Source organism: Mus caroli, unplaced genomic scaffold (assembly GCF_978045245.1).
Source record: "Mus caroli unplaced genomic scaffold, Mus_caroli_1 scaffold_8, whole genome shotgun sequence".
NCBI lineage: Eukaryota > Metazoa > Chordata > Mammalia > Rodentia > Muridae > Mus > Mus caroli.
The window spans coordinates 102,842,820-102,959,575 of NW_028227263.1; the positions used below are offsets into that span (position 1 = coordinate 102,842,820).

The following is a 116,756-nucleotide window of genomic DNA, read 5'->3' on the forward strand; positions in this document are numbered from 1 at the left end:
GAAAGCTGGCCAGCAGTGGAGGAGACACACGGAGGTTGGGGGCAGGGAGGCCGGGAAGGAATGGGATGGCAAGAAGAGAAAGAAAGCCAAAGAAGTATAGGGAGAGGGCTGGACCGAAGTAGGAAGGATGAGGGTTAAAGCTGTCACGGAGCCAGAAGGAAGAGGCAGGGCGGGGATGCCGGGAGGGAACTGAGGCAGGACCTGCCGGTGGGTGGTACACAGAGAGACTCTCCTGGGGGAGGCAGGAGAGCTGGGGAGACATTGGGAGTTCAGGACAAGGGGGAGCGTTGCCTGGTGTTTCTGGAGCGCCAGTTATCCAGACTCCTCAGTCACCATTCTAGGAAGGGCTTTGGAGGGAGTCTCCTGCGGGGAGTGGGGCCTGTCTTGGGCCTGGCAACCACAAAGGAGAATGATCAGGGGTGCTGGTTCTGAGCCCCTGGCCCGGACCTGTCAGTGACCAGGCGCCTGTGCAGAGCAGAGGAGAGTCCCAGCCCCCTACATTCTCACCTTCCCAGGTGCAGGCAGAGGGTGCTGGGACACGTGGAGAGGTGTGAAGCTGGTGCCAGCCTAGGGAAGAGGGGGTGGGGCAGGACGCCTGGGGAGGTCACAAGGACACCACCCGCCCTTCTTCACTTCTCTTTGGATGCTCTTGCCTTTACACTCCCCACCCCCAAAGTCTGGCCACTAAGGAAGGGGCCTAAGATGGTGGAACCCAGGAGGGCTGGGAGGAGGCAGTTTCATTACAACCAGACATCACAAGCTCTTCCAGTATTAAAGGTAGGCAGATGCTTTCCCTACAAAAGTCTGGCTATTAACTTAGGATAGGGGGAAAAGGTGAAGAATAAGGACCACTTCTCTCGGGGCCTGGGTCCTTGGTCTTAAAACCATTAGAGTCCAAGAGAACAGGAGGTTTGCCCTAGCTCAGAAGCAGGCAGTGCAGCAGCTAGCCTGGGAGCTGGAAGGGAAGGAGTCCCACAGACATTTATTGTGTGAGAGCCTGGACCTGTTTGGGAGTGACCTAGAGCTCACAGAGGGGTGAGGTCATGGTGGGTACCTTAGAAATAGTTGGGGTGGGTACTGAGGCACATACAGAACTGAAATGCCACAGAGGACAACCAAAGAGAGGAGGGCCCAGTCAGGAGCCAGGATGAGAGACTTGGTGAAGACCAGGGTCCCTGGTAGCCCCACAGATCCTTGCCTGTTGACTGGGGAACAAGGCTCTCTGCTTGAGGGTCAGTGCTCAGAAATGTGGGCTTGTGGAGGCTGAAGGTCTACAATCCCTGCACATCCAGCCAGTAGCTACCAGAGGGTCTGGGGCCCAAGGCCAGAGTTCCTAAGGAAGGAAGGAAGGAAGGAAGGAAGGAAGGAAGGAAGGAAGGAAGGAAGGAAGGAAGGAAGGAAGGAAGGAGGGAAGGAGGAAGGGAACACTAGGGAAGCCTCTGGTTCTCCTGGAATCTCAGGCTTGCTCCCTGGGTGGAGGAGGGTGACTATAATAAGTGATAGACGAAGGGTGGGCAAGCCCCTGACCCTGGGCAGCTCACCCTCCAGCAGACAGGGTAATTCAGGTACCTGCTCCAGAAGCTGCACAGCCATGAAGAGAGTAAGAGATCAGGAGGGAGGAAGAGGCTGGGGGAGAGCGGGGCTGAGGAGACCCCACAGGCCTGGAAGAGGAGGCTTGGCATTCCTGGCTACTGAGGATGGAGTGGGGCAGAAAAGGACCATCAGATGACAGCAATGTGGGGCAGGGGTGAGGAGGGGGTCTGCCTGAAAGGCTGAAAGGAGTGGAGACACAGAGAGGCAGGAAGAGCAAAGAGCAGCAACTGTGATGCCAACCTCCATGTCACCCGGTCCTACCTCAGCTCTGCCCTCATGGCCTAACCTTCAGCCAAGGCTCGTCCTGATTCGTGGCCACCTTGAGACTGGGTCTCATGTAGCCCAGGCTAGACTCAAACTCACAATGTAAAGGAGGATGGCAGGATGGCCTGGAACTGCTGATTTCTGCCTCCACTGTCCAGACAGATGCGGCATGACAGCCACGCGTCAGCATGACTTGGGCTGAGCATGGAACCTAGGGTCGAGAGCATTCTGTGCGTATGCTCTGCCAACTGGGTCACAGCCTCATCTCTTCACCACTGGTTTTTGACATGGCTTTGGATGTGGCAAAAACCTGTATTAGGTAGGCCTGTGGTTTGGGTTTGAGAAGCGCCCCTCCCCCGAAAGCTCATGCTTTGCTCAGCAGTGGGTGTCACCATTTTGATGGCTTACAGAAGTGGGTCACTGGGGTTGACCTTTGAAGGTCCAGTTCTCTGCTTCTCAGGCCCTGCCATGTGACTAGATTCAGCCTCCTGCCTCAGTTTCAGGCATCTTCTCAGAAAATAAGGAAAACCCCAGTACCAGGACCCCATGATGCATTGAAAACCCCAATACCAAGCTTCTCCAGAACTCACTGAAATCCCCCAACATTAGCCCCCAGAGTATATTACCCCCCCACATTAAGCCTCCTTCTCAGGACACACTGAGATCCCCCAACTCCAGCTTCCCCTAGGATACAATGAAACTCCTCAGAAACCATGAGTGAAAGTGCCCCCCATGCATTGTCCATAATTTTATTCCCAAACTATCAGAACAGCTGTATAGTAAGAGACCATGGCAGTGACCCTTCAAGCCACATAAGCTGGTAGATATACATGATGTCAAAACATCAGCTAGGGACTTCCTGGGGACTCAACACCTGTATTCACTCCCAGAATCCGTGGAAAAGCCATTGTGATGTGTGTGGTGGCACACGCCTTTAGTCCCAGCACTCAGGAGGCAGAGGCAGGCGGATTTCTGAGTTTGAGGCCAGCCTGGTCTACAGAGTGAGTTCCAGGACAGCCAGGGCTATACAGAAAAACCCTGTCTCGAAAAACCAAAAAAAAAAAAAAAAAAAAAAAAAAAGCACAGAGGCATGCACCAGCCATCTAAACACCAAGCAAGTGGAGATCCAGGTCTGGGCAACCAAGTCAGCCAGGTAACGGTCAGCAAGAGACCCTGGCTCACGAGAAACTGGAGGGACTGGAGAGATGGCTCAGCAGTTAAGTTCTAGTGCCCACATGGCAGTTCATATCGGTCTCTAACTTCTGTCTCAAGGGATTTAATGCTCTCTCCTGGCCTCTGAGGATACCAGGCACGCATAGGATGCTATATACACATGAAGGCAAAGCACTCAAAAACACACAATTTAAAAAATTAAATAAAAAGCAAAGAGCAACTGAGAAAGACATTTGACAATGACTTCTGGTTTCCACATGCACATATATGTGACTACATACACACGTGCGCCTTCACACATATATACATGTGCACACAGACACACCTGCACATATAGGAACAAATACCCACACCTACATATGTACATACACACGCACCCATATATACACATATGCACATGCATACACATGCCTGCACACACACCTGCATTGCATGTGCACATGCCTGTACATATACATACTTGCCCATATATGTACACTATACAACTATACACAAACACATCTGCATACATACAGGCATGTCTGCATACACACATTGAACCAAAACCAGGGTAAGCAGCTCATAATCCCAGAACTCATGAGGTTGAGGCAGGAGGATAGAGTTTGAGTCCAGCCTGAGCTATTTATTAAGACCTTGTGTCAAGGGGCTGGAGAGATGGCTCAGTGGTTAAGAGCACCAACTGCTCTTCCAAAGGTCCTGAGTTCAAATTCCAGCAACCACACGGTGGCTCACAACCATCTGTAATGAGATCTGATGCCCTTTTTTGGTGTATCTGAAGACAGCTACAGTGTACTTAGATATAATAATAATAAATAAATCTTTTTTTTAAAAGTAAAGATAAAAATAAAGACCCCATGTCAAAACACAACAGCGAAAAGGCAAAAGGGGTGCAGGAAAGATGGTTCAATGAGTAGGCTTGTCATCAAGCCTGGTGACCTGAGTTTGATCCGTGGAACCTCCGTGATGAAGGTGGGGGAGCTGACTCCTCGTAGCTGTCCTTGCCCTCAGTGTGTGTGCTGTGCTGCACAATAAAACAAACAACTGCTTCGAGGTGACTAAAAATACTGAAACCTTTCAGCCTGTGGCCTGTGACCTTCATGGTGAGGTCAGGAGGGGGCTGCAGCTTCTGCCTCACTTGCTGGGTTGGGTCCTTGTCAGCTTCTGAGCTGATAAAATTCTCAAGGTAGCCGTGTTGGGGGTGGGTACTACTCACAGAAGGGCTCTAAGATATCAGCTCTCCCTTAGGAAATCAAGGGCCAGAACTTTCCAGCCAAGCCTGTCCCTACTCCCTGACTTACAGGAAGCTTAAGCCAGGATGACTGTGGTTTTGCTGTTTGAAGCCACCACGTACTGCAGGGTGATCTGTTGTTACACAGCAGCAGGTGACAATAACAATGAAGAACACAAAACCCTCTCATTTTATCTTGGCCAACGTGAAGCCATTCTTAGGGAGAGGATCGTGTGGCTGGAATGTGCAGGCGTACCACCTTGAGCTTGATTTCCATATGCTATTTCCTATAAGCCTCGGGGAATTGACTGCTTCCATCTCTAGGGTGGGGCAAATATCAAGTAACCCAGAGAAAGCCACTGTACCAGAAAGCACAACTGTAAATAAGTAGTCACATCAAAGGGACACAGGCGCCCTCTGGAATGGGCTTCCACTCACAAACACGGGGACAATGTGAGAGTCAAGAAGAACGAAAAGTACTGTGGTTTTTTTGTGAGTGCATGTGTATACGTGTTATGTACATATACACATTATTATGGCTAGCATCACTATGACAGTGTCTTTGTGGAAAGAGTGTTGTATCATGGGCAGTTGGCATCTTCTGCTTGTCTTTGAGGCAGGGTCTCATACAGTAGCCCAGGCTAGCCTCAGACTCCCTAGGTAATTGAGGATAATCATAGACTCCTGATTGTCTTGCTTCACCCCATGAGATCTAGGATGCCTTAGCCTTGACGGTTATAACACGATACGCCTCTAGTTCTCTCTGCTTCCTGTTCTGCCAAGATGTGAAGAGCTACAGCCATGCCAGCAAGCTGCCGCATGCTCTGCAAACGCAGCCATGAAACATGTTCACCTCTATCCCTTCCTTTCCATGATGGACCTGCGAACCGTGAGCCAAGCAAGTCCTCCCACGCTTAAGCCGCTTCTTGTCAGGCTCAGGAAAAGGTTAGACACTGTGAAGGATCAGTCAGCAGAGCCAGAGTATGGGGTGTTCTTGAGGACAGCCAACATACCAGTCTGTCCAATAAGACTGTGCCTGGGGTCACAGGGATCCCAGCTGCTTGAGAGGCTCCGACAGGAAGATTGTAAATTCAAGGCTAGGCTGGTTTACAGAATGAATTGAAGGACAGCCTGAGCAACTTAGGAAGACCCTACCTCAAAATAAGTAAAAAGAGGTCTGGGGAATTCCTACCTAGAATCCCCCACTGAGGGGCTGAGGGTGTGGCTCAGTGGTAGAGCCCCTGCCTAGAATCCCCCAGTGAGGGGCTGAGGGTGTGGTTCAGTGGTAGAGCCCCTGCCTAGAATCTCCCAGTGAGGGGCTGAGGGTGTGGCTCAGTGGTAGAGCCCCTGCCTAGAATCCCCCAGTGAGGGGCTGAGGGTGTGGCTCAGTGGTAGAGCCCCTGCCTAGAATCTCCCAGTGAGGGGCTGAGGGTGTGGCTCAGTGGTAGAGCCCCTGCCTAGAATCCCCCTTGAGGGGCTGGGGTGTGATTCAGTGATAATGCATTTACCAGGCATACTTGCATGCAGCCCTGGATTCAATCTTTAGTTCCTTAAAAAAATAAAATAAAATAAAATAAAATAAAATAAAAACAAAATGGAGAACCTGTTCTAGTCTGAGATTACAAACATCATCCAGGTACACTGTGTAGCTCCTCCTGCCATTCTAGTGTAGAGAATCTTTACATTTTTTAAAAAAGATTTATTTACTTTTAATTTATGCGTATGGTGTTTTGTTTGCATGCATATTTGTGTACCACATGTGTGCAGTGCCCCATGGAAACCAGAAGAAGGTGCCAGATCCTTTGGAATTGGATGTGGACGCTGGTAATCGAACCCAGGTCTTCTATAAAAGCAGCCTGTGCTCTTAAGTGCTGAGTCATCTCTCCAGCTTCTGAAGTATCAACCGAAAGGCTTAGGGGATGGTCTCTGGGCAACTGGGGTGGCATGAACTTGGGTTTCTTTAGAGTCATCAATGATCGGGTGCCTCTGTTGTTAGACACAACATGGGATGGCACTGCAATCACAGAGAATGGTGTTCTTCCTCCCCAGAGCTTCACATGGGAGCACTCATATCTGACGAGGTCACAATGATGAATAAACTGTGGGCATCACGGTCTCCTGACAAATGGCAGGTTTGAATGCTTGGTCTCAAGTTGGGGCCCTGCTTTAGGAAGCTGTAAAACCTTTAGGAGGTGGGGTCTAGCTGAAGGGAGGGGGGGTCCCAAAGGAGTGGGACTTAAAGCTTTGCACCACTTCCTGCCTCATCTCTACTTTCTAATTTATCAAGATGTGCAGGGTCCAGGCTCCTGCGACCTCCACCATGGATCCACCTGCTGCTGTGTCTTCCCTCCATGACAGGCTGTGCCTCTTCAAATCATAAATCACAGTACAGCCTTCTTGGTGTGGTATTGATTGATTGATTCATTGCCAGGTGTTTGGTCAGAATCAAGAAAGTCCCTGATAGCAGGTTATGAACACTCACCACAATTTTTCCAACATTGTGTGGACCTGAGTGTTTCCCAGGAGCCTGTGAGGGAGGGGGTTGATAGGCTGTGTGAACACTGTGGGCTGCTGTCACTCACAGTGCGCCCACCCCTCCTTCCAGCACAGCACTGTTCCTCTGCACAGCATGTAAGACTGCCAGCTATCACCTGCCTTTGGAAATGGTCATCTCCATGATCCCTCCCCTACAGCTCCCTCTCTGCAGAGACCCTATTCTTGTTCATTCCCATGACACTTCTAAAGTTCACTGCCTCTGCCCTTGGGTCCTGTTCTCTCCTCAGACACCAGCTGGGGTTCTTCCTTCCTGCTCCAGACCACCAGCGGCAGCACCACCACCGGCACCAGCACCGGCAGATCCAGTGGTTGCTCTTAGCTCCTTTCCTTGTTTTTTTTTTTTTTTTTTTTTTCCCCCCGCCGCCACCACCACCGTCACTTCTATAAGTTCTCCATCACCAGCCCCATCACCATGGAGGGCTGCTTAGTCTGCCTCTTCTTCCCAGCCCCTAACCCTGGGCACAGAGCTCAGGGTCCACGCTTGCTTTGCACTTCCCTCTCCCCCCCTAGGTGGTCCCACAGTGACTTCACAGGCACTTGGTGGCTCCCCAGTCCCATCTCTGCTCAAGCTCCTCCCTTATTTGGACACACAGATGCTTGACAACCCTTTCCACATCTGGTGGGCCAAGCAGAGCTTGCATATCCGTGCTACCAGCCCACACCTTGGCTCTACGTCAGCCATCCTCACACTGAAACACACCATCAGCCAGCTGATGAGAGAAGGGAGGAATTCTCTTTCCTCTTGCCCAGGTCCAGTCCATCATCCATCCCTACAGTACTACAGACAATATGTATTCATTTCCAACAGTCCCTTCCCACCATCACTTCTGCTACCTCAGTATCCTAAAGCCAGCTGCAGGTCTCCTGGCTGGCCTGATCATGGGCACTGTCACATCCTTCCAGGCCAGCCTCTGCAGGGTAGCTGGAGTGCACTTGGTGACAAATAACTGCCGTCATGCTATCTCTAAGGGCTGCCACTGTGCTCACCACATCTAACCGTCGTCGTCCCCACCCTGGCCCGGTCCTGATGCTGCTCAACCCCATCACCCTTCACTCAGAACTCTGGCTTCTCTTGCCACAGGCAGCTTACACACCCCAGCACCTCTGCTCCAGTTCCTTTTTGCCCAGTGCCCTCTGTGGAATGGCTCTCACTCTCAGGCCTCAGTCTGACCACCCTCCCCCTCCCCCCACCCCTGGCCATGCTCCCTCATTGACAATGGAGTTTCCTGTTCACTTTCTTGTCACTCACCAAGAACCCCTCCCCTAGGAGTAAAACCATGGACGAAGGCCTGTCCCATCTCATTGGCTGCTCCCTTCCCTGAGTCCAGGAAACATCAGGCCAATTGCATGTCCATTAAATTTGCTGCATATAATAATATACGTACTATGTAGTCCTATGTGCCCTTATAGACAATACCCTCTTGTCTACAATGTCATCTTGCAGGGGCTAGAGATGATGGCTTAGAAAAATGTCCTTGCAAGCACAAGTACATAAGTTGGATTCCTAGCACTCAAGCTAACACTAGATAGATAGATAGATAGATAGATAGATAGATAGATAGATAGATAGATAATAGATAGATAGATAGATAGATAGATAGATAGATAATAGATAATAGATAGACAGACAGACAGACAGACAGACAGACAGACAGATAGATAGATAGATAGATAGAGCCAGTCATGGTGGCCTACACTAGCAATCCCAGCACTGGAGAGGTAATGAAGAGTGTTCCTTGGGGCTCACTGACCAGTCAGTTTACTTAACTGGTGAGAATCCAAACCAGCGAGAGGCCCTGTCTTAAGAAACAAGGCTGACAGTGACTGAGGAATGATAGCCAAGGGTGTCTCTGCCTTCCACACAGGTGCCCACCCACGAACACACACAGGTCATCTCCCAACTTAACAAGATATTAACCACTTTCCTTGAATGTTCTGGGTGTGAGGAAACTTCCACCCGTGTTCTCTTAGGCCCTGGTGACTCTGTGAGGTAGGTGTGAGGAGACCTGGCTGATTTTGAGGGGCCACACAAGACACCCAATGAGGAAGCTCTGGGGCCCATGCTCACCCTGCAGGACCCCCAGGCGTGTGCTTCCTCTGCTCTGCAGTGCTGTTTACAGACACCCACTGTATACTCTTCATTATAGGAACCACACGTGGGGGAGACCCTGTTCCCGTAGATGACCGAGACATCGCATTGGCTTCCTCCTGCGGGGAACAAGCCTGAGACGGCATTGCCAGGGACCTGCCTCAGTCGGCCCTGCTCAATCCATGGGAGAAATCAGGGTTCTGGTTACAGGTGAGCAGGGAGTTGGCGAGAAGGGTGACAAACAGACACAAGGGAGTGTGCTGTATCTGAATGTAATTTGTCAAAGTGAGCATCAGACTTATATATTACAGAAAACAAAGAAGTGAAGTGATACATTAAGGCCATCCAAGGTACATTGAAGCTATCTGATGCAAAATTACTTTTACAACAAAACAGAGGAATGCATACTAAAAGCTAACAGGAAGGGATCAAAAGTGGCCTCACCTAAGGTCAGCTTAATCTTAGAAGCCAGGGCAAGGGCTTCATGCCCTAGCCATAATTCCAATTCTAGTCTATTGTATAGTCCACCTTCCTCCTAGGCCATTGTAAATTCCTGTGTATGGAAGCGACTCAGCTATCTATAGTTCTAAGTATCTACTCTAATTCCTTCTTAGACCACAACCCTCCCTTTTCCTAGGCCACTGTAAATTCTTGCATACGGGAGTAGCTTGGCTGCTCTTTTAAGTATCTGTAGGGAATCTCCATTTGTCAGAAGAACTCACCAACTTTCTTCTAATATGCAATGTAGTTTGCCATACCTGACTGTAATGAAGATTCTAAGTATACTTTGCTAAGCTTGCCCTGAGATTTCTAACTCTAATCTAATAAAATACTGTAAGAAAGCATGCAAGACCCTCCATACTATCTCCGGGACAAATCTGGGGCATTCTTGCTATGGGAATGCCATGGTTTCAGGAGACTAAGTTTCTGTGAACTTTTCACCTCGGTTCTGCGTCCAGGTTTCTGGGCCTGTCACGTGAGTCACTACTGGAGTGGATGTAGCACAGCACAGCCCATGAGGTGACTGTGTTCAAGCATCCATCATGGCGAAGAGGACTGCTCCGCCATGGGGAGAGGCAGGAGGTGATCATTCCTTTCCCTGCACTTCTGAGGATCCAGGATTACCATCCTTGCCTTATAACAGCAAGTGCATGCATGGGGCCTCAACCAAGAACCCAGAAAGCAAAAGCCCATCTGGAAGATTCTGAAGGGGATGAAACTTGCAGAGTGGAGAGGGATTACAGGATGCAGGTACCAATGACCAGTGCAGGGATCCAGGGTTCAGACTTGTGGTCAAGGACTTGAATGTGCACGTCTAGAGCGGGACTCCAGGGGGCCCCAGAGTGAGTAGCTGCTCTGCGGAGAGAGGCAAACGGAAATGAGAGGCATGAAATGCTTGCAGCCTGGTGTAGAGGATCTGGTGTGGCCGGTGTGGAGGGCCTTGCTGAGACCCAGGCGCTGACAACCCAGAGGGCCTCATGGGTAGCCACACCTTGGAATGAGAGGAGTATCCCAGGACTGCCATATTGATAAGTAACCACTGAGCCTGATGGTAACGACAGTGTCTTCCTGGAGCAGCCTTTAGAGCACCGCCAACCCTCTGAGAGGAAGGCAGTGTGAGGCAGGTTTCATAGCGCATGCATCCACAATGCCTGACGGTCAGATAATAGCGAACAGGAAAAGACAGGGACATGGGCCTGCCGTGCAAACCAGCAGGCTGACAGTGGAGACACACCCAGGATGACTGGAGACGGAGAGACAATATCAAGCTTTTATGGCTACGGTGAGTGTGATTAAGGGGCTATAGGGTAGGGCAGAAGTGGGTGCACATACAGTCAGAGGAAAGTCCTAGTCTCACATACATGCTTTTGGAAAATAACAAAGAAAGAAGCCGTTTCAAAACCATTTCACAGGGCAGCAGATCCAACACCAGAACCTGATATCATGAGAAAGGAAATTATAGACTAAGATCCCTCATGGGCACAGATGGAAACAATCCTTAATAAAATACTGGAGATCAGAACAGTAATACATGAAAAGGTTAAGACATTGTGAGTGAGGGATTAGGCCACGAGCAGTGTGTGTTTAACATTCAAAGAGCAATGGGTGCGAGTCAGCATGGAGCACCGTGAAGGGGAAGGCCCCGCAGGCAACATCTCACAGACACAGAGAAACCCACAACCGTTCTTATCCAAGAGACACGCGCAGGAAGTCTGAAGCCATCTGCAAAGCCAGATTCTAGAACAAACATCTAGATGAAAGGTCAATGGGACATTGTAAATTATGTTCAATGGAATTAATTATACTAGATGAAGATGAAGAAATTAAGTGCCGCTAAAATAGTACCGAACATAAAGAATGCATAAGAACAGCTTTGAGGGAGGGTGCACTGTTCACTGAGTGCCGAGTTGCCAAGGAAGAAAGAAAAGACAGGACGCTTGCAGGTCGGAAGGTTCGGTGTCACCACCACCTGTGGGCTTGGCATAGCACCCACTGGAGCCCAGCTTGCTTTTTACAGAACACACAGAATCAGTCCAACAGGTCTGTGCAAACCCAGAGGATCTTAAGGAGCCAGGACATCCCTCAGAACAAAACCGGACAAGCTATTTGATTTCAAACTTAGTGGAAAGCTCTGACAGCTTGGGGAACATGGCTTTGGTGTGAGGACAGATAATTCAGAGTGGAATAGAGGGCCTGTGTGTAGATCCGGATTTATAATCAGTGACTGACTAGAGTCCAGGACCCACAAGCCAGAGGCAAGAATGGATGCCTACAGTTGTCCTCTGATCTCACATGCACACATGCACACGTACACACTCATGGGAGTGTACACACAACACACATACATGTGCACACACACAAATAAATAAATGTAATTAAAAAAAAAAGACAAGGTAGGGGCTGCAGAGATAGCTCAGCAGTTAAGAACACTTGCAGAGAACCCAGTTCAGTTTCCAGCACACACTCTGTGGCTCCAAGTCACAGGGCAGCCAGCATCCTCTTTTGGCCTCTGATGACACTAGGCAGGCACATGGTAAACAGACATAAATGCAGACAACACATTCATACATATAAGGTGAAATTTAAAAATAAATTTAAAAATTTAAAAAGTCTAAATGATCCTTGGGAGAGCAGCCTAGGGCAGGAGACACGCATACAGCTCACTGTTCACTTTAAGCACTGCGTGAGAGTTTGCTGAAGGGGTCAGGTGTGAAACTCAAGCCATCAAGCTCAGAAAATAAGCATGGAAATTCCACAATGTGAGGGAAAGGCCAGGGCTTGGAGGCAAAAACCACGAGTAAATAAAAATTCGAGACCCAGGCCTGAGGTCATATCTTCAACCCAAACGTGGGACCCTAAGCATGCAGACCCTGAAACAAACCTTGCTTAGTGACAGCATGTGATTACCAAGAAGCTACAAACAAGGTCCAGGACTCGAAGGAGACATTTTCCAGAGAAACTATAAATTGGCGACAGGCACAGAATGCAGAGGAGGGGTGTGCTCACTGCAGAGCCACTTGGATGGGAAGGGGCTAGCCAGCCCCAGGCAGGGGAGGGGTGGGAGTGGGCCAGAGGGTGGGTGGGTGAGTCGGGGTGGGGCAGGGGTGTGGCAAGGGTATGGTGGGGTTGGGGCAGAGGTGAGGTTAGGCTGGGGTGGAGGCAAGGTTGGGGAAGAGGTAGGGGTCAGGTGGATGGGGTATGGTGGGCAGGGGTGTGGGAGTGTGGGGCAGGGGGTAGGGTTGGGGCAGAGGTGGGGTTGGGGTATGTGTGGGTGAGATGGGGTGGGGTTGACATGGGGTGGGGGTGGGGTAAGGTGGGGTAGGGTGGGGTAAGGTGGAGTAGGGTGGGGTAGGGTGGGGCAGGGGTGGGGCATGGAGAAAAGCATATGGGACACCCCAGGAGCCATCAGTGCAGCTCTGTGTGTGATGTGACCCTGACACAGCAACAGCCTTGCACAAGAGGATGGGCAGCAAACTGTGGCGCATGGGTACAGGAAACCATAGACCATAATGGAGAGGATAAAAGGACAGGCTGTGTGTGGCCTGTGTCGAGGAATGGAGTCACACTCTGAAGAGCTCCTATGACCAATGACTACAGACACGTGCTCTCTCTGAAAACAAACAAAACACCTAAATAGACATTTCACAGAGAACACACGTGAGGGGTTGATAAACGCTCTGAAGGGTGTGTGTGCTGAAGGCTGAGGGCTAGAGAGCTCACCTCCTGTGCCTAAGTCCCCGGTTTGTTCCTGGCACCAAGAAAAAAGGAAAAAAAAAGAGTCAATACATTAAAATAAAAATTTAAAAGGTTGTCTTAGGGTTTTTGTTTTGTTTTCTGGTTGGTATGATTTAATAACCTGACATACGCAGGCTATTCATGGTTTCTTCAGTTCTCAATTCCAGGTTACAGTCCATAATTTCAGAGAAGCCAAGGCAGGAACTAGCGTTCAGCTCGAGGTACTCTTGTACATACAATCGAAGCTGCTCCTGTGCAAGGAATGGTGCCGCCCACAGTGGGTGTGCTTCCCACGCCAATTAACATACCCACAGGCATACACACCTCAACCTGATCTAACCAGTCCCATGTTGTGGCTCCTTTCTCAAATGGCTCTTGGTTGTGTCAAGCCGACAGAAGTCACCATCACAAGGGTGTTCAGCATCACACATCCCAAGAAACCATAGACTGAACCACAATGAGAAAACTACCCTCCAAGTCAGACAGACCAATGAAGAAGACAACAGCAGATGCTGTTGTTGGATGTGGGAGGGATGGGAATGCTTGCACACTGCTGTGGGAGTGTACAGAGGGGCGGGGTGGAGGGTTCCTGGAAGAGCTAAACAAGGTCCACATCTACACTAGGACCTGGATCTTACTCCTGGATATTCCCAGGACAGACGAATACTTGTCTACACAGTCCACATGAGGTCTTGGGCAAAGGACAATAGAAATGTGCTTGTTAATAGTGGCACAGAACTAGGAACAGCTCAGGGCTCTTCTAGAGCAGGCAACCCATGAAGCCTACTCAGCATAGAACACTATTCAGCAACGAAAAGAACTGTTGGTCTCAATATCTGTGTATACTGATGCATGGCCGACACCATCCGAAAGAAAGCATTTCAAAGGTATACCGGTGTAACTTTAATTTTTTTAAAACTTATTTTAAATGATGGTTCTTAAATGCTTTAACCTCCCTTCTAGCCCACCACCCACCAGAGGTAGCAGATAAGAAAGGATATGGGGGAGGTGGCCCTGTGTAGAAATGGTTCTTTGGAACAAATCCGATCTGTGCTCTCAGGAAATCGTCAGTTCAGTTCACAGTTCAGTAGTAGCAGCTTGATCCACTCCCAAACACTTCATGACTATACCAGCAGTCCAGTTCCGTAGAATCAGGATAGCAGCAGGAACAGCCAGGCAGGAGGGACTCAGACCAGCAGGGCCTTCAGGAGCTGTGCCTCTCTCGACTGGAAGGTGCTTCGTACGCTTGCTTTAGCAGAACATCCTCTCACCTGTGTCTGCCTCGATGAAACGTGTCTTCACGTGTTTGTCCCAGCCAAGCACCATCCAACATAGCTGGCTTTCCAAAAACCTCTTGAGTTTCCGCTTCATGGCAGAGACAAGATGGGTGAGGAAACCTAGGGACTCCACTAGTGACCAAATACCTGATAAAAGCAACTCAAGGACAGGTTTGTTTGGGGTCACAGTTCAGTGGCAGGAGCCAGGGTGCTCCCATGCACCCACAGTGGAGAGGCAGAGAGGGGAGGATGTTGGTGCTCAGCTGGTTTTCATATCATTGCTTAGTCCAGGACGTCAGCCCATGGGATGCTGCTGCTAATGATAGGGGGTGGTTCTTCCCACTCCTCTTAACCCTTAGAAACTCCCTCACGGAGGGAGTCTCATGGCCAGAGGTATCTCCTAGGTGATTCCAACTCATTGCTGATTGGTGACAATGAACCACAGTGTGTGCTGTGCTCACGAGCGGCAGCTGGAGCAGTAAGCGTGATGCCAGACAACCACCTGCCACAGCACAACAGAGCTCAGACAGAGCATAAAAGAGTCATCACAGAAGAGGCCCAACTGAGTCTCATGCTGCATTTGGGCCAGGCTGGGTCTGGATGTGCATGGGAGGGCTTCTGCTTCTTCACCAGGCTACACACACACACACACACACACACACACACACTTCACTGAGGGCTGAGGAGACAGCTCAGTTGGTAAAGTGCTATGCAGGCATTGGGATCTGAGTTTAGATCCACAACACATACACAAAACATCTGGGTGCAGCAGAGGTGGGACAGGAAGAGCACTGGAGCTTGATAGACAGACAGTCTAGCCAATGAGTGGGCTCTGGGTATAAAGAGAGACCTTGCCCCAAAAATAAGATATGTAAATATGAGGCTACAAAATGTCCCTCATTTGGGGATCCTAGCCATAGTGTAAGCAGTGTGAGTGGGGGAAAGCTTAACACTTCGAAAGGAGATCCACAGAGAGTGACATCAGGTGACAAGGGAGGAGAGAACTGGGGAAGGACAAAGGAGTCATGAAAGAGAACACAAAGCTAACTTTCTTCTAGTAGTTGGTTTTCTCCGCAGATCTGTGGATGCAGTTTTCTGTGTATTAAAATAGCAAGGACAGTCTCTGTACCCCAAAAGATCCACCTTGTGTCCTTCCCCCAAGGCTTGTGGCTGTGGGACTTGGGCTCCCTCTCTAGCTCCACTGGCCGTTGGTGCAGCAAAGTGAGCCGTGATCAGTTCCTAAGCACATCTGTTGCATTAACACACTTAGAAAAGATGATGTGGCTGGGCAGTGGTGGCGCACGCCTTTAATCCCAGCACTTGGGAGGCAGAGGTAGGCGAATTTCTGAGTTTGAGGCCAGCCTGGTCTACAGAGTGAGTTCCAGGACAGCCAGGGCTATAAAGAGAAACCCTGTCTCGAAAAAAAAAAAAAAAAAAAAAAAAAGAAACGAAAAGAAAAAAGAAAAGGCAATGTGTTTTTGTTATATTTGATTTGTGGGTGGGGTTTTGTAATCTGAAGTTTTTTTTTCCTTTTCTGTTCTATTTAAAACAATATCAAATCCTTCTGTTACAGTTATTTTATATGTAAACTGTATTGCCATATATAAAAGAAAGTATTTAAAAAATTCTTTCATAATGCATCCTAACTTCAGCCTGTATATATATATAATATATATATATATATAATATATATATATATTATATATATATATATATTATACATAAGAAGGTTTACTTTTTCTGTTGTTGTTATGGGTGGGGATAAACACCTGTTTATCAGAGGTGATAGAATCAGGAATATGAGACCAGCCTGGGCTACATGAGAGAGACCTGTCTCAAAAACAAAAAAAGGTTTCCTTTTTGAGAGTGGCCTATAGAGATGGCTAAGCCACTCAAAGCACTTGTTCTTACTGCTAAGGGCCTGGTTTGGTTCCCAGCGTCCACATGAGACAGCTCACAGCTGCCAATAACTCCAGTCCCAGGGTGTCCAGCACCCTCTTCTGGCCGTCATGAGAACTGCACCCATGTGTGCTCTCATATACATTTAAGAGTGCTGAGCCTGTTGGTGCATGTCTTTAATCCCAGTACTTTTTCTCAGTTGCCTGTCACCTTGATGTTGAGACAGGGTCTCTCACTGAACCTGGGCTCAGCTGGCCACAAGGGATAGGCCTGTCTGTGCTCCCCAGTGCTAGGATAAAGATGCACACTGCCAAAGCCAATGTTCCAGGGGTGTTAGGGATCTGAATGTGGGTCCTCATGCTGGTGAGGTTAGGCAAGCATGTGGCCTACTGAATCGTGTCCCCGCTTAGCCTTAAGCGCCATTGTGTTATTAAAGCATGCCTGCCTTTGCCCTGGGCCACCAAATGCACATACCTCCTTCAAATTTTCACTTTAACACCATGCAGTGTACTCTGCCACATGGCTAGCATGGTCCAGATAATTAATCTGTCCCCTTTAGTTGGTGGTGCCAGTCATTTTACTTTTGGAAGACCATTCCAAACAGGGGCATGTTGGCTGTCTTTATATACAGGCTTCTAATTTGCAAGGAGATTCCCAGGAATGGGGATTTGGTGCATCTAAGGATATGGACATGTTTTCTTTCTGTGAGATGGACTGCCATACTGCTTTCTGAAAGGGTGGTACACACACACACACACACACACACACACACACACACACAGACACACATCAGTGCTGGGATTACAATCTCCTGCACTGCATCTGATGTGTGTGTGTGTGTATGTGTTTGTGTGTTCCTGTGTGTCTCTGTGTCTGCATCTTTGTAAAAGTGCTACTATGCCTGACTTGTCTCTTGGGTTCTAGGGGTTTGAACGAATGTCTCACTCTGGCATGGTGAACCATCTCTTCTGCCCCTACTTTAGCTTTCACAGAGAATTTCTGTGACAAATTTTTTCACAGAACAGAGCCAGGCAGATCATTGTAAGTTTGAAGCCAATATGGTCTACATAGAGATTTCTAGACCAGTCAGGGCTACATAGTGAGACCCTGTCTCAGAAACAATGAGATCAGATCTGGGAGTCTAAAGCTGATCCTTCCTGCCCTTCCAAGCCCAGCTCCTGGGCTTCCAGGGAGTGGCAAGTCACCAACCTCTGGCCAGGTGTCTCTGGGACAGTGATGGCTACATCTCTCTTTTTGTCTACACACACCTGTCTCTGCTCTTGCACAAGGCTTCTGCTCTTGTGATTCCCCACCTCCTTTGTTCTTCCCCTCTCTGGCTGGGTTATAGCTGAGAAGGAATGTGTGCAGGGCCCAGGCCTAGAACTCATCCTCTGAGCCTTTCCTGGTTACCAGGGAGGCGGTGTTGCTTTGGTTCTCTGGTTGCTATGAGGGAAGGAGGCCATCTTCCTGTCTTCGTAGCGTCTGTACATACTCCATCAAGTTGTGGGCAAGTTCAGCCCATATTCCTCTCGTCAAACCTCAGTCTTGGGAGCAGGACTGCCTAGGAGGATGAGAGGATTCTCTGTTGGATTTACCCATTTGAATTCAAGGCTCTTGTATACTGTAAACCCCAGAGGACATACATCTCCTCTTATTGTAATTTGTCTGTAAGTCAGCTGACATTCTGGCCTGAGTAGAGGAACACGGTCTGTGTGCTGTGATACGAGGGATGGAACCCAGGGCCTCTCCTAGTTTAGATAGGATTTCTACTACTAAGCCACCTCCCAGACTTTCAGTGAGAAATTCTGGGCAGAGACTCTACCACTGAGGGCAACCCGAGCTCCTCACTGGGGGGACAAGCTCTCTGAACTGTTGAGCCATATCTCTCACCCCAGGCCTTGAACTTAACTTCCAATCCTTCTTCCTGAGCTTTAGTTGCTGGATGGCAGTGTTCAGCTGCCTGCTTGATGCAACCGTCCCTGAAGCTGATCAGAGGCTGGAGATCTTCAATTACTTGAGCAAGAAAAATACGCACTCTCTCTGACCTACCACAGTGAGCACTGGGGTCCTGCTGCTCACAGTATGACCGAAGGGGCTGCTGTTATAGAACACACAGGACCACACACACACACACACACACACACACATGAATTCACTTGCACACACACATGGATGCACTTGTACATACACTCTCACACACATGTACATGCACTTGCGTGTGCGCGCGCACACACACACACACACACACACACACACACACATGTCTATGCACTCATGCATGCACACACACATGTCTGTCCATGCTGCTCAATGCCCTCTGGTTTTTCAGCTCTGGGTGTTGGTTATGTATGTCCATGGAGACTGCACATATATGATTTTAGAGGAAGAAAGGAAGTACTTTTTCATGTATTCATTCATTCATGGTCATTTAGTGACAGGGTATCACTATGTAGTCTAGACTGGCCTCTCAGTTAGGATCTTCTTGCCTCTGCCTCCTGAGTGCTGGGATGGCAGGTGTGTACCCTGCCCCCAGCCCATCCAAGTGTTTCCACCTCTTTTCCTGACTCTGAGTAGACACACATGTCCTAGGGGAACCTGAGCTGTCATGCTAACAACAGCATTGCTCAAATCGTTGTCAGGAAACCCCCAAGTGCCCAGATGTCCAGCAAAAGAAAACAAAAAAAAAACCCAAACACAAGGGACTTCTGGGATACCACTGCCACTCTTACAAGACATGGAACAGAGGCCTTTAAATTCATCTGGATGCATTTCTAAGGCAAAGTGTAGAACTAAAAAAGATCCAAGTTGCAAAACAGTGTGTACAGTCCAGCTGTGTTCACATTAAACTTTCATAAACTGGCCCAAACAATGGCAGGTATTTACTCTATAACACTAGTCATTGGATAAATAGATATGGGTATGGATATGGATACATATTACATAATGCACAGAAGGACAATCCATTATTATTTGAACACATTCTGCATATATATGTATATATAGTGGACACCAACCTCTGGCCTTCATGGTTCTTCCTCCCCACACATACATGCAGCACACACACAATTTAGAGACAAATGGTTAGAAAAAAAGGCTTGCAGTCACATAACAAAGCCTAGATCCAGCCAGCGCCTCTACATTTTGAAGAATGGAGGGCTTTTTGAGGTTAGGGTCTTTCACAGAACCCAGAGATCGGCTCCTCTTGATAGCTAACTTGACCTAAGTATCCACTCTCTGGGTCTCCTGAGTCCGGGATTCCAGGCAGCCATCAAGCCCTCTTAGCTTTTGTGGATTCTGGGGATCCAACGTCTGACGCTCGCATTTGCACTGCAATCACTTTCTCTACTACCTGCCCGGCTTTAAAGCCACAAGCAACCATCAACTGACTTCTGGTTCCTTTTGTACCTGAGGGCACAGCCATTGCTACCTCAGCTGAATGTGAATGCTGCCTTGGGTGGGTACAGGGCCCTGGACTTTATCTCCTATTCTCTAAGATCCAGTTGAAAATAAAAGTCCAAATGGTCAAATATTTGTATAATGCCTACAGGGTAAACCTGCCTTGATTTCTTCTTAGTTACAGTGATACATCCTGTGAGACCTTCAGCACTCTTAGGGAAAGGGAAACCTTGCCTGGCATTTTTAGTTACTGGGCAGCAATACTGGTTTGAATTACCTAGCCAGCCATTATCAGCAGCTTCAATTCCTCCCTCTTCTCAGCTTTGCTTGATTTTTCTTAACCCACCCTAGTTGACATTCTGTGCTCATCTGTCCCCAGCAAGGTTGAAAGTGTCACCCGTTTTATCTCCTGCTCTCTCCAAAGTTCCCATAATGTCATTATACATAGTCAATGTTTGGAGAATAAATCAACAAGAAAACACCCCCTTCCCCTCCCCCCATGCTTCTGCACATCACTGTGTGGGCCGGAGGAAGAGACCAGAGGATCAGAAATACTGTCAAAAATCTAGAAGCTGGGTGGAGAGCTTTCACATCACAACTGCAAATTAAGGTGACAACTTACCAAAGTGACTCAGAGAAGAGTCTCAGGTTCACCTGATTCTTGGTTCATCTAGGAGTCTGCCATCAGGCTGAAAGGTGGGTCTTGTTGGGACCCCCACACGCACACACATACACATACACACTTTGTTCTCCCAGGGTCTCTGCTCTCTGCTCCACTCTTTTTTGTCTGTCACCCTCGTCTCATTTCTTCTCTGATTGTCCTCCTCTCTGTGACTCGTCTCTTTGTGTCCATCTTTCCCGGTGTACCTGGTGTTCTTTCCAATGATGTCTGCCCACCTCTTAGACCAGGTGCTACCTGCTGCTGACTCTGCCCACACCCTTGCTCTCTTCTCTCCTCCTTCCTCACCCCTTTTTCTCAACCTCTCTCTGTCTCTCTGTCTCTGTCTCCTCTCTCTGTCTTTCTCTCTCTCCAAGCTTGCTGCCCTCTCCCATGTCTTGCCCCACTCCTCAGCTATTGTCTCGGCTCTCCAGTGTCGTCCCTGTCTTTTCCCTGCTCACTCTCTGTCACCATGGCCCCCATTTTTATCACAGCCACCTTCTCTATTCCTGTCCTCCACACCATTATCACCTCTGGCCTGTCTTCCCTGTCTCTGTGACTGCCACTGTCTCCTCTATATCTGCTCCGTTATCTCCTTCCCCTTTATCATTGTCTCCTTGGTCTTAGTCTGCTCTGTCAGTCTGTGTGTGCTCCCTCGGACACTATTCCTAGAACTCTTTGTCTCTATCTTGGCCTGGGAACCTTTGTCTCAGCTGTCACAGGTCTGGTGCTAACAGATCCACCATGTTCCTTTCTCTGCTTCCTTTAACTCTATCCTCTCTGTTCCTGTCAGTACCATGTCTGACTCCATCCTTTCTCGTCTCTGTCCTGACCCTGTCCTCAGACCCGACCTCAGGGCCCTCCATCTGACTATGACCCATCCTTCTATCTCTGTCCCTTCCATCTTCCTAACAACCCCATCTAACCTTTCTCAGCACAACCACCATCTCCTGGCCTCTGATGTTTCCCGGATGCTATCATTGTCTCCCTGTGCTTCTCTTTGGCTATAGTTTAGGCCTTGGGTTCCTGTGAGCTGAGCGTGTGGGAGGTCTGTGACCCTGAATAGCTGTTTCTCTCAGTCTGTGTCTTATGGTCTCTCTGTACTTCTGTCCCTCAATGGGACTTTTAAAAGGCCACCTGCTTTCCTGAGCCTTTTCTTAGAGTGCCACCAATCAGTCGGGTAGTTGTTCTGGCTGTCCCTATCTGGCCTCTCACTTCACTCCTCATCTCACACACTTTCCCGCCTTTTGTCTCCAACAAGCCCATGAGAGCATGGGCGCATGCGCAACAACCTGTGTTTTCTGAGGGGAGGGGGCGGCTCGCGTGTTTCTGCAAGCTGGCTTGGCAACTACTGACGTCACAAAACGGGCCCCCCTTATTGGCTGCATTTCATCAGGGAGGTGGCCATGCGTTGCCAAGCGCTAGGCGCAAGCAGAGAACCCTAGAAACTCGCGTTGTCATGGCAACTCTGCTTCCACGATACTCCTTCGCTATTTCCGCTAATCTGATTGGGCAACTCTTGCCTTCATGCCTGTTTCTGATTGGATGTCAAAGAATTTGGCTGCTTCCTTTCAGTACTTTTCCTCTCTCCTCTAGGGAGCAGGGCAGTGTGACTTAGAGTCTCCAAGGGAGTGTGAGGAGCGTCGGCCATGACACCGGAATTCGGCCTGAGTCACCTGACTGGGCTGGCTTTCTTTCACGCAAGTTCCCGCGCCTCGGGTTAGAGGACACCAAAGAACGCTTGGCTCTTAAAACCTTGGTGACTGATGGCATCATCAGAGATCCGCTGGCCATTGGCGCCCTCTCTTCTGGCTAGCACCCAGAGGCTTTGCGGACTATAACCGGAAAGGAGAAACCCATGGTCCAGGAAGTCAGGAACCTGTTCTCAAGTCCTTAAACATGCAAAAGATGACATTATTGTTATCTTTTATAACCATGTGACCAAATGTGCCTACTCAGAGTAGACACCTCAGCTAGGTCTAGACACCTATCTTTGTTTTGCCTAACAGTTGTTATCTATGATTTTCTTTTCTATTAATAGATATTTTTTTAAAAAATTACCAATTGTAAGCTTTTAGAAAAAAAAAAAGTCTAGTGACAGACAGTACAGAGAGTTTCATTCGCTTCTCAACACCTCCCCCCAACTTCCGCTATTATTAATATCCTCACAGCAATAGGAGACATTTGTTTCAAATGGTGAGACCACATTAACATAGTGTTGTGTTGGATGATCTTGACAGGATCTAGAATCACCAAGGAAATAAGACTCTAGCCATGCCCGGGAGGGGTTATCTAGGTTAGGTGAGCCCCTGGCCTTGCCCTAGAGGAATTACCCAGATTAGGTTCTCTAAGGTAAGAAGACCGTCGTAACTGTGGGTGGTACTAGCCCAGAAGCTGGGGTCCTGGTCTGAATAGAAAGCAGGAAGGGAGCTGAACCACAGCCATTCAGGTCTCTCTGCTTCCTGACTGTAGATGCAAAAACGTGACTCACTGTTCCAAACTGCCACCACTGAGGCTTCCCTGCCAGGGTTTGCTGTATTCCCAAACCGTAACAAATGACCCTTCCTTCCTTCCTTCCTTCCTTCCTTCCTTCCTTCCTTCCTTCCTTCCTTCCTTTAACTGCTTTGGTCCCCAGTTTTGTCCCAGCAGTGTAGAGTAGCTAATACATTTTTTGTTACTGTTGCCTCTCCGCCCTGGTCATAATGAATAGAGCTGTTACAAACACTCTAACACGTTTTTAACTCTTCTGGGTTAATGCCAAGAAGCAGGGCTTAGGCTCCAGACGCTACTAGTGCACTTAGTTCTTGTAAGAAAAAGGTCAAAGTATCTTCAAAAACAGCGTTGTGACTTGGCATTCCCACCCACAGCAAAGGAGCGCGTGTGGCACTTTGTATCCTCGCAAGCATTTGGTGATACTGATGTCTTAGATTTGGGACTGGGATGGTTGGAGTGAGAATGGCCCCATAGGCCCATTGAGTTGCAAGCTTTGTCCCCAGTTGATAAACTCTTTGGGAAAGGGTAGGAGGTGTGGCCTTGTTGGAGGTGTGTCGCTGGGTTTGGCCTTTGAGGCCTTCCCCCACCCCCTGCCTGTTGTCTATGGATATAAAGCTCTTGGCTATTGCTCCAGTGCAATGTCTATCTGCCACCATGATGATAATGAACTAGCCCTCAAAAATGCTTGCCCCTAGTTAAACGCTTCCCTTTATAAGAATTGCCTTGGGCATGGCGTTTATTGTTCTACAATTTGAAATTTGCTGATGATATACAATATTGGACATATTTCTATGCACTTAACATGTTTAACATTGTGTGTGTATGTGTTTTCATGCCACAGCACGTACATGAAGGACAGAGCTTGACACTGTGTGTCTTCCTCAGTTGCCTTCTACCCTGCTTTGTTTTGTTTTTGAGACAGGGTCTCTCTATGTAGCCCTGGCTGGCCTTGAACTCAGATATGTGTCTGCCTCTGACACCAGAGTGCTGGAATTAAAGATATGTACTACCACAGCTGGCTTTCCACCTTGGTTTTTTGTTTTGTTTTGTTTTGTTTTTTGCTTGTCTGTTTTTGTTTGTTTGTTTATTTTAGACAGGGTTTCTTACTGAATCTGGAGCCTGACATTTCAGCTACACTGGCTGGCCAGAGAGCTTGTGGGATCTTCTTGCTTCTTCCTCCCCGGCCCTGTGAGGTTGCAGGTTTACTCGACTGCACTCAGGCTGCATATGAGCTCTGGTTCTTAGGCTTGGGCATCGCGGGCTTGTTGCACTGAGCTGTTTCCCCACCACAGGAATGGATGGATATGTGATCTTGATTGTCAACGTGATTGGACCCAGACACACCTAGGAAATTCATAAAACATACCTTTGGATGACTGTGAGGATCCACCCACGGTGTGAGTGGCTCTGCCCCTGTGAGCTGTGGGTCTGGATGCAGCGTCACACACATCATAGGTACACAGGCATTCATCCACTTTGTGCTCCTGGCTTCCGGATATGAGCCGCTTTGCCCTACCGAGATTGACTGGAACCTTTGCAACCACGAACCCACACAAACCTCCCTTCCCTTGTTTGATCATGAATTTTGTCATTGGCAGCAAAACTACCTGTGTATCATCTTTAGTAAAGGTTGAGACCTTTTCTTCCTTTGTAAATTGAGTTAAGTGTTTACTGTTGTGTTGTCTTTTGTGTCCTGTCTCAGTTGGCCCAGGCTGGCTTTGGAGATTCTATGTAGCTGAGGTTGACCTTGCCCTTCTGTCCTTCTGCTCTCTATCACCTGACCGCTAGGGCAACAGGTGTGGGCCGCGGGGGCTGGCTGGGTTGTCTGTGTTCTTTTTTGCTGGGGAGGTTTCAGAGTTTTGTGGGGGGAGAGGGGGAAACAAGTTTCTACCTGCTGTTTTGCAAAGAATTATTTTTTCATGATCTGCAGCTCTTCAATTTTCTTTTTAAAAATCACACATATGTATGTGCCCACTGTTTGGTGTCCATGTGCCATAACGTGTGGAGGTCAGAGGACAAGTTGTAAAGTTGGTTCTCTCTTTTCACTACATGGGTGCCTGGGATCAAACTCAGGTTGTCGAGCTAGGCATCAAGTGCCTTTACTGAGCCTTCTTTTAATTCTCTTAATTCCTGATTTTCTTCCTTTTTTCCTTTCTCTTCCTTCCTTCCTTCCTTCCTTCCTTCCTTCCTTCCTTCCTTCCTTCCTTCCTTCCTTCCTTCCCTTTCTTTCTTTCTTTCTTTCTTTCTTTCTTTCTTTCTTTCTTTCTTTCTTTCTTTCTTTCTTTCTTTCTTTCTTTCTTTCTTTCTTTCTCGTATACAAGTACACTGTTGTTGTCTTCAGAGACACCAGAAGAGGGCATCATATTCCATTACAGGTGGTTGTGAGCCACCATGTGGTTGCTGGGAATTGAACCCAGGACCTCTGGAAGAGCAGTCAGTGCTCTTAACCGCTAGGCCATCTCTCCAGCCCCCATTAATTCCTGATGTTCACACCGTCCCTCTTCAACCAAAATCCACATGCCTTGTGTATTCCCTACCAGGCACTCATGTGTCAGGCCTATCCAATCAGAGTTTTTAATCACCCTGGGCTTCTGCAAATGGGCATGTGGCCCAAGTGAGAGTGAATTGTGGGACTTTGATCTCAACATTCAGAACAGAGGTGTTTTCTGTTAGTTTACTACAGCGATAGAACAAAAGCCTGAATCTGGGGGCCAGAGAGATCTTTTCTTGAATTGTGTGTGTGTGTGTGTGTGTGTATATGTGTTTGTGTATATATGCGGGTGTGCACACAAGTGTGTGCACGAATGTGCACGAGTTCATGCATATGAATGCAGTGTTCACAGAGGCCAGAAGAAGGCATCAGATCCCATGGAGCTGGTGTTAGAGGTTTTTGTGAGTGGCTTCCCACAGAGCCAAATCCTCTCCGAGAGCAGCAAGCACTTTTAAACAGTGAGCCATTTCTCTAGTCCCTTAAGTTTGTTTGTTTTCAGACAACTTTAATAAGGTTTGGTTTATATATATAATAAAATGTGCAGGCTGTTTTGTTTTGAGTCAGGGTCTCATGTACTCCAGGCTGGCTTCAACTCTTATGTAGCCCAGGCTGGCCTTAAATTCCTGCTCTTCTTGTCTCAGCCTCTCCTGGAGTGCTAGGACGCAGTGTGCACCACCGTGTCGGACTCTGGTTTTACAGAGATCCTTGTGCACATGGGTTCAGGACAACATTATTCGCAGAAACCAAAAGGTGGGAGGAGATGCCTCTGTCAACATATGACTGAGTGTCTCTGAGGATGTGGTGCAATACAGAGGGCTTGGCTAACACATATGCAGCTCACACAGCCCTGAGTTCAGTCTCCAACTGCAGAAGTACAACATAGCAAAGTTCTAGATGACTAGGTGAGCAAAAGTTGTATGTTTGCAGATGAGGGAATACTTGCTCATCTTCAGAAAGAAGCTGGCCCAAGTATGATAGCTCATGGCTCTGATCTTAGTTTAACACTTGGGAGGCTGAGGCAGGAGAATTGCCATGAGTTCAAAGTCAGCCTGGGAGAGAGAGGAGGGGAAAAGGAGGAGAGGAGAGGAAGGGGAGGGGAGGGGAGAGGAAAGTATAGGGGAGGGGAAGGGAAAGGAAGAGAGAAGAGGGGAAGGGGAAGAGAGGAGAGTTAGGGATGTCTGAATAAGAGCATCTTGGTTTTAGACTGGTCCTCACATCCAATAGCAGATGTTCTTGTAACAGACAAGCAGAGACGCTGGGGTAGAGCTCAACAGGAGGGCTTGCCCAGCATGTAGTAAGCCCTGGGTTCCATTCCAACTTCTCAAAAACCAGGGATGGCGGTACACACTTACCACCCCAGCATTTAGAAGGTGGAAGCTAGAGGATTCGGAGTTCAAGGTCATTCTCAGCTACATGATGTGTTCAAGCCAGCCTGAGCCACATGAAATGCTGTCTCAAACAAAACGAATTGAGATGGGAGACAAGGGACAGTCCTATGAGGACACAACTAGACTGGAGTGATGTATGTTAGCTATGCAAGGCCAGGCTTGCCCACCTCCATCAGTTGCCAAGGGACAAGCATGGACTGGAATCTCTCCATCTGTCACCGAATACATCTTGACTTCTGACTTCAGATCCTGAAAGATAATAGCCTGTGTGCTCAGTCCTATCCATCAAACCAAAAGAATAGCAGCTTTGTGGGTTTCTATTTTGCACAGTAGAAGACTTTGGGGAAATGCTATCTATGAGGAGCTGTGAATGTGTTCTGAGGAGCCAGTAGTGGTGAGATGTGTCAGACATCTGGAGGCCCACCCCTCCCCTCTGCTGTGCACTTCTCAAAGGACCATCCATCAAAGGCCCCTGTGTTCCTGACTAAAGCATTATCAATTTGAGATGCATTTGCCAGAGGGAGAAAAGGGAGATGGGGGTCCCCCAGAGTGTCTGAACCAACGGTGAGGGGAGATGGGGAGGGTCCTACAGCACGCTTATCAGACTTGTCAAGTGATTGACAAGGTGGCCATCCAATGCTGAAGCAGAATCCACCAGAGCCTTTGCCCAAGTAGGAGGGAACCTTAGGAGACATGGGCTCACTTCATTCTCTCAGAAACTGTCTTCTCTCAGGCCAGTTTTAGCAGGTCCTGGGTGACTTCCTCTAACGTCCTCTCCCACGCTCCCTTCTCCTCATTCTTCCCCCTTCTTATGCCTCCTTGCTGCTGAAAAACCTCTCACGGAGAAGAACCCAAATTACAAGAGGTCACTTTCCCAGAATGCTTTGCTACCCAGAGTTAAGTTCAGCTAGGTTTTGGCAGTTGCAGAAGTTGTGGAATTCTTAAGGACAAGATAGTTGCATAAGGGAGGCCTCTGTCTGAGGTGACTGCTTGGATGTCATTGCATAAGAACAGGCCACCTGGCCCTGGGGTAGACAGCCTGTACTCAGGAAAGGAAGGCCAAGCCAGCCTCCAAGCTGCCCGCCACCTAGGATGGTCTGTCTCTGGAAGGATTTTTAGAAGCACACGAGAAACTTCTGTCACTCCATCTAAGAGACGAACAGTTGGAGATTCTGTTGTGGTTCCCACCTGTAATTATCATTAGAGGCTAAGGCTTGGAGAAATCACTCAGTGGCCTAGTCACACACACTCTTAGGATCCAGCACACCTCCTGGCCCCAGGGAGACAGGTGGGATGAGACTCACAGAGTGTGTTTATTTCTGGTGATGATAGCAGCGGCAGAGGGGGGATTGGCCAGACGCAGATGGAGGGACAGAAGGGGGTGGACACTGGAGGGTGTGTCTGTTCAGGGGACATCAAGGATTGGTCTGTCGACATTCACAGTGAGGACACAGGCCAGAACAGCAAGACTTGGACAACAGCAAAGAGACAGACAGATAGACAGACAGAGGGCTGGGGGCAGGGGTCCCCAGACATGCATGGCCCCTTGCCTCTAGGGGGAACTCTGGGGATAAGAAGAGAGACAATGGAGGCCGAGGACCTCCCACCCTGAAACAGGGAGCTGGGCCTGCTGCCTCCTAGCCTCACACCTCCAGGAGAAGGAGGGGCAGGTCCAGGCAGCCCCGCACCAGCCGCTCGGACATTATGGCTTCGAGGAGATGAGTTCACAGTCCGGGCAGGAAGGGATGGGTCCTGAGGGTGCCTGGTCCAACCCCAGGCCTTGACCAGACCTAAAAATTGAAGAGGAGAGACCTGAGAGGGTAGGATGCAACCATGTGCTGTATCAGCACCATGGAGGGAGCCTAACACCTCTCCCTCAGACTCAGCTCCCCTCCCTCGGGCCCAGCCCCTCCCCTCAGGCCCAGCCCCCATCCCTCAGACCCAGGGGTCCAGGCCCAGTGGTCCTCCTCCAGTCATAGCTCAGAAGTGTACCTGCCTCCTCTGTGTCTTCCCCTCACTCTGAGTTCTCTTTCTCTGACAGTCCTTTGCCACCCTTTGTGAAGCTGCTCAGCGTCTTCTCCTGGAATTGGGGGTGAAAGAGAACAACCTCCTTACCTAGCAGGATGTGTCTGGCCCACTCCTCTGCAAGCTGTCTTAGTTCCCGGGTTGGGGGGGGGGGGTTGGGAAATGGCATCACCATCCATTCTACCAGTGGGAAAACTGAGGCCCGAAAGAGAACTATCTAAAAACTCAAGGAAGACAGGGTCATGGAAAGGGGCCATAAGGTAAGTTCGGGCCTCAGGAGGTACTGGGGAGCCACAGAGGGCTGGGCTGTCTAGGTAGAGGTTGTCAGGCTGTCAGGCTGTGGCCACACTCAGCACCTTGGGCTGAAACCCCGCCCTCCAGAGAAGGTCTCCATCCTGCAGTGTCACCTAGTGGTGGCAGTGTGGCTCACTGGCAGTTTACAGAGAAGTAGAGTGTGTGAGGTCATTGCAACAGTGAATGCCCAGGAAGACACAGCTTCTGTCCTCACAGAAGGAAGGGTTCCATCTTTCAGGATCTCAACCCTGAGCTCTGGGGCTGGCTGTTCAACCTGGTGGATGTGTGTGTGTGGCGGGGTGGATGTGTGTGGGGGTGGGGGGGTAGATGTGTGTGTGTGGCGGGGGGGGGGGGGCGGGGTGGAGGATACAAGTCTCAACAGAGAGAAGAATTGATTTGGGGTTAACCTAAGCCTCAGGGTTAGGGTTAGGCTCAAACTCAGGGTTAGGGTTAGCCTCAGACTCAAACCAAGATTTAGGTTTAGCCTCAGAGTCAGACTGAGACTTGGATAAAGGGTTAGCCTCAGACTCAGACTCACTCATTCTATAGCCCAGTCTGACTTGGAACTCACTCTGTAGTCCAGGCTGGCTTAAAATTCAAGGTGGACTCCCTGTCTTGACCTCCCAAGAGGTCTTAAAGGTGTGAGACGGGCACTGGGTTTATGCACTGTTCAAGGGTGAATTTTCCTTAGAAGATCAAAGTGATAGAAAACTACCAAGAAACAAAAATTAAGCTACTGAAATCTACATTATTCTAAACAGAACTTACAGTAATTTGACTTTTCTTGGCTTCAATGGAAGCAAAGTTGTCAATATTTTCCAAGTGGATGTCTTTGCAGAGAAAATGGCCACCTTTGACAGTGGACCCAAAGGTGTGTGTGTGTGTGTGTGTGTGTGTATACACATGTAGCTTGTGTGTGGTGTATACATGTGTGTACAGTATGTGTGGTGTATACATGTGTATACTGTATGTGTGGTGTATACATGTGTGTACTGTATGTGTGGTGTATATATGTGTGTACTGTATGTGTGATTTATACATGTGTGTACTGTATGTATGGTGTATACATGTATGTACTGTATGTGTGGTGTGTACATATGTGTGCAGGTGCCCACATCTATGTGCATGCATGCCTGTGCACATACGGAGGCCAGAGCAGGATGTGGGTCCTCTATTGCTGCTCTCTCGCCTATTGCATGGAGACAGGGTCTCTCCCTGAACCAAAACCTCACCACTCGAGCCCCAGGACTTGGCGGTCCCCTTCCCCTGTGGTTACAGGCAGGGCAGCCATAGGGCCGGGGATGCAGACTCAGGTCCCCCTGCATGCAGGGCAAAGGCTCTTACTCACTGCACGTCTCCCCAGTCCCACTTCATGTTTTGAGACCAAGTCTTTCACCAGGATCTGGGGCTCATCAATTAGCCTATGCTGGCTGGCCCGTGAATCCCACGGTTCCTTCTATCTCTGCCTCCTCCCCGCTGGGTTTTTAGGGAGTGACTCCAGACCTGACTTTTGCCTTCATTCTAGGAATTTAAGCACGATGGTCCTCACGCTTGCACTGCAGGTACTGACTAAGCCATCTCTCCAGCCCCAAGAGGCTATTTTAAACAGCTCTCGCAAGGATGAGAAGTGGTTGCACAGCTTCTAAATAAAAAAAATGGCCACTGGGTGGGTCTGGAGAAGTTAATAAAAGGTTAAGAGCACTGGCTGCTCTTCCAGAGAACCTAGGTTCTGCTTCCAGCACCCACATGGTAGCTCACATCCATCTGTAAGTCTGATTCCAGGGCATCTGACACCCTGTTGTTCTGGCTTCTGCAGGCACTGCATGCAAATAGTTTGCAGACACACAGCAAGCAAAGCACTCATGCACATAAATTACACTCTTTCTAAAAGTGACCACAGCTGCCCAGTCTCCCCAGCCTGGGTCCCCTTCTTACCTTGCCCACCTGAACCTCCTCCTAAGCCTCTCCCCAGTACCCTCTCTTCCAGAATGCTCTCCCAGGGCCTGTACAGAAGGCCTTCTACCTCAAAGGACTCAGACCACAGCCCCTAGGCAAGAAACCAGCACACAGTGGTCTTTGCAATGGACACTACCCTGTGACATTTTGTTACGTTGTCTTTTGACTGTGTGACTGTTGTGAGTGTTGTGGTGCACATGACAAGCAAGCGCTCTGTTGCTGGGCTATGCCCTCCCGCCTGATATTTTTCTTACTCATTCAAAAAAAAAAAAAATCGTTCTCGGCTTTACACCACCATCTAACTAATATTCACACCTTGCTCTGAGGGAGAGGGGAAAACGGCTTATCACCCAGTTTCTTCCCATATTTTGTGTTTAACATCCGTGGGAAAGAGTAGCAGCTGGCCACTGCGGAACACTCAACAAACCGAATCCTCACAGTGGCCCTCCCCATGTCTGCTAGTCACAGGATGGAAAACCGGGAAAGGAAAACAGGAGACAGGAAGAGTGACTCTCCCCTAGCTCACAGCAGTCAGACACAGGCAGCTCAGGCCCTCACCAGACTCCCGGTGCCCATGCATGGTAGAGGTGGCCTCCACTCACCTCCACTAGCTGGTGCCAGTGTTCCACAGGCTTGCGCGGGTTAGCCAGCATCTCTGCCCAGTGTTCTCTGCCGTGTGGGTCGGCAGCCTCAGGACCCACGCGGCACACCCCGATCACTTCATTGTGGCCGATGCTGGAGATTGGGAAAGAGATTACTGGAAAGGTCAGGGGAGGCAGCCAGCCGCCTCCAACCGCGCCGCCTCGTCCCACCTCATGGGTGCCTCTCACCAGTCATAGTCTACCACTGCGATGCTGAGACCCACGTTCTCTACGCTCTCGGGAGCCACGTCGAACACCAGGGCCTCGTTGTACGTGGGGTTCAGTGTGTTCTTCTTAATGGAGGTCTTCCGTTTCTTCAGACGCCGCCCCTCGCTGATCAGAGAGGCCTTCACATAGGGGTCTGTACAGAGAAGCCAGGGGACTGAGCAGAGGCCTTGTCCCTCAGGCTCAGGGGTCCAGGCCTCAGCCCTCCTCTCTCAGACCCTAATCTTTTTCAACCCAGACACACCTGAGAAACCAGTGAGGTCCATTGCTTTGAGGTTAGAGGCTTTGATGATGGTCACGGTGAGGCGCCCAGCCGTGGGGAGGTAGCAGAGAGAGAAGTTGAGCTCCCCGAGATCTGCCTTTTCCTGCAATGGGAACAGAGGGCAGCCTGACCATCTTTCCCTGCGGCTCTCTCCATTCCGCCGACCCTTTGCACCACTGCTAGGTTCCCATGTCCTCAACAGTCTGACTCTTAGCCAAGGCCCCATAGCGTCCCTGCCACAGATGTCCACCATCAAAGCCTGTTTTGTTCTGTAGAGAAGATGGCGGCGCCCAGAGACCAGGGAAAGGGAGAGAGAGAATTGGCAAGAGAGAGACGGTGGACAGAGGCAGAGAGAGGGACAGAAACCCAGAGAAATAGGCAGAGAGGGGGGTGGGGGACAGACAGGTAGAGTGGGGTGCTGACCTGGTGGGCAGGAGAGACAAAGGCCAAAAGAGAGAAGTAGTCAGAGACTGAGGTAGGGACCTATCAAGAAGGGGGAGCAATCATGCTGTGCCTACGTCATCAGAGTGCGGGGGGGTGGGGCAGAGTTAGGGGAACACTCGGGGCTTGAGGGCATGGATGGCTTTGAAGGCTCAGGGATGAAACCAGGCTTGGGGGGGGGGGAAAGATGTCATGAGCAGAGAGAACAGCCTGGTCAAAGGCCTTGTCAGCGGTGAGCTGTGAGCAGGGCCTAGATTAGTGTGTCAGAGGCTGGAGGCCCTGGGGCCTGGGTCCCACCGGACTCTGGCCACTGCTTCATTCCAGTGTCCAGGAAGAAACAGCCTGCCTCCCTGGAAACTTCATCCTGCTCTTCGTGTGTCTCCTGTGCTCTCCAGCAATCTTCCCGTCCCAGAAGGCTCTGCGTGTGGCTCAGTCTGTCTCTTCTCTATGGCCTCCAGCCACTTACCCTGTCCCCTCTGACTGAGCATCTGCTCATACCATGGCACTTGCTTCTCTAGGCCTCTCTGTCTCTTCTGCCTTTCTCTCATGGTTTCTGCTTCCCCACTCTGGTGGGGGAAGGAATGGATGAGAGGGTGAGTGAAGACCTCAGGTAAGAAAGAGGGTTGGGCAGAAGGAGAGGGGGTGGAGACAGAGCAAGGCCCTTGAGTGGCCCTTGAGTGGGCACCTCAGGCGGCAGCAGTGTGAATGTGAGTTCCTAGGTCCTGAAGTCTGAGGGACAAGCAAGCTGACCAGGAAGGCTCCTATGGAAGAGCTAAAGGCACCTGCATCATCCCTATCCCTGACACACGAGAAGACTGAAGCTCAGAACTGCCCTCTCCTGGCTCCCCCAAACTGGTAGGAATCACAGATAGGAACTGGGTTAGATATGAGGCTTGAGGACCAAAGGGCACTGGGACAACAGGGGAATGAGACGCCTCATGCCAGGAGCCATAAAATCAGAGAGTCCAGGGTATGGTCTTTGACCTGATGCTATGAGAACCCAGTATATCAGATGTCTGGAGATCCAGGTGGTAGGATCCCTAAGGAACCCCAAGAAGACAGAAGGAAAGGATACAAAAGGGTTAGAAGGGAGGGATTTGAAGAATTAAGACCTTCAGAGAGGACCTGGTGATGTGGAAGACTGGAAACGAACAAGGGGCTGTAGGGAGTGAAAGTTATGGCAGGGAGAGGGGAGAAGGAGTTGGCTAGTGACACCTGGGCCAGGGAGAAAAAGTCCCAGTGATGTAGTGTGAAGTCCTGAGGTATTGGGTGGGGACAAGATTGGGAACCTAGGGCAGAGATCCCCCTCCGAGTCCCTCTATCATCCTAGCTTCTGTGTCTGCCATATTCCCTCAGAATAATGCCCACGACACTCTGGGATGGGAAATGAGGAGGTGGACAGTCCCGGGGTGAGGATGGGGAGTGACAAGGGGACCTGAGGGGAGAGCTGGGCCAGGGCCCGTTGCAGATGGAGCCACTGACCGAGCCACCCTCCAGGATGTCCCTCCAGAGCGGGCGGTCAGGGGGCTGTTCAGCCAGCTCCAGCAGGTTGTCCAAAACCACCTGGCCAATGAGATCATGCCGCGAGAAGCGGTCGAAGTCATAGACACTGAAGTGCAGCTTGCGCTGTGCCAGCTCGGCCAGGGGCACCGAGAACTGAAACGTCTCGTTGAAGATGGGGTTCAACGTCTTCCTGTGCACCTGGGGGATGGAGGCAGAGACAGATATGATGGCCACTGGCCTTGTTCCCAGAATCAGTAGACCGTGTGCCTCATCTCTGCCCAGAGTGTCCAGATCCAGCCTCCTCCCTCAGACCCAGGGGACCTCCCAAGCCTCCTCTTTCAGATCACGATACAGATTATTTCAGCCCTCTTTCCTCACAGCCACAGATCTATACTCTGCCTTCCTCCTGAAGACATGGAGGTCCTCCCTAGATTTTTGTTTTCCTTCAGGCCCAGAGATTCATACCCCAGCCCTCCTCCCTAAGACCCAACCTCCTCCAAATTCTTCTCAGACCCAATTTCAGGCCCCTGCCTTCCTCCTTCAACCCAGACTCCATACTTCCTCTCCTAAACCCATGAGTCCAGATCCCAGCCTCCTTCTCCTGACCCAGGGTTCTTCCCCAGACTCCCCCCTCAGACTCAGGATACAGACCTCAGCCCTCTTTCCTCAGATGCAGGGGTCCTCCCTAGCCCCCTTCTCAAACCTGGTGGACCACACACACACACACACACACACACACACAGAGTGAAATCTGCCCCCTTGCCCTGACCTTGGTCTGGAACTTCTTTTTGCGATCAGGCAACAGGTAGATCTTGACGTAGGGGTCTGAGAACCCATTGGAGTCCTTTGCTGGGAGATCCAGGGCCTGTAGGATCCGCACCACGAGCTGGTCAGAACCATAGAGGTACCGGAGGGCAAAACTGATGCGGCCACAAGGTGCCCCTGCTTCCCCTGAGCCCCCGCCTCGCCGACCACCAGGTCCAGTGCCCTGGTACAGCTCTGGTTTGATCTGACCGATGAGCTTGGCTTTTTCCTCTCCACCCGGCAGAGGTAAGGGCAGTGCAGGTGGTCGCTCCTCAGTGCTTGGGTCTGCTTGGGTGGTCAGGGTCTGCTGGGTGAGGGGCCGAGGCAGGGCTGGGTACCTGTGTGTCAGAGAAGACCAAAGTGAGGTTCAGATCTGTGCGACATCTGATTCCGCCTTTTGTTTACAACCTTGCCCTTGAATAGTTATTTGACCTTGAATAAGACACCTGGCAGCAGGGGAAGTTTTCTAAACCAGTCCCAGCCAGACCTCAAGGTCATTAGTTGTCCTCAAGTTGTCCTTTTAATCCCAATAACCCCAAGTCATCTTGGGCCTGGCTCCCTATCTCCCTAGCCCATCACTAATGGCTGGTTCTGGGCTCAGCCTGTCCTCTGCCTGCCTGGGCTACTGGCTGCATTTCTCCCTCTCTAGATGGCTCAAGAGTTGGCACCTTTCCTCCTTGGCTCACAGCCCTGCTGTGGCTCCCCAGTACCCTCAGGACACAGCCTTTCCACCTGCCACTTCTAGCCTTGGTGTCCGTAGCTTCATGTCCCAGGCTTTGTCCAGATTTTTATCTCCTGCCTACCTCCTGGCTTTCTCCACCACGAACTTGGTCTCTTCTGCTCTTGCTTTCTCCTGCCCGAAATGTGTGCAGGTGCCTACCTGCACCCCGCCTCAGCTTCCCCACCATATGAGTGTCTATCAAGGTACCTCCACCTCCAAGAAATTCTCAGCTTCCTCCAAGCCTTGGCAGTCCCCAGAGCTGCTTTCCTGTCTCCCTGTCATGTACCCCTTGGACTATCAGAGCTCTGAGGGTGGAGGTCTGGACACAGGATGTGTCTGATGCTCAACTCCTACTAGACCCTAAGCTTACGTGCACAGAATGAGGAAGAATGAGGTCCAAATTCCTAACCATAGCTTACATCGAATAGGACCAATAATTGTCTACATCTCAGAAGCCAACGCCCCGCCCCTCCAGTATTGAGATTGAACCTAGGGCTTTCTGCAAGCCAGGCCAGAGTTCTGCAGAACTACACCCTGGCACCTCACTGAGGGAAGGGTTGTACCACTCAGCCACATCCCTCCCACTCCTTCCCTGGGGGATTCCAGGCAGGTGCTCTCCCACTGAGCCACGCCCCCAGCCCCTCCCTGGGGGATTCTAGGCAGGTGCTCTACCACTGAGCCACGCCCCCAGCCCCTCCCTGGGGGATTCTAGGCAGGGGCTCTGCCACTGAGCCACGCCCCCAGCCCCTCCCTGGGGGATTCTAGGCAGGGGCTCTGCCACTGAGCCACGCCCCCAGCCCCTCCCTGGGGGATTCTAGGCAGGTCCTCTGCCACTGAGCCACGCCCCCAGCCCCTCCCTGGGGGATTCTAGGCAGGTGCTCTCCCACTGAGCCACGCCCCCAGACTGATTTTTTATTTTTTATTTTAAGACAGGGCTTCACTAAGTTGCCCAGGCTAGCCTCAAACGTTAGTTCTTCCTGTCTTAGCTTGTGAAATGGCTGGGCCAGCACATATACTATTACACCAGCTTCTAACCCTGGATCCTTGGCTCCAGGCCACTCTCCTGTATCTTACCTAAGAATTTAAGGCCCTGCTCCCTTCCCCTTAAGTCTAGGAGTCTAGGCCTCCGCCTCATCCTCCCTAGCATCCAGGAGTCGGTATACCATTACCTGCCCTGACCCTGGTATCAGAAGAGCCACAGATAAGAATGAGACAGACAAGCAGAGTTTCATAGTGAAGCCCCAAGCCCTTTCTCACCTGGTGGTGGGTGCTAGACTTGTGACCTGTTGATGAGACTGGGCACTGGGTAAGCCCCCACCACTGGGAGGCAGCAGGAGCAGCCCAGAACCGGTTCCACCCTCAGAAGGCAGCTCAGGGGATGTCTGGCTTGGTTTGACTCCAGCAGCTACCACAGAGGCCACAGCGGCCTCTGGATATGAGTCCATGTCCAGGTAGGAAGGTTCTGGCGGCTCAGAGCCCCCAAGACCACCTGGTTCCAGCAGCTCCGCAAATGGTGGATGGTGGGCTGTGTGCGCATGATGGTGTGGGCCACCCAGCAGGGGATGACCACCGAGGCTGGCTCCCAGGTGGTGCCCACCACCTCCTACCAGGCCTGCCAGCCCAACCCCAGGGGCTAAGTCTTTGCGCAGGGGGCCACCACCCACTGCTGAGCCTCCTTTGTCCCTCCAGGGCACCCAGCACAACTTCCAGGACACGAAGAGGGAGACACCCAAGAGGACGATGCCACAGAATGTCACGATGACTGACAGCAGGCTCACGGAAATATCTGGAAAGAGTGAAGAGAGAGGTCATGGGTCATGTGGGGCCAGGTCAGTGTCGCCCTGACTACTTTCTCAGCACGACTGAGTTTGAATTCTGTGCTTCTGCCATGGTCCCAGTTTATAATGGTTGTTTTACAGAGTCTGTGGGGGTCACATTCTGTGGGTAGCAGGTCCTGAAGACTGTGTCCAGGGTTTGTTCTCTCTAGCTCATGTTGCTTCTCCGTCATAGGGCATTTCTGAAGGACAAGACCCCCAAAATCTTAGAGACAATGCAGGAAAAATTTTGCTATCTGTCCTTGGGAAGCCACCTTAACTTGTAGGAGGCTTTCATTCAGTGTTTGGCAAGCGGGATAAATCTACTCTGCTCTTTGTTGCAGTTGATGGCAATGAAGGCAAATGACAGGTAGAAGAATACAGTAGCAAACATTCGTTGAGATGTGACAATATAACTGGTACCTCAGGGTACCCTGGGAGATTGACAACATATCAGTCCTGCTCTAACAACAGGAAGCGGAGGTCCAGAGACAGGAGATTATGAATGGAGACTGGGGCGAGACCTCAGTCAGTAAAGCGCTTGCTGCCCAAGTGCGGGATCTGGGTTTGGATTCGCAGCACCTACCCAGAAAGGCTGGGCAGCATAGACTGTACCTGTAACCCCAGCACTGGGGAGACAGAGTCAACTGGATCCTTAGGAGCTTGCTGGCTAGTCAGCCTAGCTTACTTCGTGAACAGTGAGTCTGTTTCAAAAAACAAAGTGGACGGTGCCCGAGAAATAGCATCTGTGGTTGACCTCTGGCCTCCCTTGTGTGCAGTGCATACATGCACATACTCCTCACCTCCATCCTCACCCACACCCCCACACACACTCCCCCCCCCATACACCACAGGAGCCACACTTCAAAACCTATGCTCTTTCTTTCAAAGATCATTACTTTTTGGTGTCTAGTGGCCCCAGAGAGACGTCCTTATTCAGATAATCAGTCTCATGACTGTGGTCACATATGACACACTAACTGGTGCCTCCTCCTCCTCCTCCCCTTTCTCCTCCTTCTCCTCCTCCTCCTTCTTCTTCTTCTTCTTTTTTGTTTTTTTGTTTTGTTTTGGTTTGGTTTGGTTTTTGCTATTGTTTTGAGACAGGGTTTCTCTGTGTAGTCCTGGCTATCCTGGAACTCACTCTGTAGACCAGGCTGGCCTCAAACTCAGAAATCCACCTGCCTCTGCCTCCCAAGTGCTTAAAGGCGTGCACCACCACGCCTGGCCCTTCCCCCCTTTTAAAAAAGGTTTATTTATTACTATAAATAGGTGCACTAGCCGGGCGTGGTGGCACACGCCTTTAATCCCAGCACTTGGGAGGCAGAGGCAGGCGGATTTCTGAGTTCGAGGCCAGCCTGGTCTACAAAGTGACTTCCAGGACAGCCAGGGCTATACAGAGAAACCCTGTCTCGAAAAACCAAAAAAAAAAAAAAAAAAAAAAAAAATAGGTACACTATAGCTGACTTCAGACGCACTAGAAGAGGGCGTCAGATCTCATTACAGTGGTTGTGAGCTAACCATGTAGTTGCTGAGATTTGAACTCAGGACCTTTGGAAGAACAGTCAGTGCTCTTACCTGCTGAGCCATCTCACAAGCCCTAACTGGTGCCTTCTGAATGCTACCCTGTTTTGCTGTGAAAGCCCAACACAGCCCATTTCTTACTACCAATGTGGGTTTTTTTTTTGTTTTTGTTTTTTTTTTTTTCGAGACAGAGTTTTTCTGTATAGCCCTGGCTGTCCTGGAACTCACTCTGTAGACCAGGCTGGCCTCGAACTCAGAAATCCACCTGCCTCTGCCTCCCAAGTGTTGGGATCAAAGGCGTGTGCCACCACGCCCGGCTTTTACTACCAATGTTTTATGGCTTTTTAGTAATTAGTACTGGGAATGGGGTTTTATGGTATATGGCTCCTTTCCTAATGATACCAGGAGATGTAACTCTCTAGGCTGTGAGAATTTATTTTGGAGGTGACTCCTTGGATTGGAGTTAGAACACGGATGAGTCCTTGTTCTTTGTATATGGAGAACCATGTTGGGCAGGGGCAAGTAACTCAGGCATTGCCAGCTGAGACATCGAACCATAACTGTTGTGTTCAGGGAACAGTCAGAAAGAAGGAAACACCTCTTATTGCTAGATCATCTGGCGAAACAAAAGCAGGGTGTGACATTAATCCTCATGCTACTGTGTGACCTCAATGTGATAGATCTCATGTCCCAGCTGCAGAGACTGAGGCTGTGGGAAGAGGGAAGTCTCAGGAAGCTGTGCGAGGTACTGCTGCAAGGACTCTGAGCTTCATCTTGCCACCTCCCTTAGGGTGCTCCTGCCTACATATCCACCCTTCCTACTGAGAGCCCTGGATGCTACTGAAGCCAGAGTCCAGGATTTTAGCAGCCTTTTGTGCATGAGAGGGACCAGGGCATGGGGGTCACGTAGCCGACTGGCCAGATGCTTCTGACTTTGCCAATACAAGATCCCCATCGGAGACCTCTGGTTCCTTCAGGCCTCTCCTGCTCCCCATGCTTGTCTGCACAGCCCAGAGAGTGCAAGGCCAGAGCAGTAGTGAACCTAGAGCAAAAGGTACACCCTCTCCAAGCCTGACCAGTCCTTAGGTGGGAACCTGTCAGAGCAGGCACACATCTGAGAGCTCCAAGCTCTTGAGATGCCCTCCCTGTTGTCTTGTGCCATGCTGGGCAGTCAAGGACGATGCTAAATGACATTGGGCCCAAAGCCTATCACTGGAAGAGCTAAAGACTAAGAGCTGCCATGCAGACAGTCCACCCCATCTACTTGTGATGCTTGCTCTTCATTGTCAATCCGACTAGATTTAGATCTACCTAGGAGCTAGCTGTGGGCGGCTCATGTCTGTCATTTTAGTTTCTAGGGGCTAAGATAGGTGGATTGCTGTGAGTTGAAGGCCAATCTGGCTTTATAATGGGTTCTAAGCCAATCTGGGTTACAGAGTGAGACCTTATATCAAAATGTAAAGCATGGGGCTGGGGAGATGGCTCAGTCAGTGAAGTATTTGTCCTGTAAGCAAAAGGACCTGAGTTTGAGCTCCAGAACTGCATAAAAATCACCAGACATGCTGGTGCACCCGTGTAATCCCAGCATCCACAGACACAGAGACAGGCAGATCTCTGGACTCCCTAGCCATGCAGCCAACCCCACCTGATGAGCTTCAGGCCAATGAGAGAGCCTGTCTCAAAAACTAAAAAAGGTGTGTGCCAGCCGTTAAGGGCACGTGCTACTCTCATGGAGGACCTGAATTTAATTCCTAGCACCCACATAGTGGTTCCAGTACTCCAGTTCCAGGGGATCTAACAGCCTCTTTTGGCCTCTGTGGGCGCCAGTAGATATGTGGTGCACAAATATACATGCAGTCAAAAATATGTAGACACATAAAACAAATATAAATTTTTAAAAAGTAGATGGTTCCTAAAGAGTTCTCTGATTTTCAAATGCATGCACACCAATGCATGCACAAACATGTCTGTGTATGCAAAGGCATTTCCAGAGAGGACTCTTGGAAGGGGAAGACCCACCCTGAATACAGCCAGCATTGCCCTATGCCCTGGAGACCCAAATGCAATATAATAGGAAAGCCAGGTAGGACCAGCACCTCCAGGATCCTGTATCCCAGTTGGCCATAATGTGACTGCCTTCTTCTTATGATAGAGCTACACCTCTGAACTCATGAGCTAAGTAAACTGCCCCTCCTTTGTTTCCATCAAGAATTTGGCCATAGTGACACAAAAGCTAATGAATGGATCACATGCCCAAACTCCAACAAAAACCCTAAGCACAGGCTGGTGAGATGGCTTAGTGGGTAAGAGCACCCGACTGCTCTTCCAGACTGCTCCTCCGAAGGTCCAGAGTTCAAATCCCAGCAACCACATGGTGGCTCACAACCATCAGTAACGAGATCTGACTCCTTCTTCTGAAGTGTCGGAAAACAGCTACAGTTTACTTACATATAAATAAATCTTTAAAAAAAAAAAGAGTTTTAAAAAAAACACAAAACAAACCCTAAGCACTAAGGTTTGGGGAACTTCTCTGGTGGGTCAGGAGTCACATACCAATATAACAGGAGACTTAAGGATGACCTGTGACCTGATGGAAGGGAACACTGGCCAAGCATGCCTCTTGCTTCCTGGACTCTGCCCCACAACCAACGCATCCTTCAGCTGACTTAGTCTGTAGCTTTTGGTGTAATGAATTTTTCTAGAGCTAGCTATGGTGGTTCATATCTGTAATCCCAGCACCTGAGAGACTGAGGCAGGAGGGTTATTTTAAGTTTGAGACCAACCAGACCTCCATAATGCTTTATCTGATCCCCAACTTCCTCCTCACCTCAATAAAAGGGGGGGGATTCATGATTTCTGACAGGGATATTCCATGGCTGTAATTAGGAAGAGGTAGGCCTATGGGACACAACTCTAAGGTCAGGGGTTAGATGGACCAAGCACACAGCTATCTTTCCCATTTCAGTGGTTTGGAGATAAAGCAAAGACAGAGGCAAGGCTCTCAATGGAGTTAGCCATAAAGGGAGTGAAAGCTGAGTGGCTCTGCTCTGACCTTCCCACGTCTTTGCCCTTATGGAGTTGGGTAGCAGTCAGTGGCTAGTTGGGACGGCTGGGGTTCTGACCTGCATCTGGACCCCGGGGGTATCCTCTGATCCGCAGTTCGTTGAACTCTTGACACCTGTCATTGGTATCCGCATCTCGGACCCGTGCACAGAGGTCTGAGACCAGGATGAGGGCCCGCCGACAGAGGTCATCTTCATAGTCCCCAGACATAGTGGCCACGTGATCCTACACTTAAGAGTGGGGTGGGCAGAGCTGCAGAAAGAGACAGGGACAGGTGCAGGGAGAAGGAGGGAGAAGGTCTGGTAGGGAGGCAAAGGTCAGATGGTGGTGGCTCAGGGACCAGGATTAGAGGATGAAAATGACATGTTATAGTCACTTCTTGGGGTCACCATCTAATGAGAGTGGTTAAGGAGCAAACGGATCAACAGAGCCACACCAAAAGGCAGGGCACTCTCAGACGAAAGGAATGTGCCCCCAAGGGGCCACAGACTGAAAGTCAGGACGGGTACTCTAAGACCCAAAGGAAGGTTGGAGGCAGCCATCAACAGTAGGCAGCCAGGCTGTGGCAGGTAAGAGCATTCTGGGCAGCTGCAACATCATTGGTGGGAGGCTTAGGGTGGGAAACTGCTGGAGGGTCAGAGGAAGGAGAGTCGGGTGTGTGGCAGAAACCCCGAGTTGAGAGAAGGGGAACTAAGAGGACAGATGGAGATAAGAGAAAGGACCAAGTGAAGTCGGGTAGCCAGGGAAAGATAGACACAGAATGCGGAGTATAGAGGTTCAGGACAGAGGCTGGGGAACAGCATGTACTTCATCCAAGACATGGTGCACACACAGAGAGAAGTGAAGCCAGGAAGGCAGGGGTGTGGGCAGAAATACCTTCCAATGAGACACAGGTAGATCAGAAGAGAGAGAGAAAAGATGCTGAATTCCAGGTTGGACAACCAGACAATGGCTGGAGACCTCAGATACAAGGCAAGAGAAGAGAGTTGGGAACACAGACAGACAGAAGCATGGTCAGGGAAAAAAAAAAAAAGGAGAATAGGAGAGAGAGGTGGAGGTGGGCAAGGAGGGAGTGACACAAGGTTTGGGGCTAGACATTAGACATCGGTGGGAAAGAGCCCCCCCCCCCCGGAGGGAAAGAACGAGGGCCAGACAGTCAAGAGAAGCCGGGCTGCTAAGGAAGACTGACTGCCATTTGGCCAGGGTCAGACTCACCTGTGCTTACCCCTGCCTTGTCCTGGGTGGCAGCCGAGGCGGCGGGGGGCGGTAGCCCATTGGGGATTGCAGGGTGGACGAGCCTAGCCGCTGCGGACCGGTCTCCACGCTTGCCAGGTGGCAAGAAGGGGGGCTGGTGACTGATCTAGGGACCCAAATCGGGAGAGAAAAATTCAGCCCAAGCTTTGCATCTTGCCCGACTCGAAGTAGCTGCGCGACCCCAGATGACCCCGGTGAGGTCCAGCCGCCCCCTCCCACCTCCGTGCCCCCAGCAGCTAGTTAAAAGCTTAGGGACTACAACTCCCAGCTGGTCTTGCTGCTAGTGCTACTGCAGCTTTATCGCACCAGAGCTGCAAGGGCTGCTGGGAGTTGAAGTCCTCAATGCGTCTCCGGTCTGCAGAATATGGGATTTTTGGGGGGAGTGGTGCTGGAAGGGTTAAAATGTCAGGGTCCCAAGACGCTGCAGGAGAGGGGAAAGGAGTCCAAGACCTCCAGAGGTCACGTAGCTCTAATCACTTAGGTGTCATGAGATGGGTCACTAACCCCCATACTCTGGGGATGGGTGGGCAAGGGTGAAGTGCACCCAGGTGTATTGGAATCAAGATCCCCCTTTTTTCCAGGGCCACGTGCCCCTCCCCTGGAGCGTCCAGCTGGCACTGCAGACTCAGCTCCCCAGCTCCAGATGCGCCCCTATTTGCACCGACCTCCGCGCCCCCACTTGGGGCCGCCCCCTTGGGATGAGGTTGGGGCGGGGGCGGGGGAGGGGGAGGGGCGGACTCACCGGAGCCCCGGCTGCTGCAGCCCCGAGCGCGCGCGCGCCCGCCTGCCCGCTGCCGCGGTGCCCGCCTGGCTCCTCCCTACCCTTGTCGCAGCTCCTCGGCTCCTCCCAAGCCCTTTCCCCCCCCCTTTTCCCCGCCAGCCCATGCAACCCAAAAGCCAAAATCCGTATGGCCCTTGTGTGCACCTCCCTGGACTCTGGTTGCAGTTTCGCCCCAGTTGAGAGGCCCCCTGAGGGAACTAGAAGGTTAGGATTCAGAGGTCCCAGGCCATAAAAACTCCTTTCTCCAGGGAGCAAGACCTCAGGGTTTACAGCTGAGCAGGCTGAAATGAAAGCTGGCCACAGTAGGTCTCATATTTTAGGTAGAGCCACAGGCACTGGATTTGAATCCCGCCCTAGTCCCCTTGAGACTCTTAGCATCCCAGATCCCGATGTCCAGCACAATACAATGAAATTATCTCCTAAGGGATGTAGTTTGAGAAACCAGTCAGTGTGCATCAAACACTGGCACCAAGTAGGTGCTTAATGACTACTTACAGGCGCAGAGCATCCGGTTTTTACCATATTAATAGCAGCTAATGAAAATTGCCACTCACCATTACCAATGTTAGGAGTTAAGAGCTTTGAAGACATCTTCTCATGGAATATTCAGTTTGGCATAAGGATGAATGCAATCAAGGTATTCCCATTTCACAGAACAATTGAGGCCCGTGGAGATTCAATTCCTCCCACGAGGTCCTGATCTACACAAAAGCAGCCCAGAGGGGTGGCTTGGAAGTCAATTGCTATTGTCCTCCCGCCAGCCAGTTATACAAAATAAACACAGCTTCCAAGGCCTGATGGCAGAGATCTTTCATCCAAGTCGCTCTGGATGGGGAGGGAAGAGGATAGCAAGTTCCAGGTCAACCTGGGCTACAGATGAGTTCAAGACCAGTCTCTGCAGATTGAGTGAGACCCTGTCCAAAAATAAGAGAGAGCTGGGGATGTAGTGCAGCAGTAGAGCCCCTGTCTAGAATCCTCTAGTGAGGAGCTGGGGACATTGCTGAGAAGTAGAGCCTTTGTCTAGTAGAATCTCCCAGGAAAGCAAAGCGCTTGGGCTGTTAGCCTAATGAACCAGTGTTTGCTTGGCATATCTGAGACTCTGGGTTCAAAGCAACCCTCCCCCTTGTAACGTATGCATGCAATTTGCAGTTGTTATATATCAGAAGCCTCCGAAAAAGATTGCTGGCTCTATCCAGGGTCCATATTTATGCTGCTAGCATCTTCTCACAGGAGTCTAAGGAAGCATGCAGGGGGGCCTGGCCACCAAAGGTGCTGCGAATGGCATTAGTGGCTAGTCAGCTACATGACAGCCATGCAGCTCAGCCTGACCAGGCGGTGACACACACTCAGAAATGTGCACACAGATGGGCTTGCCAGCTTCACGTGACACATCTTCAAAGAAACACTGTGAGTCTGAGGCAGCTCAGATGCTGCGAGGCAGCTGCAGCAAGAACCAGCCATCTGTGCGACTCGGGAAAATGCATGCGTGTTTAATGCCAGCTCAGCACACTGTATGACTTCCGCTGGGTTAGTTCCTAACTGCCTTACTTTTTCTCTTTAAAAATGAGGACGATTTTTAAATTAACAAACAAACGAACAAACAAAAGTTTGGACACTAGGTTTTACTCTGAAGCCCAAACCAGATGAGAACTAGTAATCCCCCTGCCTCTGCTTTCTGAGTGCTAGTACTGCTGGCCGGTACCACTATACCCCACAAAGATGATGATAATTGGTACACATGTGTGCATGTATGTGCATGTATGTGCGGGTGAATGCATGCACATGCGATGTACAGGTATCAGGGTGTCATCTGTCTCAGTTTTTGGCTGGCCTGTGAGCTCCATGGATCTATCTGCTTCTACCTCCCAGAGAGGAAATTAAAGTGGGGGCTTGCCACCACACCTGGCTTTTTATGTTGTTCTGGGGTACAACTCATAACATGTTTGCTCAGTAAGCACTTTACTGATGAGTTTTCTCCAGGGCCTGAAGATGATAATTTAAAAATAAAAATCAGATATTGTATCATTATTTCAAAGATTAAATTAAATTATCCTGAGCTCAGTTGTAGAGCACCTGTCTAGTACTCCTCGGGAAGGGGCTGGTGGTGGCATCCGGTGGCAGAAGCCTGCGAGGGGCTCGGCAGTAGAGCCGAGATGCTTTCCATCAGTTAGTGTTTGGCGCTGCCGTAACTGGTGCTTATATTAGATCCTTAGCTGCATGTGACAAATGAGAGAAAGAAAGAGTGTCCTCAAAGGCAAGGCCCCTACCTACCTGCCTCACGTAAAATAAAAATAGTAAGTAAGTAATAAAGTAATAAAAAAGTAAGTAATATAGTTCTTCAATTCATCAAATCTCTCCAGGCAGACAAGATGGCCTAGTGTGTGTAGGAGCTTGCGGCCAAGCCTGATGTCCTGAGTTTGATCCCTGGCCCTCACACAGTGGAAGATGAAGACTGACACCTGAAGTGGAAGTTTCTGGCTTCTTTGGGAAGGTGGTTATATCACATGATGTTCTCCTGGTGAACACAGGTGAAAGGATGGTTTGCTAAAGCAGACCTGTGAAAGGACGCCTGATGGAGGAGTATAAACACGACCCCACAGACAGCGGGGGCAAGAGCATCGGTTTGCTTTGCTGTACCTCACTAGTGTTCACTAACAAACAAACACCCATGCTTTGGTTTGCCTTACATCTCGTTGCTGAGTTCCGCTTGTGGTGATGCGTTAGAGAGAAACTTTGCCAAATGACTTCTCGTGAGGTTCCTGCGACTTCTTGTTGCCTCTGAGGACCCAGGCCAGTTGGTGAGGCCTATGCTTTCTTCTGGATTAACCTGCAGCTGCTGGTTGGTGCCATGAGGACTGGTGTTTGCTACTGGACTGAACTGCTGATGTCCTGACAACAAAGACTGGACTTGTCCCCAGAGAATTATTTCTAAACAAGTCCACTTCCTGTGTATTCTAATGACTTTTCTCTTCCACTACCTCTGGTGGCTGGTGGGCTAGAGGGGAGGTTGAACATTTATTAAAATAGGCTGCCAAAATTTATGTCTACAGATACTCCCACACACTGATCTACATGCATGTGCCGTGGCACACATGTGTACACCCATACAGACGATATGAGTAAGCCAGGCGGTGGTGGCGCACGCCTTTAATCCCAGCACTTGGGAGGCAGAGGCAGGTGGATTTCTGAGTTCGAGGCCAGCCTGGTCTACAAAGTAAGTTTAGGACAGCCAGGGCTATACAGAGAAACCCTTTCTCAAATATATATATATTTTAAGTTTAGATTGAGAGCTCTGATAAGGAGACAGAGGAGGACCATCTTGGGACTGTGCGGACAAGTCTTGGGTGCTGAGAGTACTGGGAAAGATGCCAAGGAAGGCTTCTGAGCTTGTGAGCTTATTTCAGGGGCATGGCACGATGTAACATAGAAAGAGATGGAGGGAGGAGGGTGTGTGGGTTTGATTGAGAATGGTTTCCATTGGATCACAAGTTTAAGTGGAACTGTTTAAGAAGTAGGAGGTGGCCTTGGTGGAATGGGTGTGGCCTTGTTGGATGAGCTTTCAAAAGTCCGCTTTAGGCTCAGTCTCCATCTCTCTCTGCCTACAACATGTAGGTAAGATGTCGCTCTTAGCCACTCGTCCAGCACCTTCATGCTTTACTGCCGCCATGCTCCCCACCATGATGGAGACAGATTAACCTTCTGAAACTATCCGCAAAGCCAGGATGAAATGGTTTCCTGTAAAAGTTGCCTTGGACATAGCATTTCACCATAGCAACAGAGTAGTAACTAAGACAGAGGGGATACGGAGAGAAAGGGAGAGTCTGAGTGAGGCTGGGTGGAGGAGGCTGGGTTCAGCCAGTGAGGATGGCCACCAGAAGGTGCTTTCTTTCATTCGCTAACATTTTCACTACCTTGGACAGTGCCTGACCCATCACCGACCCTCATGGAGCTCAATGAATGAATGAATAAATGAATGAATAGCCAAGGGGATAGATAAAGAAGAAATGGGTGGGTGGGTGGATGGTGTGGTGGTTTGAATGAGAATTGTCCCTTAGAGGGTCATGTGTTTGAACACTTGGTCCTTGGGAGATTACAGAATCTTTTGAAGGCAGAGCCGTGCTGTAGGACGTGGGTTACCCACGTGGTGAGCTTTGAGTGTTCATGGTCTGAGCCCACTTCCAGGTTCCTTTCTGCTTCCTGTTGGTGGTTGAAGATGTGATCTCCGAGCTTCTCCCTCTGGCTGCCTTCTGCCATGTTTCCTCAGCTGTCCAGAATGTCTCCTCTAGAACCGAAAGCCCAGGAAAATTCTTCTACAAGTTGCTTTTGGTGGTGGTGTTTCACAACAATAGAAAAGTAGCTAGTATAGATGGAGGAATGGGGAGGTGGATGATATTTGGATGGCTGGCTAAAAAAGGATAAAGGGTAGAGGGGAGGACTGGTGGATGAGGGAAAGGTTGGACTGAGGGTTGATGGATAAATGATACTGTTTAGGAATAAATACTGGAAGAAGAAATGATAGAGTAGTGGGTGAACAAATGAACCAGTTTGGACAAATCTCTTTGTTTTCCTTCTCACAGTCCCCTGAGGTGTTCTCTCCACCTACCCATTCCTGGTTGCCTAATGGGAATCCCACATGGTGCCACCTAACCCCACCTGAGAAGCCTGTGCTTGAGGTGGGCCAGGATAGGTTCTGGGGTTTGATGAGATGCTATACAGACTCATACACAGCTCTGCCCATCCCTCCCAGTGTTCAGTAGCTAGAGATAACCCCAAGATAGAGGTCAGCCAAGTAGCCAGGATTTGTGCAGAGGGAAGAAAGCCCTCAAACAGAGCTGCAGCCGACACTGCTGCAGGTCTGACATCATCTGTGGAACTGGAGGAAAGTGCTGACTTGGGAATGTGGGTCCCGGGCTTGTGGCCAAGGGTTGCTGATGGCCTGACAGAGGTGGCAGGAGTGGCGGAGGGAAGCAATTGGCAGCTGGACAGAGGGGGCAGCCAGGGAACAGAGACACAGAGCAATAGAGACAAAGAGAGGGAGGAGGAGAGAGGAGATACAGGGAGAGATGTGTCAGGTAGAGTTGTACAAGACACACAGAAAGGGGCAGCGCCGCAGAGCATGGTAAAGATGCAGAAAGTTGGGTGTGAAGTTTGGTAAGTCAAACTCAGAGTTGAACGGGGGGGGGGGGGGAGGGAGAGGCCCAGGAGGCTCCTCCCCTCCCTGAGGAGTTGTTGTTTCACTATAGTAAATAACTACACTCATAAGCACACAAGCAATTCTAACTAAACTCCGTGGGTTAAAAATAAAAAGCTGGACATTGGTGGCACACACCTTTCATCCCAGCACTTGGGGGGGCAGAGGCAGGTGGATATCTGTGAGTTCAGGGTCAGTCTGCTCTACAGAAAGAGTTCCGGGACAGCCAGGGCAACACAGAGAAATCCTCTCTCGAAAAATGAAAAACGAAAAAATAAAAGTGTGGGGGCAGGGGTGGGGTGGGGAGAGGATGTTGGGAAGAAGAGCTCCAGAGGATTGGGAAGGAAATAAGAGAGGTGAGTGGGAGGCAGAGGGCAACAGTGATGGAGAGACACCCCGAGGAAGCAAGAGACCGCAGGCTAGGGTGGAGGAGGTTCTGAGAGCATGAGTAGGATCCGAATACAATATACACATATATGAATTGCCAAATAATAAATGAAACATATGTATCTGCGTCTGTCTATCTATCTATCTATCTATCTATCTATCTATCTATCTATCTATCTATTTATTTTCAAGAAGTTAGGTTGGGTTCCAGTGAGAGAGAAGAGAGCTGAATTTGGAGAACTGAGAGTTGCTCCAGCTATTTTTCTATTGCTGATGATAAAATGCTGTTACCAAAAGCAAGGAACGAAAGGGCTTATTTGGATGACACTTCCAAGGTACAGTCCCTTGGTGAGGGAAGCCAAGGTAGGAACCTGAAGGCAGGAACCGTGGATGAAGGTTGCTTTCTCGCTTGCTTGCGGACCCATGCTTCTGCTTAGTTACCTTATAAATTCCAGGCCCACCTGCCTAGGGAATGGTACCACCCACCACGGGCTGGGTCTTACAACAGCCATTAACAATTCACAGTCTGAGTTTCTCAAATAAGACTTCTCTCAGATGACAGTAAGCTGTGTGGAGTTGACAGTAAAGCTAACCAGGAGAGAGAACTTTCACTGCGCCATTTTCACTGGTCAGAGATGAGAAACTGACCTCAGAGACCATCAGTGTAGTGGTTTGAATGAAATGGTCCCCGTGGTCTTGGGCATTTACTATTTGTGGCCCTGCTTGGGGAGTTTAGGTGCAGGAAGTGTGTCTCTGGGGGCAGGCTTTGAGAGTTAAAAGACTTGGGCAATCCCCAGTTTGCTCTCTGATTCCTGATAGCAGTTAAAATGTGAGCCTTCAGCCTTCTGTTACCTCCTGCCACAGTTCCCTGCCACCGCTGAGTCTTGTCCCTCTGGAGATATATGGCCAAGTAAATCTTTTCTAAGTTGCTATGACCACTTAAAAAAGATTTTAATTTTTTTTAAATTGTATGTATATGAGTACACCGGTATGTCAGACACACCAGAAGAGGGCATCAGATCCGATTACAGATGGTTGTGAGCCACCATGTGGTTGCTGGGAATTGAACTCATGACTTCTGGAAGAGCAGTCAGAGCTCTTAACCACTGAGCCATCTCCCCAGCTCGGTCAAAGTGTTTTATCACAGCAACAGAAACTAAGACTGCTACTAGTTGCTCAGCCTTCCAGGCTGCCCTGTCTGGTCTGAGCCTGTATTCTCTTCTTCTACATACTATAGTCTTACAAGGAATAGGAGGGGCAAGGTCCACTGGGCTGGGGTTGCATTGTTGGACACAAGAGGTACACTCATTCATTCATTCATTCATTCATTCAATGCATATGTCTCTGGGCAGTGAATGTGAGGGCTTAGGTGTTCCTGTGACCATGGCAGTCAAAAATGCTCCTTGTCCTACAAAGATGGAACTGGAAAAGATGGCTGAATGAGAGAAAGGGAAGGTCCAAGGGACAGGGTCCCTGTCTTGCTTTCTTTGTCTGTAGTTGAGTTTGCCACAGGGACCTTGCCTCCCCGTCATTAAGTCTCTCTGCTTCACCTGGGCTCAGCCTGGTTCCAGGGAGCCTTCCTAACACGCAGCAGAGTAGTTGCATTGTGTACACAGGACTCGTGTTCAAATCCCCGAACCCCATGTATGCTGGCGCCCACCCAGGATTGTGTGCATTGGAGGATGTACACATGCCCAAAAGAAATGTTGGAAATCATGGTTACAGAAGACTGAATGGGACCATTGAAGTGTATGAGCTTTTCAAGTGGCCAGTAACAGCCAGGCATAGCGGGGGCACAACTTTAATTTCAGCACTAAGGAAGCAGAGGCGGAACTGTGTGTAGGCCAGCCTGGTCTACATAGTAAGTTCAAGGGGGGTGGGGGTTGTGCGGGTACATAGTGAGCGCTGTGTTGAAAAAACACTAAAAATCAATCCCCCTCCCCAAAGCAAAACAACCAATCAAAACCAGCTAAATTGATCAAAGTTTAGGTTTCTCAATTTCTAACAAAAATTGAGAGCTTCAGGCACAGCTGGATCCAGCCAGGCGGCCTTTCCTTAATCTTTGCCTTCAGGTAAGTTCGGAATCTACAAGGTAACACCGTGGCCACGCCTGCCCTTAAAGAAAGAGAAAGAGACTCCTAGCAGTGCTCCAGAATCTGGACTGATTTGTAAATTAGCTCAGAAAGCCACAGTGACAACCAAGACCACATGGGAAGGGAGTTTAGGGACTCTAACCTCAGAAGGGGCGTGGTGACACATTCCTAACATTTCTGACCCTGGAAGGCAAGGGCCTGCCTGGATGAGGGACTGAGTTCAAGACAAGGCGGGATACATAGGAAGTTATTAAGAGGGAGAAACAGGCTACAAAAAGTGAGCCTGGGGATGCATAGACGAGACAGTTAAAGGTTTTTTACAGCCTCCTCGCCTCACAGGTCCGAACTCACAAAGGATAGTCTACCCGGCACCTGCCTGCAGAAAGCCCCCAAGCTTTTCCCAATGACACTTTTCTCACGTTCAGGAATAAGAGCCCCAGCCTTGCTCTCACATTGGGCACCATGGTAACCAGACCCTGCCTACCGTCCCCTCCCCCCCCTAGAGAACTCAGTTTCTGTTTGTCTCCAGGAGTCTAGCCGGTGCTGAGCAGAGGGCAAGTAGGCTCAGAGAGGGGAAGAGAGAAGGGCGAGGTGGTGGGAGTGGAGGCTGAAGCAGCTATGGAAGAGAGACTGAGGAATGGGCCTGGGAGAAGGGGAACGGGAAATAGGGAGGCTCAGAGAGGGTGACAAGATTGGTGAAGAACTGCAATGAGGAGGGGGCAATCCAGGGGGCTGGGGAGGTGCTGGGGAGGCTGATGGAGAAAAAGACCAGGGAGGTGGGACAGAGGGCAGAGACTTCTGGGAGAAATGTGGAGGACAACTGGGAAAAGGGGTTTAGAGGGAGGCAGACAGAGAATTGTGAAAACCGGAGACAGGGATGGTTCAGGAGGGCTGAAGAAAGAGAGGCCATGATACAGGAAGAGATGGAGACGGAAGTAGAGTTGCAGGGAAACAGGAGGTGGGGCGCACACCGAGTCCCGGAGGTTAGGGGAAAGCGTGTGTCCTTGTGGTCTCAGCCTTCCAGTTCCGTGTTTGTCCCTCGTGGTTTCAAAGAGCAAGAAGCAGGAGTCCAGGACAAGAGCTGCAGTGTGTGGCCCAGTGCGAGCGCCTCGCCCCATCTTTCTGGACTTCCCCAGACCCGCTTCTCCAGGATGCAGCCAGAGGTGGAGCCTTTAATCTCCCCCAACCTGGGCGCCCCTGGCTCACACAGGGAGACAGGTGAGCAGGTCTGGGGGCCGGCGAACCGGCATTCCCACACTGTTGGTCCTCGAGCCTAGAACTACATTTCCCAGGAGCCCCTGCCTTTCTCTGGCTGATACTCTGGGTACAGAACTGCATTGCCCTTGGGGGTTCTGCAAGTCTCTGGCCAGTGTGGGAAGCCTCAAACTACATCTCGCAGAAGCTGTTGCAGTCCCCCTGCTAATAATACTCTGAGCTCATACTACTTTTCCCAAGAGGCTCCCTTGCCAATATTCTGAAATCAAAACTACATTTCCCAGAAGGCCTTGCAGATCTCTAGCAAAGACTCTGCGGGTCCCTGGTTAGTATTCTGGGTCCAGAACTACATTTCCCACCAGCCTCTGCAGTTACCGGGCTAATTAATAATCTTTTAACAAGAAGTGCTGCAGCTATCTGAATGTAACTTCTGGGCCCCGAACTACATATCCCATGAGACACTTGCAGTGCCCTATGCAATACTCAGATTTAGAACTCTGTTCCCCTCACCCTATGCAGTTCCCTGGCAAATACCCTCGGTTTACAAAGAATTTACCATGAAATGATGCAGTGCCGTTCCCCTCCCCCCCCCCCCTCCCCGCTAATATTTCTGGGCCCAGAACTGCAGTTCCCATGAACCTCCTGGGCCTCAACAACGCTTCTGAGTCTGTTTTCCCTAGATATCTTCACTCCTTGGTCTTGCACAGTAGTTCAACGTCTTCCTGTCCTCAATCCCTGGTTCTTATTTTCAGATAGCCCCACCTCCAACCCAGATGCAGAACTAAACCCTAGGTGCCAATCTTCCACCACAGCCCCACTCAGAGCCCCGACCCCACCCCCTACCCCCTATCCCTGTCTTACTTTCTTTGTCCATAGTTGAGTTTGCCACAGGGACCTTGCCTCTCCGTCATTAAGTCTCTCTGCTTCACCTGGGCTCAACCTGGTTCCAGGGAGTCTTCCTAACGCAGCTAGACTATAGCTGTCTCTTGCTCACGTCAGCCCCAGGCTTGCAGCCCTTTCCAGCACAGCTCACTTCCCAAATGCTGAGTTGATGTCATCCCAAGAAGATTCTGCATGGCTGTAAGTAACAGAAATGCGAACTCTGTAAAAGTAGAAATGGCATTTGTTCTATACAAAAAGCACAGAGAGATTAAAATTCAGGGACACCACTAGGGAGCCAGTTTCTTTCATCTCTCAGAGTTTTGATTTGAGATACATTTCCTTGGCATCGCACATAACTTTGGCTGGCTATTACCTCATGGTCACAAAGCAGCTACTACAATTCCAACCATTCTCTCCAGAAGTCTTCATTCTGAGGGCTCCCTAGATGTCTTCTCCTACCACTTCAGCTGCAAACACTCAGCTGCCCACCTCGGTCGACGGAGTAAGAGGAAACAAGATGAGCTTATTCTTCTGCTCAGGGGTTTCCAGCTCTAGCTGTACCCGAGGCCCATTTAACAAGAAGCTTTGCCACTGGGGCTCAGGCAGTCCTAGTTTTTTGGATGCTTACCTGGTGGAGATAATGAATCGGAGCTGGAACATTTTGGTATAAGCCTAGTGACTATTTCTGAGTACCTGGGAAGAGATCTATAAACTTCAAGACCCCATGTGGTCACCTTCCTCCACCTAGACCCTCACCTCTGAAACAGCCCACCATCTTCAAAACTGGGTATCATTTGTTCACATGTGAACCAGTAGGGACTTTTCACATCCAAACTACAAAGTTTAGCAAACTCCTACAGTCTTTAAGTCTCACTGTAACCTACACCTCCTCAGGGAGGCACTCTGGGATTGCCCGGGGGAAGAATTTCCTCTGCCATTCTAAACTGGGAGTTCTCAGGGGCAGAGTGGCTATTAGTCATTTGGCTAATAATCTTTTTAAGTTTTCTGGTGAAAAGGTATTCTCCATTGTCCTCCAAGACACACAGGAAGCACAGAGATGCTATTGAGGAGTGAAATTCTTTTTTTGTTTTTCCTTGGTTTTTCGAGACAGGGTTTCTCTGTATAGCCCTGGTTGTCTTGGAACTCACTTAGTAGACCAGGCTGGCCTCGAACTCAGAAATTCACCTGCCTCTGCCTCCCAAGTGCTGGGATTAAAGACGTGCGCCACCACCACCGGGTGAGGAGTGAAATTCTTGCATCAAGTGAATTAGTAAATACTTTTATTTTTTTCAGTTTTGGGTGAAGATTTGTGGTGTCTGACAGGGGCTCTAACACTGAGACATGATCCTAGTCCTTCACAGGTGGATTCTAGGCAGGTGCTCGACCACTGAGCCACACTCCATCTTCTCACTGGGTAGTGTGGCTTGAATAAGAATAGCTTCTAGAAGCTCATGTATTTGACTGCTTCATCACTAAGGAGTGGATCTGGTCTTGTTGAAGGATCTATGTCTCTAGGGCTGGGATTTGAAGTTTCAAAAGCCCATGCCAGCCTTTCCCCTCTCTCCGCTTGTGGATCAGCGACTGCTCCAGTGCCGTGTGTGCTATCATGTGCCCTGACATGATAATGGACTAAGCCTCTGAAGTTTTGAGGGAGACCCCAGTTAAAGTGGCTGTGGTCATCTCATACCTTCACAGCCACAGAACAGTGTGGTCACGGCATGCCTTCACAGCCGTAGAGCAGCGATCAAGACAGAAGTTGGTACCAGGAAGCAGGATATTGCTGAAACAGGCCTACTCATGCTACTTATTGGTGTAATGTAGACTTTGGGATGTCGGATTTAGAAAAGCAGTTGAACACTTGAAGTGGGGCTTAATGGGCCATTCAAGAAGGAGCATTAAAGAGATGCTGAGGGCAAGTTGAACTGTGGGGGGCGGAAGTAAATGCCCTAGAGACTGTTTATGGTAGTTTGAATAATAACGGTCCCCATTGGCTCATATTTGAATGCTTAGTCATCAAGGAGGGGCACTACTTCTAAGGATTAGGGGGTATGGCCTTATTGGAGTGGGTGTGGCCTTGTTGGAGTAGGTGCGGCCTTGTTGTAGGATGTTTGTCGTTAGGGGTGGGCTCTGAGGTTTCATAAACCTAAGCCAGTCCCAGAGACTTTTTCTCTTCCTGCAGACCCACAAGTAGACCTCTCAGTTCCTTCTTTAGCACCACGTCTACCTGTGTGCCTTCATGCTCCCTGCCATTATGACAATGGACTAAATCTCTGGATTGGAAGCCAGCCCCAGTTAAATACTTTCCTTTACAAGAGCTAACATGATCACGGTGTCTCTTCACGGCAATAGAACACTGTTGATTAAGACAACTTTCTTATGTTATTTTGGCAAAGAATGTGGTGCCTTTTTGCCCGTGTCCCAAATATCTGCCTGAGACTAAACTGAAGAGTTTTTTAGATTAATAATGGCATTGATAGAATCATGTGGTTATTAGTCTCTCTCTCTCTCTCTCTCTCTCTCTCTCTCTCTCTCTCTCTCTCTCTCTCTCTCTCTCTCTCTCTCTCATCGAGACAGGGTTTCTCTGTGTAGCCATGGCTGTCCTGGAACTTTCTCTGTAGACCAGGCTTGCCTCAGACTCAGAGATCCTCCTGCCTCTGCCTCCTGAGTGCTGGGATTAAGGCACTGAGCACCACAGCACAGACTAGGAATCACTGTCATGCAGATATACAATGAAAAGGCGCAATCTGGACAAAGAGAAATGCAAGATATACACATCGAAGGGAAAAGGAGCAGCAGGAGGTGTAATGGAGTTGAGCCCAGTGCTCAGAGAGATACGGTGGTTGAAGGAAAGCCCGATGCTAAAGAGAATAAAGGGAGAGGGGTCCTCAAGGTAAGAGCCCACCCAGCCAAGCTTCCAGCCCATGAAGGAGAGCTTATGTACTGAAGGAAACCATCGATAACAGAAAGTCAATGCCAACACAACTGACCGAGGTGGCCGTGTTCCAGCCCCAGCAAGCAGCCATCTTGGTACTTTGGGCCACACGGTTCTGGTTTTAGAGTCAAGGATACAAGGAAGGGTTGTGGAATCTTCCTCTCAGCTAAGGAGAGCTGCTGACGTCAGGCGTGTGCAGGAGTGTCCGGCGTGGAGGCTCAGAGAGGCACGAAGCTGTGAAGGTGCAACCTGGGTTGCTTGGGAACCTCAAGATGTTGGAGATGCCAGAGCTGTGGGACAGCTGCAGAAGAAAGCTGCTAACAGGGAGCCAGTGGAGCCCATCACCCGGCTGTCTTGACCCACCTGCTCCAGAATAATGACGCAAAGACTTAGAGTTATTTATGAAGCCCAGGCCTTATAGCTTAGGCTTGTTCCCAACTCACTCATGTAACTTATTTGATTTCCGTTCATTCTAATTTGCATTCTGCCACTTGGCCTCTTACCTGTTCTCCAGTCCTGGCACCTCTTCCTTCCTTCCTTCCTCAGTGTCTGGCTGGTGGATTTCCTTACCTCTCTGTTCTTCCAGTGGCAACCGCTGACTTTTTCACCCGCACCCCAGTTCCCAAATAACAACTTGGAGGCTTATTTATGAATGCTTGCCTACCTAGGCCATAAGCTAGGCTGGTTCCCCAACTAACTCTCAATTCATTGTCTCATTTATTGTGACCTGAGTTCAGCTACATGGCTGGTTTCTTCTCCTTAGTTTCACACATCTGACTTCCTCAAAGTCTGGGGTGAATCTGTCTCTTACTATCTCCCAGAGTTCAAATCTCTCTCTTCTAGAACTCCCACCTTCTACTTCCTGCCTCAGCTCATTGTTCATCTAATTTTTAATGACAGGGGATGCTTCCGCACAACTCACAAGAGGTTATCTCTACATCCTATAGTTCTTATCTCTGCCCATAAGTCCCACCTTTTCTATCCTGCCCAGCTCTAGGTTGCCAGCTCTTTCTTAAAGCCAATCAGAAAATTCCTTAGGCAGGTGAGAAGACACACCTTTGCACAGCATAGTTAACGAAGCTGAAAAGAGCTGGAAATCTGTAAAGTGCTTTGTACTTGACATGAGGATGCAGAGTTTGGAGTTTGTGCTTCTGGGCTTTGGTCTCGCTTTGGTCTGGTGTTTCCTCAGTGTGGCTCCCTTTGCTTCCTCTTGGAACAATAATGTATTTGATAATGTGTTAGAAGTATGTGATATGCTTTCTTGTTTTTATATTATGGGGCTTACAGTTAAATTATCGAGTCTCAGAAGAGACTTTGAATTTGAACTTCTGAATGTTTTTGTTAAGATTGTATGGGTACTTCTGAGTTGGACTGGATGCATTTTTGCATTATGATATGGCTATAAGCCTGTGGTGGCCAGGGAGTGGAATGTTGTTTAAATAAGAATGCCTCCCCCTAGGCTCATATATTTGAAAGCTTAGTCACCCAGGAGTGGAACTGTTTTAAAGGATTAGAAGGATTAGGAGGTATGGCCTTATTCGAGGAAGTGTGTAGTGGGGATGGGCCTTTTTCAAAAGCTCATGCCAGGTCTAGTCCCTGTCTCTCTGTCGCTCTGTCTCTGTGTCTCTGTCTCTGTCTGTCTGTCTGTCTGTCTGTCTGTCTCTCAGCTTGAGGATCATACTATAGCTCTCAGCTACTTCTTCTGAATGACTCCTACCTGCTGCCATGCTCCCTGCCATGATGCTCACGGACCAAAGCTTCTGAAAGTGTTAGCAAGTCCCCAGTGCTTTGCCTTGGTCATGGTGTCCCTTCTCAGCAACAGAACAGTGACTAAGACACTGGGATTCTAGGCAGGTGCTGGACTGCTGGACTGCAGGCCCAGCCTTTTGTTATCTGACTCAGGGTCACAGTTTGTAGCTCAGGCCAGCCTTGAATTTTTGAACTCTTTGTGTAGCCTTCTGAATAGCTTGGATGACAGACTCTGGCCACCAGGCCTGTTAATCTGTGTACGTGTGTGGTGTCGGGAAAAGCTCTGAAGATGCTCTACCACTGAATAATATACTTTTGCCACTTCAGTGCAGAGTTATGGGGATTAGAAATGCTGTCATGGCTCAGAAGCATCCGGTTTGTTTTTAACATCCTCTTTTCTGAGAAATCACTCTCATTCTTCACAGAGATCTCTGAGGTTGCCGAGCCACACATCTGAGTGACCAAACATACTCTTCCAGGGCATAGGTTTCCTTCCACGCTATCGGGATAGAAATTCAGAGAGTTTTTAATATGGAGAGTTACAGCCTATGGCCAGCTTAAGACAATAGCTTCCCCCACCCCCCATAGCTGAGGACCAAACCCAGGGCCTTGAGCTTGCTAGGCAAGCGCTCTATCACTGAGCTATATCCCTAGCCTCTAAAGACAATAGTTTAATGAACTCAATAGTTCTCCTAGCAACACCCAGCTGTAATGTGAGCAATAGTTTCCTGATTGTGTTTCACATGGGCACCCCATTACATTTGGGGGATTATTATACAGACCATAAATGGCAGGCACAATCTCATTTTTACCAATTTTGACTTCAGCTGTGACTCTGTATTGGTAAGTGTGTGTGTGTGTGTGTGTGTGTGTGTGTGTGTGTGTGTGTGTGTAGGTCAAAGTTGACATCAGATGTGTTCTTCAGTCACAGGCCACTTTCTTTTTTGGGACAGGATCCCTCACCAGCCTGGAGCTCACAGATTCAGTTAGATTGGCTGACCAGCGAGCTGCAGGGATCTTTCTCTGCCTCCTCAGCACTGGGATAACAGGCTGATATAACATAACAGGCTGGGATAACATAATACTGATTATGTCCATCTTTTACACGAGTTTGGGGATCACCCTTAAGGATTCATGCCTGAGTAGTATCTTAGTTTGTTTCCCATTGCAGTGACAAAATACTTTGATTTCCCCCCCCCAAAAAAATAAAGGGACAAAGGGATTATTTGGTTCAAAATCCCAGGTCTATGACATCAGGGAAGTCAAGGTGTCTGGAACCAGAAGCAGCTGGTCATATCACATGGGCTGGCGAGAGCAGAGAGCAGGGAATCCACCCATGAATGCATACTGCTGCTCTGAATGCTGTCTCCTCCCTTGTTCATACAATCTAGATCCCGTGCACAGGGAATGGTGCTGCCCACAGTAGGTGTGTGTCCCACTTCAGTTAGCATAACCAATTCTCACAGACACACCCACAGAACAACCTGATCTGGACAGTTCCTGGCCGAAACTTTCTTCCAAGGTGATTCTATATTGTGTCAAGTCCACAGTTAAAACCAATTGTCACACAAGGCAAGCACACCACCGACTGAGCTACCTTTTTAGCCCCATTCAAATTGCTGGGACTTTTTAAGGACACATATATCCACCAGGCCACGGTGACAGCTGACAAAATTCATGAATCTCCCAGGGGTTTCTCTTGTATAGTACATATTTAGATTCTTATGTCTAAATCCGGACATAAATCCCTGACTTACGTCCCAATCTATTTGCTTGTTTATTTATTTTTATTTTTATTTTTTGGTTTGTTTTAATTTCCAGTTGGTTTGACAGAGTTTGGTGTCAAGCAGCTCACACAATCACACAATGGATGCAACGCATGTTCCCTGGTAACACTCATCCTGGACCAGCTCTGCACTTGGCACTCTGCTGGATTCTAGGGCAAGAATATTGAGGCTTCAAGTGGAAAGGTGGCTCAGTGCTCGAAGCTCACAATTGCAGAGGACCCAAGCTCAGTTTCCATCACCCATGCGGAGTGGCTCCCTACCACCTGCAACTCTAGCTCCAGCAGATCTGACTCCCACTTCCAGCCTCCATACGTATGTCAGTCATGTGCACACACAAAATTAAAAATAAAATACATTTAAAATGACAACACTGATGGCAAAAGCACGCTGCAGCTGTGGCCTGGGTACCGCGATGCACGCCTACCATCCTTGCACTCAGGAGGTTGAGGTAGGAGGGTCGCCATGAGTTCAAGGCCAGCCTGGGCTGTAGATTGCGACACTGCCTCAAAACATGATTAAAAGGGTAGGAGATGGCTCAGTCAGCAAAGTGCTTGCTATGCATGCATAAGGGTCCACATTCAACCCCCAAGAACCCACGTTAAACAAGACGAAATGGGCAGGAGAGGTGGCTCGGCAGCTCTTGCAGAGCTTTCCAGGGCCCACACCAGGCACTAGCAACCACTCTGGAAGATCTGTTGCCCTCTTCTGACCTCTGCAGACATTCGCATGCGTGTGGGCTGCACACACTCAGACACAATTAGAATTAAAAGCAAATCTTTCAACAACAAAGCAGATGTGGTGGTGCACAGCTGTAATCCTGCCACGGCACAGGCTGACAAAGGGCCCTGGGGCTCACTGAACAGCGACAAGTCTAGTGGTTGATTGTATCTCAAAACACAAAGTGAGCAGTGCCTTAGGAACAACACCTGAGGCTGGCCTCAGACTTCCATGCACATGTGCACACACAGACGTGTGCACATGCATAGAGCGGTACCTCCTTGGAGTCTCAGTGGTATGACGATGACACGAAGGCTTTTATACAGTCTAAAGCTTAGGCCTCTAGCTCCGTGCCTCTCTGCTCCACTGCCATCTATATTGTTTCCCTGGGTCCATTCTCTGAATCTTCGGGGTCCCATTCCCCCCTCCACTTCCCACCCAGCTACTGGCCTTAAGCTCTTTATTACAACAAATCAGTACAATTCTAGATTGCCTTTAGGCAGGTGAGGGCTGTCTGACCTCGACCTTCACAGCATTTACAAAAATTAACAAATAAAAATAGAGGTATACCTTCCTACAATGTGAAGAAAAGGTAACCCCAACACCCACATTATACACACAGACACGCACACACAACAGTTGAGCAAATGGCCCTCATGCTGCTTAGAACTGTGGTGACAACCAATTACAAAGTATTGTGGGATTAGGGTAGCTAATTAATTAATTAAGGTAAATGTACCTGTATGGTATACTTGAGCAAAGCACAGTGTGTGTGTGTGTGTGTGTGTGTGTGTGTGTGTGTGTGTGTGTGTGTGAGAGAGAGAGAGAGAGAGAGAGAGAGAGAGAGAGAGAGAGAGAGAGAAAGAAATTCTGCAGTATTCTCGGGGAGATTGGTCAGCTCAATGATGCTGAGACAACATGGTATTGCTTCAAGTGACAAAGTGGCACGCCATGATGAGGCATGTACAGTAACAAGAAAGTGCTGGCCTAGAGTCCCCTGTGAGGGAGGGGCTGCAGTCATCTCCATGGTTGAGCACCTGCCCAGCACTGTGAAAAGACCCAGGTTTGATCCCTAGCACTGTCACAAAGGGCTTGGCCATTGTAGTGTCACATTCTGGAAAACATCTGTGTTTGAAGTAGGACAGAAGGGAAGATGAAAAGGAGGCAGTAAGGCATGGATTCTGTTAAAATGCAGATTAAAGCAGTGGTGTACCCCTGAAACCCCAGCAAGAAAGGCAGAGGCAAAGGAGGCAGAGGCAGAGAGGCAAAGAGGCAGAGGCAGAGGCAGGTGGCTCTCTCAGGTCAAGGACAGCCTGGTCCTCAGAGTGAGTTCCAGGACAGCCAGGGCTACAAAGGGCCTTGGGATGTTGCCATCAAACCAGATTCCCACACCACATCTAGAAGAGTGCATGCCCACCAAGGAAGTGTGTTACTTCACATGCAAGCTGGAGCATCTGGGGGCTTTTAGCACAGGGTGCTGATGGGAGATCCAGCCCTCAGCTCTGAGCAAGGTAGTGGGGGCTGTTATATAATTCCTGTAGTTGAAGTGTTTAATAATTATGTGTCTGCTCGTTGCTCAGATGTAACTGCATCGTGCTCTCATCTGAGTGTCTTGCTCTAGTGGCCCTGTCTGGAATTGATGTCAGGGATAATCATTAGGCCAGGAGGAACATCGTACAGCCTTGGGCTGTCAGGGGCAACTCTTCTCTCTTCTGCCTTGAAACACTGTAACATAAAGAAGGCAGACATTAATTTGGGTCAAAGAGTGTATTGTGGGCTGCTTGAACTCTATAGGACAACTTGTGGGCCTAAGGTCCAGTACACTGTTGCTCAGCATATCCAACATGGTTGAAGCTGGGTTACTCCATCCACATTCCAGCCTATCTGAAGGAAGGAGCCAAACATCAGACAGCTAGCGTGCTTGCTTGCTTGCTTCCTTCCTTCCTTCTCTCCCTCCCTTTTCCTCCTCCTATCCCCCCCCTCCTCCTCTTCCTCCTCTTCCCCGTCCTCCTCTTCCTTCACCTCTCTCTCCTCCCCACACTTTTCCCGTGAGACACAGGCTGACCCACAGTCACTGTGTGACTTTGACTGCCTTTGAGCTCGTGACAACACCCTTGCCACAGCTGTCCTTGTGCTGTGTTGCCAGGTCTGCACGCTACCACAGCCAGTAGACAATCCTCTATGTGGATGACCCTAAAGTTTCAGTGCTCCCTCTCGCTTACACCGTTGGTGAGAACTTGGTTGCCAGGCCACAAAGGAGCTGCTCAGAGAGGCTAGACACCCTTGTGCCTGCACAGCTGAAGAGAAGAGGGAGAGAGTGGGTCATGTGTGCCAATGACTAGCCAAGGGAAACGAGAGGCCCATCAGCTAATGAGAAAGTTGGCAAGAAGGGGGTCACATGTGAGGAACTTATCAGTCAAGTTCCAACCAGCAGGCTGCAGTTTGATATTAATTGTGGTGCAGAGGGCTGGAGAGGTGGCTCAGTGGTTAAGAGCACCGACCGCTCTTCCAGAGATCCTGAGTTCAAATCCCAGCAACTACATGGTAGCTCCCAACCATCTATAATGGGGATCTGATGCCCTCTTCTGGTGTGTCTGTAGACAGTGACAGTGTACTCACATACATGAAATGAATAGATAAACCTTAAAAAAATTTCTGGTGCAGAGTGGTGTTTTTCTCTTGCTGGCTTCCTTCTGGCTGCACCTAGCCAGGAAACAGTCTCAGTGCCATAGTGGAAGGCTGGATTCTGTAGCTTCCAGATGGTATCTCAGAGACTAGCCCCTGAGATCTAACTTTCCGGAGTGGTGTGCACACTGCTGGGTGATTCTCTTCTGGAAAGAGTTATGGCCTCAAAGGATTCTTGGCAGGTGACACTGGGTTCTTTTGTTACTAGGATCCTTCCTTGTTGACCTCGAGTCTATGGAGGAGTCCATGTCTCGGAGCCTGGGCAAGCCTGCCAAATCCTCGTGAGTACTCCCTGGTCCTGCGACCTGTGACAGCTCCTGCAGAGGTGACAGCAGCAGCCCCTGACCTGAGAGTTCCTTTCCTTGCCTTGTTCTCCCCTTCCTCCCTTCCTTTGCCCTCTCTCCTTCTCCTCCCCTTCCCTCTTTCTTTCCCTCTCCTCCACACACACACAGGAAACAGTACCTGCGGCAGGTCATCTCGGAATATGAGGCGCTGGATCGGGAGCTCCCATGTATCCGAAAGTTCTCAGAACCACCCTCTGCCCAGCCCCTCTGCCTTTGCATGGAGACTTCGGTGAGTGGCCCAGCTCTCTGCACAGTTCAGGTGGTGATGGGATCAGCCGATCAGACCTGAGGTGGCCGGCAGTTAAATTCAGGTTAAGGACTGGGCATGGTAAGTCTGTGTTCATTACTGCAACACTCTAGCAGGAGTTCAAGGTCAGTCTCAGTTACACGGTGAGTTTGAAGCTAGCCTGGACTACCTGAGCTCCTGTCTCAAAGAGAACAACAAAAATTCACACACACACACACGCACACACACACAGAGGAGACCGTGATTGCTTGTGTCTGACGTTAAGAGGCACCTACTGTATACTAGGCACAAGCCTTAAGGCATCCCTTTAGATGTCTATGTGACTTTACTCTTTCATTGGGGGCTGTTGTCCCCATTTCACCTCTCCTTTCCTTGGTGCCTTTAAGGAAGGGACCCCAGTGTACTGCCCCAGGTCCAAGGCATCTCTTTCCAGCTCAGAAGCTAAAGCAGGCCTGGTTAGCACATGGGTTGAAGGAAGAGGCCTTCCAGACTCTCCTAACAGGTGGAGGCCAGAGGACAACTCCATTCTCTCCTTCCACCTTTATGTAGGTTATAGGGATTGAACTCAAGTCATCAGGTTCACACAGTAAGCGCCTTTACCCACTAAACCAGCAAGCCAGCCCATCAACAGTGATTTTATATACTTGGACAGCTGTTTTTCGCACTTTTTCACTATGGCCAGTGATCATCACATCTCCTCAAACAATTTCTTTCTTTCTTTCTTTCTTTCTTTCTTTCTTTCTTTCTTTCTTTCTTTCTTTCTTTCTTTTTTTTTTTTTTGGTTTTTTGAGACAGGGTTTCTCTGTGTAGTCCTGGCTGTTCTGGAACTCACTCTGTAGACCAGGCTGGCCTCGAACTCAGCAATCTGCCTGCCTCTGCCTCCCAAGTGCTGGGATTAAAGGCATGCGCCACCACGCCCGGCTCAAACAATTTCTTCTGACCCTTCTGATAACTGCAGTCCCTTAACTTTGAATTCACCTGTTCAAATAGAATCCTCCAGAACTGTAAAGCACTGTCCATGGCTCGTCTCTGGGAGAGTTTCCCTGTAGGGCGGTGATTACAATTTAATTAGTTTAGTTTTTCAGAATGATCTCGAGTGGCAGATGCCTTCACACCCGAGACACCTGTGGTCACCCCTTTTGACAAGAGTGTCATAACCTAGCGGGTCTGCAGGTGGAGTCTTGGACCAGGCTCCAGACTAGGAGATAAGGGCTGAAGCTGATGCATGCCCATGCAGGAGGATTTTACGCACGTGGAGGTGCTGCAGGCTTTGGAGGCCGAGCTGCCCGGGGCCATGGAAAGCGGGCGCCTGAACAGCATCCGCTACGAGAATATGAATGTCATCTGCGGTACTGCGGGCCGCAGGGACAGGTGAGACCATGCATGGGAGTGGTCTAGGGTGAGAGCCTGAGGAACGTAATTGGGAGGGATGCAGCCAGGGAGCGTAACGCTCTGTAAACGGAGCTGGGAGGCGGAGTCAGAGTGAGAGAGGGGCGGAGCCTAGCATCGGCGGGGGTGGGGGGGGCTTAAGGGGGAGGGACACAGAGGGCGCGGAACCTAGTGGAGACTGGTGGTTGAAGTCAGAGTGTAGAGGCCAGTGAGGGATGGAGCTAAAAGCAACTGAAAGACTTGGAGCCTAGAGTGAGTTGGAGAAGAGGCGAGGTGAGAGGGTGAGGTCAAGGTGAAGGTGAACAGTGAGGTTTGAGGCCCAGAACCACTCAAAGGGACCGGTCCTAGGTTGAGCGGCACTTTTGGCAAAATCAGAATGAAGATGGCATTGGAGGGCTGGCCTGGGCTGGGTAGCATTTAGGGAGGAGTCAGAGTCAGGATGACATTGAGGGGGCAGGTCCTATGCTGAATGGCTTTTCTAGCGGAGTCTGAGGAGACAGTAGCGAGGGCGGGACCTGGCGCATTCCCTGGTGAGGTGAACGATCCATCTGAGAAGACCGCAGTGAAGCCCGAAAGCGAAGGGGGCCAGGGTGAACCCAAAGACGTCTCTCGGCCTTCACTTCGCCCACAGGTGGCTCATCACCGTCACAGACTTCCAGACGCGGTCACGCCTGCTGCGCTCGGGGCTCACCCTCCGTGGAACCGCGTACCCACTGGTGCGCCACGACGATTTACTTCTGGGGGACTACCGTTTGCACCTGCGCCGCTCCCTGGTCCGACGGCGCATGCTCGAAGCCCTCGGGGCGGAGCCTGCCGACGAAGATTGACGCACAGCGGGGGCGGGTTCCAGCTGCACCCCGCCCCCAGACCCGGCGAAACGAGAAGGCGTGGCCTCCCTAGGAAGGAGGCGGGGCCGGCTCGAGGGGGTGGATACTGTGAGTTTAATTATAAAGAATGACCTGATACAAAAGCCATTTCTCTCGGCGAAGTCGTGTTGGGCGTGGGGGGCGGGGCGAACCTCCACTGTCATCCACTCGGCCAGAAACACCATCCTGGTCCCAGCCCATCCCTGCGATCTTGCAGGACAAGCTCAACTCCTTTCAAGTCCCCTCCCGCCCCCTTGGAAGACAGTTCTAGGGCTTTTATTTCAGGTTTTCCCCCCCTTTGGATTTGTGTGTTCTAGGGTTTTTTTTTTTTAATTTTTATTTTGCTTTGTATATTTTTCTTTTGCTATTGTTTCTCTTTTTGCTTGGTCTCTCCTCTCCACCCCGCTCCCCCATCCAGTCCCTCCCCCTTCCCTCTCCCCGCTCCTTCACCCCCACCCCCACCCCTTACGCCCTCCCCAACCCCGCGGCACCCATCCGGAATTAACAAGCCCTTGATAGACAGGCGCCGCGCAGGCCCCCTGCGGACGGGGGGCATCCGACCAGGGGAGGGGGCGGGTAGGGGCCCAGCGCCACCACCTCTCCAGCCCTCGCCACCCCTCCCCCTCCCGTGACCCTCCCACAAGGTTCCCTGCATTTCCCTGACGTGGTGAGGGGAGGGGGCTGGGCCCTCCCCTCGTGGATGGAGCGCCCCAGGGGCGCCTGGGGACAGCTATAGGGAATGGGGTGGGGGGAAGGAGGGGAGCTCCCTTCTTTGGCAGCTGAACATAGGGGGGAACCTGAGGGCGATGCCTTCCCCCCTTTTATCCACAGCAGGGGAGGGGGCTACCTAGGGGAGGAGAGGTGGCTTTAAATTCCCAAGCCCCAGAAGCAGGGAGGGGGGACGTGCGGGGAGGGAGGAGCCATGCTGTAAGGATGGGGGCGTAATCTGGGAGAGAAGAAAGGGTTGGGGGAGGAGAGGGGAATCTTCGTGCAAAATGGACAGACAGACGAATGGTCTAAGAATGACAGGACTGGGTGACAGCCTAGTGAGCTGGGAGCCAGCGTGCATGCGCAGGGTCTCCTCTCCCTAGGAAAAGCAGGGGGAGGTGAGCGAAGACCTAGGGTGGGTGCAGGAAATGAGAAGAGAGGACTGGCTAAGAGTATGCAGAGAGAGGCGAATACGCAAATCAAAAAGAGGCCAGGCTCTGCAGGGCAACTGGGGAAAGTCATCTAGAAAGACCAGAACAGCGCAGCAAGCACATCCCATACCTGAGCACCATTAAAGAAGAAAGAAGAAGAAGGAAGAAGAAGAAGGAAGAAAAAGAAGAAGAAGAAGAAGAAGAAGAAGAAGAAGAAGAAGAAGAAGAAGAAGAAGAAGAAGAAGAAGAAGAAGAAAAGAGGAGGAGGAGGAAGAAGAGGAGGAAGAGGAGAAGGAGGAGGAAGCTGGGGGTGGGGGCGGAGAATGGGCCGGGGAGGGCAAGTGCACAAGAGGAAGTGTGCAAGGGTACACAAGAAAGCAAGGAAAATGGTGAACAGAAGTAGCCTGGCGTGGTGGCGCATGCCTTTAATCCCAGCATATGGGAGGCAGAGGCAATCTCTGAGTTCCAGGACAGCCAAGGTTCCACAGAGAAACCCTTTCTCAGGAAACAAAACAAAACAGAAGTGAACAGAAATGTGAAGGAGAAGGATGAGGAGTCGGGGGAGAAGGGGTTAAACATTTGGAAAGAGTTCAGGGCCATGAGTGTGAGGGGTGTGCTAAGTATCAGAGAAAACAGAGAAGGCTGGGCACAGGAGTGCCACCATGAGAGGGAGGGTAAGGGCTTAGGGGTGGCAGGACAGGAAAGTGGCCCTGGATGTGAGAGCAGAGGTGAATGTGTTCAGAGCATGTACAGAGAGAGCAGAGAGCACGGGTGGCCAGGGGCTATGGGAGTATGCCTGGGTCTGGGAGCAGGAGAAGGAAAGTCCCATGTGTGTCTGCAGCATGGGACCAGGGTGGCTAGAGAAATAAAGGGTGCAGTAACCCCTCTCCCCCAGAAGCAAGTATGCAGAGAGCAAGCTAGCGAAGGCGGTGGCGCTTGAGGGAAAAAAAAAAGAAAAGAAAAAAAGAATGCAGCGTGTTGGGGAGCGGAGAGGGCCTCAGCAGGCCAGAGGTGTGCAAGACAGCCAGGGGGCAAGCTTGTGCAAAAACTGCAGCCAGGAAGGGGAACAGGCGTGCAAGAGGCCGGGGGCTGGGCAGCTGAGTGTGCCACGGAGAGGGGGAAGGCTAAGGGGCCTGGAGAGGTGAAAAGGGTTATTTGAGGAGCGCGAATGATGGAATCGGAGGGTACACCTTCCCAGGACCCCATCAGGTCAGGCTCTGGGCTGACCCTCTATGGCTCTGTCTGTCCCCCCACCCCCAGTCGGCCTTTCCCTCCTTCTTCAGTACCCCTTTGTCATTTTTGTCTAATCCCCCCCCTACTCCACTTGCAGTCTTGTGTCAGCTGCCCACCTCTTGCGAGGTGCCATTGTCTGGCCTGCATCCGGTCCACCTGGGGACCTCAGTCAGGCCTGGGGAGATGGGGCCGGGCACAGTTTTAGCAGAGTCCCTGGCCCCCTGAGGGGAGAGGGGAGAGAATGATGGTCAGAGGGGTCAGAGGTCAAGAGGTCAGCAGGCTCAAGGGTCCTATGGACGGGCTGGTCCGTCCAGGCCAGCCATCACCTCTCCAGGAAAAATTTGAGAGCCCGGTCAATGTTCATACGGTGGCCCACCCTGGTCACGCCCAGGTCCACATAGTCCTCCTTGGTCAAGGCGGGCAGATGGGAGCCATCAATCTCGTGGTCCAGGAACTGGGCTCGATGCTCTGATAAGCCCAGCCACTCCAGCCAATCAGCGACGTCAAACTTGGTCCAGAACCCTAGAGGCTTGGCGCCGAACGGCTTGTCCGGGGGCAGCGAGAGCAGGCGGGTGGGTGATAGGGAGCGAGAGGCCCCAGACAAGGCTCCTCCAAGACCCCCAGATATCCCGGGGTGTGGTGGCACAAAGACGGGAGCGAAGGGGTCAGCCGAGCCTCCTGCCCCTCCGGTCGGAGAGCTACGGATGTCGAAGAGGCCCGGGTAGAGGGGTCCTGAAGGCAGGATGGGCAAAGAAGAGGGCCTGGGCGCTGGGCTGACCTTGTGATCCGAGGCAGGCAGCAGCGAGGGGCTGGGTGCCCGGCGGAGCAGCGGAGGCCGCATCTCAAATTCCACACCCTGCAGGTGTCTGGTGGAAGCTGAGGCAGATGAGGCTGAAGGGGATGTAGCTCCTGGGGCTGCAGCTGTTGAAGAGGAGACCCCAGATCCGGTGGGGAGTGGTGGCAGAGGGGGTTTAGGCCAGTTTTGAAAGATGCTGCTGCTGGGTTTGGAGAGGAGAGAGGTCTGGGAGTCTTCGGAGAGCCTGGAATGTGACAAGGGGTGTGGGGTGGGGCGACAGGGGGAGGGGCAGGGTTTGGGAGGAAGTGTTCAGGGCCGGGGTGAAAAAGGCAGAAGTCATGATTCAGAGGGAGAAACACAAGGGTGGGGGCAGAGAGATGGAGAAGATGGGGTGGGTGGTGGTAAGGGAGGGTCAGATGAATGTCAGGGCAGAAGTGAAGGGTGAGAAGAAGGACAGGGAGAGGGTGATAGCCAAGAGAGATGGAAGAAAAAGAACCATTAAGTGATAGCAATAACACCCGCCACCACTTGCTGCTGCTCATGTGTGTCAGGCATCGTTCTCAAGGCTTTCTGAATCCCATCTCAATTTAATCCCCACAACAGCCCCCGTGGAAGGTTACTTACTACTATCGTCAAGAGCACAGAGAGCTTAAGAAACTTGCCTAAGGACACACAGCCAGGGAGTGGCAGAGCCCAGTTAGAAGTCACCAAAGTCTGAGCTCTTAACCACTATTCTATACTGCCTTTTTGTTTTGTTTTGTTTTGTTATGGTCAGTTATAGCAGAGTGGAAGACAGGGAGACAGAAACAAACAAAAACAACAACAAATAGAGGGTGGGCATTCAAGGGGGAGAGAGATGGAAGGGGATGGGGACAGAGAACAGAGAGAGAGAAAGGTGAAGAGAGGGAGATGAAAGAGAGAAGAAACAAGGGGAGAAAAGGTTCCCCTCATCCCTTGAGCTCCCTTCAGCGTGGCCGAACCACAGGGCTTTTGAACTTCCCACTGGGTGGCTCACTGGTCCCTTACACAGCCAGGTGGCCTCACCGAGATAACTCTAACCAGCCAGGTCTTGTGTTGTTTTGTGGGGGGTATCTGTAATTATTGTGCCTACTGTCTAGCTTGAGGTATAGCTCAGTGGTAGAGCCCCTGCTTGGGATCACCCCAGCGAGGGGCTGGGGATATAGCAGCTGGATCTTACTCAACTAGGAGCAAGGTGGACACTGGATAAAGGCATACCGCTGTGTTCAACATCTAATCTGTGCCTATGGTGATTAAATGCGGCGCCCTTCCGCCCACCCGTGAATAACATGAGTGAGTTGTTTCATATCTCCAAGGAGATATGAATCCACAGGGAACAGAATTATAGTGCTCTCTGCAGATGGAGAGGAAAAATTTCAAACTCCCCTCACTGCCTCCCCAGACCCCATCCAGGCTAGCCATTGTTAGCATGGGTCATGGCTTCACAGAGAGAACAACTGTTTGGGGGAACTTAGGCATAGACCCATATCTTCCCATCTAGTGGGTCCACAGTTGCTCTGCTCTCCTCTATCCTGTTGGGAGCAACTGCCCAATCCCTTTCTAGGCACCCTATGCCCTCCTTCTATGGAGGAAGGGGCACGTGTCATCTACCTGCTGCAGTAAAGCACCATGCACACCTTCAGTTACTCCAATTTGGTTGCTGTTGTTAATATTTTGTAGCTAGACTTGGTGGTATAGGTCTGTTGTTCCAGTTACTGGGGAAGTTGAGGCAGGAAAATTAGAAGTCTAAACCCAACTTGGGCTACAAAGGCTCAAGGCCAGTCAAAGTGACTTAGTTAGGCCCTGACTCAAAACATAATACAGCTGGGGGTGTAGCTCAGTGGTTGAATCCCTGCCTACAACTTCCCAGTAAGGGGCTGGGGTGTGGTGCTGTGGTAGAGCCTCTGACTAGCCTTCCCCCACTGGGGGGTTGTGGCAGTGGCTCAGTAGTTGAGCACTTGTGTAGCATGCCTGAAGTCCTAGGTTTGATCTCCAGGACCATCAAAAACAAAATAAACACATGTAGCCATTCATCTTGGGCCATGGGTTATGGTGACCATGGAGCTGAAAGTGTGCTTCTTAGAGGTCCGATTCCTGCAAGACAGCCCAGTTTGTTTTCTGTAACTCCGAGGCTCTATGGGGACCTTGGGCTCCAGCACTTGCCACAGCCACCCACCAGCCACAGGCCTCTGCTCACCTCTGCCGCTGCAGGGAGGAGGTCCTCTCTGGGATGTAACTGGCTCCTCCGTGGTGGCTGTCTGTGCTGCCCCCGCTGCCTCCCCGAGCCCAAGGCAGAGCTCCTCCCGCGGTAGAGGCCCCACCAAACTGCTGGAGCTTGGAGCTGAGTTCGCTGATGATGCTGGCTTTGACCGTGGCCAAGGCAGAGGCCTGAGGCTGGGACAGGGGCCCTGGCAGGGGTGGTGGTGGTGGTCCCGGACCCTCCTCCCACGGTAGTAGCTTCCGAGGCAGGGATGAGGCAGTGGGCAAAGGTACAGGCGGGACTTCTGGCTCAACCGCCACGGGACCCCCTGCCACACCTGCCGTTGAGGGTCCAGAACAAGCACTCAAGGCCAGTAGCCCATCTGTTCCAGCTCCGGTCACAGAGACGGTGGGGCTGGTGGGGGTGACAGGATCTCGAAGTCCCCCACTGGGACCAGGTCTCAAATTTCCACTAGTCCCAAGCGCCCTGCCCCGGAGCTTAGAAGGAGTCATGAGCTGAGGGGGATATGGTGGGCCAGGAGTCCCACTGCCCCCGAAGGCCTGGCCATCCAGGTAGGCAACGTAGGTGTCCAGGAGCTCCGTCCCGCTGGCCACCCCGGCCCCGCCCCCAGCCACGCCCCCTGTGTTGCCTCCTCCTTCGGCGGACAAGCTGCTGAGTGTGGATGCGCTGCTGATGGTCTCCAGCGGGTGATCGCTGCTGCTCCGACTGTCCACCTCCTCAATTCCAGAATCTGTGCCAGGTGGAGGGTCGGGGCCTGGCTGCGGTGCTGGAGGAGCTGGAGCTGCCGGGGCCGGCGGGCCTGGAGCAGGAGGGTCCCCAGGAGCCGCGGGAGCCCCCTGGGTCAGCGTGGCCACTTCGCTGTCGTAAGAGGTCAGGCTGGATGCTGTGGAGTCCAAGGTGGGAGGGGCGGCGGCCACAGCCGGAGGTGGGGCTGCGGGTAGAGGGGTAGCTGGGGAGGGAGGGTCAGGCAGCGGGTGGGGAGGCCCGGGTGTGAGAGGCGACTCTGGCTTTTCGAAGCTATTGGAAAACTCCAGGGGTGGAGGCAGCGGCTCCGCAAACAAGAACTCGCCGTCGTCCACATCCACCGAAGGGGCCGGCGGTGGCAGGACCAGTAGCGGAAGGCCGTTCTCCTCGTTGCCTCGCGGGGAGGTGGGAGAGGTTGGCAAGACTCTGCGAGGGCTGGGAGGCGGGACCCCAGGCCCATCTTCAGTGGAGGACCCTCTCGTGCCAGCTGGAGGAGGCCGGGCCTGGCAATTCTCAAGGAATCGCACATGCAGAGGCAGCCGCTCTGGCTCCTCGGGGGCTGCTGTGCGCCAGGCCTTGCTCACCCCAGGATGGGGAGTTGGGGGCTCCGGCCCCAATTGAAGCAGGAGCGGCCCGACCCCGGGAGCCGTCGGGGGAAGACGGTGCAGTAGGGAGCGGCGAGCTGCAGGTGGACTAGCGGTAAGGGCCTTCTCCTGACTCCCTAGGCCTGCCCGGTACCCCAGCTCCCGGCGCGCGGGGTCTCCCCAGAGGCGCAACACTGGCTCGTGACGCGCATGTGGCGAATGGGGTGAATGGGGCGAGTGGTGGTGAAGGGTGGGCGGTGGGGCGTCGTAGCGTGGTGATGGAGGTCTTGGGGGCGGCTGAGGAGTGACCCCGCCCTCCGAGGACTCTTTCAAGGCCCGCTCCCGGGCGGCCAAGGCCAGCCCCAGCGGAGAGGCGGGATCCAAGGCTTTGCCGGTCAGCGGATGCACCAGGGGCCGTGGGGGGAGGAAGCTGGTGAAGGCGCTGCTGCTCCCGCTGCCCCCGTAGGCTCGGCTGCCCGCTGCGTAGGCCCCGTAGCCCCCGCTGCTGCCCCCCGACTCCAGCCGGAGGTACGGCTCGGCGGAGAACATGCCTTCATCAATGGATTTGGAATGGCGCAGCCGGGGACCCGGGGGCGCCCCCGGGCCCAGCCCGCTGTCACCTCCATCCTCATCTCCTGCGTCGGTGGACAGGAATAGCGTGGACCGCCGCCGGGCTTCGTTCTGCCAGCCTCCCTCCCTCCGCGCCGCGCCCACTAGGGCTGCTCCAAACTGGCTAGTGAAATCCAGGGTGGCCGGGCCGCTGGGTGACGCAGGGGTGGGCACGGGCGACGGGGACGGCGGCACAGGGGACGTGGCAGGTGCAGGGCTAGGCGAGGATCCGCCGCCGACCGCGCCGTCGGGCTGGGTGGGGGGCTCAGCCTCTGTGCTGCTTCCCTGGCTACTGCGGCCGCTGCTACTGGTAGATGGGGCTTTGATGATGATGGTAGGGATAGGGATGGAATTTTTCTCCGACGGCCCGGCCGGAGGTGGTTCGGACCGAGGCAACGCCGGGGATGTTGGAGAGGACGCGGGAGGGAGGCTGCCCTTTTGGGGCTCGCCTTCCACTTTGGTCTGCTTGACCAGCGGGCCCTTGCGACCGCGGCCGGAGCGGGCTGGTACGTACATAGCCGCACTGGCCGCCCTCGGGGGCAGCTGGAAGTAGCGCAGGGCGGGAGCCTGAGCAGGACCGCTGCTGCCTCCGCTGCTACTGTGGTGGGAAGGTGATGGGGCCCCCGAGGTCGGGCTGGGTCCTCCACCTCGCCAGCCTCGAAGGCTGGGCTGGGGTCCCAGGGCCAATCGAGGTGGGGGATCGTCGGGGGAACCTCCTGTCTCCATCTCCGGTGGGTGAGGAGGATGCGCATGGTGATGGTGGGGCTGAGGAGGTGGGGCGTGATGATGGTGGTGATGAGGTGGGTGGTGGTGGGCAGGGGGTAGGGCGCCACTGTGATATAGGCTCTTCTCTCGGCCCCCACTACGGGGGTCAGGAGGAGATGGCCCATCGAAAGATGAAGGGGAGGAGGCGGGAAGGGGACCCCCGGAACCAGGGTTAAAGGGTCCTCCCCGAGGCGAGGGAGTGAGGCGGCCGGAAGAGGAGGGGGCCGGAGGTGTGCTATAGGGCGGCTCTGGTGGGGATGTAGTGGGTGGTGGGGGTATGTCCTCTGAACCGGGGACTGACAGGCTACGACTGAATTTCATGGCTGGGGGTGCTAGGTAGGGTCTGTCATCTTCCGCAGCCCCTGTTGAGATACGCAAGACCAATGGAGGAATTAGGGACTGGCCCAGCTCCTTCTGCATACAAGCTATACAACAGCAGAGGCGCAAGAGAAATTCAGTGGAATTTCATCCTCTGGCCAGGAGGGGGAGCCATTTCCTAATTATTCAAAGGCCTGAATCTATGATAATGGTGACTTGGAGTGAGTTTAAAGCGTGCTTGAGAAGAAAAGGCTATTATTTTACACAGAGACGCCCAGGAAGTAGCTAGCTTCTCTCTCAACAAGGATCTGCTTCCACTTACTACCCGCATGCTACCAACAATCCTTCCTCTGGACACCAAAGACTCCGGTTTTCTAGATGAAGGTCAGGAAGCTGAGAGACCACCCACGCAGTCCCGCAGGTGAGAAGCAAAGTTGGAATCCATCCAAACCCGACCTCCTCTAACCAGGGTCGGATGTGGTGCTACAGCACATTTCCAAACCTAGACAGTCCTCTCCTGCCCCTGGGCCACGGTCCTTTCTGGGGGACATACCGATAGATTTCTGCCGGAGCATAAGGCCAGGTCCCGGAGGCAGGAAAGAAGGCCGGTCATAACTTGGCTGGGAGCGGTGGTGAGGATCAAAGCTCGACTTCGGGGCAGCAGTTAGAGGAAGAGAGAAAAGAGAGCGAAGAGGGATCAGTCAGAGTTCTCCACACTCCAAAAGGAAATTACTTTCTCCTCTGAGCTCTTTCATGGCAGAGACAAGGCACACAGAAGCTAGAAAGCAAGTCCTGGGAGAATTCTCTGGGGAGGCAGTCAGGAGAAAGAAAAGAAAAGCAGGCAGCCGAGCAGCCCCACTAAAGCAGGTACCACCTGCAGTCGTGGCCTGTACCCAGGTCCCATTCTTCTGCCCGGTGGTGGCAGCCACCCCTCTGGCTTTGTTGTTTCCTCTCTCCTTCACTCCTTTCTGGTCTCTTTTCCAGACTTGGCGGAATCTTTCAAAAAAGAAGTCAGGGCTGGAGCGATTGCTCAGTCAATAATACGCTTTGCCACACATACAGATATGGAGGACCCAGTTCTGATTCCCAGTAGCTGCAGCTCACATCAGACTTAAAAGTGTGTGTGTGTGTGTGTGTGTGTGTGTGTGTGTGTGCGCGCGCGTGCGTGCATGCATGCTGGTGCACACACGTCTCTGCTCATAGAGGCCGGAGAAAGGCACAAGAGCTAGAGTTGCATATGTGGGGGAAGTGGGTGGGCTGCAGGGCTATCCAAGCCTGGAGCCCAAACTCCCACCCTCATGGTGACACAGCAAATCCTCTTAGCAACAGAACCATCTTTCCAGCCCCAGTTTCAACTCATTCAAGAAAAAAAAATGTCTGTCTGGTCACCAATCCATTGTTCTGCCAATTCATCATTTGTACCTGTTTATCATTCCATCTGTCTGTCTGCTCCTGTGTCCATCATTCCACACATCCATCACTGCACACATCCATCCTTCCACCCATCTGTCTTACCATCCACCCATTTTTCCACCGTCTGTCATTGCGTCCATCCATCATTCTATCCATCCATCATTCCGTCCATGTATGTTCCATCCACCATTTCTTCTGTCTGGCCATCCATCTGTTATTCCATCTGTCCATCATTCTATTCATCATCTTCTTCCACTGACCATTCCTTCTGTCTGTCATTCCATCCATCCATCCATCCATCCATAACACTGGTTGTGTTTGAATCCAGAGTGACTGTAACTCCATACAGGACAAGAAGTGCGGACTATTCTAGAGGGCAGTGGTAGTCTGAGGAACTCAAGGCTTTCCTGGGTCTTAAATGCTCTGTCGCTGCGCTGGCCTACCTGGCTTAGAACTGTCTATTTCTGTGTTTGTCTTGTTCATTCCATTGACAAGGACACTTCCACAAGGCATGGCTGTATGAAAGGCAGGCTATAAGTATATTAGAGAACAGAACACGGAGTGGTGTCAGCTACGGCATAAGACTCTGTCTCAGAAAAACAACAAAACATGCAAGAAAACCAAATAAGTCCAACCCTAGAAAGACAGAGACACTGTGGAGGGTGCTTTTCACAGGTCCCAAGTAACCCAGGGACAGTTTAAGTGCCTGTTATCCCATTAGAGCACCAGAGTATGAGAGTCTGGGGACAGGCTCCTCACAGGGATCAAGCTGATGGGGGAGGGGCCATGGTGGGGGGGCATGTGATGGAGGAGGGGCCAGAAAGATGGGGGATGGGCTGTGGTGATAGAGGAGGGGCCATGCGATGGAGGAGAGGTCATGGTGATGGAGAAGGGGCCATGTGATGGAGGAGGGGCCAGGGAGATGGGGGAGGGGCCATGTGATGGGGAGGAACATGTTGATGGGGGAGGGGCCAGGGGGCAGGAGAGAGGAAGTAGTAAAAGGGAGGGGCGAGCATCACAGTAGAAAGATTAGTGTGAAAGAAGTTGTGTCAGAGTGTCTGGAACTGAATGAGGAAAGGGTGAGGTAATGAGAATGACAGAAAAAGCTCCTAGGGAGAAGAGCAGGTTTTGAGGGGAACCCTGCCTGAGGGGAGGACACTGCAGACTAAGGGAAAACACTCTGACTGGGTGAGGGGCTGGGGAGATAAAAAAAAAAAGGTGGGTAAGTTAGTTCTCCAAGTTTGAGGTCCTGAGTTCAAATCATCAGAACCTACATAAAAATCCAAGCCTGGCTGTCCACGCCTGTATTATTAGCATTGGGTGCCTGTGTGGTGAGGGGGAAGAGGTGGGTCCCTAGCGCTTGATAGACAGCTAATTTAGATAAAACTAACTGTGCTTCAGTGAGACTCTGTCTCATGGGGACCAGACAGTGATAGAGGGAGGAAAATAACAGTCCTGGTATGGTTTCAGAATGCATCACACTGCGTGCACCACAGCCATACATGGTGCACACATACCACACATGTCATAACCACAAATGGCACACACCATACATCACACACACATACACACACCACATACTACACGCATGTCACACACGTGCGTGCGCACACACACACCATATGTCTCTGATTTTGAGAGAGTTCAACAAACAAGTTGATTGGTGCCCGAGGATGGATACTAAAGACTGCCCCTGCTTTCCACAGGCACATGCACACATGTGCACAGACACTTGCACATACACTTGCACACATGCGTTAAGAGACGGGTTGGATGAGAGCTGAGGCTGTCGGAGGACAGTGTGAGGACCATGCTGTCAGACTCCGAGGACGGTGCTGGGCTGAGATCAGAGGGCGCTGGCACAGCCGCACACAGAAGAGGACTGCCAGTTTGTTGAGAGCCCTGTTGGACTGGAGCTGACCGTATTTGACCCCACTGAGTGCTGCCAGCTCCAAACCAATTATCCAGAGTAGGAAGCACGCTGGGGATGAGGTAGCACAGCTCAGAACCACGTAGGGAGAGGAACCAGGATTTGAACACACAGTTCGCTGCAAGGCCCAAGTGCCCTTGCCATTCCCATCCCTGCCCGCCTCACTTTCTTCTTTGTCCTACATTCTCTCTCTCTTCCTGCCTCCCTCCTCTCCTTCCTCCATTCTTCAGCCCTTTCTTTCTTTTTCCCTCCTTTTTCTGCCTCCTCTTTTTCTTTCTTTCATCTTAAATAAATACAGGAATACTCTGTACTTGTGTGCAGGATGGCACAACAGATAACCAACAATGTAGACATCTAGAGAAACCAAGGATGGGCAGGAAGGGAGGGCTGGGGCCTGCAGGGCACTCCACCAGCCAGAGGAAGTGGCCTTTAGATTGGGAACTCCAGGATGGAGTGTGTGGTCCTGAGGGAATAAATGACACCCCTGTCCCCACATCATGCAGTGGGGAACTCAGCTCTTTCTCCCCTGAAGCTGTTGGCATCAGCTCTGCTAGTCTCAGTGAAGTTGGTGGCTGCATCACCCACAGAAATCATGGAGATTTCCTGACCCCCATCTCAGCGGCTCATTCCTACAGATAGTCCCTAGGCTGCTGTGGACTCTGCAGCTAGAGCACTTAGGAGCCGCAGCTCAGTCTCCCTGTGTAATGTGCTGGCCAGAAGGCACTGATATTGCTGTAGCAACAAATCTGTTTTATCTTTTGGTTTTCTGAGATAGGCTCAGTCTAGGTTGGTCCTTAAAACTCATGGAAATCCTCCTGCTTCAGTCCCTGGAGTGCTTAGATTATAGGTGTGGGCCACCACTTCTGACTTCAAAAGTCACTTAAACATTATTTTGAATGTTGGGCATGTAGCCCTTACACCACTTACTTAACATCCACCAGGTGAGGGGATGGGGGCGTGGCTCAGTGGTAGAGCACCAGCCTAGAATCCCCCAGTGAGGGGCTGGGGTGTGACTCAGGGGTAGAGCCCCTGCCTAGAATCCTTCAGTGAGGACCTCTCTCTCTCTCTCTCTCTCTCTCTCTCTCTGTGTGTGTCTGTCTGTCTGTTTCTCTCTGTATGTGTATCTGTCTCTCTCTCTGTGTCTGTCTGTCTGTCTCTATGTGTGTGTGTGTGTGTCTGTCTGTCTGTCTCTCTCTCTCTCTCTCTCTTTCTCTGTGTGTGTGTGTGTGTGTGTCTCTGTGTGTGTGTGTGTGTGTGTGGCTTAGTAAAGAGTCAATGCCTAGAATCCCCTAGGAAAGGAAGTGTGACTGATCGATACAGTGTCTGGCTAGGCCAGTGGTTCTGTTTTCCTGATGCCATTCCTCATGTGTTGTGACCCCCTCCCCTCACCTATAAAATTATTTTCGTTGCTACCTCATAGCTATGATTTTGCTACCGTCATGAATTGTCATGTAAATATTTGATATGCAGTATAGTTGATATGGGACCCTTGTGAGAAGGGTTATGACCCACATGTTGAGAACTGCTTAGAATCTCCTCAGTGAGGGTCAGGAGTAGAGCCCCTGCCTAGAATCCCCCAGGGAAGGAGCTGGAGGCATGTCATGATGGTAAAATGTATGAGACCTTATATTTTGGGTGTCTTAGTGTGGCTGGCTCTTGTCCGTATCACAGCTTGTCTTTCTAAGCAGTGCTCTGTACTTGATCTATGAGAGAAGGCTGAGATGCAGTAAGTCCTGGGAAACTTCGTTCTCATAGTTAACTATCTCACAGATAGTTCTGAGAAAGCCCAAACCAATCTGTCAAGCAGATTCTGGGCTCCCCTTGAGTAAGGTTTGACCCTTAGAGTAAATTCCCCTTGGCCACCAGGCTGTAGGTGTGGCAGTCAGAGGGCAGAGGCTAAGGGGGATGCCAGGCAGTGGGTCGCCTTCAGAGGTGAGGGCTGGGAGACAGAAGAGCACAGACAGTTCTGATGTGGATGTTTTGGTGTCCAAGGATCAAACTCATAGGTCAGACAGAGCCAGCAGGGCATGGCCCAGGCTGGGCTTGGACCTTTCCTGAGTTTCATTTCCATACCTGTAAATGAGCTAACCCCTGCTGCGTGCCTCACAAGAAGGTTCTAAAGACAGGAACGAGCTAATCTGTGTGGAACACAGTTCTGGAAAGATGTTGAATTCTTGATACAGATCAGGTCTTTGCCTGTGGGAAAGGGCAGGTGGAAACGGCACACAGGCCAAATGGTTCACTGTATGTGGTGTGTGTGTGTGTGTGTGTGTGTGTGTGTGTGTGTGTGTAGGTCAGAGGTCGGCCTTAGGTGTCTTTTTAAATCATTTTCAACTGTATTTTAAGAAAAATTATGTGTGTGTCTGTGTATGGGACTGTGCTGTGCCCTAAGCGGGCAGAAGAGGGAAACAGAATCTATAGCTAGAGTTCTAGGCCGTTGTCAGCAGCCCAGTGCAGATTCTGGGAAATGAAATCCAATCTTCTGCACAAGCAGTGCATGCTCACAACCACTGAGCTGAGTCTCAGAACCGAGCATTGATGTGTTCACAGCATCTAGCCTTTGCTGAGCATCTAGGACCGTGATGGGGGTCTGTAACTATGACAACATTACATTTCGGGTGGAGACAAGGTCTCCTTACATAGCCCAGGCTGATCTCAAGCTCACAGCCCCTCTCCTAGCTCAGCTCCCCAGGGTCTAAGATAGGGGTTGTGGACCTTCATGCCACATCTCTGCAGCATCCTTTTGTCTTATGCGAGATCCCTAAGGTGGGAAGGGAAGAGGGGGATGAGACTTAACATGGGAAGCAGAGACGTCAAGAATAGAGGGAAAGCTGGTGGTGGTGGCACGCACCAATAATCCCAGCACTCGGGAGGCAGAGGCAGGAGGATCTGAGTTCAAGGCCAGCCTGGTCTACAGAGTGAGTTCCAGGACAGCCAGGGCTACACAGAGAAACCCTGTCATAAAACAAACAAATAAACAGAATGGAGGGAGAAGATGTGTGTGTGTATGTGCGAGAGAGAGAGAGAGAGAGAGAGAGAGAGAGAGAGAGAGAGAGAGAGGAGAGAGAGAGAGTCCTTAGAATGGGGAGAGATGTAGAAGACATTTGGGAGTCTTTCCTTAGTTTCCTTCCCACACACCTACCTCAGTGGCAAAGAATCCTTTGGGTCGGTGCTTGCCCAGGGATGCGAGGCCGCCAGGCCCAGGACTCTCACTTGCACTGATGGTCTGCTGAGCTGCAGCCAAGATCTCATCCAGTTTGTCTGTGGGGAAGTGAGAAGGGTCAGAGACAGTGAAAGTGAAAGTCGCCTTGCCTCACTAGAGACCTGGTTGCCCTGGGGTAAGATACAGAGCTCACATGGTCCTATCTCTGTCTCTGTGTGGAGACACCAGCCCAGCAGGCACGGCCCAGGGATGACAAAGCACAGGAGAGTAGGTGGCACCGTGACGGTATGTAGTGCCCAGGGTTCCAGAGCCCTGCGTGCCGAGCTCACGGGTGACTGAAGGGCACACGGGAAGGAGGAGGGCAGAATGCATGCAGCATCCCCAGAGGCGGGGGACTAGGGCATCATGCTGCGGCTTCTTACTGAGTGCCATCTGATACACAGTCCGCTTTTTCTCCATGCTGGGCACTGCTGCAGGCTGTTGTTCGTATTCTGTGGGCAAATGGGAGGGATGAAGCTCAAGGGTACCTCTGCAGAGGGCATGGCCAGCAGGTGTGGACCAGCAGGTGTGGCCAGCGCGAGGTGGGGGCAGTGAGGGGCCAGGGTCGAGGGAAGGGTAAATCCGCCGCTGGGGTTGGGAGACTGGGACCCTCCCACCAGACCTGAACCCACTCACCAATTTTCTTCTTCCAGGGGGAGACTAGCCCAGGGGTAGACAGCAGAGGAGCCAAGAGTTAGGACATCAGGGGGACGTGAGGGACCCCTCTTTGGAATTCCCACCTCCCTAGAGACCCCCGGGTGTGGAATAGTCAGTCACCTGCCCAAGTGGCCCCAGGTCGGGGGGGGGGGGGATGAGACCCGCCCCAGGTCATGAGAATCTGCCTACAAGGAGCAGCTAACCTTTCTCTGTGGGTCGAAGGAGTCAGTAGAAGGAGAGGGAGGGGACAAAAGGAGAGAGAGAGGCCCACCGTAGAAGGACACATACAGACCCCCAGAGACCCAGGACAGAGAAACAGAGATACAAGAGGGCAGAGAGGAGACTCTCAAAAACTTCCCAGTGACACACAGACAGGCCACGGAATCTGGCCCAAGGACATGGGGGAGGGGCGGGACAGGAGGAGGACAAGGACCCCTCGTGACTAACAACACTGACAAAGTCAAGGGTGGTCCAGCCCGTTGCCCCTGGCCGCCCCTGGCCCTCGGCCAGCCGGCCCCACAGGCTCACCCATTTCCTCCAGCTCTGAGGTCATAGACTTGGAACGCAGGGAGATGGCTGGGGGCGGGAGCCGCTTAGCCTGCTGGGATGCTGGAAAGGCGGGGTGGGTGGGAGGTGTCAGTGTTGCAGGGAGGAGACCCCTCCACACCCACTCCTTTCACTGTGCTTCCAGAACTCTGAGAACAGCACCCCAGCATGCTGAGCCCTCTCTGCCTCAGTTTCTCCCCAGAAAGGTTCTGAATAGGCAGGCTTTGAGGGGAAAGGAGGGCCTTGTGGGAGTTTGGAGGGTAGCCCTAAGCAGTGGGATACCCAGGCCTGGCTCTGCAGAGAGCTGGAGAAACTCCTTTATTTTAAGACCAACTCTCCTGTAGCCCAGGCTAGCTCAAACTTACTAAGTAGCTCAGGATGACCTTGGACTTCTGATTCTCCTGCCTCTACCTAGACGGTAGGATTGCAGGTGTGTACCAAAATGCCCTTTTCTGCAGTTCTGGGACTGGAACCCATGCTCTGTGTGTGCTAGGCCAGTGCTCTACTGACTGAGCTAAGGCCATAGCTGGGAAGAGATACCTTTCTTGTGGACAGCCTCGTCCATGTCTGGGTGTCTGGTCACCATCACCACCTTGACCATCAGTGTGTTGCCTCCCTGTCGGATCATGTTGACCACCTGACGGTGGCCAACCTTCACTACATTCTGTCCGTTCACCTGTGTCATGGAGGAAGGATAGAAGCTTTTTAGATTTAGAGTCCCCAACTGTCACCTCCTACCCCACCCCCTTCCCTCCATGGCTCTCTGGAATCCCCACATCCCCAGGACTGACTGGGCTAACCTGTGCACACCCGGTCACCCCCACACCCATCATGTCCTTGTATTGCATATGTTGGGGGACAATTCTGTGATGCTTTTTTAAAAATGTTCATCTTTAGCTACAGTTATACTCTGTAGCCCAGGTTGGCCTATACTCACTAGGTAGCCCTGGCTGGTCTTGAACTAGTGGTGGCAGCAGTGGTCCTGGGGTGACAGGTGTGAGCCTGCGCACCCAGCCTGAGCACCTTTCAAGGGTCTAAGAAGAGTTGCTGGAAAGGTGTGGGAGGTCCCACAGACTGAATGGGGTGGACAGGCCACCAGAAGTGGCACATAGCTTTTGGACTTAGGGGTCGTCATCAGGGGCCCCAGGAGGACAGTGTGGCCGGGGCTCACCTCGATGAGGAAGTCTCCCATTCGTAGTCCAGCCCGCCATGCCACGCCACCCTCGTCCACAGACTCGAGGTACTGCAGCGCCGGGAAGGCCGGGGTGGGGGTGAATTCCTCGATGGGGGTCTGCGCTGCAGACGGGGAGGAGCCGGCGGGGTCGGAGGGGAGGGGGTGGAGAGGCCGAGCAGGGGATGGGGCTCAGACCCAAGTCACAGAGGACTCACTGGAGCTGAGGGACCAGCACCCCAGGGTGGGGCAATGGGTGGGCTTAAGGGCATGTGAGGGGTCCCTTCTCTTTTTCCATCCTCCCTATCCAGGCCCTGCTTTTTGGGTCAGAGGATCTCCCATCCCCTCCCTGGCCAGCACTCACCCTTGGCCCCCCGGAGCACGAACCCGAACCCCTCACTGTCCTTCTTCTGCAGTAAGACTGTCTTCTCCTTGATGATGTAATCACTGGCAGGAGGGGGGTGGGGGTGGAGAAGGGCTCATGAGGCACAGGGTTGGTACTCCACCCCATCACGGGGCACCCCAGCCCCTGCTTAGAGACCATTCACTGCAGTTCCTAGCCCCATCCAGTCTGTACTTATGCTCAAGACACCCCCTCAAAGCCCGGGGTGCTCTTGTTTCCACCCACTCTTTCCTCATTCATCCTTCCGTGAATCCATCCACCCATCCATTCAGCATAGCTGTTACTGAGCCCACGGTGCACCAGGCACCCATTGGGGTGGGCAGAAAGAGGCTCTGAATTACCACAGCCCTGCTTGGGTCCTGGCTGGCAGCTTCCTGCCTGTGACCTTGAACCTATGGCTTTAACCTTTTTGTGCTTCAGTTTCCAAGTCTGTCATGGGGGCCTGCCTAAAGAGACTGTAGGGGAGGTCGGAACAGTACATACTACAGTGCCTGTGTGTGGCACACACACACAGGGTTTAACAGCATAGAGCCCACCCTGTGTCCCTAGGCCAAGGTGTTAGGTCAAAAGAGCAAATGTACTAACACATCTCATTCCCTCACTACAGGAACACTCCAGACGACCAGAGGATCAGAGCCAACCAAAAGAATGTTTGCATTACCCTGCCCAGTATGATGACTGCTAGTTGCACATGACTATTTTTATCAACATTAATCAGGATTAAATTTAAAGTGTCAGTTGCTTGGTTATCATGGCCACACAATGTTCCTAACTATGGTGCTGACACAGAACAGGCCTGTCACGTATAGAAAGTTCCGGTGGACCGTGCCGACTGCTGCTGTCCCTTGATAAGACTCAAGTGATAAGTCACACATGGTGTCACACACCAATGACCAGTCCTGATGATGCAAGCCTGTCTTCTCAGCTCCTGGAGGGGGGTGCTGAGGAAGTATGTTCGAAAGTTCAAGATCAGCCTGAGCAACTTAGGGATGCAATGTATTAAAATAGCGTAAGAAGAGAGCTTGGGATGTAGCTCAGCAGTAAAGCTCTTATCTAGAGACCCAGTGAGGGGCTGGGGGTGTGGCCCAGTGGTAGAGCCCATGCCTAGAATCTCCCAGTGAGAGGCTGGGGGTGTGGCTTAGTGGTAGAGTCCCTGCTTAGAATCCCCCAGTGAGGGGCTGGGGTTTGGATCTATGGTAGAGCCCCTGCCTAGCAATCACTAAAGCCCTAGGTTCCATCTCTAGCACTGGAAAAAATAAGCACCAGTCCCCACTGAATGTGATGTCAGCTCTAAAGCTCAGTACCTCACCAGCACATCGCAGTAGGACATAAACCATAAACACAGAGGAAATGGATAAAACCCCAGTCATAGCCCTCACTCCCATGCTTGCTCAGGCTGGTTGTACACAGCCTCCGATCCTAGATCGCTCTACCCCTCAGAAAGCCACAGCCATGTTCCTCCCAACATGGACAGGGTCACCTAAACTGCTCTACCTCAAGCCAGTTCCTTTCACTGCAGCGGCAGTCTCTGTTAGCATCTAGAACCCAGGGCCGGTGCTCTGCACTCTCTGTATCGCAGCAATGCTCAGACACTCCTCTCCTCCACTGAATCTCAGTTAGATTGTATGGCTCCAAGCTACTCCAATAATATCCATGCAGGCTCCCCCAATTACCCACCCCCACGTACTCAGCTAACAGCCCTTCACAAGTACTCCAGTATATTTCAGTGACACCTCCACACATCCCAGTGTGCCCCGATCCTGACTCCCCCTCACTTTGATATCAGTGTATTCCCATCACACGCCCTCTGAGTACCTCCCAGCACACGGGAATAACACCTAATTGTGTGCCTACTGCATTGTGGTGCCACCTCCCTCCATCAGTGTCTGTGTAAGCTCCCATGACCCCCCACAGCTTCCATGGTAAAACCCATGCACCTGAATAGCAGTGAGTGTTCTGCACAAGTCCAGGTGCTGCCTCCCTCCTTGTGGAATTTAATGAATACCCCATCATGCATGCACTCAGAGGAATGTTCCAGCCTCTGCACTTACCCAGAGGTCAATAAACCTGTCCACAGGTTTCTACCTCCTCTCTCAGCCCTCCCCAATTGCCCCCCAGCAGTCTTTGCAGTGGCATGGAGCAGATATTGGGAGAAGGCTGATGGGCTGAAGAAAGGAAGGTTAAGGGTAGATGGGAGAAATGGGTCTAAGCAGGCTGGAGGGAAGGATGAGGTGGAAGGTGAAGAGACAGTCTGGGAGGTCAAGGAAGCTTGGCTCTGACTGTCTATTCTGTGGTAGCCTCATCCTGACACACTATGACAACCTCTTATGTCCTTACAACTCTGACAGCTTCTCCACATTCCCAAGAACCTTCCCAGGAGGTCATGGTGCCCTTCAGGCTCCGCCTTTACACCCCACCAAGGCAAAGTCACCTTCAGTCATTCATACCTCCCTGCCACTCTCACCTTCCCCATGTTCTGAAATCTCTCTGTGTCTGTCTGTCTCTGTCTGTCTCTGTGTCTCTGTCTCTCTCTTTCTCTCTCTGTCTCTCTCTGTCTTTCTCTCTGTCTCCAGCCCAGGCTGCTCTATAAGTCATTACAATCCTCTTGACTCAGCCTCCTTAGTGTTGGGGTGATGGCTGTGAGCCACCACATCAAACTCTGCCATCTCTTTCAGCCCCAGCTCTACATACAAGCCTCAGGTACCCCAAGTGCCTTGTCTTCAGATACAGGCAGGCCTCTTGTCCATATGCTGAGGCCAAGTGCTTGCTGCTGGCCTGGCAGCATAGGAAACCCTTCACAACAGACCCACTGGGCTAGCCCCCTCCTCAGAGCCAGTCCGGGAAGAAGACATAAATACCACTTACTTCCATTTTACAGGAGAGTAAGTCAGGCACAGAAAGGTTAAGAAACTCTCCAGAGACACAGACAGTATCGTTTTGTGATTGTTTTCCACACACGGCTTACTGCACAGCTCTGGCTGTCCTGGAACTCACTACATAGACAAGGTTGGCCTCGAACTCACAAAGATCTATCTGTCTGCCTCTGCCTCCCCATCTGTCTGCCTCTGCCTCCTGAATGCTGGAATTCAAGGTGTTCACTGTTCTGCTCAGCTGACAAATAACATTCTTTGATGCCCAAGAAAATATCTGGGTAACTGCGGCTAGAATTCCTTCCATGTCACACTGCCTAAATACCTCAAACACATGGTTTACCCCCAAGCTCAGCAGGAGACCCCTGTGCTGGCTAGTCTTCTGTCAACTTGACAAACTAGAGTTATCTGAAGTACTGTTTCATAAGTACTTATTGATAGAGGGAGGGTTCAGCCATGGTGTGTGTGTGTGGGGGGGGGGAATCCCCAAGCTGAAGGTTCTGGATTCTATAAGAAAGCAGGCTGAATAAGGTATATGAAACAAGTCAGTCAGCAGTAGCCCTCCATGGCCTCTGCATCAGCTCCTGCCTCCAGGATTCTCCTCTGCTTGAGTTGTTGTCCTGACTTCCCACAGTGATGAACAGTACTGTGGAAGTGTAAGTCGAATAAACCCTTTCCTCCCCAACTTGCTTCTTGGTCATGGTATTTTGTTGCAGCCATCGAAACTCTAAGACAACCCCCAACTGTCCCTCCAGCCTCTGGGGTTTATCCTGACTTCTGTCAGTCACACAAGGAGCCCATCACGATCCAGGCAACGCTAACCACGCTCTGGGTCATTTAATATTTAAGTCATTACAACACTCCTGGATGGGACTGTGAGGGTCCCCATCTTTAATGCTAGGTTAAATGAGGCACAGAACAAGGACCTGCTCAAGATCTCACACCACCTAGAATTGTCAAGACCACAAGCTGCCCCCCACCAAGCCACAGACTCCAGCAGCACCACCTGCCCCCATAACCACAGGACCCTCTCATATGGAGCCCAGCATGCTGCAGCAGTGTCTATTTCCACAGTTTGCACTGTGTATGTCCCTGCCAGATGTGGTACCCTCATCCCCAAATGTCCTACTTGCTCTCCTGTCTCTCTCTCAGCTTCCTGCCATTGACTCCATCCTTCTGATTTACATCTTGCTGCACACCATCCTGTATTCCCATGGCTCCCAAAACTATGCCATCAGTCGGCCAGTCTGAGGGTGCCCATAATGTATGCTATACCAGGAGACCACCCCTGCACCCAGTCGTCCCTTCTTCTAAGTGACCTCTTCGTATGTCTGCCACCTCCTCACCCCTGCCTGCCTCCTCTCCGAAATTCCTGACCCTCAGCCTTCCACATTCTCTTCTCTCCTGTACAGAGAAGCTCATGGTGTCCCCCAATAACACCCACGTTCCTTTCACACTGCCTGCCCACTATGGAAAGCTCTTTCTCCTTTGGGGATGCGAAGCTTGCCCTGCCCTGCGGTCCATACTGGCTTTCCTAGCAGCCTCTTCCGCTCACATTCCTCCCATACACCAGGCGGTGGTGCCGGCTGGGTCCCCGCCCCCCAATCCTCTTCCTACCGCCTGCCTTCCATTCTCACCCCAGCACCTTTCTTGGCACCCAGAACCCGCAAACGCCATTACCCAACCCCTCTCCAGCACCCACACGTCCCATTTCCCCTCTATCCAGCAACCCCCTTTGCACCACCACCCCCGCTCCCTCTGAGTCCACTCACAACACCAAGGTTCGCGGTGCGGACTACCTGCCCATGAGGAGCTGGCACCATGTCCTTCCCCAGGCCATCCCGCCGTGTCCCAGAGAAGGTCTCCAGGGCTTGCTGTTTCCCTCATGGAGACTGCGGCGCGACCGCTCCCCACCCCCACCCCAGGTCCCTCTTGCCCACTCAGGATGCCACAGCCTGGAGCCGGCTGCCATCCACACTGCATTCTCCAGTCCTCGTTCCCTCCCTGTGTTCCCATCTCGGCGGCCCTCTCCACGGCCTGCACAGGGCCCCCGCATGCAAGAAAGCCAGCCCCTGTCCCCATGCTGAGAACAGCACACAGGCAGGTGCCAGAGCCCCATGCAGAAGCTTGCCGAGGTTCAGCCCACGTGCCCCCATCCCCGCAGAGGGCAGAACCTCGGGGTCCAGGGTCGATCCTCCCCATGCACAGACTCCTGGGGAGGGCACGGAGCAGGGCACAGGGGGACAGAAACACAGAGCAAACTGGGGAGGGGGGAGGGGGAAGAGGGGGCAGGCCAGGCCTAGGAGGCTGGGTGTTGGGAAACACAGCCGCAGTCTCTGGGACAGATGCACTCTATCACACGTGTGCGCGCACGCACACAGACACACACAGGCGCACATACACGCACAGTCCCCAGACAGCCTCGCTATGGCTCCAAGTCACACAGAGACAGACACCCCCACGCAGGGACACACAGATGGACATAGGTGGGGGGTGGGCTGGGAGCCCACAGCCTCCCCATCTCTGTCTGTCTCTCACACACGCAGGCGGTCATACGCACACACATCATTGACACACGCACAGCCGCACAGTGACACGCAGCGGAAAAAGAGAAGGGGAGGGAAGGCCGGGGGCGGGATGCCTGTGTGATGGAGGTGTGTGTGTGGGGGGACAGACTGTGAATGGGAGACAGGGGTATGAATGGGGGGACTTGCTGACTCCAGGAAGAGGGGCGGGGATGCGGAGGATTAGAGGGATAGGGGGCCTGGGGTATCTGTTTGGGGGCCCTGGGGAAGTACTCCTTAGAGTAGGGGAGTTAGGGGTGCCAGAAAGGGCAAGAGTGGGTTGCAGAGTATAGCTGTAGTGGGGTCCTTTCGTGGGGGTTCGAAGGGAGGCAAAAGTCTTGGTGAATAGCAGAGGAGGCCCTGGAGCAGCGCCTGAAGCACAGGAAGGAGGGAGATGGAAGAGAGCCGGGTTGCTGAGCTGCTGAGAGAGGGTCTGGAAGGGCTCAGGCCTAGGGAAGGGAGGCTACGAAGAGGACACGGGACAGGTCTGGGGAGCTCTAAACGCACGGAGGGTCGTGCGGGGGACGAGCGGGCGGTGCGCGGTTACCTGTAAATGTACCAGACGCTGCGCCTCCGGGGCCCCAGCGCGGGCCAGCTGGAGGATAGCGCAGGGGGCGGCTGGGGCAGGGCGCCCCCGCCGGGGCCACCCCCGACCGCAGATAAAGCCATCGCCACCGCGGCCCCGGCCCCGGCCCGGGTCCCGATCCGGGCCGCCCCCGCCACCACCGCGGCCGCCGTCGCCGCCGCCGCCGCGTCCCCGCTCGGCTGAACCCCCGTGTCCGGGCCCCCAGGCCCCGCCTCATGCTGACCCGCGCCGGGAGGGGGGAGGGGCCGGGGGAGGGGGCGCGCACCCCCCCTCGGGAGGGCGGGCAGCCCCGGGGGGCTCACATGCCGCGGGGGGCGCGCGGGGGACAGCGCATGGCTGAGGCTCCAGCACCGCGGACAGCTCCAGAGGCGGCAGCGGCCCCGCTTTAACCCCTTGGCGTCCTGCGCCGGGCAGCCGGACGGAGGGGGGACGGGCGGGGGAGGGTAACGCGGGGGCCCCTTTGGCGGGAGGAGGGGGAGGGGCAGGGCTTGGGGAGGGGGAGGGAGTCACTTCCGGTCTGTCCCCCCCCCATCTATACTCCCCCCCTTTCCAGAGTCCTCTCCGCGCAGGTGCAGAGAGAGCGAGCCAGAGAGCGGGAGCGCGGGGAGAAGGACGCAGCGCCACACATCACATAAGATGGCACGCCATCGCGTGCGGGGACGCGCAGACAGACAGAACCACACTTTCAGGACAAGGGACACCCATGGGTGAGAGAGATAGACCCCTCCCCAAGAGAGGGCAAACAGCTCACCCTCAGCGCAGACAGACACACAGCTCATCCCCAAAATAGTAGGGAAAGGCAGGGTGCAGGGGTGGGTTGAGGGGAGCCAAGACATTCAACTGGAACCCAAAACACAGAACCCAGAGAGTAGTGAAAGGACACATATACCACAACTCATTAGAGAGCCATGGACCCCCACCGCACCCCCAGGCAGGAGGAGTGTGGTGGCACATGGTGGCACACGCCATGGGGTAGGTACACTAGCAAACATGGCTCAGCTCCAGTTGAGATGCTAGGGACCAACAGTAAGATGCAAGGGGTAAACAGGCAAACCAGGAAACTGCAGACTGGGTCAGGTAGAGCAGAGGCAAGAAGATATAACTGAAGGGGGCTTGGATGGACCTCAGCCCCGGGAGAGGAGGGAAAAGGACAAAAATTGCAAGGCTTCAAGACAGGATCGTTATTAGGACAAGAGGATGGAGTCTGGGGTTGAAGAGACCCCTCTCCACTTAGTCTTTGGAGAGAATGACACCTCTGCAAGACCAGGCAGGCCCAGGTCAGAATCCCCAGACAGAGGCTGACTTGGGGTAGAGGGAGCCTCCATACTCACCCAGGACCCAGAGCCAGAGACATACCCCATGAACAGGCACAAGACGATTCGCCTCAGACCCTGGGGCACAGGGTGACTGGCACCCAAGCCCCACCCTGTCAACCACCCCTTCCTTTCTCCTCCCCCAACCCAGACCTTCCCCCCACTGGCCAGAACACAGACACAGGTTTGGATACATTTAATGGAGGGATACTGTGAACAGGAAGATCCTTCCCTGGATTGGGGTGGGATGGGGTGGCAGAGGAGGGTGTCATCGGTTAGATCTTGGATGATGACATTCCTTCTCCAGAGCACAGCCCTGAGGCCCCTCCTCTGCCCTTCCCTCCCTCAGCATTCCAGGTTCTGAATTTCAGACCAATCATAGAAGAGAAGACATACGCACACTGGGGCCACCAAAGAACACACAGTGACACGGGGTGTGTAGAGAGATCTGTCACCTGTTCACGTGTGAGCAGACACATGGACATCTCTGGCAGTGCTTGCCCACAGTCAGAGAAGCGCACATGTTGCAAAGCCAGCCACGCAGTCAACACCGACACAAATGTACCCATATGCACCGAGGGCTGCAGCACACAGCCTTCGTTAGGGTTATTTACAGTGATCCGACTAAGGGCCTTCTACCCATGCATGCACGCGGATGCGCCATGCACATTGGTATAGACACGCCCACACGCTGGGACCCCTCAACTCCGGTCATGCACACAAACACATTCTCATCCCCCCATATACAAGCATCCCCTCCTGGCCCAATCCCCACCCTGCCCCGCCCCTCTCACCTCCCTGAGTCAATCCCATCGATCAGACTTCAGAAGCAAGTCAGCCAGCAGCCAAGGAGGGGACAGGTGTCAGTGTGCCCCTCTCTCTGTCCCCACCCATGGGGGCATGTTGATTCCACCTGCCTCCCCCACCCCCCCACTGGTGTGACATACAGGATGTACATGTGTCCGACAGTATGAGACTGCACACAGACAGGGAAACAGGAAGGAGACCAGGGCGTCTAACCAGCCCCCACACAAGAACCCAGGGCCCCAGACACACCCAGCCCACAGTAGATGGTCTCAGTGGCTGCCAGAGGCAGATTTGAGATGGGGCTGTTACGTTAACAGAATTCTGCCTTCTCCTGGCTTCCAATTTGACCAAGAAAAGAAGCAGGCTTAAAGTGTGCAGTGTGCAGGGAGCTAGGAGAGGCGGGGCACCTAAGGGTGTGAGGACATTTACCTTGGGGCATCGAAGCTGTCATAGGAGCCCACTGTGTAATGCCTGAAGAGTCTCTTTGCCTTGTCACTTCGGCTTTCTGCAGGGACATAAAGCATTGGTCCTTTACTTTGTAAACAGCAAAGCCTTCTCCCAGACTTCTGCACCCCACTCCTATCAGGCGGGGCAGGAGGGATAGGAAGACTGTAGGGTGTGAGGGAGAAGGTTCCTTGTTACCTTGTCTTCCCTCCTGGGAACGGTTTGCCACCTCTTCTAGGCAGTCAGAAGGGAACCAGCCAACTCGACCTTTGACCTGGCCTTCCCAGAAGCCTCCTTCCCCGATGCTGAGCACTGGATGGGACAGTGGGAACAGGGAAATGTTTTAAGCTGTCCTTTTTAAATTTTCTTTTTATTTTTCCTCTCTTTCCCCCACCTCCTCCTCTCCTTTTTCTTCCTCCTCCCTGCCCCACTACATTTTTGAGACAAGTTCTCACGTACTCCAGGTCAGCCTCAAACTCACTTACAGCTGATCACAACCTTGAACTTTGGATCCACCTTCTTTCACCTCCTCAATGCTGGAGTGACATCATGCACCCCATACGCAGTTTATGTGGTGCTGGGGATGGAACCCAGGGCTTTGTGTGTGCTAGCTGAGCCCTCTAACAACTGAACCCCAGGCCCTTCTTGAGGTTTCTGGGCTTCTCTTTTGCTTCCAACACACTTGGTGTGTACTGTCCTGCTGTCCCAAGACCCAAAGATATCCTTCAAGAAGAATGAGGGCTGAAGAGATGGCTTAGCAGCCAAGAGCACGGGTTGCTCTTCCAGAGAGTCTGGATTTGATTCCCAACAACCACATGGTGGCTCACAACTGTCTGTGACTACAGCTCCAGGAGCTTACAGTGGTGCAGAGACACACAAACAGGCAAAAGGTTCACACACACAACATTAAAAAAAAAAAAAACCTTAAAAAGAAAAATCTGGTGCAGGATTTGTGTATGTGATTTCCAGGCTAGTCTGGGCTATATCACAAGACCCTATCAAAAATCAAAACAAAAACTTAGGGGTAGGAAGTGGTGAGATGACTCAGTGGGCAAGAATGCTTACTGTACAACCCTAAGCACCAGAGTTTGGATGCCAGCAGCTAAGGTCAAACAGAAACTGAGTGTGGCCACACACAACTTTAACACTGTTGTTAGGAAACAGAAAGATCCCTGGGGTCTGCTGACCACTAGCCCAGCTCCAAGCCCCGTGAGAGACCCTGTCTTAAGGGAGATAAGTCAGAGATTGATACAGCAGGACACCCAGAGCCCTCCTCTGCCCTCTGAATATATGCACCTGTACAAAAGTGTGCATATATCACACTCAAAACTCCAAACAAAACAAACTGCTGTGGTGGTACGAATCTATACCCCCAGGCTTGGAGACAGAGGGATAAGGACTTGACCGCCATTCTCAGTACTTGAGAGTTTAAAGCCAGTCTGGGCTACAAGAGACCCTGCCTCAAAGCAAAAAAACCAAAAACAAACAAACAAACAAACAAAACTAAAACCAAAACCAAAACCAAAACCAAAACCAAAAAAACCCCTAAGGTCTGAGAAATGGGGGAGACCATGATGGGGAGCTAAGCTGGGACATTCTTGCATGTGAACTTCCATGATGGGGAGCTAAGTTGGGACATTCTTGCATGTGAACTTCCTTAACATAAGAGGTGCATATCAGGTAGATTTGGGGAGTAGACCAGGTTCTGTGGCATGGTCCTCCCTTGGTCCTGTCGCTTTTGGTCACCACCCACAACCTAGTGGAGTGTTTTCTTAAGCTCCCAAAGCCCCATGGCTCTGCTGGCTGTTCTGCAGACAGTTGTGCCCACTCTTAGCCCTGCTGCTCCCTGAAGTCTCTGCCCAGCTCTTCCCCCACTCTGCCCCTCTTGCCATAGGATGCTCTCTTGGCATTCCCCCTCCCACTGCTCTAAGCAGTGACAACTTCAGCCCTTCAGTGGACCTGTCTTGCCACCCATCACCATTCTGTTCCGTATCTGGTGTTGAAGCAAAGATAGATGGCAAGGACACTGAGAGCTCACTCCAGGCCAGAACTCTGGGAAGGGATACTTAGTAACAAGGACACCGAAGCACAGAGAGCTAATGCCGCTTGCCATCTGCCCCAGATCACAAGGCTAGTAATCACTGGCAGGGCAGGATTTGAACCCAAGCCTGTGTAGTTTTAGGAATCAAGCTTTGAGTAACTAGTGTGTGCCTGAATTCCCATTCAGAGAATGGTGCTAATAGCAACAGACACACTGTCTTTTCTGTATCTCCAGTATTTTCTCCAACTCTTTCTGGGTAAAAAAGCTGGAGGCAAGCTGGGGCTGGTAGCACAGGCTTCTCAAGAGGCTGTGGCAGGAGGATTGAAAATTTAAGAGATGCCTGTATTGCAGAGTGAGTTCAAAGCCAATCTTTGTGACTTATTGAGATGCTGTCTCAGAATGAAAAAGTGAAGGCTAGGAATGTGGCTCAGTGGTAGAGCCCCTGCCTAGAACCCCCAGTGAGGGGTTGGAACGCTTGGCTTAATAGTGGAGTGCTTGCCTCCTCAATTTTAACTACTGAAAAGAGAAGAAGAAGAAAGAAGGAAGAAGAAGGAAGAAGGAAGAAGAAGGAGGAAGAAGAAGGAGGAAGAAGAGGCTGAAGGACTGGGAATGTAGTTTAGTAGATGAAGTACCTGCCTCACAAGCCTGAGAATCTGACTTCAATCCCTAGAACCATGAAAACAGGACATAGTGGTACACATTGCAATCTGACTACTGGGGAGGTAGAGACAAGTAGATTGCTAGGGCTTGCAGGTCAGACAGCCTAGCTTACTCGACAAGTTTCAGGGTGGTGAGAGACCCTGTCTCAATAAAGCAAGGAGGATTGGCCCTAAGGAACATCACTGAAGGTTGACTTCTAGTTTCTACATGCATAAGCACACAACTGTATATATAGTTCACACACACACACACACACACACACACACACACACACACACACACGATGAGGACCACACTGAAAAGTCTCCACCATAGCTCAGATGACCCAGAAATTGCCATGTGGCTCCTTGACACTTCTTCCTACACACCTGCCCCTGCTCCTGAAGATACAGGGCAATGACATGAGCGAAAGCTCCAGGTCATTGATGAGGGTAGACAATAGGGCATCCAGGGATCTGGGCTCTCAGTTGGTTCTGCCATGCCTGACTGCTTGAGATCAATCATTTGCTCACAAAACACATACTGAGTGCTGATCAAGTGTCAAGTACCGGGACAGACATGGTTGGACACAACCCATGAAGTTCCTGCCCTAGAAGAGCTTCTAGATTAGCTGCTCTTAGAGGAACACCTACAGTGATCAAGGGGACAGAAGAGGCTGGGCATGGGGGGCATATGTCTTTAACCCTGGCATTCCAGAGGCTGATACAGTAGGACTATTACAAGTCTAAAAACAACCTGCTCTACACAGTGAGTCCCCAGCTAGCTACATAGTGAGATACCTTGTCTCAAACAAATAGGGAGGTAGGGCTTGGAGAGATGGCTCGGAGATTGCTCTTGCAAAGGACCCAGGTTCTATTCTCATCATCCACATGGTGGCTCACAACCATCAGTAACTTCAATTCCAGGGGATCTGATGCCCTCTTTTGACTTCCATAGCATTGGGCATGCACATAGTACACATACGTTCGTGTAGACAAAGCATGTACACATATAAACTGAAACTATTATTTAAAAAGTAGTGGAAGTGGATGTGAAGGCAGCCCCGCTGTGACATCTCTCATCCCACTGACTTCCAGGGTTCATTTGGATGAACCAGCTGGCTTGGCTGGCTAGGCAGGTGTCTCTTTCCTCCCTTACTGCTCCATGTGCATCCCTCTTGAAGTGTGCACTCGGAGAATGGCCTTTCCTCACAGAGGAGAGCCATTCTTCAATCAAGAGCATGTGAATATTTGAAGTCCCCTGCTAGAGCCTCCAGACAAGCTCTCAGAAAGGGAAGAAGGGCTGGAGAGGTGTCTTAGTAGTTAAGAACATTTGTGCACAATCATTAGGACCAGAGTTCAGGACCCAGCATGCATGTAACAAGCTGTGTGTCCCATGCATGCCTATAATCCCAGTTCTAAGATAAGATGGGTGGAGACAGGATTGCTGGGGCTTTCAGCCTAGACTCTGCCTCAAAGAAATAGGCAGACAGTGGCCTCCACATTCACCATACATATTCACACACACACACACACATGCACACACACACGTTCAGCATACATATTCACACACACATTCACACACATATGTGCACACATACACAAACAAAAAACAAACAAACTCCCACCATTTTTAATGAAGGACTTGACAGAAAATGGTGCTTTGAGAGAGGCCAGATGACCTTATGTGAACTGAATGGATAAGACATCCAGATATCCCTAAAACCTGAAGCACCCTAGTAGCTGAGGATACAAAGAGACCATGGACGAGTTTGCTACATAAATGGTACAGAACGTTCGAAAACCAAAACATGCTAGCTAGTCCATCTTTACCATCCCGGCACTCAGGGGGCTAGGCAAGAAGACTGTTGATAGTTAGGGCAAGCCTTGGCTATAGAGTGAGTTCAAGGCTATGCTGGACACAGCGTTTGACCCTACCTCAAGACTGACATCTACATAGATTGCTAGATATACAAATAAGGAGATAGATATATGATGGGTTGATATGTACATAATATTGATAAATCTAATAGATAGACTGTAAGCTAGATACATGAGACATACATACATGACAGACAATATAGACACAATAGATAATAGATAGACACACACCATTGACCTTCCTATCCTTGTCTTCTATGGGAAGATAGGCAACTGAGCCCCCAAAAGATCCATCTTGCTGGATGAGGACCTCTAAACACCCTTGAAGGCCTTCCTCATATCTATGCCCTGTGGAAGGACTGGCCTTGCTTGTCCAGCCATCTTTAGTCTGTCTCTGAGAGCTTATGAGGAGGAAGGCTGGCTCTCATGCACCATCCAAAGCCTAGGCCTAAGAGACTTAGTGATGGTCATGATTCCCCCTAAAGTCTTATTTTAAAGACAGTGAAACTGAGGTTCAGAGAAGCTGGTTGCTAGAACTCTTTCCTCTAAGAGGTGGTGGGGCCAAGCTTTGAACGCAAACAGCCCTGCTGCTCAGCTACCACACTGCAGAGCTCCTGGGCAGGCTAGAATCTGGCAGAAAATTACCCTGTTTGCTCTGAATTACATTGCCTTTCACATGACTCTCTATCTCCAAGGTACCCATTTATCCAGGAACACACACTGCCCATGCTTTGAAGGCTGCAGTCTATGTGCTATGGTCACTGTCCTCCAGAGAGAAGGCCAGGCATGGTCACTTGTAATTCCAGCAGTCAGGAGGTGGAGGCAGGACAATCAGAAGCTCAAGGTGAACTTGTGTTATTCAGTGAGTTTGAGAAGAGCTTGGGCAACATAAGACCCTGCCTCAAAAAGAAAAGCTCCGGGAGCCAAGAAAATGACCAAGAGACGAAGGACCTAGTGCACAAGCGTAAGGACTTGAACTTGGATCCCCAGAACCCATTCGAAAGGCCAGATTCAGCTGTAACCCCCAGCGGGGAAGCAGAGAAAGGTGGGTTCTTGGAGCTTGCTAGGTAGCCAGCCTGGTTGAGTTAGTGAGGGTTCAGTGAGAGACCCTCTCTCTCAGAAAAAAGAAAATGTGGAGGCTGACTGAGGAAGACACCTGATGTCAACCTCTGGCCTCCCCATACACACTACACACATGCACAAACACCAGCACACACATGTGCCCACATGCATTCAAACATTCATTCACACATGGGACAGTCCACGCTCAGCTCCTCTCTTCTTCACACTGTCCCATATAGTGCCTCTTTCTCCTCCAAGCCAAAAGGGGCCTCTCAGGGCTCTTTAAAGTCCCCAGAGTGCAGAGGGCACAGGCGGTCTTTGAGCTTCCCCTCACCCTGCCACCACCCAGCCCCACCCTGTCACCTTTGATCTTTTCGCCTTTACTCAGAGAGATCTCCCCCTCGCCTTGCGCCTGGTAGGACTTCACCGCCATGAAGGAGCGACCGGGTACCGCTGAATAGAGCTTCCTACGTCTGCCTCTGCTGCCCAGGGAGCCCCCAGGGCCCCCTGAGCCCCCAGTTCCCCCAGCCGGCCCATCTCGGGGTGTCCCGCTGGAGCTGCATACACAGAAGTTGTGAGAGGCAGGGGAGAGTGGAGGGACAAGGCACTTCTGGAGGGACAGGGGTCCTTGGATGGAAGGAAGGCAGAGCGTCAGGGTGGGGACAGGGATTGAGTGCTTTTCCAAGCTCTGGTGTCCTTGGGAGACCAGATGCACCCCCCACTCCCATTTTAAGGCTCCCAGCTCCACCCCTCCCACGGTCTGCAAGTACAGTCTGATTCAGCTTCCTGAAGCTGCTCTGGCACATCACGCAGCTCATGAGCCTTCAGTGACTCCTAGCTTCCTCCTGGGGCAGGTCCAAGGCCACAGCCAACTGTTCCCAGCCTTCTCCACTTCCTTGGGACCTGAGATACACCTGGTGGGCCTCCTTCTCTTCCTGACATCTGCAGAAATGGCCTCTTCTCCTGTCCTCTCAGTTCCCAGAGCTCCCTCCCTGGACTCATACACAGCCTTGTACATTGCTTCCAAAGTCCATGCCCACCCTGAACCCCTATTTCTGCTCTCTTTCCTCTCCCTTCACCCTGCCATCTGTCTGTCGTCATAGGTTGTGGCCTTTTTCTTCTAGGGTTCTGTCTTACTATGCCAGGAGTGAGGTACCTACCCTAACGCCCTTATTTTACTCATGAGACAATTAGAGCTGCAGGTAGGTATGGAACCCACCACTCCTGGGACAGAAGGTGGGCAGTTGGGCTGGCTGTGTGGGTGCTAGAATGGCTAGTTTGGGGGGCGGGGCTTAGTCCTGCCTACCTGGGCCGGCCTCGAGGTTGTCTCTTGGCGTCTTCAGGATGTCTCCCCCGGGATGGGGAGCGTGCCCGGGCTCCTCGGGGGCTGCTGGCACTTCTGAGGGTCCCACTACTGAGCTTGGTGCTGGGGGCCGAGGGCTGTGACTGGCCCTGGGATCCTGAGGTAGGGCCAGGGGTCCCAGAGGATGAGGCCCCTGGGGCCGAAAACACCATCCAATCAGGCAGCGCCATGCTCGTGTCGCTGTTAGCTCGCAGCAGCGCTGGGGGTACAGTCAGCCCTGCGCCTGGGGGTCCCCGACGCCGGGCTGCATACTTGGGGGACTCCTGGAAAGGTACTGAGAGCGAACAGTGGTGGTCAGGGGCAGGCAGGTAGGATGGGGAAACAGAGGCAGGTGGGGACCGTAAGGGCAAGCGGTGGAGGGAGAGAGAGAAAGGTAGAGATGAGACAGTGAGGGTGGCGACCCGCTGAGTTATCCCCCCCCAACATCTGTGTGCCATCCTGACACCCTTCAATCAGGCCACCAACTCTGTACTCCCTAATATGAACCCTCAGTTTCTCCTTTACCCTAACTTCTTTTCACTCACCCACATCCTGTTCCCGATGGTTACGAATCAGTTCCCCCAGCTCAAAATTCCCAGCAATCACAGCCACCTGCAGGAGGGGTCCCAGGAGGTGGATGCTCAGGAGAGAGCACGGACAGGTGGCATCTTGAACCCCTCTATCCCGGCCTTCCACTCAATCAACCCTCCATCCACACCACTGACCCCACCGACCCTCTCCCTTCTCCCAGACCATGCAGCATCCCTCACAGGTAGTGCTTTTGGCTCCTGGTCCTCTGTGTCCCTCTCCCAGTCCCTGCACTGATGATTAACCCAGAACCCCAGACCTGGAAGGGTGTCTGTCCATTGTTATTTTTCACATCCTTGTTTGCTCCACGATAAAGGAGGATCCTGGCACAGGTCTCCTGAGCATGACAGCCAGTGGTCCAGGAGGAGAGGAAAATGAATAGTAAGTTAGCGTGAGTAACAGAGCTGTGTTGCTGGGGACTTCAGAAATACTCTGACCTAAACCAGCACTGTCTGGGACAGCAGCCCCTCGACAAGGCAGGTCACTCTTTAAATGCTGCCAGTCGGAGGAGAGATGGACTATGTGCGTAAAACACACTGGGGAGCTAGGCCTGGTGGCTCACGTCTGTCACCCTAGTTTATTTCAGAAGCTGAGGCAGGAGATTACAAGGTCAAGGCCAGCATGGGCAACTTAGCAGAGTGCTGTCTCAGGATAAAAAGTGAGCTTGCGATGTAGACCAGTTGCAGAGCCTCTGCCTAGAGTCCCCCGGTGAGGGAAATGGCTCGGTGTAGGGTGGTGGCCTAACACATGCAGGTTCTGTAGCATGCATGTCACACAATACAGTGTGTAAATAAATATGGGGTTTCAAGGACTTAGGATGCAAAAAATATACCCCGAGTAATTTTATGTTGGTTTCCTATTGAAGTGATAATACTTATAGAAACTTCAGGTTAAATAAAGACTGCTGCAGACACAAAGTTGCCTGTTTCCTTTCCCTTACTGTGTCTGCTGCGTTGGAGAGAGGCAGCTAACGTTTTTCTAAGGGACATTTTAGGGCAGGAGAGGTCTGAGCTGTGGTTGCAGATACTGTTCTCTCCACCCTGTGAGGGACTGAGTATCTTTCTTTTCTACCACCAGATTCCACAAGTTTTCTCCTGCTAATGGGGCTGGGCTTAGACGTGGCTAAGTATCCTGTGTAGACAGAAGCACCTCTGAGCTCTTTGAAGGGCTTCTTGCTTGTGTGCCAGTCACCAAGCTTCAGAAAGGAGCTCACCGAGTCACCTGCCTGGCAGAAATCACCGTGGTGATCTCACAGATGGGGAAACGAAGCTCTCGGCGTCGTTCAAGGTCACGCGGCTGGTGAAGGGTTGACCTTAGATTCCATTCCTGGTCTGTGTCTGTGCATGTGTGTCTGTGTGTGGGAACGATATGCGTATGATGTGTGAATGTGTTTCTGTGAGGGATGCTGCCTACGTGGAGGTCAGGAGACAATGTTTGAGACTCTTGTCTGATGGGGCCCATGTCATCATAGTTGGCCCATGAGGTTTGTTTGGGAGGGGAGGTTCTTTGTCTCTACTTTCCATCTCCTTATAGGAGAGGTGGGATCACATATTCATATTACATCAGTTGTTTTGGTTTTTTTTCGTGTGTTCTTGAGATTTGAACTTAGGTCCTCATGCTTGCATGCAAGTGTTTTTAAGCTCCGAGCCATCATCCCCAGGGCCCTAGGTCTGTCTTGATTGCACTCTCTGCCAGACTTAGAAGGCATAGTATACACAGCACCAAGGGTAGGGGCCAGGTGGGAGATAATGGAGGACATACACATTCCTATCTGTCACGTAGGTAGCGCTCTCCATCACTCTGAGCTGAGCTAGGTCTCTGAAATGACCCGAGGCCTCACCCAAACAACCCAGTTGGCTAGCCCACCTCTACCTCAATACCTACCACATTCCCTTGCTCCAACCATGCTGGCTACTTCTTCCCATAATGGGAAAACCTCTGCTCAAGGGTCTTTGTACCTACTGATCTAAAGAGCTTCTTGGAATTCGCCATCCATCGATTTCTACACAACACACTCTCGCTTCATTTGGGTTTTTACTAAGGCATCATCTTTTCAGAGAGCTTTTCCCTCACTGATCCATCTTCTGTTCTTTGCCTGAGACAGGGTCTTGGGATAGCCTGGACTAGCTGTGCAATCCATGCTGGCTTCACATGCGTGGAGATCTGCTTGTTCAGTCTGAATGCTGACAGGAGTCATTCACATTCTCTCTCTCCTCTCTCTCCTCTCTCTCTCTCTCTCTCTCTCTCTCTCTCTCTCTCTCTCTCTCTCTCTCTCTCTCTCTCTCTGACACTCTTGCATAGATAAGTGTTCTCTAAGCCAATATTAACCCATTTCCTTCAGAGCACTGTATGCCAGAGATCCCATATTCTATGTTACCGGCTCTCTTCCATGGTAGGTCGCACCGAGGCATGGGTGCATGACACCTCATTCAGCAGTGTCCAGCCTACAGGGATTGTCCAGGAACATTTACTCAGTGGAAGAATATCATCTGGTCTTTGTCTTGGCCTGAACAAACCTACACCGGTCTGCAGTTCCACTCCACTCTGGCTCCCTTGAACGTGAATTTTGAAGTGCCTCTTTATTACACCTTCTTCATAGGAACCCTGTTAAGTGTATACTCTGCACTCAATTCGGGCCTATTCTACAGGATGGGATCAGAGCAGGTAACATTTGTGCCTAAACCCTTGCAGCCAGTCACTGGAGCAAGCAGGGTGTGACTCTGGTCTCCAGATCCTAGTGTTTGTCTGGGTCTGACTGCTGACATCACTTGCTGGATAACAAAGCAAGTGCAGTTTGTGCTCTGACTGTGTTGTGTGTAGCATGTACAACCTCATGCATGTATAGCCGCATATTCCCATGCTACCACAGATGTGTGTTTTTTCATGCTTTCACACTCCCCACAGTCCACCTCAAGGGGCGACGGGGCCATAGTGTGATGCTCAAGCTTCCTAGTCCCTCCTGTGCCTGACCAAGTTTAAATGTCCAAGTCCTAGTGAGTAGCTCAAGCACACAGTAGGTGCTCAAGAAATGCACTTGGAAGAGATGAAGATGGAAGATGTGGAGCTGCCAATCAAACTTCATTTGCTCCAGCCACTCAATTATTCATTCATTTGTTGAGTCATTCAAGCTGTCAAAAACAGCAGCCACCTGTCAAGCGTTCTGAGCCCAGAGCTGTGCAGAGTTCTGCTGGAGATCCAGCCACAGTCCCATCACTCATTCAATCTGTCATGCATTCATTCATCTGCTCACTGCACACAATGCAGTGAGCATTACCCTTTGTTGACGGCTTGGGACAGAGCAGTCTATGAGATTCTCTCCCCACCCTTGAGAGAGAAACACAGTCTAGGACCGGACCACCAGCAGGGGCTACATGTACATATTGCAGGGTTAAAGGAACAGACAGCAAAGGGTGAAGGTCAGACCTGGGTCAGATAGGTGGATGAATGGACAGACAGTATATAAATAGATGGAGGGATGGGTTCAGGGATGGATGCATGGATGTAAAATAATTGCCATGTTCTGGGAGGTTGGGATAGAACCAGAATCTACCAGATCCTGTTCCCACCATTGAGAGGCCCATAGCCTAGAAAATCTGACCTTTGCCAGGAGGATGGATGGGTGGATAATGGATGGATGGGCAGAAAGATGAATGGATAGATGGCTAGGTGGACTGGTATGTAAACAGATGGATGGACAGGTGGATGGGTGTATTAATGGATGGGTAAGTCAATGTGTAGATGAATGGATGGGTCGATTGACTGGTGGTGGAGAGGTGGACAGACAGATGGGTGGAAGCATATATAGATGGGTGAGTGGGTGTGTGGCTGAATAGATAGATGCATTGGTAACGGATGAATGGGTGATTAGGTGAATGAAGGACGGATAGATGGTGAGTAGGTGGATGGTTGAATGGATGGGCGGCTGGGTGGGTGAGTGGGTGTGTGGACAAATGGGTAGAGGATAGGTGGTGAATGGGCTTATTGATGTGCCCACGGGCAGCTGGATGGCCAGGATGAGCAGAGGCAGGGAGAGACGTGGATGATGAGCTCATATTTGCTAATCATCTACTGCATCTGATAGCAAGAAGAATGTTCACCTGTTTGACCTTTTGTATGAAGGATATTCACGACTGACCCATTTCACAGATGGTGGGGGTTGGTGGGGGAAACTGAAGAAGGCAAAGCAGCATGCTCATCTGGCCCTCTCTGGGGACTAGTGGCTGCTGTATAATTCTCTGCACTCGATTTTCCCTGCTCAGATGGATGCCAGCCTTCTGACCGCATCCTGGCAATTGACACTGATGATGATACTAATAATAACAATTATTATCACGGCTGTCTTCTAGGGATGAATACTTAATGTACGCGACCACTCATCCCTTTCAATCAGCTGACACGGTTCCCATTTCAGGGAGGACAAAGCCTCAGATAGTGGAAGGCACTTGTTCTGGCTCTTCCTGAGTGTGTGGAGCTGGGGCTTTTTCTCTCTGTGTCAAGCACCTGCCTCAGAGTCAGAGGTCCTGGCACAGAGGAGCAGTAGAGACAGCAGCAGCAAGCGGGAAGGAAATGCCAGCACTGTGTTTCTGGGTTTGAGGAACGCCAGTCCTCCCTTGGCGTTGAGCATCCTGCTCGCTGCCACAAGGCGGCACTTGGATACCCGCCATATCCCCAGCACTGGGAGTTCTCAGGAGGCAGAAGGGGCTAGGGCTGTTTTGGAAGACTTCCTGGAGGAAGGGGGGGGAGCAGATCAGCAGCATCCCAGCAGGTGCTGCCCTCCCTACCCTGAAGTCCCCCAAGCAGCTCTTCAAGGGCAAGAATCTTGCTGTGTGTGTGGGCTGTAGCTCAAGAGGTTTGGCTAACCTGGTGTCTCTTGGTACTTGGGTGACAAAGGGGTCTCAGCTCTTGCTGGCAGCAGACCCATTTGGTGAGAGCTTTGTCTCCTTTTTACAGATCATCTTTCCCCAGAATTCCTGGAGAGGGACCCTCCATACCACATTAAATTGCTAAATATACAACACTCTCATCTCCAGGCTTTACTGTGTTCACAGCTCTGTCCTCTGCAGACTGAACTTGCCTGGCCTCTTTTTTTTTTTTTTTTTTTTTTGGTTTTTCGAGACAGGGTTTCTCTGTGTAGCACTGGCTGTCCTGGAACTCACTTTGTAGACCAGGCTGGCCTCGAACTCAGAAATCCGCCTGCCTCTGCCTCCCGAGTGCTGGGATTAAAGGCGTGCGCCACCACGCCCGGCTCTGGCCTCTTGTCTTGAACACAGCTTGTGCTCCCTTCCTGCTCCACTCATCTGCCTCTGCTGTCTTGACATCCTTCAGAAACCCACCTCCACCCAAGTCCAAACATGGCTCTCAAGGGAACGTGATTCTCCATAACTTTACTGAGCACCAAGGATTAGATCAGAAGCTCAGTATAAAGCTTGGAGCTGGACACAGGGAAGAAGCTCATTAAACATGATGGGCAGATGGGTGGATGATGGCTGGATAGATGATGGGTGGATGATGGCTGGATAGCTGATGGGTGGATGATGGCTGGATAGATGATGGGTGGATGATGGCTGGATAGCTGATGGGTGGATGATGGCTGGATAGCTGATGGGTGGATGATGGCTGGATAGATGATGGGTGGATGATGGCTGGATAGATGATGGGTGGATGATGGCTGCATAGATGATGGGTGGGTAGATGATGGATGGGTAGATGGATGGATGGATGATGGGTGGGTAGATGAATAAATGAATGGATGATGGGTTTATGGGAGTGGATGTACGGATGAGTAGGTGGATGGGTGGATGGGTGAAAGATGTGTGGGTAGATGGGTGGGTAGACAGAGGGATGGATAAGTGAGTATATAGGTAGATGGATGATGATTGGATGATGGATGTGTGAGTAGGTAGGAGGATGGATGGATAAGTAGATGGGTTTGTAGATGAGTGGGTGGGCAGATGATAGATAGATAAGTGGATGGATGGGTAGATGTGTTTGTAGATGTACTGATGAATGGGTGGGTAGATGGGTGAATAATGAGTGGGTGGGTGGATGAATGGATAAGTGGGTGGATGAGTGGATGAATGAATGGGTAGATGGATGGATACATGAGTGGATAGTAGATAGGTGAATGGATGGATGGATGAAAATGGTAAATGAGCAGAGGTTGCAGAGATAGGAAGTTTGAGTGGAGAGGGCTTGAACTGGTATGAAGCATGTGCCTTTGAAGGGGCAGGTAGACATTGCTTGAGCTGACCTTGTTGTAGAGAGCACAGATGTGCAGGGCCGTGTTTCCTGAGGCATTCTGGGCTCCAGGCTCAGCCCCATAGAAGAGCAGGTGTTCCAGGTGCTGAGAGTGCCCTCGTTGGCAGGCCTGAGGGTACAGGGAGGGCATGGGCCTGGTTAGACCTCATCTGAATCCAAGGCCCTCTTCCTTCAGGTCAGGAATCTCTGCATCCATGTCCCCTTCTATTTTTTTTTTGTCTCTATTCTTGTTCAGAGACCCAGGACTTTAGCTTCCTGACTCTAAGCATTCAGTTACTCCGCTGTATAAACACCCCAGGCTGGCCCTTCAGGTGAATCAAGCAACCAGCCTCATCCATTTATCTATTCCTGGAGTTCTTTGTGCCTTTTCCTCTTTGAGGAAATTCCACTCCCTTCTGTGTAAGGAAATCTGCCATCTCTTTCATATCCCATCCCTTCGGATGCTGCAGAGCCCAGGTATCCAAGCTCTCCCCAGTACCTGGGACTGAATCTGGATACCTGATGGATTTCCTGCCAGCCGTTCTCATCTGCAATGCCCAGCTGGGCCCTGTTGTACAGAAGTAGCTCGCAGCAGCGGGGGTCTCCCCCCACCATAGCTGTGTGGAACAGGGGGGTCAGCCCTCGTCGGTCCTTGTAGTTGGGGGAGCCCCCAAGGTCCAGAAGTGCCTAAGGAGGGACAGAGAACTCAGGAAGAAAGGACAGATGGCAGTTCTAGTTTCAAGGGGCTGGTAGGAAGGTAAGCCTTGAATGACACATACAGGCTCATACCTGTCTCGTTTCTGCTTCAATGAGTGTGCATGTGTGTGTGTGTGTGTGTACATGAGCAAGCGTGCACACCCATGAATGCACTCGCGTGTGAATGCTAGCACATAGGAATCAATGCTACGCGTCTTCTTGAATTGCTCTCCACTTTATTTTTTGAGAGAGCCTCTCAGTGAGCCTAGAGCTCATGGATCCAGATAGAACAGCTGACTAGTGAGACCCGGGGTCCTCCTGTCTCTGCCCCCCTGGCACTGAGGTTACAGACACCTGCCCCCACACTCTGCCTCTCTGCTTGGGTGCTGGAGGTTGAACTCAAGTTCTCATGCTTGCACAGACTCCACTGGTTGCACCATCTCCCCAGCCCCTCTGGTAGTCTGTAGACTCTGAGCCAGGCTTTGCCCAATCTGCACTAGTCCTAGCCGTTAAGAACAATGAGAAGACAAGGCAGATGGCGTCACAGGACCCTCCCGCTCTGACATGCAGCTCAACCTTTCTCTAGTGGGTGACTCTCGATGAGCCACTGGAGGGTGTCCACGACCAAAGGCATCTTAATTCATGGCAGAGTTGTAGGGAAGGCAGATAGAAGGATGGAGGTCTAAGTGTTAAGAATGTCCCCAGTCAAGTGCAGGAGCGCTATATAGACACCCAGAGCAGGAAGCCTAGGAAAGGCAAGACTGGGGTGAACCCATGTCGAGCCAGCATCCTTCAGGGTGGGAGTTCTAGGGGAAAGAGAGGAAGGGTGCAGAGAGGGGAGGAGTCTAAGCTTGTATAAGAACAAGTGTGACAGTTGTCCCTGTGCAGACAGTCCATAGCAGCTCTGTGCAGCAGGACACTACAGTGAACTGTCCCCAGTGGTGTCATCCAACATGGTGGCCACAGGGGGGCGATGAGTACCTGGCTGGCTGTTGAGTCCAAGGAAGTTCGATTTTAATTTTATTCCATCCTAATTAATTTAAAACTAGACAGCCTGATGTGAGCAGTGGTTAAGGGGCTTGATAGCAAAGATCTGAAACCATGCAGACAGACAGACAGACAGACAGACATGCAAACAATATCCATTGGTTCTGGCTATAAACAGCAATTGTTCGTGCCAAGTGTTTGTGAAAAGAGGTGTCATCAGTGAACCCGGGCGTCTGTGAATATGGATGTGTCTCAGCCTTTGGAATCAGCCTATCCTCACCTATGCCTAAAGAGGGATCAGTTGACCTGACAGAGACAGAAGAAAAAAGAATATTTTAAAATAAGACTGCATGCAGGGGCTGGGGGTGGGGTGGGGTGGACAGCTCAGTTAGTGAAGTGTTTGTCATGTAAACATAAAGGCCCCAGCTTGGTCTCAATAATCCATGTCCAAAAGTAGCACACGGTTGCAGTGTCAGCACTGGAGAGGCAGAGGCAGGTGGATCTCTGGGGCTTGCTGGCCAGCCAGACAAGCCTAACGGGGCAGCCCTGAGTACCAGTGAAAGCCCCATCTGGAGAAATATGGTGGCTGGTTCCTGAGAACTGGTAGCTGGGGTTATCCTCTGGCTTCCACACTTGTACATGCTTGCTCACAGGTTCCACACGCATGTGCCTGTTATGTACACACACACACACACATACACACACACTCTGCATACTAATTTGTTTTGTGCATTTTTCTGGGCACAAAGAGCTAATTTGTTTGGGAAAGCATGTTTTGTTTCTTTGATGGGAGAGTCTCATGATGCCACCGTTAACCTCAAACTCACTCTGTAGTATGTGTGTGTGTGTGTCCAGATCTTGGCTATCAAGACCTTACACCCCTCACCCTCCTTCCTCTACCTCCCCAGTGCTGAGATGCCAGGCTTGTGCCTCCACATCTGGTTTTTGGAAGGTGTGCTTTGCATCTTAGGCGTGAGAAGGGTCTGGATTTGTCTGCGAGAGAATGTGTGTGTTGGGAGGTGAAGTGCTAGGCTAGGAAGGAGGAAGGGAGGGGCGATTTTCAGGCTGTGCTTGGAGATGATCTCCCTAAGCAGCAGGGGCTCACGTTCTGTGTTCTAAGGCCCTCAAGGGCAGATACTTTGGGAAGGCAGAGGTAGGGTGTGCACTGGCTGGGCAGAGGGAAGGGGGTCGTTCTGAATGTTCAAGGAGGAAGCTTTAGAGGAGGGGGATATACGCGGGCTCAGTCACCACCAACTTGTAGACTAAGCTGGGGCGTCTGGAAGACTGACAAGAGGAACTGTGTACTTGTCAGTGTGTGAAGCAGACTTTGTGGTAGGGACATAGAGGGACTGTTTGGGTTGGGGAGCAGTGAGATAGGATACCATGTAACCTAGGCCAGTCTTGAATTCCCAAGTGCTAGGATTACAGGTGTCTACATCAGGGGAATTCTTTTGATCAGAAATGAAGAGAGTAGGGTTGGAAAAATAGAAGGGAAAGGAGAAAGGGCCCCACATCTGGGGACTACAGCAGCCTCACCGTGAGTGCCAGGCAGTGCCGGGCACATGCAGCTTTGTGAAGCGCTGTCATGCCATCCCGGGCCCTGAAGTCTATATGCGCCCCGCCCAGGCACAGCGTCCGAATCACCTCTACTGAGCCTTCAGTTTGGGCCGCCAGGGTCAAAGGTGTCTCTGAAGGGCAAGAGAAGACCTTCAGAGGCATACCTTTTGCCTCCACTTCCAGACTCTACCCCTGGCCTCTTAGCTCAGTCCCCCTCCCCCCTGACAACCTTTAGTCCCTCTGTCTCACCCTCTGGGGTTGAGGTGGTGTCCCCGGCCTCTCTACCCAACCCTGCTCCTCACCCCAGTCCTTCATGGTCCACACCCCTTCCTACCTCCTGAATCTGAGTCGTGGTAGTTGGGGTCCAGCCCCTTGTCCAGCAGCCTCGCCACCTTGTCAGACGTCCCAAGCTGCACATATTCCAGGAACTTCTTCAACCCGGTCTAAATCGTGTACAAAGAAAGACAGGGGATGTCAGGGAGATCAGGGAGACTGAGTGAAGAAAGCTGCAATGAGAGCCAGCACTACCCAGTGGAAATACACAGCCAACCCTTTGCAAAGGCAGAAAGGAAGTCTGGTGTGGGGGGTCATGTCAGTTATCTCAGTGCTCAGGGCAGAGACAGGAGCATGGTGAGTTCTAGACGCACCTAGGCTATATACAGGGAGATCCCATCTAAAAAGTAATATTCTAATACAAAGGGTAGTTTGAATGAAAATGACCCCCACAGGCTCATAGGGAACATGCATTATTGGAGTGGTCGTGGCCTTATTGGAGGAAGTGTGTCCCTGGGGGTATGAGGCCTCAGATGTTCTAGCCATGTTCAGTGGCTCACTCTCTCTCTTCCTGATGTCTGATGTGGATGTGGAAATCTCAGCTACCTCTCCAGTCTGCCTGCACGCTGCCATGTTTCTCGCTGTGATGAAAAGGGACTAAACCTCTGATACTGTAAGCCAGACCCTATAAAATGTTGTCCTTTATTAGAGTCTCTTCACAACAATAAAAGATCTAAGACAAAGGGAGACTGTGAACTGTGTTGAAATCCATCCTGATGACAGGTGTTCTCAAAGGAATATATGCTTAATGTTACTGTTTTGATACACAATCCATAAGAAAATAATTAAAATGCCATGGCCTGGGGGTGGTGGGATGGCTCAGTGGTAACGGTGCTTGTGGCCAAGACTGCTAACCTGAATTTGATTCCCCAGAACACACATAGAGAAGGAGAAAACTGAGCTCTAGAAATTATCCTCTGACCTCTACATGTGAGCCATGAACATGCAACCCCACCCCCACCAGACACATACAATAAGAAAGAAATAGACGTAATTTTAAAAGGATATTATGGGGGCTGGAGAGATGTCTTAAACTGTTAAGAGTGCTTGCTGCTCTTACAGAGGAACCCGAGTTCAGTTCCCAGCACCTGCCAATGGCAGGTAAATGCCAGCTTCTAACGTTTCTAGCTGCTTTGGGTGGCTGCATTCACATGTGCGCGCACACACACACACACACACACACCATTAAAAATAAAATAAATGTTGGAAACGGATGCAGTGGAATTTTTGTGCTGTTTTTGCGGTGTGACTCAGCTCACACCTGTCACATGTACAAAGCCGTACATGGCCACTGGCTCCCACAGTGGATGGCACAGGTAGGGAGGAGAAGGCACGGAGGGGGTGGGGAAGATCGGGTTGGATGGTGTGGGAGAGAGAAGCCTGGAGGAAAAAAACCGATCAGGGAATTTCTTCCCATTAAATGTCAAAAACTATTTCCCTCTGGCCAGATCAGCCTCCTAACTTCCTCCCAACTCCTAGAGGGCCAGGGCAGACAAGGTCAGGAGGAAAAGGACCAAATAGAATAAATGTGGCTGAGAAAAAAAAAAGAGCAAAGCCTGCGGAGATACAGGCACAGGACTGGGGAACTGTGGATGTCTATGAAATACTATCGAGGCAGACAATTGGCTGATGCACTAAGTAAGAAAAGGGCCCTAAGTGCTCCTGAGCAGAGAAGGCAGAGTTAAAAGAACAGATCGGAGGGCTAGGGGTAAAGCTTGTTATGCAAGGATGGAGCCCCAAGTTTGATTCCCCAGAGCCCACGTGAGAGAGCCAGGGGTGCTTGTGTGCACTTGTAATTACAGTGCTGGGGAGTTGGAGATAGACATTTCTCCAGGTCCTCCTAGTTAGCTAGTCTGGCCTTGGAGGTGAGGCAGTAAAAGACTGTATTAAACAAGGTGAGACCAATGAGATGGCTCATCAGGCAACGGTGCTTGCCACCAAGTCTGACCACGAGTTCCATCGTCAGGATCCCTATGGTGGAAAGAGAATACTGACTTCCCCAAGTTGTCCTCTGACCTCCACATGTGTGCCCATCCATTCATTCACTCACCAGCACCACCAGTGCCACCAGCACCAGCACCCATGACCATACCAGGCAAAGATGGCATCAGTCTGGGCAGGTGAGGCCACAGAGGGCAGTGGGAAGGGGGTGTGATGAAGATGAATGGGTGTCTGCAGACAGGATGCACCCTCAAAGTTAAACGGGGGACTTGGCGCGTTGGCAGAGGGAATGGTTGCTGGGCAGAAACTGGGAAGGAAGGCGACGGACAGGGTACTCTGGTGCCGGGGGGGGGGGGGGGGTGTTAGCAGGGTATTCTCACCTTCGTGTGCAGCTTGGCCAGCTGTTTCTCATCCAGGTTGGTCTGTTTGTAGACTCGGGTCTTGTAGCGGAACTGAGGTCAGGGGTAGGATATGAGGGGACACACAGACTTATTAGATTCTTTGTTGGGGAGCAATGTCTGACCCTCCTCGTGTCCAGAATGAGTTCAGGGTTAGCATGGAAATGGCCATAGGTAGGGGCGACCTTTCCAAGAGTACTGGGTCACTAAGGTCTATGGCACTATAATCTCTATCTTATAAGTATAAGCATGAGACCCCCCCCCACATCCATGGAATGTTCTAGAACTACTATGTAGTTGGGATTCCCTCATTTGATGGCGTAAGGAGTTTAGGGAGAGGAAAGGACACCATCAGAGGCAACTCAGCTGGTGATCTGGACTCTGGGAAGTCTTGAAGAGCCCACTGGGGAGTTCTTTTGGAGTTGGAGTGGATGGGTTCCAGGGCATGACTTCTGTTAAGAGTTCTGTGCCCTTACCTCCAGGTAGGGTACCCCTTTCTCAAAGGACTGAGGGTACTCTCTTAGAAGCCTCTCCTCCTCCAAGAAGTTGGCATCCCGGCCTGAGGTGGCTGGCTGGAACAGTCCATAGTTAAGCACGTCCTGAAGACTCTCGCTCAGGGCACAGAGTACTTGCTGTTTGGCTGTCCAGATGGTGGCATCTGGGTTGAAGCGTAGGCATTTCTGGTGGGAGACAGGATGTCTGGGGCTAGGTTGGGTCAAGGGTATGAGGGTCAAGGGTCGGTTGGAAAAGGAATAAGATTCCAGCTAGATCTGGGATCGAGGGTGGGGAAAGACTTGGCCAATGCGTCTGTCAGCTGGCAGGTGAGTGGCCACTCACCGTCTGATGCAAGTCAGGGATGCCAATCCTGAAAACCATCATGCTGAAGTGGGCGTCGTCGGGGACAGACATGGAGCGTCCCTGGAGGCCTCGGGTAGAGGCCAGGTTACCAGGTGCTCCGCTGCCCCGGCCCCGAGTCCCCTGGGGGCCTCTTCCTGGCCCGTCTGGGGAGCTGTCCGATTCTGAGCCCCCCTCGGGACACTCGCTGGCACTGTGTCGTTCCTCGTCCTCGCTTGTCGCGGGGCTGTGGGTCATCGTGGGGCCACGGGGCGACGGGGGACAGCAGCATCACAGGCAGCTGAGAAAAGCAAGGTGTGATCCTCAACTGTAGAGCCACTCAGAGGCCACCAGTACCAGTAGACAGACACAGGGGCAGCCAAGGGAGACTAGACATGCCCTCAGCCCTCTGCACAGACAAGTTTGCACTACCTCTGCAGCCTTCCTGGCACCTTTCTCCTCCCTGTCCTTGGCCCTGCTTGCAGCCCCCCACCCCCCTGCGCTCCACTTTGTGGCTGACCCAGTGTGTCCTAGAAATCACAGAATCACCGCGGGAGCTAGTGGCCCACTTTGTCAAACTACAAAAAAAAAAAAAAAAATGAAGCTAAAATTAGCTAAGGACAGACAGGTGGACCAATCCACCCCGGCATCCTGCCCTCCTGGCCGGAGCCTGGCCCCTTCACCCCAGGGAGGTGGAGACTGACTTTTATAGTAAAGGTGAGATGGAGGTGTGAGTTTTGAGCCTGGGGCAGCAGGAGGTGCCCGAGAGCTGGTGACTTCACTGAAGTGTGGCTGACCACATGTTTAGAGGGCTGCTGCTGGGGAATGAGCTGTCCCTGTAGGGGATGGAGGGACACGAGTGGGGGTGGATGAACAGAAAAGAGAAGTTCCCCTGAGCTGGGCCCAAGAGACCGATGATGAGAGGTTACTGGGGCGTGTGAAGAGGATGTGTGGGTGGGTAGGGAGGCTGGCCCTAGCTCTGGCTGGAAAGTCCAGGTGACAAGCTGTGGTGGCCTGGGTGGGTGTGGGCAGCTGCAGGTGACCTGTGGGTGTTTCAGGAATGGCACAGCAGGGTGGGTGGGCTGGCACTGCTTGGTACTGGCGGCTCCACCGAGGAGAATTTGGATTGGGTGGGGTGTCTGGGAAGGAAGCTAAGAAGTGAGTTGCAACAATATGGGGACCAGGAGATGGGGAGGGTCGTCCCTCTCAAAGTGGCCTACTGAGGGGTGGCTCCATTCCAAATGCGGTCCTCTTCTCTCCTGTTTGCCACCCCCTACTCCCCACTCTAGAACCGGAAAGCAGAATGTCTGGTCTGGTCCCTCCCACCCCACACCAGGCCCGGCTCCTGCACCGTTGCCATGGAGATGGGAAGCAGTGGAGGGTACTGCTGACTTTGGGGGAGTGGGGATGGGCTGGGGGGAGGGAGGGTTGGGGAAGGAAAGACGAAATGTTTAAGGAAGAGAGTTCCAAGAACTGTAGGCGAGCAGGCGTCTAACCACGGGCTGAGGAACCCTCCCCCTCGCGGGGACCGAGCTCTGAAGCACCCCATCCCAGGTACCCTGCCTTGTGGCTCAACCCGCTGGGCTCGGGAGGAGACCCGGGTCTTCAGCTCAGTCTGCTGACCGCCCTACACCACATCCCGCCTGGCAGTGTGACCTCAGCCACTCCCCCTCGGCTGACCCTGGCTGACATCCCCTTTGCAGCCCCAGCTCTGCAGGAATGGGGTGGCAGGTGGGATAAAAGGTCAGCAAAGGCTAGGTCCCCCATAGCGCGGGCTCCACTGCCCCAACACCCAGGACAGCTCGGGGCCCCTCCCCCTCCGGCCTCGAGGGAGGGAGCGGGCACACTCCGCCGGGGCGGCATGAATCAAAAGCTCGGCGGCTAAGAATAGCTGGCACGCAGCTGGTACCGAGACGGGCTGAGGAATCGGCGAGGGGGGGTGGCTAAGGGGAGAGAGGGGGTGCCCTGAGAGGCTGCGGGGGGACAGGGGACGGCTGGCGTGGCCAGGAGCCGGGCCCGGGGAGAATGAATGGAGGTGGAGGAAGGCGGGAGCAGGGAGGTTGGTGAAAGAATAGCCCTGGGTCGGGAGAGGGAGCTGGGACTGGGGGCGGGAGCAGAGGGGGCGCGCCGGCCTGCGGAGAAGGAACCTGAGGCGCGATGGGCACGCGAGGCGCGGGTGGGAAGGAACTACAGACGCCTGGAAGGGGCGCCGGGTCCAGGCGTCGTAGGAGGCTCTGGCCCAGACCCTGGGTTGGAGTGGTTGGAGACCAGGGTGACCTAGGGGAGGGGCCCAGGTGTGCTGAGGTGGGCGAGGCGGGGGAGTGGCCGAGCCGGGTTGGGAGGCGGGGACCAGGACCCAGTCTTGGCCCCGGAGAGCCACGGAGACCAGTTCGGCTTAGGGGGCGCAGCACGTGGGGGATGGGGCACACCCTCCTAGCAAGGATACGATCTGGGACGTGGCACTCGGGACCGGGTCGCAACCCAATTTGATGTCACCCTTAGGGGCCATGCTACCTTCCACACCCTCACCCCCCCTCCCATACACACACCCTAAATGTACACCCAGGCCGGAGCCGGCGCCAGGCCAAGGACATCCGGGGCGCCTCCGCCCTCTCCCGCAACCCCAGTTCTCGCAATTGCACTCTACCCCAGAACCTCCCTGTAGTGCCCCGTGCCCTTACCTGCCTGGCGGGGCTGCTGAGTCCCGGTCGGCGGCGCCCGCGGCCCCTCCCCCCTCCCCCCACCCCCCACCCCCCCGAATACGGGGGACCCTCAGGCCATGCCCCACCGCCCCGGAGGGCGAGCGGGCCGGGGAGGGGGCGGGCGAGGGCCGGGGGGAGGGCGGGGGGGCCGCGGACCTCACCCCCCCCGCGGGCCGGGCCCGGCCATCCGCAGCGCGCCCCCCTTTCTGCCGCGCCCGCGCGCCCCTCCTTGCCCGCCCCGGGGCTGGGGTCCGGCCGGGCTACGGGCGCCGCGGCTCCCTCCGGCTCTGCCTCCTCCTCCTCCTCTGCCAGGGGCCGCCGCGCCGCCGCCTGCTCCTGCTCGGCGCCTCCACTGCCACCCGGCTCGCTCTCTTTCGCACTCGCTGTCTCTCCCTCACCCGGTCTCTCTCTCTCTCTCTCTCTCTCTCTCTCTCTCTCTCTCTCTCTCTCTCTCTCTCTCTCTCTCTCTCTCTAGCTCTCCTCTCTCTCCCTCCCTCCCCTCCCTCCGCCCTCTCCCCTCCCTCCGGGAGCCCGCAGAGAGATATCGCCCCTCCCTGAGCCCCCAAACCTCGCCCATTCTCCCCCCCTCCACGCGGCTCCACCCCCTCCCCTCGCCCTCCTCCACCCTTCATCTCCACTGCCCCATCCCCAAACCC

The 116,756-nt window shown here is 51.7% G+C and overlaps 3 protein-coding genes and 1 long non-coding RNA gene across 12 annotated transcripts; 1 reads left to right on the top strand and 3 right to left on the bottom strand.

Moving 5' to 3' along the window:
• Window positions 1-28,035: 28,035 nt before the first annotated feature.
• Syt3 (synaptotagmin 3) lies at window positions 28,036-44,071 on the bottom strand. 4 transcript variants are annotated; one of them, XM_029480056.2, is made up of 11 exons: window positions 44,008-44,071; window positions 43,227-43,371; window positions 42,071-42,236; window positions 36,871-37,399; window positions 34,858-35,230; window positions 34,068-34,286; window positions 32,127-32,247; window positions 31,847-32,018; window positions 31,619-31,751; window positions 28,734-28,821; window positions 28,036-28,531 (listed from the first exon to the last, which is right to left on the bottom strand). In XM_029480056.2, the coding sequence occupies exons 3-10, from the start codon at window positions 42,219-42,221 to the stop codon at window positions 28,756-28,758; spliced, it is 1,764 nt and encodes a 587-aa protein (XP_029335916.1). In that variant the 5' UTR covers window positions 42,222-42,236; window positions 43,227-43,371; window positions 44,008-44,071; the 3' UTR covers window positions 28,036-28,531; window positions 28,734-28,755. The 4 variants fall into 4 exon arrangements, with proteins under 4 accessions (XP_029335916.1, XP_029335917.1, XP_029335912.1 ...); XM_029480057.2 differs by having other exon boundaries at window positions 42,071-42,241; XM_029480052.2 differs by having other exon boundaries at window positions 28,738-28,821; window positions 42,071-42,263.
• An 8,164-nt stretch (window positions 44,072-52,235) lies between these two features.
• On the top strand, window positions 52,236-66,634 carry CUNH19orf81 (chromosome unknown C19orf81 homolog). 3 transcript variants are annotated; one of them, XM_021167989.1, is made up of 6 exons: window positions 52,236-52,275; window positions 52,734-52,935; window positions 63,893-63,965; window positions 64,137-64,257; window positions 65,513-65,646; window positions 66,296-66,634. In XM_021167989.1, exons 2-6 carry the CDS (start codon window positions 52,869-52,871, stop codon window positions 66,489-66,491), a joined length of 591 nt encoding a protein of 196 aa, XP_021023648.1. In that variant the 5' UTR covers window positions 52,236-52,275; window positions 52,734-52,868; the 3' UTR covers window positions 66,492-66,634. The 3 variants fall into 3 exon arrangements, with proteins under 3 accessions (XP_021023648.1, XP_021023647.1, XP_085697925.1); XM_021167988.2 differs by lacking the exon at window positions 52,236-52,275 and having other exon boundaries at window positions 52,321-52,935; XM_085841799.1 differs by lacking the exons at window positions 52,236-52,275; window positions 63,893-63,965; window positions 64,137-64,257; window positions 65,513-65,646; window positions 66,296-66,634 and adding an exon at window positions 60,317-60,607 and having other exon boundaries at window positions 52,321-52,935.
• LOC115031553 (uncharacterized) lies at window positions 63,919-66,427 on the bottom strand. The gene is made up of 4 exons (XR_003837222.2): window positions 66,180-66,427; window positions 65,254-65,318; window positions 64,147-64,313; window positions 63,919-64,001 (listed from the first exon to the last, which is right to left on the bottom strand). It is a non-coding gene; the product is annotated as an uncharacterized LOC115031553 (long non-coding RNA).
• Window positions 66,635-68,612: 1,978 nt separating the features above from the next.
• Window positions 68,613-116,139, bottom strand: Shank1 (SH3 and multiple ankyrin repeat domains 1). 4 transcript variants are annotated; one of them, XM_021167767.3, is made up of 25 exons: window positions 116,080-116,139; window positions 113,402-113,699; window positions 113,041-113,244; window positions 112,547-112,618; window positions 110,227-110,335; window positions 109,872-110,023; window positions 107,172-107,339; window positions 106,666-106,782; window positions 100,675-100,752; window positions 100,373-100,439; window positions 99,792-100,122; window positions 98,849-99,042; window positions 93,062-93,175; window positions 92,849-92,924; window positions 92,407-92,433; window positions 84,241-84,323; window positions 83,877-84,001; window positions 83,246-83,381; window positions 82,688-82,768; window positions 82,139-82,162; window positions 81,886-81,954; window positions 81,443-81,561; window positions 75,511-75,607; window positions 71,914-75,001; window positions 68,613-69,942 (listed from the first exon to the last, which is right to left on the bottom strand). In XM_021167767.3, the coding sequence occupies exons 2-25, from the start codon at window positions 113,654-113,656 to the stop codon at window positions 69,225-69,227; spliced, it is 6,504 nt and encodes a 2,167-aa protein (XP_021023426.1). In that variant the 5' UTR covers window positions 113,657-113,699; window positions 116,080-116,139; the 3' UTR covers window positions 68,613-69,224. The 4 variants fall into 4 exon arrangements, with proteins under 4 accessions (XP_021023426.1, XP_029335832.1, XP_029335831.1 ...); XM_029479972.2 differs by lacking the exon at window positions 92,407-92,433; XM_029479971.2 differs by lacking the exon at window positions 82,139-82,162.
• Between the last annotated feature and the right edge of the window lie 617 nt (window positions 116,140-116,756).

What these genes read in the sequence shown, in the direction of transcription:
- Syt3 (XM_029480056.2), bottom strand. Translation starts at nt 42,221, where the DNA reads ATGTCTGGGGACTATGAAGATGACCTCTGTCGGCGGGCCCTCATCCTG. An exon ending in AAAAGAAGTTCCAGACCAAG is followed by an intron (nt 34,287 to 34,857) that starts GTCAGGGCAAGG and finishes TCCATCCCCCAG; the next exon opens with GTGCACAGGAAGACGTTGAA. An exon ending in ACATCCTGGAGGGTGGCTCG is followed by an intron (nt 32,248 to 34,067) that starts GTCAGTGGCTCC and finishes TTCCCATTGCAG; the next exon opens with GAAAAGGCAGATCTCGGGGA.
- CUNH19orf81 (XM_021167988.2), top strand. Translation starts at nt 52,473, where the DNA reads ATGGAGAAAAAGACCAGGGAGGTGGGACAGAGGGCAGAGACTTCTGGG. An exon ending in GGCAAGCCTGCCAAATCCTC is followed by an intron (nt 63,966 to 64,136) that starts GTGAGTACTCCC and finishes ACACACACACAG; the next exon opens with GAAACAGTACCTGCGGCAGG. An exon ending in GCCTTTGCATGGAGACTTCG is followed by an intron (nt 64,258 to 65,512) that starts GTGAGTGGCCCA and finishes ATGCCCATGCAG; the next exon opens with GAGGATTTTACGCACGTGGA.
- Shank1 (XM_021167767.3), bottom strand. Translation starts at nt 113,656, where the DNA reads ATGACCCACAGCCCCGCGACAAGCGAGGACGAGGAACGACACAGTGCC. An exon ending in GCTGGCAGGAAATCCATCAG is followed by an intron (nt 106,783 to 107,171) that starts GTATCCAGATTC and finishes CTGTACCCTCAG; the next exon opens with GCCTGCCAACGAGGGCACTC. An exon ending in ATGGACAGACACCCTTCCAG is followed by an intron (nt 100,440 to 100,674) that starts GTCTGGGGTTCT and finishes CCCCTCCTGCAG; the next exon opens with GTGGCTGTGATTGCTGGGAA.